The 121896-nt window shown below is 31.5% G+C and overlaps 1 protein-coding gene across 1 annotated transcript; it reads left to right on the forward strand.

The window, feature by feature from the left end:
* The first annotated feature begins 13681 nt into the window (after positions 1-13681).
* On the forward strand, positions 13682-119901 carry LOC115877556 (adenylate kinase isoenzyme 5). Its single transcript, XM_030893797.1, has 11 exons — positions 13682-14003; positions 20880-21050; positions 39157-39267; positions 67152-67294; positions 72177-72359; positions 86537-86686; positions 87596-87849; positions 89334-89535; positions 100654-100818; positions 108778-108970; positions 119592-119901. Exons 1-11 carry the CDS (start codon positions 13982-13984, stop codon positions 119858-119860), a joined length of 1863 nt encoding a protein of 620 aa, XP_030749657.1. The 5' UTR covers positions 13682-13981; the 3' UTR covers positions 119861-119901.
* The last annotated feature ends 1995 nt before the right edge of the window (positions 119902-121896 follow it).

The raw sequence follows: 121896 nt of genomic DNA on the forward strand, positions 1-121896 counted from the left end.
CTTTTTTTTATATTTTTTTTTAGTTAGTAATTTCTTTAAAAACATTTTTTTTTAATTTTTTTTTTAATATTGTATACTTAAAACATTTTTTTATTATGAAACGTTAAGCACAATTTATTGCAATGTATAATAATTATTGTTAGAAAGTATAATTTCATAAATCTTGAATTATCGCTGGGGTCCAGCTTTAGAGGTGCGGGGAAGTGTCAAGGATGGAATTATTCGATATATAAAATAACATATTTAATATTAATATATTTCGTAAATTAATAATTCGATTGAAAGGAAGTATAAAATAATTAAAGTTCATTGGCATTTACGCAACAAAAGTAAAGTTTTAAAAATCAAAGTTATAAGCATAATTGGCAATTGCGAAAATATTTCCTTTCAATACTACGAATTTATAAAATCATCAAATCAGCACTAACGCGGTCATCGCACCGGTCATCGCACCGATAGACCAATAATGCTGATTCGATGATTCGACGTAACTGAACAAATAAATACAAAAATGTCACCTGTTGGGGGACAGTCGACAGTCGATAGTCGATAGTAAGTTCGATAAGGTCGCGGTCGAGATTCCGGCATTGGCGTTACACTACCCTGACACTACCCCCGAGCCAGTGATGATGTTCGTCCATAAATATAATATGTAAGTACACATTTAGTTTTATAATTATTTTATTATTCGTAGATTAATTAAATTGATTATTAAGTTAAATTGAAGTATTTATTATTTGCTATGCCCCTAGTCATAACCCACAAAATGGGGTGTGACAATATCTTAGGATTATGTAAAGCGATCAGAAACAAAGCCAAAAATGCAATAATATACAGGGTGTGTCATTTAAAAAAAATCATTCCTATCCACTCATACTTTTTTGAGCCACTCTATAGAAGTTAAAATATTTTTCTGAAATACATCCTAGTACATATATACTTTAGGTTTGCACTTAAACAAAAATTCCAAGTTTTTTATTATATTTATTTTACTATTTTGTTATTATTCCTAACGATTTTACCGTGTAATTTAACTACATTATTTATAAAAGCACGAGGCTGCAGAGGTATATAATATTTTCGACAAAAATAAATATCTTTATTAATAATCCATTTATTGCCATAAAGATTCCGTTTCATTTGGGGACAGCGTTCCCAATATTTTTTTCTGACTACGTACAATACAAACTAATTCTAACAAGTTTATTTTAAATAATTCATCGGCAAAACTTCTTTACTAACAGGTATAATAGCGGGTTGTATTAAAACGACGTGTATTCTAATAAAGTGGTTTCAATTACTAATAAACTGACATTAATCACAGGGTTTCTGTATGGGACCGTACTAGGAATTTTTTAGATGCATAAAAAAACTTTATTAAATACATAGTAGAACTGATACTAAGAAATATGACGAACTCTATAAACTACAATTAATTAAAAAAAAAACTAAATAAGTTAATAAAATATAATTACCAGAAATCAACAGAATTAAGTTACCATGGAATACTTATGGAAGAAACTCAATCATATTCAAATCTAAAATGCCACTTTATCTAAAGAAAAAACTTATGTACTACTAGTCATGCATGAGAAACCGACACTTAAAATGGGCATTATAAGGAAACTGTGGCCGGCCGTAGCTCTAGCGTTAGTGTGTCGATCTGCCGAGCGGAAGGTACTGGGTTTGATCTCCAGCCAGTACGGTCGCTTTGTTTATTTAAATAAAAATATTTATTTATCTAAATAGAGCGACCAACGAGCCGCCACCTCAAGGAAGGCAATGGCAAACCACCTTCAGTATATTTGCCTTGTACCGGGAGTCCCACTAAGAATAGCTCTCGGCCGTATCTCGGAAAGTATTAGCCGTACGGCTTACGGAAAAAAAATATTTATAACTAAAGAGGCTATGAGAAATTGCTGGAAATTATTTTCAAGTTTATAAAACGGCCGCTAGGTGGCGAAATTGCTATGGAAAATAAGAAAATAATTTTTTTATAGAATTTTGCCTAGATAATGGGTACTATAAATAATAGCTTCATAATCTTCAGTAAATTTTAGATTTTTTTTGTTAGAACCATTTTCCCCTATCTGCTAAAATAACATGGTGGGGAAAGGTTAGATCTATCTTTATTTAAATGTTAATAACTCCGGACTGGATGATCAGAATCCAACAAACGAGAGCTCGTTTAAAAGAGCGATTCTTACTCTATATTATACCATAAAAATAATAATAATAAAGCTTTGAACGTATACGCTAGGAGGCGCTTTCTTACAATTTAACAAACATAGCGCGTTTTTTCAAAAAAATTAAATACGATAGTATGTGTTATTTTAGCTGATAGTAAAGAGTAGTAAAAGCTTAAAAAGTCAGCGAAAACCGCATCTTGATATCTTCTTTCAAACCGAAGATATTAGCAAAATTATAATAAATGCCAAAAAATAAGCCCTTAATTACCTTATTTTTACAATACAGTATGAGTAGCCCTCTTGATTAGGTCCATTCTAACAAAAAAATAAGATAGAAACAGTTAGTTTATTTTAAAATCGACGAAATACCATAATACCATAATACCATAATACCATAATACCCTATGTATTAATATCTAATAATTAAGATACTAATAATAGTGAACAAGAAACGATGATTCAGTGAAGTCATGGTAGGCTTTGTAAAAAAGTTGCTTTTCGCGAAATAGTATAAACGTCAAATTGTTATTAGATCAACATTTTGACAGTCTTAGCAGTGTTTTTTTTCTTTTAAATGCTTTTTCAAAATGCCTTTATTATTTGAAGTAGTTGAAGTTGTTGGCATTTTGAAAAAGCAATCAAAAGATAAAAAACACTGCTAAGACTATCAAAATGTTGATGTAATAACAATTTGACGTTTATACTATTACGTCAAAAGCAACTTTTTTCCAAAGCCTACCATGACTTCACTGAATCATCGTTTCTTGTTCATTAATATTAATATCGTAATTATTAGATATTAATACATCTGGTATTATGATATTCTGGTATAATATCGTCGATTTTAAAATAAACTAACTGTTTTTATCTTATTTTTAGGTTAGAATGGGCATAATCAAGAGGGCTACTGATACCGTGTTGTAAAAATAAGGTAATTAATGGCTTATTTTTTGGTATTTATTATAATTTTGCTAATATCTTCGGTTTGAAAGAAGATACCAAGATGCGCTTTTCACTGACTTTTTAAGTTTTTACTACTCTTTACTATCAGCTAAAATTACATATACTCTTGCCTTTAATTTTTTTGAAAAAACGCGCAATGTGTGTTAAATTGTAAGACAACGCCCCCTAGCGTCTACGTTCAAAAGCTTATTATTATTGTTTATATGGTACAATATAGAGTAAGAAACATTCTTTTAAACGAGCCTTCGCTTGTTGGATTCCGATCATCCAGTCCAGAGTTATTAATATTCAACTAAAAACAGATCTAACCTTCCCCCACCACTTTATTTTGGTAGATACGGGAAAATGGCTCTAACAAAAAATATTCAAAATTTACTGAAGATTATGAAGCTGTTACTTATAGTGTGACCAACGGATCTGTAGCTACGGGGTATCGGCAGGGGAACGCAGTTGTAAACAAAACACGCCCAATTTCATTCATAAAATAGGCATGGGCGTACGGTGTTATATGAAAATAATGTGTATCATAAATATAATACTCAGATTAATAATTTTTTTCAAAAAACTTTATGCTGTTTGAATCGTTACTGTTGAGTTAGCAGATAAACACTAAAAGCTTTTATTAAAGCTCCCTTAAATATTTTGAATCATTTTATTATTGTGTTGTTAATATAATAGAAGAAATAATTACAGCTGGGGGTTGGAACCTTTGGTGTTACACAGCAAAATAAAACACTAAATCAGTACAATACACCAAAATACTTTTAGTTTTACACTGGACGCACGTTTCGCTAACCATGTCTGCCATCAGCAGATGATCAAGACTGAGTCTTGAGGTATATTTATTTATATATCTGTACTAACTATATTTTTTTCTAAAATACATAATTTTAGATATAACTATTTCCAGCAAAAAAAAATATTGAAAATAGTTAACTTTGGAAGCGCAAACAAAACATAATTTTTACACCAGATATGGTATCGCTCCTTGGCTATATTTTCGAATTTCGCGTATATATATATCTCTCTCTGCAATATTTATAATTAATTATATCTCCCCCGCCAAAAAAATTCATTTGATTTTAATAACCCTCTAAGCGTTTCCCTGCAAAAGGAAAATTCGATTCTTCCGGCAATTTTTGCAAAAGCTTTCTAATTGTGGGGACGAGTTTGAATTCGAGATAAAATCTATTTATCAAATTCCTGACCACTTCGAAAAAGTCGTAGAGCTTTTCGACAGCAGTCTCACGTGGTCGTTTCTTTCCAGATCTGGATATCATTTTATCGGGGTTAGTTTTCAGCCTTCTTTTTATCTTCTGTGTGAATTTTTTTATAGCCGATACGCTAACTCTGGTATAAAGAAATATCCGCTCAAGTTTACGTTTAAGCGGCAACTTAAGCGAACTCTCTGTAGCTTCTTCATCGCAAACCCTATTATGAACACAAGGAAATAAATCAAATGAGATTTCATCCACGTTATTATTAAATTACCTATATAAATTAGCTATTATTTCTCTTGTCTGACTATGTAGCCTCTTACCCTTAACAAATTTATTCATTTTAAAACACAAATATACGATCAAACTTGATATTAATAATTAAAAACTATGAACGAAAAACATTATAACAAGATAACAAAACAATAAAACACAACCTAACTATCAAATATACGAAAAATATAGGAATAAAGTTTGGGATAACCGGTATAAAATAATTAAATAAAGTAATAATGATCAAAAAAATGACACCGCCACTGGATATTTCAATAGTATTCAATATTCCTACTCTTTTCAGAAGAGACCGTGAAGTTGGGGATAAAGCAAGCGAATAGGAAAGGCGTAAAAGCCATGGCAACCGCGTGGTAACGAATCCTGTGACGTACTCCGCCAATCATGTTCGATGAATAGGCGGCCATGCGCGGCGATGCCGGTTTGCCAATTATATCGTTGAAGAATCTCAACTTTCATAATATGCAGATTATACAGAATGAAAGAAATATGTTATTAAATAAAACATATCGAACAATATGAACTACGTTAAAATTCCTTAGTAATATACGTCAGAATATATGCTAAATACATTATATATAATAAAAATATATTAAATTTATAGTTCATGTCTGGCAATTTTGCAATTTTATTGATAAACGTGGCAATATCGATTTTTTTTTCTCGCATTCCTTCCGTAGCTTCAGATCCGCTGGTCAAACTATATAGTACACCTTATCTTGGTAAAATTGTGTAAAAACTCCATTTTCTTAATTTTTGTTGTAGTTGCGCTCTCTAGCGGTCGTTCTACAAACTTGAAAATAATTTCCAGCAATTTCTCATAGCCTCTTTAGTTATAATTTGAAAATTTGATTTTACCAAATATAGGTATGTTCAGCCCCGGATCTACAATTTTTTTGAACCGGGGCAAAAAATCGACAGTAGCGCCCCCTCTCTCCAGCGTTTGCAATAAATTAATTTAAAAACTTACAAATATCTAGATATAGGTAGGCATTTTTCGTAAACGGGTCAGAATGAGTCCTTAAGCTTCATTCAGAACTTCCGAATTAGTGGAATAAATTAGTGGTTTCAATCATCGTAGAAGTTTGTTCCTTTAATTTCAATGTAAGCATTCAGTACGTCTAAATTAGTGGTAGTCATTTTCAATTAGTAGAAAAAGTAAACAAACTTTTGACTTTTCCACTAATTATACTTCAAATTTTGCGGGAAATGTCATTTTGGCCATTGATTAGCATCCGTCAAGAGAAATCGTGGTTAGAAATCAATCGTATTAAGTTTATTGTTTTATAAGCTAAATATTTGGCTTTCTTTATGGATACAACTGACTACCGCAAGCTGTTGCTAGGATATTCTATTAATTTTAATTGTATTTTTTACCAAATCAAACATTGTGAATGATCGTAAACTAAAAAGTAAAAGGTGTAATTAATTGAAACCGCTAATTTATTCCACTAATTGCGAATGAAACTTTAGAATGTGTTCAAAAACTAACTGGGCGTTTTAAAATAAAATGAATACTTTATAGAAGAACGTCAGGTGCATACTAAGCGCTTTGTGGAGCAATTTTTTTGATTTTCAATCATATTATATTATGATTTTGGCGCCCCCTGGCACTGGCACCCGGGGCAGGTGCCCCGGTTTGCCCCTCCTTAGATCCGGGGCTGGGTATGTTTTAATGGGAGTACCCTATTTTTTATTTTATTATTAGATTCTACGTACAATTCGGTAAATTTTTTTGCATATCATATTACCTATATATCTAAAATAATAGATTTTGTAATAATTCAATTTGTTTAAAGAAATGTTAGATTTTGGTACGGTAAAAAGTGTCAGTGATGCATAATTTGTAGTCTATTTAAAAAAATGATAATACATACGGTGTTCCATTTAAAAAATTTGAGATTATTTAATTTTAAATAGTCGAAATTCATAAATATATGTTGAACACACTGTAGCATGTAACTCAAATGTCTTTACCTATATCTTTTTCTTCGTGCCTATAAAACTATCCTTAACAAATTTTAGAACTCCAATTTCAGAAACAATAGCATGACTGATAATGTTTTATGACACTGAAATCTTACATTTTTTGTTTAATCAAATTGAAATATTACAAAAACTATTAGTTTTAGGGGTATACCGTTTTAGGTACATATATAACATTATACCTGGCATTATACATTAAAAAAGTTATAAAATTTTACACAGAATCTAAAAATAAAATAAAAAATAGGGTATTACATTTAATAAAGTATGTTATATCCGTAACACTATTTTGAACCACCCTGTATACTCTATAATAATTTTAAAATGTGTATCTTAACTTTTTCTACAGTTTCTCTATTTTTTTAATAATTCTTAAAAACTTTTTAATAATTCTCTTTTATATTCTTCCCAAGGTTTTATTCATCGATTGTGAAATATCTACCCACGCATCGTGTTTATTGTTTTTTTTTAATGTTCTTTATCTTTTGGGTTCTTTATATTGGTTTTGCTTTATATAAATCGATGAATTTCAGCTGATCTTTTTCCGTCCAAGTCTCCATTTCAATATGCACTAATATCAGAGATCTCGCAGTCGAGCGAGCCTACCAAAAACACGTCCAGACTTGGCCGCGAGCTTTCTTTGATCGGCCGTCGAAAAACCGACAGGGGACGGATAGCAAAGAGGCTCTGTGGGTTGTCTCGCGAGACGGTCGCGAGGCTCTTACGAGACCCCCCCACTCTTTGAAAAACACCGCAAATTTGGAATGTCTCGCGCTCGTCTCGCACTCGACTCCTCAGGTCTGGACGCACCATTATATTTTCTATACGTAGTATACCCAAAGAATATTATTGAAAGATATTCTTTGGTATACCTTACCTTGTTGGCGTTACGAGCCGCGGCATTTGGAGTTTAATACGTGCAAAACATAGCGGGAACGAAGGACAAAATGAAATTTTGACCGGCAGTAGAGAAAATGGGTAAATGGGAGTCGTGGAAAAATATATTTGATCGTCTAATGTTTTTCGTGACTTTCGTGATCTGGTTGGTTAAAAGATGCCTAACAATGGTCAGAATGATATGACAGAAAACTTAAATACTGCCCCGTATGTGGCGGCATATACAATTTAAGTTTCTTTTTTAGTCCTGCCCTGTTTTGTTTTAAATTAATACTTGGCATTTCATAAGTAAAGAAAATTATAGTCTCGATGATGGGTCTTTACGTCAAATGAAATATTTAAAAGAAAATGAAAAGTTTTTCTGCGTACCGAGAGAATTCGAACGTGTCAAGGACATTTTCTTTCTATATATTTCTAGTTTTAGAAGGTCGGCGTCGCGGCGACACGGTCAAAAAAATGACCTGTACCCGAAAATATATCTGAAAAATACCCAATTAGGTTTTGAGTTCAGATAGTTTATCATAATATTTTTTTTATTAAAAATATTGTTTATTTATTTATTACAATTAATATTAAAACAATTAATTGATGAACAATGGTTATTATTATTTTCAAAGAAAGGTATATTAAAGTTTTTAAAGGGTCTTTAAACTTCAGTACTAATCGGCATAAGAATAACCAAATACTATTTATTTATGAATATCATTTAATGAGGGAATAAAGACACAAGATCCTCACTCAATCCAAAATTTTAATACTATAGTCAACATAGTATTTTTTTAATTATTATTAAACAAGGATCTAACTACTAATTGAATAAGTCTTACAATATTGATAATTTACTAATAATTTACTAATATTTTACATTTTACAACATTAACTTTATATTAACTTGTTATGATAATTTTTCTTTTTCTTCTACTTATTTGAGATCTAGTCGATCTGTTAGTTGCGATATAAGATTGCCTCTGTAGAAATTCTTGGGAGATGGACTGCTAACTGTCTTTTCATGTTGTTTTTGGAGGTCTTCCCGGCAGTCTCTCACTCATGGACTTTCCTGCAAGAGCTATGCGTGGTAACCTGTTTTCTTAATGAATGGAAATTTTTAACCCAAAACAAAAAACATTCTAAAGTTCATATAATCGATTTTGAGTAATTCGTAGAAGTTTTTGAAAAAAAAACGGAAAATTTCGACAGCCTTCGTGGGAAGTTTGGGTATTTCGGATAGTTGGCAACACTGCCAACTTGTTGTGATAATTTTTTAAAGTACATAAAAAATAAGAGAAACTTATTCACAATTTATCTGATAACGATTATCATTTCATAATTAGAGGATTTTACAACAAATCAAAAATTGTTAAAAATACAGCTGGGGTTGGGACCTTTGGCGTAACAACAGCAAAATAAAAACTAGTTCACTACAATATATCAAAACATTTCTACATTGAACGCGCTTTGCACTAATCATCGTTTTATTTTGATGAACAATGGTTATTATTATTTTCAAAGAAAGGTATATTATAGTTCTTAAAGGGTCTTTAAACTTCAGTACCAATTCACATAACAATAATTACTAAATACTATTTATTTATGAATATCATTTAATGAGGGAATAAAGACACAAAATCCTCACTTAAACAAAAATTTTAATACTATAGTCATCATACTATTTTTCTAATTATTATTAAAAAGTATCTACTACTTGAATAAGTCTTACAATATTGATATTTTACTAATATTTTACATACAATATTAACTTTATATTATCTTGTTATAATAACTTTTCAGGTGGCGTTCAGGTACAGCTCGCGTCTACCAATTCAAAGGTTGTGTAAAAATTAAAATAGTTTGAGTACCTAGGTCGACTCAGCCTTAAATGAGTACTTGGGATTCACAATCCTGAGCTAATAATAGGCGGTTGAAGCGTAATGCTAGCCACATTATCTTCCTTGTATACCGAACCGCTCTAGTATGGCAAGATGTACCTTGCTACTCCTAAGGCTTTAAACGCTATATACGGGAGCTATTATTATTATAATAACTTTTCAAAGTACCAAAAATTAATATAAGAGAAACTTGTTCACAATTTATCTGACTACGATTGACATTCCATAAATTTAAAAAAAAAATCATAATTAATTTTGCAAAACGGTTAAAAAATAGAGTTGGGATTGGGACATTTGGCGTATAACAATAGTAAAATAAAACACTAGATCACCACAATAAATCGAAACACCTTAAGGAACCTTACGAAACACCTATATTAGACGCGTGTTACACTAATCATGTTTTATTTTGATAAATAATGGTTATTATTATCATTAAAAAAAAGTATAGGGCAATGACAATCGATGATAATTTTAGTCGAGGTTAAGACCTAAATATCATTTACTTGGCCCGTATTCTTCCTTTATTCTTTCATGACGCTTACTGTCAATTCGCCTTAAGTAGGTTGTATTTTATTTTTATATTGGGGTAAAATAATTTTTAAATGATGTGTAGTTTAAATTTTAAAAATTTTGTTTAACTGGAAACGCACAAGGGAACTATTCATTTTAAATCTTTCTATAATTAATGTTAATTTTTGACAAATTTTATGTCAATTTTTAGTAAATGACGTCTAGAAATTCACCTCGCCAAAATTATCTTCGATTGTCATTCTCTTGTCCGTTTTTGATGCTGTTCTTTTTTCGATCATATGTTATAATAGTATATACTAAGGGTCGGTATTTCTTGTCTTGGGTGCCGGTTTTCATGTGTACGAAGAGTACGGCCAACACGCTTAGTAAAATAAGATGTACTTAAGATGTAATTAAGATGTAAAGACAGAAGGCGAGTATTTTCCCAAACGCATGGAATATAGCGTCAGATTAAGTAGTTATGTAATAAATACTTCGTATTTTTGCTTACTCCGACTTATTAGATTGCCATAACGACTCACTCCTATACATGTGAACGCCGATCAAAGGTTCGCTTGCCAGCGGGGTATTAATATGCTTGTTATGATAACTTTTCAAAGTAAAATAAATAAGAAAAACTTTTGGATTTTTTGGAGGATTTTGCAACAAATAAAAAATGATTAAAAATACAGCTGGGGTTGGGACCCTTGGCGAAACAACTGCAAAATAAAACACTAGGTCGCTACAATATATCAAAACATTTCTACATTGAACGCGCTTTACTCTAATCATCGTTTTATTTTGATGAACAATGGTTATTATTATTTTCAAAGAAAGGTATGTTAAAGTTTTAAAGGGTCTTTAAACTTCAGTACTAATCGGCATAACAATAACCAAACACTATTTATTTATGAATATTCTTTAAAGAGGAAATAAAGATAAAAAATCCTCATTGAAACAAAAATTTTAATACTATAGTCATCATAGTTTTTTTTTACTTATTATTAAAAAAGTATCTAATTACTAATTGAATAAGTCTTACAATATTGATATTTTACTAATAATTTACTAATATTTTACATTTTACAACATTAACTTTATATTAACTTGTAATGATAACTTTTCTTCTTCTTCTTCTTGTACTTATTTGAGATCTAGTCGATCTGTTAGTTGCGATATAAGGTTGCCTCTGTAGAAGTTGTTGGGAGATGGACATCCAAATGTCTTTTCATCTTTTTGGAGGTCTTCTCGGCTGTGTCTTACTCATGGATTTCCCTGCACGAGCTATGCGTGGTAACCTGTTTTCTTCGTTATAGATAATCTTTCAAAGTTCATTAAATATAGTAGAAATTTATTCATAATTTATCTAATTACGATTGACATTTCATAAATTACAAATAATTCATGATTAAGAGAATTTTCCAAAATTTAACCAACTAGCATTTACAGCACTAGCACTACTAGCACTAATTTAACCACTAAACACAATGCTACAATTGATAAAAAGGCAGGTAAAAATTCTAGTTTGTACGCTAGTGTTTAATCAGTTTTACCTGATACTTAAAACGTTGTCTTTAAAGGGAGTAGTAGAATGTAGAATGTTTAGGAGGGGAGTTAATCACTGCGACCTTACAGATCTATTGTGTTCCCCTTTCTTGAGTTATAACGAGTTATAACTCATCATACAGTCTCAGGGTTTTAACAAAAGCCAGTATCTAAGACAGATCCACAGAGGCCAGCTCTCCATCTTCGACATTAGCCGTACCAAAGTTCATGGCACAAATGGTCGTCGTCTCGGCGCACTTAGTGATAAGGTGTTTTGGCGTTTCCCCATTTTCCCCACAAAATCTGCATTCGTCGTTGTTTCTCAGCTTCAGCCTATACTGAGGTGTCAGTTGAGGAGACAGTGTCCTGTTAGAAACCCCGTGACAATCCGAAGATTGTTTTTACTTAAATCAAGGAAAACCTTTGATTTTTCTCGGTGGTCAGTTCTGAGGAACTTTTTCGAGTGTCTTTATAGTAGAAATTTATTCACAATTTATCTGATTATGATTGACATTTCATAAATTACAAAAAATTCATGATTAAGAGAATTTTGCAAAATTCAAATTGAAATTTTGCAAAATTCTTTTAATAGTTTTTTTTCTCAACTAAATACACTGCTATAATTGATAAAACGTCAGGTAAATGTTCTAGTTTGTACGCTAGCGTTTAATCCGTTTTACCTGATACTTAAAATGTTGCCTTTTAAGGGGCTAAGATTTAAGAGACATGTAGAGAACAGTCGTCAGTTCTCTAGACGGTCTTCCGATTTAACTGACAGGCAAAACTGACAGATGAAAGGTTATGTGTATACGGCGCTTTCTTTGAATAAGAAGACTAAGGAAGGAGCATAATGCTATCCATGTATCCATGCATGGTGGGCGGAAAAAGCACCATAAAAGCACTCTAGGGTGGGGATACTTGACAGTTCTGTTTGATGATTCATTTGACACATTTGAATTTGATTTGAAATTTTGTGGATTTGTCAGTCTTTACGGAGCTTATTTTATGTTATTTATTATTTATTCTACTACTGATAGTTGTATAAAGGTAGTAAATCTAGATGGAAATTGTGGCAGAACTTAAATTAACAGTGACACTATCGCGATTTATCGAAAAAGACTCTAAAATAGTTGGTTGTGTAGCGTGCGGTAGATCTCGGCAAAAATTGAGTGAAATAATAGAACAACTTTTCGCTAGTAAGTGACTATATAATATACATACGTGTAGTAAACCGATCATTTTTGAAATTCACTTAAATTAACTAAATTATATATTTTTCTTGCATTTTGGCTTTTATTTATTACTTGTCAAAGATTAGATGTCAAAGAATTTAGATACGTTAATTTGACTTACTTGGTTCAGTAGCGTATCGGATGTTTGTGTTAATAAATACTTGTTATAACTTATCTATTTTTATTAGAATTATATATTTTTATAACAATTTTAACAACTACCAACATTTATTCACAACGTAAAATAAAACAACAAATTATTGAGTCTACCCCACGTCTACCCTACATCATAGTTTTACATTTTTTAAATAAAATTAGAACGACACTGATAAACTGGAATTTAAGTCGGCCATATTTGAGGCCCATCGCGGTGTACCTAAGATTTTTGATATGCTCCTTCCTTAGTCTTCTTATTCAAAGGGCGCTTTAAAGCATGAACAAATGTCTACAAAAAAACTTGAAAATTAAGAATTTATGCCGTACCACAATGCAAAAAATCTCCATTCTTAGTAATTATTGAGTGTATTATGTAGCAACGATCTTCTCCGATATCTCGACAACTCTAAAGAAAGACTAAAATCCTACGAAAAATATAAATCTCAAGAAAATTAAGAATTTATGCCTGACCACTAAGAAAAAATCCACTTTCACAGAAATCATGCGGCAATGATCTTCTTCGAACGCTCCACATCCCTACAGAAATCCCGCGAAAAATATGAAACCTACGTACATTAATAATTCATTCCGCGCCACAGGTCCAATAAGAACGCTCCCGCTGGAATCGACACTGCCCCTCAATCCCTTCCCGCCCCTCGCCCTGCGAAACGCCATGCGCAGCTGGACAGCGGTCAAGAAAATAACAATGCCGTCTCCGTGGAAACCAATGGCAAGGTGATTATTAATTATTCAAAATCCTTCGCTTTTAGCGCTTTTCCTCGAAGCTAGTTAGTGTCGACGTTCGATCCTGACCGGACGCCCTATCGTGTTGCTTTCCATCGGGATCTTTTCCAGAGTTTTTTCTATCGCGCGCCAAGGAGAGATTTTTGGCGAATAGAAAAAAGACGCTTCGCTATGTAGCTGATTGTTTGACTGTTGGTGTGTTTTTTTCTGTTTTAAGTTGAAGAAGGAAGGGATTTTGTAAAAGAGTTCGCGAGTTCTCGATGAATCATTCCGTACCGTCTCCGCGGCACCCGCGTCTTTGTCTACATCCTTGCGATTTGAGGGCACTGCTCAACTATACTTAAGACGTTTAACAGTGGAATATGGGAATCTGCTTAGATACAGGTAATCAAGTAGTTTTAATAGGTCCTCAAAAAAATCAGTCTTTATAGTAGTAATGGACTGTTATTGTGTACAGGGTTTTCAGCAGGGATAAAACCATTTTTTTAACAAAATATGCCTATTTTTGCTACCGTTTTTATTGTTCTAAACACGATTAACACACCACAAATCGGGATTATGTTTGAAAATTATTTAAAATACTTGTTTTAACTTGATTTTTAACTACATAGTGTAGGTTATATTCAAAATTAGCGATGAGCGAGCTTGGTCTTAGCAGTCTTGGTCTTGCACAGAAAGCAAGACTAAGACTAAGACCAGTGTTCCCGATTTTTCCATAATATTTTAAAAGAAGCAATGCTGATTTAATATAATACAGGGTGGTCCGAACCAAGCCAAACTTCGGCAGCATATTCTGCATATAAAAATAAGTAAAAAGTTCTTATAAATATACAGGATAGCGCACCTCATTCCCCTCGGTTGTTTATACGAAAACAGAAAGATGTAGAAACAAAAATTTTTATGGGTATATGTAGAGAGGCAATGTGCATAATTTAAAATTATTTTGAAATGTACAGGGTGTGTCAGAACTAAGATCCATACCAAAGTTATAATTTTTCTTATGGAACATGCGGTATTTTATTTCATTTTTGGATTCTTGAGCATAAAATAAGGCATTTATTATAAGGGCTGAATATGTTTAAATGTTTTGGTTTTTGAGATATTAAAAGATATTTAAATATGTATGCTATAATAAAAAAGTTTGTTAACACCCTGTACATTACTTTTCAGAGTTAGTTCTTGTGCTGACTTTGAAGCCAGAGAAATAAACTTTACTAAAAAATTTGATTTCTTTCTTAAATGTATACAGGGGTATCAAAAATTGGTGATCTATATTTTAAATATTTATTTTACATAAAAACTTCCTTATTTCAAATACAACACTATGTATCGGATTTTTACGACATTTGTCGTCTCCCGCTTCTCAACTTCCACAGATTTCTGTCTGTCCAGTCTTCTTCCTGGAGGCCCCTAGAATTCATAGCGTCAACTACGCCCTGCTTCCATCTTCGAGGTGGTCTTCTTCCACGTTTCCGCCTTTCGCTTGGTGTCCATGAATGAATTCTTTACGGCCATCGGTTATCATCCATTCGGAGGTGTCCGTACCAACTTAGTATTTTGCCGTCAATGGCGTCGAGAATAGTTTCTTTTTCTCCTATAATTTCTCGCATTCTTTGATTTGAGATGTGTTCCAGTCTTGAAATGCGACAACTTGTTCGTCAAAAATCCATTTCAAGAGACAGCAACTTATTTTTCTCTACTTTGTTTAGCTCCCACGTTTCAGCGCTATAAGTGGTAATGCTTTCTACAATGGCTTTATAAAGCAGAATATTTGTTTTTTGGGAAATTTTGTCACTCCACAACAACGAGTTAAGTTGACCGATAACTCTTTTTCCTTGACTAACTTTATTTGCAATATCTTGAGTGCTTTTTCCATTTGTTGTAAAAGTGACGCCCAAGTATTTAAATGTACAGACATTTTTAATTGTACCGATTCCTACATCCAAATTCTCACGTTCGTCATCACCCACTACCATGTACTCCGTCTTCTTTGTGTTTATTGTTAGGCCGCATTTCGAATATTCCTCATGCAGTTTTCTAAACATATAACTGGAGTCGTCTCTGTCTCCCGCTATCAAGACCTGGTCGTCGGCAAAGAGTAAGGTATATAAATCTTCATCTTCCAACACTTCAGTACTTCCTCCAAATATACTTTAAATAAAGTTGGTGCTAATGAACACCCTTGTCTTAAGCCCTTATTCACAAGAAATTCTTGGGAAATATTGTTTCCAAGTTTAACTGTGCTACTGCAACCCTCGTATAATTTTCTTGTTGCTTGGACATACCAACTACTGATACCAAAATTTTGCATTGACACCCACAACTTACTCAGTGGGACTGTATCGTATGCCTTCTGTAGATCAATAAATGTCAAGTGGACCGTCCTTCCCCTTTCTAGCTTTTTTTCGATTAGATGCTTAAGAGTGAAAATGCCATCAGTACATGAGCGTCCGGTCTAAAACCATTTTGCTCTTCCGATTCCGTTATTTGTGCTTCTATCTTATATTTTAGTACTTTGCCATAGAGTCGAGCAACAGTACAAATGACACTAATTCCTCTATAATTTTTACAGTCGCGTCGGCTCCCTTTCTTAAATATGGACGTAATAATCGCTTTTTTCCATTCTTTGGGCGGGTCTTCTCCATTTAAACATCTACTAAAAATATCTGCCAGAATTTCCGAAACTGCTGAGGGTCAGCCTTTAAAAGTTCTACTGAAACATTTCCCAAACCTGGGGCTTTGCGATTTTTCATTTGTTGGAGGGCTTTATTTACATCTGCAGAGCTTATTAGTGTTGGATGCGGATGAATTCGGTTCTATTTTCCGTCAACAGATTTTGATAATAAGTCTTCCAATCCTCGATCGGAATAATATTCATCATCGCATTCCGTTGATAATGATACAACACTATGTATTTTTTAAAATAAGTCTAAGCATATTTAAATGCTCTTTCAAACTATATTAGGGTTTCCTATACCTATCTAGCTCAGATTTTGAATAAAAAGCGATTTTTCAATAAAATGGCAATCAAGATGGCCGGTGTCGCCATGACAATTTGCTAGTGACAGTTAGTAGCTATTTTCAAAATCGACATTAGTTTATGGGCTTTATTTATAACAGTTTTCTTTTACTTAATTTACCTACAATAGTTTAATAACTAAGTATTTATTATTTTACCTTTCGCGCCGTTGCTTGCGAGCCGAAAGATCTTGAGAAACACGACAAACAGGAAGCGCAAGCAACGCAAGCACAATCAGAAGCAAGAGCGCGAGCAGGATAACGAGCAATGTGGACGCACCTTTATAGTGAGAATCGCGCCTAAAACGTTATGTCTAGACGGAGCTAAAACGGAAAATACTCAAAAACTGTAACAGTCTTCTAAACGGTCGTTTGGTTTGGTTTTAACTGAGACGTTAGATACATGTATGTGTGATAAGTATGACCTAAATTTGATGTATTAATAAATATTTGAAATAATAAATTGAAAACATTAATACCCTGCAATTTGGAGTTGGTATTGGAGTGTGCTTATTATTACTTTTAATTAAAACATAATATACTTTCCAAATAATAAGCTACTCTGACTTGCCATATCACGAACCTCTTTTAATGGAACACCTGCACTTCCTTTTAATATAGAGATATTTATGAATTTTCTAGTAAGAAAACCACTATTAAAAAATGAGAACGAAAGTAGATTCTAGGTTAACAACGAATATAACGATAATTGAAATAAAGAAACAATTTTTACTGAAAGGTGATATAGAATAAGAGTAGAAAGAAATAGCGTGAGGTTATTTCAAAGATAATTGTTTGATTGCATGTTACGTAATGAAATATTTAGAAGCTATTGTCTTGTTTAAAGATACTATTGCGTATCTGATTGAGGATACCTATAAATAAATCTTATATTTTCTAGTATTTAGAATAGGTGGCTATTTTGGGTTATTTTTAGCTAACAGTTAAAATAAATACCATACTCTAAAATATATTACTGCTTAGAGCGATAATATTAATAATAATAATTGCAATCCTCTAGAAAGAGCACTACTAAAACAAAACACTTACATATTGAAATATCTATAACACCCTCTATACTATGTAACAACAAATATTTTAAAAACTTCTATATCAATAAAATGTCAAATATTTTACAAAGGTTCACTTATTTCACTGAGATATATAAAAAAAGTCTTTTGAGACTACCGAAACCCGCTAAAAAAAATTTCCTCAAGCCCTTCATTGCAATTTCACGTTTTTTTTTGGAAATCTTATTAATACTTCAAATTGTCACAACACAACACGATCCGAAACAGCGTTACATCACACAAACCTCGTACCTTAGTGTTTTATAGTCTCAACTAGCATGTACCCGCGACTTCGTTCGCGTCGAATTAATCATTTGTAATGGTAATGATAAAGCAAAAAGCAAGAATTTCCATTAACATACAAACTGGATACAATTTTCTCACATTTATGTCAGCATGTGAAAAAACAATATGCAATATTATTATATAACTTGGTAATATTTGAGGGGTAGTTTTATCTCGTTGGAATTTGACTTTCGAAAAATCCGTTTGCCTAAAATAAGCTTTTTACATCAAGCAGTTTAAGCAGAATCGTGGTTAATCAATTACCCAACTTTTTGGAACACCCTGTATGATTTTTTAAAAAAATTTAAAATATGTAAAAAACAAAATAAATTATGCGTGTCCAAGCGTTTTTCCGAAAGACTAACCGTTTTTTAAATAACAAATATTGTAATATTTGAGGGGCGTTTTTACCCTCTTGGAATTTGAGATTCGAGAAACCCCTCCTTATCGAACCTCTACATCCCTCAGTCAATCCGTTTGCCAAAAATCAACTTTAAACGTCAAGCAGTTTAAGCAGAATCGTGATTACTCAATGGTCATATTTTATGAAACACCCTGTATAGATTTTTAAAAAATCTTATAATTTGTAAAACAACAAAATACGTGTATACGCGTATATGCGTTTAAGAGTTTTTCCGAAAAACTCATCGGTTTTTAAATAAAAAAATATTCTAATATTTGAGGGGTGGTTTCACCCCCTTAGAATTCGAGTTTCAAAAAATCCCTTCTTATCGAACCTCTACACCTTAAAGTCATTTCGTTTTCCAAAAATCAACTTTTTCTGTCAAGCGCTTTAAGCAGGATCGCGATTAATCAATGACCAGATTTTTCGAAACGGCGGCGCGGCAGCGCGAAATACATACTGATAATTTCTGATTTCTGCCGTTGAAGCGCTGCGGTCGGAATTTGTTGAAATCAACTGAAATGCACCAAGCCTATAGTTTATACAAAAATTAAATACATTTAAGTTGTTAAAGTTAAATCTATAATCAAAGTTACGTTAAAAATAGAGAATCAAAGACCAGATACAGTTCATATTAAATTATATTTGGACTTCTTGATCGTATGTGGATAAACTATTACACATAATATTAATTCAGGATTATAATATCTCTAATGAAATATATAAGGTTTATATGTATATACTGAAAAGTTAATTATAGTATTAAATACTTTTTTGACTTTTATATATGTTTTTCTGTCTAACGACTATTAATATTATAAAATAACTTTCTTCTACAATAAAATTCCATTCTGTGACGTTATATATTTTTTTGTGTAACTAAATGGAAAGGAAACCCTGAACCGTTAACAAACAATGTCAGAAAAAGAAAACTTTTTCAAGAAAATATTAATTAAACATTTATTATATCGATAAACAATAAATAAAATAAATAGAAGTAAGTAATTCAGAATACGACTTTTACTAACGACTTTTTATACTTTTTATGTGATTAAGAAAATTTCCTTTTATATGAAAAATACTGCTATATATTTGTACATTCGGTACTGACTAATTTTTGTTCAATGGTGATGCAGTTCATCAATCAGAAAGCAAGGGATGGTTTTTCACAGTAAAATGTATAAAAAATTGAGATTTTTAATAAAAATAATATCAAATTCTTAAGTAATCAGTCATGATAAAATTAACATGAACACCAGTAAAGAAAAATGTAAAGGAAACTTAACCTAACCAACTTAACTGAATTTTAGACAAAAGCCCTAAAATATTGAATTAAAAATGCAAATATCTGTTAAAACATAACAGAAGAAATATTATAGGAACTTCAAAAAAGAAAAGAAGCAAGAACAATAAGATATAGCATTATTACTTATTTAGAAGAGTTTGATTTCGACCGCTAGAAAGTACCAAAGGACTTTCTAATAACACACTAAATTGTTACCGAGGCCCGGTTCTGTAATGGCCAAAAAGATCTGAACCCTAATTGGTAGAATTAATTAGAGTTTCCAAAACCGTGCTAAAATATTTTCGTTCAGCGATTGTGGAGTTCGTCAATTAGCAAGCAAGGGATGGTTCTCAAAAGTAAAACCGATAAAAAATTGAGTTTCAAATGAAAATAATGTCAAATTATTAAGTCATGAGAAAGCAAACATAAACACAAGCGAAAAAAAAAAAGAAAACACATAGGTAGCTTAAAAATTACATCAAACAACATCAACCAACCTCGAAACCAACTTAACTAAATTAGAAAAAAAAACTTAACATTTTCAATTAAAGATGCAAATACCTATAAAAACATAACACAAAAAATATAACTAATACGTTCAGCAATATTATACTAAATAATAAAATAACATATTTAAACTTCAATAATTGCTAACAAACATTATAGAAACTTCAAAACAACTTCAGAAGTAAGAACAGAGTTTACTTTTAAGTTACTTATTTAAAAGAATTTGATTTTCACCGCTAAAAAGTATGAAAAGTTTTTCGCACGTAACAAAAAATATGTTTTTAATTATTACCGAGTCCCGAAAGTACCGAAAGAACCGGGAATTCCCGGTACTTTCGGTACCGGTGGTATTTCCCATTTCTGAACCCTAACGGCGATGCCGCGCCGGCTTCATATCATAAGTTATCGTTGTCGACGTTTTCTTTTCACACTATTATTTTATGGACGTAACAGTTAGTGTTGCAAACTGTTATTAATAAATGACAGTTGTAAACCAACAGATCATTAAATAACTATTTTCGTAATAGTTATTTTTCTAGAAATAACAATTAATCTTGAGAACTGTTATTATAAATGACTGTTGTAAAATAACACATAGCTAAATGACAGAATAAGCTGTGGTTTTGGGTTACCTTAAGGCGAGCCTTAAGGTGTATTTCCGTTTTTTAAGTAAAACTTATCTTTTGTTCCAGAGCAAAGTGATGGATCTCGAGCATTTGAAGAAGGAACGGAAACTTGGGTTCAGAATTCTCCCAGACAACAAAATAGAAACGCCATTACGCCGTCGGCGGGCAAATTCCCGATGCACAACGACGCACCTATACAGTTCGAGTCACCGAAAGTGCCTGTTATATTTGTCCTCGGTAAGTTTAAACATTTTAAAACGCATTTTGCAATCTACAGTTTATTGTACTGTTCATATTAGACCATTTTTAAATGGCATCGTTATATGGTAAATCTATGGCAATAACATAATACGGCTTTACTACTCCTATGAGGCTAGTAAAAACTTTTTCTTTTTATACGACATAATAAATTCTAATATTTTAACGAATTTTATAAAATTAAAAAAAAATGGTAAAATATTTCGATCGATAATTTGTTTCGAAATCCTAAAATCCTCTAACAATATATTGCCAACCATTTCAAACAATGTGTATTAAGGAATTACAGTAAGAACGTTATTTTTGCGTACCCTGTATATTAGTCTATATTTATAGGAAACACAAAATTGTATATAGATAAAACACATTTTTTATAACTGTAGGTATATTACAAAATAACAATATAATATGAATAGAATATCTCTCTAATTATACAAGGTTTACTTGCTGCCTCTGATTTACAATAAACATTTCTTTAAAAATAAAATAGCAAAAATAAGCCAACATAGAAACAACTAAAAATAATAAAAAAATATTAGTTAAAATTTCTCCAAATTTCTTATTTTCCTTATTACATTTTTCAAGTAACATTCTTTCCAACACAGTCAGTTCTCTATTGCTTGTTGGATCGTCATAAGAAAAATTAAACTTTGGCATAATGGATTGAATCTTATTTAATTCAAGATTGTTATTCTCAGACAAACGAATTAATGCATTTAATTTTTTTTCAAAATTGCATCTTACCCAGTTTGTTCTTTTGTATCTAATATTGAATTTTGTGTAATATTTTTTAAGGAATTCTGCAAGTCTAGAATAGTGTTCTTTAACTTGTCTTGTTGCTCTAAATTTTTATTATTATTTTGTTCTATTACGTTATTAATAATTTTAAAGAGTTCTAAAAAAGTCCGATTTCGGGTCGATTCAAGCTCAGTTATTCGTTTCAAAATATTTTCAATTTTGTTTCCAAGTTTCATAATTTCATTTTTCATTCTTTCCTACTTCTGCAATTCCGTCATCGGCATTTTTTAGCAGTCTTTCTAAAATTTCAGTTATATTTTTATGGAAATCAGTTGACAAGGTTTCATTTGACAGGCTGGTGATATGTGATTGGTCATTCATATTACAACGTATACCCAACATGTTGGTTTCATTAAAATAATTTCCACGAGTTACATGTACCTGCTTCGCCGTAAGAATTTGTAGAATTTCTTTTAAATCACGACAGCTCCACATGTTGTTCTCAAAAGAAACGTTTGTTAGATTTGGCATTGCGTTGAATATATTAAACCAGTTATTCGTAGAACTGTATTCCACTGAATATAACAAATTGTCGTTTATATATAATTTTTCTAGATTAGTCAGATTACTAAATGTTTGACAATATAAGGATGACATGTTATTAAAGCTAATGTCCAATATTTCTAGCAGAGAACAGTTGAAAAACTGACAAACATTGCGAAACTTTTCGTTTTCTAAAGCTACATTTGAAATATATAAATATTTTACATTTATGATTCTTGTAGATGCTACAGTAAACTCTTGTAATTTATTATTGTTTAAGTTTAACACAGATAGGTATAAGTCTTTGAATATGTCCGTGCTTAGTGTCGTTATTAAATTATCGTTAAGGTAAATTTCCTGTAGTGATGTTTGAGATTGAAAAACGTTTGAAGGTAAAAATGCAATCCTATTCTTGCTTAAATTTAATATTAACACTTCCGCTGTGGCCCTAATAGGCTAGTAAAGACGCTTTTATAGGTTAAATAAATACTATATTTTACTCCTTTATAGGATAAAATAAATACTAATATTTTTAGGAATTTTATAAAATTAAAAAAAAATGGTAAAATATTTCGATCGATTATTGGTTTTAGAATCGGTACCAATCATTATGGTATTGCCAACCATTTCAATCAATGTGGATCGCTATACAGTAACAACGATATTTTTGCGTACGCTGTATATTAGTCTATATTTCTAGGAAACACAAAATTGTATATAAATAAAACACATTTTTTATAACTGTAGGTATATTACAAAATGACAATATAATATGAATACAATATCTCTCTAATTATACAAGGTTTACTTGCTCCCTCTGATTTACAATAAACATTTCTTTATAAATAAAATAGCAAAAATAAGCCAGCATAGAAACAACTAAAAATAATAAAAACATATTTATTAAAATTTCTCCAAATTTGTTATTTTCCTTATTAAATCTTTCAAGTAACATTTTTTCCAACACAGTCAGTTCTCTATTGCTTGTTGGATTGTGATAAGAAAAATTAATCTTTGGCATAATGGATCGAATCTTATTTAATTCAAGATTGTTATTCTCAGACAAAAGAATTAATGCATTTAATTTTTTTTCAAAATTTGATGCATTAGTTTCCCCAGTTTTTTCTTTTGTATCTAATATTGAACGTTGTGTAATATTTTTTACGGAATTCTGCAAGTCTAGAATAGTGTTCTTTAACTTGTCTTGTTGCTCTAAATTTTTATTATTATTTTGTTCTATTACGTTATTAATAATTTTAAAGAGTTCTAAAAAAGTCCGATTTCGGGTCGATTCAAGCTCAGTTATTCGTTTCAAAATATTTTCAATTTTGTTTCCAAGTTTCATAATTTCATTTTCATTCTTTCCTACTTCTGCAATTCCGTCATCGGCATTTTTTAGCAGTCTTTCTAAAATTTCAGTTATATTTTTATGGAAATCAGTTGACAAGGTTTCATTTGACAGGCTGGTGATATGTGATTGGTCATTCATATTACAACGTATACCCAACATGTTGGTTTCATTAAAATAATTTCCACGAGTTACATATACCTGCTTCGCCATAAGAATTTGTAGAATTTCTTTTAAATCACGACAGCTCCACATGTTGTTCTCAAAGGAAACATTTGTTAGATTTGGCATTGCGTTGAATATATTAAACCAGTTATTCGTAGCACTGTATTCCACTGAATATAATAAATTGTCGTTTATATATAATTTTTCTAGATTAGTCAGATTATTAAATGTTTGACAATATAAGGATGAAATGTTATTAAAGCTAATGTCCAATATTTCTAGCACAGAACAGTTGAAAAACTGACAAAAATTGCGAAACTTTTCGTTTTCTAAAGTTACATTTGAAATATATAAGTATTTTACATTTATAATTATTGTAGATGCTACAATAAACTCTTGTAATTTATTATTGTTTAAATTTAACACAGATAGGTCTAACTCCATGAATACGTCTGTGCTTAGTGTCGTTATTAAATTATCGTTAAGGTAAATTTCCTGGAGTGATGTTTGAGATTGGAATATATTTGAAGGTAAAAATACAATCCTATTCTTGCTTAAATCTAATATTTTCAGTTCCGCTGGTCCTAGTAACAGATGGTCATCTAAATCATTTAAAACGTTCTGTGATAAATTAAGTCTTTCCAGTGTATATAATCTGTAAAATAGACCGCCACCTATCCTCGAAATATTATTTTTAGCCAGGTTTAAGTCTTTTAGTTCAGGACAGGAACTGGAGAATGTCGATTCAATTTTATTAATAGAATCATTAGTCAAACTTAATTTTTTTATATATTTGGTACTCGAGAATGGTAATAGTACTGAAATGTTTACGTTTGATATATCCAATGCTGTTCTTGCTCCATATTTGTCGCTAATCGTATCTGTTATATACGTAAAATTATTTGAATTGATATATGTACAAAATACTTCGTCAATGCCGTAGTAATTAAAATCCACAGAAATATATCTGGTTTCGCAGTTATCGTCCATATCGTCTGCGTTATTCGAATAAACCCACAAGAGTATAATTGTGAACGACCAAAAGTTTTTCATTGTAAACCTGTAAATAATAATCATAGTTATAATGGTAGCAAAAGGCATATTTAAAAAAAAATACCCTGCGATCGAGAAAATCAATCGAAATAACATTATGATAAAAAAAACGGCGTCAGCGATGGCTATGACCCAAAATGAAGCTCGCTGTCGTTTTATAGGTATATTAAACCAGAAATTATATGGAAAATGTCATCGATGTTCATTTCCAAGCCAACTGGACGCCGTTTTTTCTCTTAGGCATTTTTCGAAGGTTGCAGATCGATGATAATTTTGGCGAGGTCAAGCTCTAGACGTCATTTACTTAGCCTGTACTCTTCTTTATTTTTTAATGGCGCTTATTGCCAATTGATCTTAAGAGTCTATAGTCTATAGTCTATTACGCTGTACTGTTCTGATCGCTCTCAGGGATTGGGTACAGTGGGTGTGTGGCCGAAGGAAATATATCTTATATTTCAGAAATCTGGCTTAGCCCGATCCTGTCGTGTTAAATCATATCCAAACATTCCAAACACACGTACTTTGATTAAGGTTTGCAGAGCTTCAGCATTTACCATAAAATAGCGAGCAATTTATTACAAAACCATATAAATTATATATCACTGTAATCACCAAACTTCAACCTGTTTCCGTATTGTAACAGAATTTTAAATTATATCTTTATTTTCTAGAAAATTTAGTCCAAACGGAAGGAATATTTTGACCATCAAAATCTTAAAAATAAAGAAGTTGTCTAAAAATGTGCTACAATTTGGATATAGTATAATCCTTTATCTTTAATTTCCTTCTTCATTTGTGTAAAAATACTTAGACAGTTTTACATAAAGCGTTAAATGCCGAAAGCTTATTTTGCTACTTTTTCGGACTAGTGTAATGGAGTCTTAAGAAGGTTGTAATTTATTTTTATATTGAGTAAAAATGATTAAAATTCAAGAACAAATAATTGTTTGAAATATATTTGTGTGTCTGAAAACGTTCAATCCTTTTTCGATCTTTCAATAATAATTCGAAAACAGCATGTTTAGTCGTGACTGAGTAAGTTATTAAAACTACTTTTTCAACTTGTCAAGCTTTCGGGAAATTTATTCCCATCATCAGGACAGTTTGAATTGAATGAGTCAATTAACAAAACAATATCCTTGCACAATAAGGCCTTACAAATTAACATCATTGGACATTGGAATTACAAAAAATTCCCTATATAATAGTTCTTTACAGTACAAGTGTGTTTATGAACATGATTACAACAACGAGTGTGAACGATAGACCGAGTTGTTCTAATCACACGAGTGTTGTAATCATGTTTAAACGCACGTGTCATGTACTAGGTTTTATCTACAACTGAAAAATAAGAAAATGCTGTTTTAATTTTCGTTTATTAGTTGTTTTTCATTATTATAAAAACTAGTTGTGTTATAGATTCATAACACCACTAGTTGTGTTATGAATCTCATAACGTAACTGAAATACTAAAAAAATAGTGACGTAAAAACGTTATAACTAAACGGTTGTGGATAAAAATATTTAAAATACATATGGCCATCTATAGACGCTCTCATTTATAAAATTACTCAAAAATAAATTGCTACATTGTTGTTTCGAGCTCAATCAAACAGTAACTCTAGAGTTGAGTTTTATAATACTATGTAACTAATAGTGTAAATTTTAACAAGTTTTATGTCAATTTTTAGTTAATGACGTCCAGAGATTGACGTCGCCAAAATTATATATTATAGTACTGAAATATATATATTAGTACTGAAATTGCGTAAAGGTAAACAAGGATTTAAAAGTTATTCAAAAAAATTTAAGTTAATTTAGAGTAAATGGTATTTTATATGGAGAGGAATCTTTTACCAATCCCTGTACATTTAGGTAGTGAGATAACATTTGGTAACGTGGTGTAGTTTTCCAATCCCTAGAACTTTTATTAATAACTTTTCATCGTATTTTTACATATACAAGTACTTTTTTCTTATAGCGTTTTCCATTTTTTTCAAACTTTTTAACACTCGGTATATACATTTGTAAAAATAATATGCCAGTTGGTCGTTTAAGCTCAAGCAGGAGTTTTTATGAAGAATAACTTTTTTTCATAAACCCACAAATAAAAAAGTTTTCCGTCTTTGGGAGTCAATCCGTGGACACACTGTATATTCGTCGGCTTTATGACGAAAAGGCGTATCTCGATTTTTGCTACTTTTCAGGAGAGCAATTTAAAGAAAATCGCTTACTAAAGGCCAACTAAAGGCCAATAAAACTAAAGTCTTTAATTTTTTAATACTGTTTTTGTATTAACACTTAAACGGAGACATTGAGGAAATGTTCTAAAGATAAATTGAGCGTAAATTCTAATAAATAATTTATTTTTAGTTGTTTAATAGAGATAGGTCTTTTTGTTATATTAATAATAAATTTATTTCCGAACGAATAGTATACATACGCCCATGTAAAATAAATTTAAAAATGATGGTAAAATGTTCCTAATAAGAAAAAAATATACAATATTCACATTATGGATTACATACAAGAAAATACAGTACATACCTACAAGAAAATATCTCGAAATGACCAAAAAATCAGGATCAAATATTTTTAAATACTTTTATTCGCGTTGGATTAAAACAACTGCAAACAAAGACAAAGTTTATTCTAGAAGCAAAGACAAAATAAGTTAAAATACTCTCATCTAGCTTATTTAAATAATATTGTTCTTTTTATACAAAAATACATTTTTAACTAATTCACCGAAGGCGAATTACCCGAAAACAATTGATCGAAAAGAAAATTAACCAAAAAGATATTTGCCCGAACAGAAAAATCATCGAATTTCAATTAACAGCAATAAAAATTACCCAAAATGTCGATTTTTTGTAAAAGATTGTTCTAATACAGGGCATTTAAACACACGGTCCATTTAATAAAAACCAAACTAAACAAAAAATGTTTCTTCATTCGTGCCTTTTTGATACAAATAACTGTGGAGTATCAGTTTCTGTTTTCCCTGTTCACTGATAACAAATTGGACTTCCATTCTACGTGTTTATGCCGGATGATGATAGGCACAATAAATAAATTTTTCCAAATATTGGCAGGGATGAGACAATGAAAATTATTGTATTTTTGGGGCAACTTTTTGGTTCGCTAAAATGTTCTTAGGGAAATTATGATTTCGGGAAATTTTCCATTAGGGCAATCTTCGTTTCGTTTGTTTTGCTTTCGGTCAATTTTCCTTCGGCCATTTATTCTCGGACAATTTTTTGGATACACAATACAGCTGTGTCCAGAGTCTAGCTCATTCTGACCATGGTTTTTGGCAAAAAAATAAGACTCAAAACCATACTGTAAAAGAGAGCTGCTGCCATGATAGAAGTTTTATTTTGCCCCAAGCAACCATCAGAAAATAATTAGACAGAATGCGTGATTTTCTCTCGCATGCATTTTCATAACTTAAAACAAAAGGACCTATCTCAAATTTCATTTTTCTTATAGTATAACCATTGGAAAAAAGCAAAATAAAAACACTAAATCACCACAATACACCAAAACACTTTTACTTTTACACTGTATTGATATTTGGTGTATTGTGGTGATTTAGTGTTTTTATTTTGCTGTGTAACACCAAAGGTTCCAACCCTCAACTGTAATAACCATTGGTATAACAATTGATATAACAAAGAGCCCTATCTCAACATACGTCTCTTCGTCATAACGAAGAATTCTAGCAAATGAGATGGGGCAAATTTTTAAATGAATATGAAATGAAAAAGGTATAATATTGAGATGCGCAAATTTGCTATGTTAAAAAATGACCCAATGGGCATGTCATGACGTTGATATCTCAAAATCGCCAAAAATCGAGATACGCCTTTTCGTCATAAAACCGACGATATATACGATTGTTATTCCCCAGCCGTCTTTAACATCGTTTTTTTTCGAAATTTCGAAAATTATAATGACTTGGCATTTACCGGCTATAACTATATTGTACTAATTGTTAAATTAAATATATTATATTAATAAAATATTATCTTTTAATTCATATACATAGAATAAAAATATGATAAAAAGTTCATTAAATTTTAGAAGTATAAAATTATGCAGTTTAATTTGTTTAGTCAATTTAATACGAAAATTTAAATAAAATACATATTCTGGAAAAACACCCGTGCCCATTTCAGTTTTGCATTTCCTTGTTTTTAATACATACATTTATTTTGCTCTTAAAACTAACAAAATAATATCGTCACAAAAAAGTAAACAAATGAAAAAACTTACTTTGTCATCATCTAAGGACACTCAATGCTTTCCCTTGAGAACTTTCTGGTCTTCCTTTTTTTTTTCTTAGCGCTTCTTCAGTGACTCCAATGCTTGTTCCTTGTATCGGGCGCCTTGCTGCTTTTTTAAATTTTCTTCACTAATAATTTTTGTCACTGGTATATATGACTTCAATTTTAATTAATAGTGAAATGACAATGCAATGAGTGAAACTGTCGATGTTGTTGACCGTTTAGTAGCAACCATGTAGACAAGGGGCAACTGTCGACTGCCCTTTCGCAGATCTTTAGGATCCTTAAATAACTTCTAAAACTACAAATAGTCAGAGGCGTACTTTTCAATTCGGTATTCATAAAATTACTTTTCAATAGGTTTGTTCCAACATAGCGGAAAACCTTTCTTGGTATGGTTACGCTTATGCGCAGTAGAGAAAATGCGTTCCATCGACGAGAGTATCGTTTAGTTTTTTTTGCGTTCCAACCAGAATTGTAATCGTTCGTGAGTTGTATGGCTGTTTGTCAGCTGATTATTTATTGTTTTTTTTATTATTTAAACTGGCTATTTGTTTTTAATTTGCTGATTCCTCAAGTTTCATTTGGTATTTATCTTTTTTTAATATTTTAAATAAATCTTTTCATATTTTTGTACTAAATATGACGAGTGACGAAGAGGACAGTGATATTGTGTATGTGGATACCACTGAAGATGATTTCAAACTTTTGTTATGTAAAGCTACTAGGTAATTTCGTATTAACTAAAAAATAAATAATAAATAAATAAATTCAATAATCCGTAATAAATAAATCCAATAAAATACAAAATTCGAAATTTATATCTAAAATGTGTCTAACCTACCGGGTGCATCTCAAAAGTGGCTCATCCCTATAACTTTTTTATTTTTTCAGATAAAAAACAAGATTTGGTGTAGTATATGACATAAATTAGGATTGATTGACGTATTCAATTGGTTTTGGTCGCTTCCTGTTTCACCGGAAATGACTACAACTTTTGATTTTTAAATGGCACCCTCGATATTTTTTTACTTTATTCGATAGAAATTGACATTCTGAATAGAATGACATATCATATGCCAACTTTTGACATTCTCGCTTAATAAAAAATTGTATTTTAAAATTTAATCTAGCGTGCCATGGCTATGTAAAAACACTAATTCTTAATCAAGGAGCCTTGGAAAAATAGATTTGATCGTTTAATGTTTTTAGTGTCTTGTCCTGGCCAGTTAGAAAATGATTAAATCGTATTTTTAATTATATCTCAATTTTTTCAAATGGAACAAGGGTGGCTCATTAGCATATTTGGAAAAAGCATTTTTTACGAATAATTTGATACCACACACTTGGTATTTCGAGTATTTATTTATTTGTGTCAGAAGCATCATCAAGATTACATTTCATATACATATAATATCACATACAACAACAATAACAGCAATAATTACATATAATAATAATAATAATAATAATAATAAGTAAAATTGCAAACATAAAAGTTATACATGAAACCACAGTACATAAAATATCAATAACTTATCTTTTTTGGTATTTCGAGTCAAATTTTCGTTACGAACCGCAAGTTATAATTCCAAATAAATCATATGCGAAAATGTCAAAAGTTGACATATGATATGTCATTCTATTCAGAATGTCATTTTCTATCGAATAAAGTAAAAAAATACCGAAGTTGTCATTTAAAAATCAAAAGTTGTAGTCATTTCCGGTGAAGCAGGAAGTGATCGAAAACAATTGAATAGGTCAATCAATCCTAATTTATGTCATATACTAACATACCAAATCTCGTTTTTTTAACTGATCAATTAAAAAAGTTATAGGGGCGAGCCACTTTTGAGACGCACCCGGTATATTAATAATTAAAAATTAGGTTTGGAATTTGATTCTAAAATCAGTTCAACAGCTGTTCCAACCGGCAATTAATTTTGGTCACACAATAACTAATTTTGGTATAGCAACAGAACAGTCCAAGTCGACATATGCGTACAAATCCCATGCTGGCGATCTCAATTAAAGTTCGAGAACTGTACAAATTTCTCTGTTGGAACAAACTTAATATTAGACAACAAATTGCTTCGAAAGAAAAAACTAGTCTAAGGTCTAGACATAATATATATGCAAGGTATTGTCATAGATTAATTACGCAGATGCCCATCTATATAACTAAATATAATCTATTTTACTTTATGATGTAATTTCTCCACGTACTAATATTAATAGAACTGGGAATTTCTAAAACTATTGTTGGGTCGTTTATGACTTGAAGGAATAAATAAGGTTTATGGTGGCAATTCTCCCCCTCGTTGATAATATTCTAATGAGGTACAAATTCTGAATACAGTAGCGTTTTTTAATACATTTTAATATGCAATGCGATACCGGGTGTTTTTCAAAAGTGGCTTACCTCTACAGTGGCGGACTAAGCCTGTCGGGGGCCCGGGGCGGCGAAGCTAAATGTGACCCCCGGTCTGTTTAGATAATGATATACTTCTAATGCACATTTTGTAAAAATTGAATGATGTAATGGTTGATAAAATTCAAGTATTTATACAGGGTGTCCCCGGCTGAGCCTGCGTTAGAAGTTTCTAGTGAACTACAATATCTTGATATGAGATTTTGTGCATATCATTGTTTCACTTGGTTTCACAATGAGATCTATCGATTAAAAATATTTTCAATATAGCGGCACTTTCGGAAGTACCGGAAGTTGACAGCAACTTTCTTGTTTTAAATAGGTCACCCCATTTTTTATTACATACTTAAATTCTCTGTAAAATTTATATGAATTTTGATGTTAAACATTCTATACCTAACGTTAATCGTTTTTGAGAAAAAAAAAATTATAATTTTTGTAGGAAAAAAAAACTCAAAGAAAGTCTGTCAAAGCCTAATCGTCAAATTTAATGATTGCCACAGCCACTGTACCATAAAGAGAAGACATGTGGCTATCTATGTCAAAAATTAAATTGTACGAATGTCATATAATAATGGCCACAGCTATCATGGAATTGAGCGATTAAAAAATTATCATAAATCATTTTTTTTTCAAATGGAAATCCACTTTTTTTATTTCACTCGTTAAAAGGCTTTCGTTACTTTCGTTTTTAAAATTTGTTACTTTTTGACTATACATGTTCCTGTACCTAAAATAAATCGTTTTTAAGTTATTTAAGATTTAGCTTAAGCCTATATTTTTCTTGATTTTAACCAGTAGCCTATGAGAGTATATTATTAAAATATCAACTATTAGATATCACTACAACACAAGAACGAAAATTCGAGATATATTTATATAAATACACTTTTTAAACTTTTAAGCAGAAGTAGTTATAATATAGGAAATTCAAATAATTCATTTTCTGACAGATGGAAATAAATTCTGACTGTTTAACACTTCATGTCAAAGGAAGCTAAACAAAATCAAGAAAAATATATGTTTTCAAACTAAATCTTAAATAACTTAAAAACGATTTATTTTAGGTATAGGAATATGTCTAGTTAAAACGTAACGAATTGGAAAACCTTTTCACTAGTGAAGTAAAAAAAGTGTGTTTCCATTTGAAAAAAAATTATTTATGATAATTTTTTAATCGCTCAATTCCATAACAGCTACCGCCATTATTATATGACATTTGAACAATTTAATTTTTGAAATAGATAGCCACATGTCTTTTTTATGTCACAGGGGCTGTGATAATCACTAAAATTGACTTTTAGGCTGTACAAATTTTTTTGATAGGTATTTTTCGTCCAAAAATTTTAAATATTTTTTTCTTAAAAATGCTTCCGGGGAAATACCGCGACAAAATATCGCGATTTTGTAAGTCCTCCAAGATCCGAGGGGCCCCTACGCTGTCTCAGGCCCGTGGCCCCCGTTATACTAAAGACTTCACTGCTCATCATCAGTAATGAAGCTAGAATAGAAGTTATGCTGTGCATTGGTTGTAATTTAAAATGTTTATTCAGTAAAAATAAATAATGAAACCATTGAAAAATAACTTAAAAGCTAAAATAAATAAATTCAGTCTCAAAATATAATAATAATTATTCGATATTTTAAACAAAGAAAATTACCCCTAGATTTAATTTCCTAAATAGAAAATGCCATTGACAATTACTGGGGCCTGATAATTGATAATTAAGTAAATATCTGCTTCCATTTATACTGTTTATAGTTGGCGTATAGGTACGTATGGTTTGCATACTCCACCTACAAACTGTTTTATAACTATTGAACACATATTGGCCTCGTTTGCCAGTTGAATAAAAAATTACTTCTACCTTTTTTTTTAGATAAATAAACGAGATTTGGTACGTTAGTATATGACAAATCAGGATTGATTGACTTATTTAATTGTTTTCGGACACTTCCTGTTTCACCGGAAATGACTACAACTTTTGATTTGTATATGACACTCTCAGTATTTAATTTTTTTTTAATTTATTCGATAGAAAATGACATTCTGAATAGACTGACCTATCATATGTAAACTTTTGACATTTTCGCTTAAAACAAAATTGAATTTTATATTTTAATCTACAGTGCCATTGCTGTGTTAAAAAACCTAATTTTTAATCAAGGAGCCTTGGAAAAATAGGTTTATTTTTTATTTTTTAATCATAACTCGATTTTTTTAAATGGAACAAGGTTGGCTCATTAGCATATCTGGAGAAAGCATATTTTTATGAATAATCTATACGTGTCTATACTAATAAAATCCTTAAGTGAGACTGACTCACTGATTAATCACGATCCTGCTCAAACCACTCAACGTAAGAAGCTCAATTTTGGCATACAGGTTGATTCTGGGGTGTAGAGGTTCGATAAGAAGGGATTTTTCGAAATTCCAGTTCCAAGGGCGTGAAACCACGCCTCAAATATTACAATATTTTTTATTTGAAAAACTGTCAAGTTTCCTAAAAAACGCTTAAACACGTATATTTTATTTTGTTTTTTTTACACATTTTAAGATTTTTTAAAAATGTATACAGGATGTTTCGAAAAATCTGGTCATTGATTAATCACGATCCTGCTTAAAGCCCTTGACGTAAAAAGCTGAATTTTTGGAAAACGGATTGACTTTAGGGTGTAGATAGGTTCGATAAGAAGGGATTTTTCGAAATTCTAGTTCCAAGAGTGTGAAACCACCCCTCAAATATTACAATATTTTTTATTGAAAAAACGGTCAAGTTTCAGAAAAAACGCTTAAACACGTATTTTATTTTGTTTTTTACATATTTTAAGATTTTTTAGAAATGTATACAGGGTGTTTCAAAAAATCTAGTCATTGATTAATCACGATCCTGCTTAAAGCGCTTGACGTAAAAAGCTGATTTTTGGAAAACGGATTGACTTTAGGGTGTAGAGGTTCGATAAGAAGGGATTTTTCGAAACTCGAATTCTAAGGGGGTGAAACGACCCCTCAAATATTAGAATATTTTTTATTTAAAAACCAGTGAGTTTTTCGGAGGAAAAACCCTTAAACACGTATATTTTATTTTGTTGTTTTACATATTTTAAATTTTTTTACAAATTTACACAGGGTGTTTCATAAAATATGACCATTAAATAATCACGATTGCTGCTTAAACTGTTTGACATTTAAAGCTGATTTTTAGCAAACGGATTGACTGTGGGGTGTAGAGGTTCGATAAGGAGGGGTTTCCCGAATATCAAGTTCCAAGAGGGTGAAACCACCCCTCAAATATTACAATATTTGTTATTTAAAAAACGGTTCCTCTTTCGGGAAAACGCTTGGACACGCATAATTTATTTTGTTTTTTTACATATTTTGAAATTTTTTAAAAAATCATACAGGGTATTCCAAAAAGTTGGGTATGGATTAACCACGATTTTGCTTAAACTGCTTGACGTAAAAAGCTTAATTTTGGCAAACGGATTTTTCGAAAGTCAAATTCCAACAAGATGAAACTACCTCTCAAATATTACCAACTTATATAATAATATCGCCATATTGTTTTTTCTCATGCTGACATAAATGTGAGAAAATTTTGTCCAGTTTGTATGTTAATGGAAATTCTTGCTTTGCTTTATCATCACCATTACAAATGATTAATTCGACGCGGGCGAAGTCTCGGCTACATTTGATATAAAACACTTGGTATTTCGAGTCAAATTTTATGGCCTATTTTTTGTACTCTAAATTTAAATTTATTTGTTCTAATTAAATTGAGAATGTCAAAAGTTGACATATTATATGTCGTTCTATTCCGAATGTCATTTTCTATGAAATGTGAAGTAAACAAATACCGACAGTATCATTTAAAAATCAAACGTCGTAGTCATTTCCGGTGAAACAGGAAGTGACCGAAAACAATTAAATTCGTCAATCAATCCTAATTTATGTCATATATAAATATACCAATCTTAGTTTTCTTATTAGAAGAAATAAAAAAGTTACAGGGGTATTGTTATGATTTATATGATTTCCTTCTAATTTTTGTAATTCTCTACACTTTATCAAATTAAAGTGTACTGTCTCTAAGTTCTTAAGATTTTTCGTAGACATACATACATATAGCCATTACTCGCTGACGAGTATTCGACACACATCAGAAGATGGTCACGCAAGGCGTTTTCTTTCATGAGCTTTTCTGTGGCTGAAAAGCCCGATACGTCATGTTATCTGCCTACCGCATTCAAAAATCCCATGGCTTTTTTGCCTCTTTACTTTTTGGTTGTCGCTGTTAACTGAGTTTACAATTCTTCTCCATTGCGTTCTATTGTGAGCTGCCTCTTTCCACTCATTCTGCATGTTAATCCCCTTTAAGTTTTCGTGGAAAATGTCCTTGTACCTTTTCAGTTGTCCACCCGGCCTCCTCTTACCGTCTGCAAGCTCACCGTAAAGCAGAGATTTTGGTATGCGGTTTTCTTGCATTCTGCATACGTGACCAGCCCATCTTAAGCGGGATTTTGTAACCATGACTCCAATACTCTCGCAGTTAGCTTTTTCAAGGACCGATACGTTTTAGATATGATGTAACCACTGGATTCTTAAGAGTTGTCTAAGGTGTCTCTGTTGCAACTTGTTTAATGCGTTCATGTGTCGGCGGTACAGCATGCGGCACCCAGGTTTCGCTCCCATATAACATGGTGGGGATTATAATTGCTCGGTACATTGCAAGTTTCGTTTTTGTACTCAAATCATGATTGTAGAAAACTCTGTCTTTTAAATTCCAGAATGCTCTTGAGGCGTTGCTAATCTTGTGCTGAATTTTAGAATCAATATTGGCCTTTTCCGAAATCAAACTGCCGAGGTAATTGAATTCCGCCACAACATTTTACGTAGACATGAACACAAAAAGACAAATGCCTAAAATTATTATTAAAGCAGTATCGTTATTAAAACTAAACAAACTACGTTAAAAAGCTTGCGCTTTTCAAAATGGTTAAAAACTATTAAAACTTTAATACCTACTCAATGAACCGGCTTTGAACTAAATGTAATGCTTTTATCGATTTTATCAAACATGTCATACATGTTTCATAAATTATTTTCTATTTTTTTAAGAATATTTGTATTATAAACTACCTAAAAATAACATATTTACTATTAATCATTATATTAAAGTAGTATGGATTTCATATTTCGATAGAATTCTCATAAATTGTGTGATTTATGACAAAAACAAGTTTTATACAATTAACTCCCATTCAAGATATCTTATACACATATTATACTAGTTTCAAATATTAAACTGTGAAAATATACCACTGACTAATAGAGAGCTGGCTACATAAAAAACCTTATCATCGTTACATGGCTAATTTTTTGTGTGAAGTATTCTTTTGTGTAGCCATTGTGAAATAGTCATGTCTGCCAGCGCGATCCCGGGGCTTAAAGCGGGGCGGCCAATCGAAAGGGTGAAATTTTGACACTAAAAATATTATAAGGTACACGAGTTATAATTGCCAAATAGCTTTTATTTATTATTAGGAAACGTGTAAAATTGTTGACAGACATTTTTCTCGTGGCTGAAATGGCGGCAGACAACGCGAAAGAGGCATAGAATTTTGACAAAAGAAAATCATCGCATACGTGCATGTCGGTTGGTGGAATGTCATGTTTATTGTTAATTAATTTAAAAAGCCGTATGCAAAAGGGCAGACAAAAAATCGTTATTGAAATAATAAAACTTAAATAAAATAAAACTTAGAAAAAATACTTAAATGGATGAGACGGCCAACGTTCCCTGAATAAAGCCCTAGAGTAATATCGCGCTTTTGATAACTGTCTGCAGCTGATTGAGCCACGATCTTTTTGTCTACCCTTTTGCATACGGCTTTTAAAATAAATATATATGACATTTCACCAATCGGCATGCAAATATGCCATAATTTTTTTCACTCAATTTCATGCCTCTTTCGCGTTGTCTGTCGGCATTTTAGCGACTAGAAAAATATCTGCTAACAATTTTCCACGTTTCTTAATAACAAATAAAAGCTCTTTTCGCAATTATAACTCATGTATCTTATAATATTTTTAGTGTCAAAATTTCACCCTTTCGATTGGCCGCCCCCGCTTTAAGCCCCGGGATCGCGCTGGCAGACATGCCTATTTCATAATGGCTACACAAAAGGATATTTCACACAAAAAATTAGCCCTGTAACGATGATAAGGTTTTTTTAGTAGTAGCCAGCTTTTAGACTATAATTCAAGATGTTATAAAATTGTGGAAAAATACTAGACGAGTGCATTGATTTTTTTTTGTAAATAAACTTAGTGCACCTTAATTGTCTTTGATGACTTATTGATTTTAAAATAAAATATACAGAGTTACAATAAAATAAGTTAAAAGTCTTAACCTCTGCAGGCATGAGTTTAGCCGAATACTAGATATTCGACTGAATTTGAACCAAACATTCGGTCCAATACGGAATAATAGAAATACTGACCTCGGTTTCCTACAAAGCAGTACCGCAAAAGAGCAGTCGTAATTTGACGGTGATATACGCCGCTAAAAGGCGTGTATACTGGGTGCGTCTCAGAAGTGGCTCAGACCTATAACTCTCTTATTTCTTCAAATAAAAAAAATCGAGATTTGGTATGTGACTATATGACATAAATTAGGACTGATTGACGTATTCATTTGTGTTTGGTCACTTCCAGTTTCACCGGAAATGACTACAACTTTTGATTTTTAAATGGAACCCTCGGCATTTTTTACTTTATTCGATAGAAAATGACATTCTGAATAGAATGGCATATCATATTTCAACTTCTGAGATTTTCGCTTAAAAAATTGTATTTTAAATTTCAATCTAGAGTGCCATGGCTGTGTTAAAAGCACTAATTAGCATTTTATACGAATAATTTGGTACCGCACACTTGGTATTACGAATCAAATTTTCGTTATGAATCGCATGTTACAATGTCAAATAAACCATATGCGAAAATGTCAAAAGTTGCCATTCGATATGTCATTCTATTCAGAAAGTGGCTTCAGTGGCTCCGGTAGTCATTTCCCGTGAAACAGGAAATGACCAAAAATAATTGAATATGTCAATCAATCCTAATTTATGTCATAAACTAACATACCAAATCTTGTTTTTTTATCTTAAAAATAAAAAGTTATAGAGGTAAAGCCACTTTTTAGACTCACCCGGTATACTTGCAAATCGGTGTGTGTTCCTCGAAAGCGTTCGCTCGAATAATAGGGCACCGTATTTTCTAGAGCGGCCGCTCTGTACGGTAGTATATTGCAAGCACGTTTTTTGACGGTGGACAATATTTGGTTTGATCTGACTCCAAGCGGTATGTTTTAATAAAGCCTCGGTTCTCTACAAAATGGGTTTAAAAGAGCGGCCGTAATATGGTGGCCGTTTTTGCTAACGAGTAGTACGGCCGCTGTGACGGTGAATGTTATTGTAAAGTAACACTAGTACTGATTTACTTATATTTATTTCCAGGTGGTCCAGGAAGTGGTAAGGTAACCCACTGTGACAACCTTATGCAGGAGAAGAAAGAAATTGTCCATATCAATATGTCAGATCTGTTGCAACAATACGCAATAGGAAATGGTATGTTGAACAATTATTAATATATGTATTATTTTTTAGTTACTACTAATACAATATATGAATCTGTATTTTCATTCAACTTTGTTCGTCTTTATTTGCACAGCATAATTTGATAACATAGTAGAAATGTCAAATATTGACGTAATTTTAAATTTTAATGTCCTCATGATAGAACTTTTATTTTATGCTTGATTTATCATTTCCATGGAGTTTAATATTGATTATTTCCCTCATCGTGAAATGGACCAATTAGCTAATCTAATTTTTCGAATAAATTTTGTTTAGATAAGTGATTAAATCCCAAGACCAGTTTAACCGCGATTATTTTTTCGGCTTCCTTTTGGGCTTTCTTTTTGTCGTTTATCACTAATTCTGAGAGATTTTGGCAACAGTTCTTTTAAAAACATTGATTTACAACTCATATGTATGACTTAATAACGATTTTAATCGGTGAAAACCCCTTATTCGATATTATTTTGAACAAATAAGTGGAGAAAAATACGTCAGAATTTGATATGTTGACATGCGAAACGGTCCTCGATGCATTGTTGGGATGCGTAACCAAGGTAGCTGAAGCACAAACATTACTTACGAGACGTCATTTTGAAAAAATGTTGTCCGAAAATGTTAAAATTTATAGTTAATAAAATTCTTATAGTTATTTGCTTCATCATTCGTTTCATTCTAAGTCATTCAGGAAATAATCTAGCCGTATATCACTCAACCTATAAATTTAATTGATTAAACTACTCAAATAATTTTTTGCATGATTTTGCTTTTTAGAAAATAGTTTCATGCACAATAATTTTAGAATAAAAACATTCGACCGCTTCGCGGTCTCGTGTTTTTATTAATTTATTGTGCCATTCAACTATTTTCTTATAGGTCTTGTGATATAATATATGAAAAATAATTTGCAAATGAGCTGTTTAACTCGTCAGAGACTTAATCAGACTTAATCTTCTTCTTCAGAATAGCATTCCATACACCAGCAGATTTGGTCGGTGAATTTAGTCGACGGACTAGATCCGCCGACTAAATTGTGGACGACCCAATCTGCACTGCCGATTTAAAAGGGTACAACACGCAACGACACAAATTACCTATAACAGATGCGAAAGAAAGCGACTGCATCGGAAACCGCTCGGCAAACTCGACACGTCTATTGAGTGGTGTAAATACACCAGTGGTTTAATCCGGAAACCTATGCTGTGTCGTATTCGCTTGCTGGAATGACATAGTGCGTGGTTATATGTTTCTTTTTAAAAACGCGTGTAGGATTTTTGTTGAACTTTTGAACTGTTATTTCTAAGTTTTGGTAATTTGATTATCTTATTTAAAATGGGATGCAAATGTGTTTATTTATAAGGAAAAAAGAGATATTTATAGTATAAAAAATTAATTTATTTAACAAAATTTAATTAAAAATGTGACAAAATAGTTACCTTTCTATTGGTTCTATCGGACTTTTTTCGACTATATAAATCTTTATTTGTAAACTTTAATACATCAAATATTTTCAATCTAATTAATCATTTAATGATGTAAATAAGAGGAAATTTCTCACATGGGTGGTCAAATTTTATAGTTTTCATTATATCAAACAGCCTCTGAGAAATGTTTTCAACTCAAAATGCCTTTAATTATGTTTGACTACATCATTAAAAAGGGTGTTCAAATACATCAATGTGATATTTGTCTAAAATTTGCAAAAAAATCCGAATCTCTGGATAACTCGAAATTATTTACCCATTTAAAAGCCTTTGATCATGAAAGTGGAAAAATTTGTTCATTTTATTTACAGGCTGGAAAAATTATTTAAATTAAATTTTGATGAGTTTTGCACTGAAGAAAACGTTCAGAGGCTGTTTGATATAATGAAAACTATAGAATTTGACCACCCATGTGAGAAATTTCCTCTTATTTACATCATTAAATTATTTATTAGATTGAAAATATTTTATTCATTAAAGTTTACAAAAAATAAAGATTTATATAGTTGAAAAAAGTCCGATAGAACCAATAGAAATGTAACTATTTTGTCACATCTTTAATTAAATTTTGTTAAATAAATTAATTTTTTATACTATAAATATCTTTTTTTTCCTAATCACCTACGAGCTGATATAATATGACGAACAATCTATTAAATTACTGCGAGATTATACAGAAAAGTCCACAGACTTCGAGACATAGGAAAATCAAGTCCATTTAGCGTGTGTCCAAATTTTGACAAGTTTTCAAAAATTACAGTTTTGTTTAGACTGACGTTTAATTTCACCTGACTTCTCGGTGAATGATTTTTTTATGGAGGTACATAAAATCTAAAATTTACGGCCATGAAGAAATTCAAAACTTGGAGCAGTTAAGGCAGAAAATATTTAATGCCTTTGACACTGTCACCCCTGATATGTTATCCAATGTGAGGAGTGGATTTTATGATCATTTGGGTTATTGTTTAATGCAAGAGGGAGGCACTTTTGAACAATTTTTGTAATTTTTTAAATTTCATTATCCTGTTTTTTTACCGTTTACCTATTACCTACCTTGACGAACATGGGAAAACGAAGGTCGTTTTCAGGACCACAAATATTTTGATTGAGAAAATTGGTAACTTTTTTTTGGATTCAAGAACAAAAGTTGTTAATATAATACCAATTTAAAAGTGTTTTAGTTAAAACTACTAAAACACACTATGATATAAAATTTATTATTATTATAATGTACATTATTAATACTATTGTTCATTCGAAATGACATTAAGGCCCAATTGCAACAATGATTTAATTTTTTCTTAAAGATAAGTAGAGCTTAGAATGAGCTGTATTTATATTTACTTTAATATTCACCTTAAATGAGGGAATTTGACTGATACAATTTTTGAATTTGAATTGTTTTTAATGATACTAACAATTTTAGTTCAATTTTTAATAAAATTTATTTAATATTAATAGAAATCCAAGAGATTTGAAACCTCTTTTAGCGATTTATAACATTCTCAAATGAATTACAGGTGCCCTTATTTTGAATGAAAATCACACAGCTTTTTTCATAGTCGCTGCAGTTGCTATAGCTATAAAAAACTAATTTTTTAAGGTGTGAAAATTGCGACACACGCTAAATAGACTTGATTTTTCGTATGTCTCGAAGTCTGTGGACCTTTTTGTATGCCTCGATAACATATTGGTGCAGATTATTTTCACCCAAACAAATAATAACCCAAACTATACATTGATGCGGATTGTCTATGAACTCTTTCTGAAGGTCACAGAAACCTGAACGCGTAATTCGGTGTTCTTTCGCATCTGTTATAGGTAATTTGTGGCAACGATTTGATCAGCAAGCCAAATGGCACAGTTCAGTAACACAAAATAATATTAACAATGAAAGATGCAGAATTTTGTAACTATATTTAACAACAATAACACATTTAAATGATTTCTAATAGTAATAATAATAAATAGCAAACCATGACAAGAAATATTGCTACAGAATGTGTTCAAAATGTAGACCGCCTTCCCTTCTGCACAGAATGGACCGTTTTTAAACATTTCTCGCGGAATTCATTATCTAAATGGGGGTGAAAAAGACCTAGCTTAACCGCTAAGCACTTTTAATTCTTGTCAGAGTATACGGGCAATTTAAAAATAAGATCCTTTAGTCTACCCCAAGTGGCCGGCCGTAGCTCCAGCGTTAGTGTGTCGATCTGCCCGGTCAATAAAAGAGCTACCTAGGGCAAACACCGGCCCCCCTGTTCACAGGGTTCGCTTAGGTGGTTGAGTGCTTCGTCAGAAGAACAACATACCATCTTATCATGTTATTTTATTTATTGTATATATTGTATATAGCACCTTTTTATTGTATTTAAGGAGACATTCTCAATAAATGCTTTGAAACTTGAAACTTGAAACTTGTCGATCTGCGGAGCGGAAGGTACTGGGTTCGATCCCAAGCCAGTACGGTCGCTTTATTTATTTAAATAAAAATATTTATTTATCTAAATAGAGCGACCAACGAGCCGCCACCTAAAGGAAGGCAATGGCAAACCACCTTGAGTATATTTGCCTTGTACAGCCTCTCAAATATAGTGCCGTTCGGATTCGGCGATAAACTGTAGGTCTCGTGTACTTGTGAAACACTGATGACACACATCACAAGTACATGCGAGAGGTAGCCGACGCTCTATATAGAGTATGGCACTGTAAGAAGAAGAAGAAGAAGTCTACCCCAAAAATAAAAATCCATAGGCGTTAAGCCCTGCAGCCTCGACGGTGAACGGCTGGGATCTTTGTTAGCTATCCAATTATTCTCGAAATTGGCTGCAAAAAATTGCTGATAATTTGCGTTGTGAGGCGGTACCTCGTCTTGTTGAAAAAATATGTTTCCAAACTTTTATAAATTCTGCATTTCGAAGGGGACTCGAACAAAATATCAAGGGTGCTATATTTTTGGAAGAGCAATTTTTAGTTCTTTCCATTGAATTAAAAATATACAGGGTGTCCCATATAACAAATCAATTTTTCTCTTGATAAATCTTAAATTTTAATTAAAAAAATATATGTACTTAAGCAATTAAATTCTATGTAAAAGCTACTTTAGAAATGTTTTTATAAAAACAAAAAAATTTCCATAGCAATAAATAATTTTTGATAAACACCATGTAACTTCGAACCGGTAACATATCGATGTGCGGTTTTTACTGTAATGTTTTTGATAAAAATTGAGCTCCAGACACCGATATTAGTTTTCGTCTATTTTCTTAAAAAAGAGCGTTTCCCTTTACAATTGACCAATTTGGTCCATTCTGTACAAGCGGGGTCACTCTGTACAGTGATTTTGGAAAATAAAAGCTAACTGACTTTACTGAGTACAGTTATAGTTTTAAAATATTAGTCAAAGGTTAGAAGTAAACACAAAAACCTTTTATCCAGTAAGAGTTATTGTAATAAAACTTTCTAAAAGCATTGAAAATTTTACCTTTTCACCTTTTCTTGAAAATTATGTAGTTCTCAAAACTTCTTCCATAGAATAATTAATAAGGTCTATATCGATCGTGATCAAATTTATAATTAATTTCATTTCAACACCTTCCTATAGCAGGTAAATGTAGACGTAGACTATCGAACAAACACCCAGTACAAATCTCTGGAATAACTGGAACAAAATTTGCCCTTTTTGTTATGTCTGATGCGTTATTACTAGAAAAGAACTTGGAAAGCATTCTTATTTTTAGCTCGAACTTGTTTATTTTTAGAATGAAGTGGTTGCAGCAAGTTTCTTGTAATTAAATTTTAATGGATTTTTTCTCACCTTTTATGCGTCTGTAGTTTGTTATGTTAATATCAAACTAGGTTAATTCAAAACTGGATTTATTTTAGTACATTTTTTAAACACATTTTAAACACACATTTATTTTTTTAAGTTTTTGGCGTTCCAACAGCAAAATAAAACACTACAGTTTATACCAAATAAACTTTTAGTCCATTTTTGATTCTTTTGGAATAGCCATGCATGTAGGCTCACCTACCAGAATATCCAAAACCAGTTCAAGTACTATAGACTATGTTGTGTCATTTTTTGATCCTAACTCCATCGCCTGCAACGTCTTTAGCTCGGGTCTCTCTGATCATGAAGCAGTTATAACTGAATTTTCGATAAAGTCCAAAAGCAAAAATGCTCCTCGTAAATTATGCCGTATTTTTTCAGAAAAGAATGCTCAAAAGTTCAGCCACTTATGTAAAACAACCAACTGGGATACTCGCTCTTACGATGTCGACACCGAATTTTCTATTTTCGTAAAAACATTAACCAGTCTAGCGTTCAAATCCTTTCCTCTTAGGCCTATCAAAAATAAGCATAATAAACCTTGGACCACTAAAGGTCTACGCATATCTTCTAAAAACATGCGTTCATTATCTCACTTAAAAAAATTCTCAGACAGTGTCTTCTTCCACAATTACGTAAAACTATACAGAAAAAATTATCATTAGACTATAAGAGCCGCTAAGGCCCTTTATTATAATAGGAGAATAGTAATTCTGGTAATGTTGCTAAAGAAACATGGTCTATTGTGAATGATTTGAGAAACAAAGCTTTTTTCTTCGTCTAGCAATATCTCTACCTCACCTGAGAACCTTAACGATTACTTTGTAAATGTAGCGAAAAACTTAACTAATACCATATGTCCTTCTCATGATCCACTTTCATATCTTTCTAATGATAATGTAAACTTACACAGATTCTTTTTTTCGCCCGTAGTTTTAGAAGAGCTTCGCAGTACAATTAATACTATCAAAAATAAATCCTCATCTGGGACCGACGGGCTAACTTTAAAAATGTTTTCGAATCTGCCAGAAAGCACTCTGAATCACCTAACTGCTTTAATAAACATGTCATTCCAAAATGGTATTTTTCCAAAATGTCTTAAGACGGCAATAATCATTCTTCTGCATAAAGGAGGAGACAAAGATGAAGCTTCTAACTATCGCCCAATTGCACTCCTTCCAACGCTATCTAAGATCATAGAAAGGTTGGTTAAAAGAAGGCTGGTATCTTTTCTGTTTAAGTACAAAATACTTACTGAACATCAATTTGGATTTCTAAGCAACAAGTCCACAAATGACGCTATGTTTTCCCTCCTTAATAAAGTTTATTGCAGCCTAAATAACCATCATTCTACAACAACAATTTTCTGTGATTTTTCTAAGGCGTTCGACTGTGTAAATCATACGATCCTAATTAATAAACTGTAGCACCGTGGGTTCAGGGGAACATCTCTCGAATGGTTTAAGTCGTATCTGAGCAACAGAAGTCAACTTGTGAGGGTAGATACCACGTTGTCCTCTAGCAAGCCAATAGAATGTGGAGTACCACAAGGCTCAGTACTAGGCCCTATTTTGTTTCTTCTTTTGTTAACGACATTGCTAACATAAACATCAGTGGCAAAATATGTCTTTTTGCGGACGACACTAGCTTCACTTGGAGCAACAAGGACGTCACGGCACTTAATAGGATTATATCAAATGACTTAATTGAAAAACCAAACCAAACCATTAAATCTTGGTGCGATTCGAACCTCCTGAGTCTCAACATTTCTAAAACTAAAGCTTTGTTGTATAAAAACTCGCTGCAGCCTTTTGTACTTGACAACACCATTAGAATTTTTTTAGAATTTAGAATGAGTGGGAGGGGGGTTAATCACTTCGACCTTACAGATCCATTGTGTCCCCCTTTCTTGAATCATAACTCATCATACAGTCCCAAGGCTTTGACAAAAGCCAGTATCTGGGACGGTTTTATAGAGGGTAGTTCTCCATCTCCAATATCAGTCGTACCAAAATTCATGGCACGAATGGTTGTCGTCTCGGCGCACTCAGTGATGAGGTGTACTAGTGTTTCACCATCTTCCCCACAGAATCTGCATTCGCCGTTTCTTCTTAGTTTCAATCTACTGAGGTGTTCATTGAGGAGACAGTGTCCTGTTAAAAACCCCGTGACAATCCGAAGATGTTCTTACTTAGACCCAGGAAGATCTGTGATTTTTCTTGATCATAAGCCCTCAGAAACTTCTTCGAGTGTCCTAGACCATTGCAAGATTTCCATTCCAGGTTGCGGATGGAATCTTCCAAGTTCTTGAGTTCCGCCTTGATTTGGTTACCACTTGGAAAGCAGAACGGTTCTGGTCCAGTTAGTGGAGTGTTCGCTCCTTTCCTAGCTAGATTATTTGCTTTTTCATTGCCTTCTATCCCTTGGTGAGCAGGCACCCAGTGTAGGAGGACTTTGTGACAACACCATCATTGACGTCGTAAAATCTGTAAAATTCTTAGGGCTTGTTTTAGACAATTCTCTGAAATGGGACATGCATATCGAAGCTTTGTCGAAAAAATTGAGCTCTGCCTGTTTTGCATTAACATCTCTTTCTAAGGAGCTTAACTTGTCAGTGGCTAGAACTGTTTATTATGCACTTTTTGAGTCGCACCTCAGGTATGCCCTTCCATTCTGGGGTACGTGTTGTGCTATAACTATAAACTAACTAAATATTTTTGAATATTATTTTTATTTTTTTTTATTCCCTGACATTCTAAACATTTATAAATGTTTATTTTGAACAATAAGACTGACAATATTATTTGTATAATGTTTTGTATTATCTTTTGTTTGTTTGTTTGTGTACCTTGTTTGTTTACTTTGTTTGTTTACTTTATCTTTGTCTACAAATTGTAAAAATTTGACAATAAAGGCATTTATTTATTTTAGTCACGGGATTAAGCTTGACACACGGCACAGCGTTGCCCACTTTTATATATTTTCTTTTAATCGAAATATTTTAGGAAACAAATATAAATAAATTATAAATATATAAACAGTTATTATTTAGATCAACAAAACTCACCTTTTTAACAGCACTTAAGGGACATAAAGGGCCATTACTACCGCTTTCCCGCTCAAAATATTCTAATAAAGTTGCGATGAGTTTTTTACGGCTATTAAGCTATTTTGTACACTTCGCATTAAGAAAGGTTCTAAAAAGAACAATGTTCGACTGCTAGGTCTGCTGGTAAACATTTTTAAGCTGAAAGTATCACAACACTATTTATTTATACCAAAAACTCGTAATTCAAAATTAAAGTGTCAAAACGAATGACAATGTCAGGAAATAAATAAATAAATGTGACAACTTGACTTTTTCAGCAGAGCTACCACCTGAAACCTCAGCGGGAAATTTAAATTCCAGTTAGTCAGCTCGGTGCCGACCCAGTGAGCATTTGATTCCTTTAAGGGAAATGTGTTTTAGGTGACGTCGTTGTTACGTTACCAGGCCCATCTTGTGCCTAATTTGAAGCAATAAAACGCAGATACGTAATACCCTTGTAATACGTAACTGTTCCCTAATGTTCCCTAAATTTGACAAAACTTTGCTCACTGGGGAATATGTCCATGGTTGGTAAAAATGAATTTAAAAATTGCGCCATCGATTACGTAACTAAAAGTTTAATTGGTATCAAATATATTGTAATCGCTAAACATATTCCTGTCATCAATCATATCGACATTAACACTAAAGTCTATAAACCTGATTAAATTAAATTTGGGTAAAAATATTTTAGATACCGAGTTAATTTAAGATACCGAGCAGCTCTTCATTTTACTTTATAGAGCAAATGATTGAATCAGATGTTTTATTTAGATTAAAGCTGCAAAAATTAGTTTAAACCGAATTTTATTATCGCCATGTTGGTCACATTGCGCCGTTTTCAGCAAGGTTGTCGTTTATTATTTGATAATTATCCTAATGTCAGTCATTATTTTGTATAATATCGTGTTGTTGTTGAATCTTTGTGAGTAATTCTCGGTTTTTGCCTATTTTCATAGTCTTTTTTAAAAATTGTACTTTTAAGCGCAAACAGTTCTTTTATGAACTAAATTTTCGAATTTTTGTATTGCATTTCTTGAAATTGTGTGTTGAAAATATGCCGAAGCATTTAAACAGTCGAAGCAAAGAGCTTGTAGCTTCCCTGATAAACTATTTTGAACGAGAACGTGACAATAAAGGTCCTTTATTACCCTTGACTGCAGTCAGAGAAGTAAGTTTGATTGATAAGCACCATTACACCTCTTTCAAAGTTATTTTGTGTGTTTGTGAATATTAGTTTGTGCATTTATAGCACCCTCTTTCTTATTATTAACACTTATGGCGTTGTAAGATGTACATCAATAAATAAATAAATAACCCATAATAACGCTTAGAATAATCTTCATAATGGACTAGTTTTTTTTATGAAATAAGTAAAATAAGCTAGGAAACATTAATTTTTTAAATCATTAAAAAATTATATAATAAATATATTGTTTGTCACTTAAATTAAGATTTATCTCATAGATCCATCACAATCTGGCAGCGCTGTCGCCATAGTTTGTCACTAAAACTTGATCACTTGCATCGGAAATTGTTTTGCGATTACCAGATATATTTTTTTAAATAGCAAATATACCGTATGATATAAAAAAAACTGTCTCAAGTTTTTTTGGAAAGTTTTGAAATGATAGATGACATTTCACATTTCCTATATAATTTTACACATAAAGTTAACAGCGATCTTCTTTTCCAAGCCAACTCCTGTGGCCGATTTAATTTTGATTGTATGGTACTTTTCTTATGAAATAAATAACAGTTAAATCCATTCATGTCGAAAATAATCGACGTTATACAAAAGTTAAATAAACATTTATAAAGCAATGCGCCCGTGTTGATGGAAAGCTGTTCTGTAAAAAATGAAATAAAACACGAAAACAGAGTTTCCCTAATTGAACAGTAAATCGATAGATTTCCAGTCATTATATACTTATGACACAGTAATGTTTCTGTTTATTGTAGATGGGTCTACCAGCCTAATCAATATCTCTAATGGTCATTCAGGTAAATCTCTTGGCTTTTTGTGTGTTGGCTTCTTTGCAAGCTTTTACAGAGTTTTACTTTTTACTTACAATATTGATTTATCTTTTACATGTTAATTGTGTGTATCAAAAGTATTAAATTATTGTCAAAATATATACTGGGTGCATCTCAGAAGTGGCTTACCCCTATAGCTTTTTTATTTTTTTCAGAGAAAAAAACGAGATTTAGTATGTAGTATATGACATAATTTAGGATTGATTGACGTATTCAATTGCTTTTGGTCATTTCTTGTTTCACCGGAAATGAATACAACTTTTGATTTTTAAATAAGACCCTCGGTATTTTTTTACTTCATCCGATAGAAAATGACACTCTCAATAGAATGAAATGTCAGCCACCCTCGTTCCATTCGAATAAATTCAGATATGATTAAAAATACGATTTGGGTATCTTTTAAACGGCCAGGACATAAAAACATTAGACGATTAAATCTATTTTTCCAAGGCTTCTTGATTAAAGATTAGTGTTTTTAACACTCTAGATTGAAAATTAAAATACAATTTTTTAAGCGAAAATGTCAAAAGTTGTTATTCAGTGTTGTAATTCAAAAGTGTTTCAATTCAGAGTACCATTTTCTATCGAATAAAGTAAAAATATACCGATGGTGCCATTTAAAAATCAAAAGTTGTAGACATTTCCGGTGAAACAGGAAGTGACCAAAAACAATTAAATACGTCAATCATTCCTAATTTATGTCATATACTAACATACCAAATCTCGTTTTTTTATCTAAAAAAATAAAAAAGTTATTGTTGAGTTGTTATTAAAGCCAGTTTTGAGACACACCCGGTATGCTATGGTTAAGCCCTATACCCACTATGCGCCGATGCGTCGATTTGATTTGTCCATGCGTCCATACACGCATAGTGAGTATGATGAGCTTCGTGGATAAATGCGTCGATGCGGTTCATCGATGCCGATTTGATATTTCTTTTTTAAATTCGTCCGTTGTTTGTGATATTACTTTTTGATGATTCTCCCAAAAATCGATATTCCAGAAACAGTCTGTATACAGGGTGTCTCAATATTCGGTGGGCATAGAACTACTACGTATTTTTGAATTTAAAATAAGTTCATTGGTCACAATTTACCTCTATACAAAAGTGCTTCGTTTATCCGCTAGAGAGCATCAAACTTTAAAAAAATAAACACATTTTTTCAGATATTTTAAGGACAGTTATTCCGATTTGAATGAGATTCTAGGGGTCCATATTTTGCTAAGTGCTTTAACATTTAACTTTCATAAAAATTAAGAAAAATTATGGGAAGGGTGAAAACTATCCCTATATAAATTTTAGTATAAATATTTTTCAACTCAACTGACGACCGATTTTTTTTTGATAGAACGTTTTTTTTAATATTTACAACATTTTTTTCCCTTGTACAAAAACGCCACCGCGCATACTTTTTGAGAACTTTGAGGATTCACATCAAGATATGGAAGCGCATAAGTTCTATTATACTCTAGTAATCTAGTTGGCGAAAATATGGAATTTTATTGTGTCAAAAACTATAGTTGACAATAAAAAAAGCTTCATAAAAAGCTTAAAAAATTATTAATAAATTTTAAATTAATTAACGTTCGTGTTTATTTTTGATTGATGCCCTCTAATGGACAAACGAAGCACTTTTGTATAAAGGTAAATTATGTGCAACTAACTTATTTCGATTCAAAAATTTGTTTTATTGCTTTCAATGTTTTTTTTGGATATTTGCATGGTGCTTTGTACTCTATTAATTTTAGTTTCTTTTATATTATTTAATATATTTCTTGTTTGACTTGTTCGAATAATTTTAAAATATAGGTAAGAATACTTTCCATTTTTTATACGTTAGATATTTATTACATTCAGATCCAAACCAAACAAAATGTTTCATTAAAAGCAAATGTTTTAACTTTTATGGGAGAATTACTAGTGTGAAAACATTTCAATTAAAACGCCATATACCGGGTGCGTCTCAAAAGTGGCTCACCCCCTATAACTTTTTTATTTTTTCAGATAATAAAACGAGATTAGATATGTTAATACATGGCATTAATTAGTATTGATTGACGTATTCAATTAATTTTTGGTTTTAATATATTTTTGGTATTCAATTATTTTTGGTCACTTCCTGTTTCACCGGAAATTACTATAACTTTTGATTTTTAACTAGCACTCCTGCTATATTTTTACTTTATTTGGTAGAAAATGACACTCTGGATAGAATAACATATTTATACGCCAATCAATCCTGATTTATGTCATATACTACCATAATAAACCGCGTTTTTTTTAATCAGAAAGAATAAAAAAGTTATAGGGTTGAGCAACTTTTGAGACACACCCGGTAGAACTGTTAAGGATGGGGACCTATGATGCCGATTCCGTCCACCATGCATGAATACATGGATAGTATTATAGTTCTTCCTTTAGAGTCCATTTCACTAGCCCGAAAAAGTAGCAAAATAAGCGTTCGGCATTTAACGTTTTATGTCAAACTGGCTAGGTATTTTTACACAAATGAAGATAAAAGATTATACTATATCCGCATTGTAGCATATATTTAGACTTCTTTATTTTTAAGATTTTGATGGTCAAACATCAACAAAATATTCCTTATGTCTGAACTAAATTTTCTCGAAAATAAAGATATAATTTAAAATTCCGTTACAATACGGAAATAGATTGAAGTTTTGTGATTACAGTGATATATAATTTATATGGTTTTCTAACAAATTGCTCGCTACTTTATGGCAGGTACTGAAGCTTTGCAAACTTTAATCAAGCCTTAATCAAAGCACGTGTGCATGGAACTTTGGGTGTGGCCAAAGATAATTCTACTACGAATAGATTACTTACACTATTTCGCTAACAAGAGAGAAAAAAGTCAGTGGCGTACATGATTATTTATGAAAATATTTCAGTGATAACCCATATGCATGTCCCTGGTGAATATGTCTACACTTTTTTGGCTTTAAAATATGTCGCATTTATAGTAAATTTTACCCTGAAAATTTCATTCAACACGCCAAAAAGTACATGGAAAGAAATAATATCAGAAAATTATAATAAATCGAAAAGACTTTAACACCCTGTAGATACGAAACAAAGCGGAATTGGACCTATGTTGATACGAAAAATTAATCTTATTTTTACGTGAGAAGTCTCCCCACGAGAGATGGCACATGTTTTTGAAACACCCTGTATAAATACACTTTAAACATACTGGGTGTCCCATTTAAAAAAAAATAGTTCATACCAATAACGGTGACATTTGGCAACTTATGACATTATTGATTATAATAAACAATAAAACTTGACTAAAGACCCTAAAATTTGTTTTTAATGAATGTTCTATACAAAAATAGAAAAGTTATAGCCTGGCAAAAATGGGACAAAATAAAATGCGAATACTGTACATTATTTACATCAGACAACAAGTAATTACCGGTTAAGTTAGGTATATAAAAATGAAATCTACAATTATTCTAAAATTTATGCTAAGAAATGAAATAATTTTATTGTACTAAACAAATCACAACTATAAGACAATCTAATTTTTCATAATAAACAAGATTTGGCGGTAACAGTGTAAATAGTAAAAAGGGAATTTTTTGCAACAAGTAACTAAAATCAATTTTTTGGGATGAATTGTTTAGCATCCCCAAATGAGGCGGATCTAGATTGTAAACAGAACCATCACAAAAAAGGCCCTAAAATATCTCATTAACGGGCTCAACTGAACTAGTAAAATTGTTATTTCTGTAGGGTAGATATGCTAAAATTCTACTTATTTTTTAAACTTTTTGTCATTTTTTTTAACTTCTTCCCATTTGCAAAATTTGAAGATATTAGCAATAATTAAATAATTCACTAAAAAAGTTTGTGTGGGTAGCATGTTTTTTCCTTACTACCTAACCAAATCGAAATCTCACTTTTCGCAATAATTTTGCTTTCTATTTTAAGACCTAAATATTCTTGTTCTTTATATTCATTAGAATATTTTTTCGACAAAAATTGGTTGTGAAATTTTGAACTGTACTCTAAACAATTAAATTTATCTTGCATTTTTTTAGAAGATATCCAGCATAATATTCAGTCACGCCTCTGCTTACCCGAATTTAAAATCCAACGTTCGCATATACTTCGATTTTTATAAGGGAACCTAAACATTTTTAAATTAGGATTGTCCCTCCTTGATAGTCTGCAATTGTAATATTGACATACATTGCCCGACATATTTTTAAAACACGGAAACTTAAATCAAAATATAATAATTCAAAATAATAAAGCAAAATCCACAATTCAAAATATAAAAAATGAGCACACCACGAAGCCTTCACAACGGGGTGCGGGGGAATACGGAAGGCTTTGATCACAGAATATCTAGCTACGCAACAGAAGCCTCGTTACATGTATAAAATTGTAGGTAGCAAAAGGAGACAGGCTTTTAAAGCCTGTCTCCAAATCAGATATTTTGATGCGGTAGTTTCGCTAATACATAATAGAGGGCAATAAATTTAAAAGAAAACAGTTTTCTACAAACAAAATTTAAAAGAATTTTGTGCAGTATTGCCATTGTGTAATTCATATCGTAATACTTCCTGATAACGACTACCTTCAAATTTGCTACATCATTTAAACATATTAAAATAGATCAGAGCTGTTTTTTTCAATTTGCTATGTTAGTTGGAATTAAATCTTATTAGCTAAATTACAATCACTTCCTGACGTTTGATTGTATAATTGAATCCTGAATTTTCATTGTAATTCGGCGACAATATAATAAGTGTTGTTCTACTATTACAGTTGAGGGTTGGAACCTTTGGTGTTAAACAGCAAAATAAAAACACTAAATCACCTATTATGATACCACCTCCTGACGTTCGATTGTGTTCATACCATTTTCATATCGTATAATCGGAAAAAAACGGCGTTAGCGATGGCTACGTATATCGCTGTCATTTTATATGTAAATTTATATGGGAAATGTCATCGATCGTCCTTTTCCAGCCTACTGGACGCCTTTTTTTTCGGTATCATACGGTATTTGATATATACTTATATTTCATGACATTACAATATTATGGTACCATGAAGCATATCAAGTGATATCTTAATATAGTACCATATTACGATACATAGCGTTCGATTGGGCTTAAACTTGGTATTCTATATCTTCAGTGACATTGTAATATTATGGTACCATGGAGCATATAAAGTGGTACCTTCTATAGTACCATATTTGATGACATAGCAATATTAGGTACATGGCGGCAATAGGGCTTAAACTTGGTATACTACGTATTTTCGGTGACATTGTAATATGATGGTACTATGATGCATATAAAGTGGTACTTTTAAAATAGTACCATATTTCAATGCCATTTCCTGGCGATTGAGCTCATATTTGATATATACTTGCGTATTTTTGATGACATTGCATTATTATGGTACCATGAAGCATATCAACTGGTACCATAATATAGTACCATATTATGTACATGGCGTTCGATTGGGTTTAAATTTGGGATACTACGTATCTTCTGTGATATTGTAATATTATGGTACCATGGAGTATAATAAGAGGTACTATAATATATTACCATATTACGATACCATTTCCTGGCGTTCTATTGGGCTTAAACTTGGTATACTACGCATCTTCGGTTACATTGTAATATGATGGTACTATGATGCATATAAAGTGGTACCTTAATATAGTACCATATTTCAATACCATTTCCTGGCGTTCGATTGAGCTCATTTTTGATATATACTTGCGTATTTTTGACGACATTGCATTATTATGGTACCATGAAGCATATCAACTGGTACCATAATATGGTACTATATTACGTACATGGCGTTCGATTGGGCTTAAACTTCGGATACTACGTATTTTCGGTGACATTGATGTAATATGATGGTACTATGCATATAAAGTGGTACCTTAATATAGTACCATATTACGATACCATTTCCTGGCGTTCGATTGTTCTTAAATTTGGTATACTACGGATCTTCGGTGACATTGCAATATTATGGTACCTTTAAGCATATCGAGTGGTACCATAATATAGTACACTATTATGATATCATCTCCTGAGTTCGATTGGGCCCAAATTTGGTGTACTTGCGTTTTCTTTATAAAGATTTGTTTAATTAATAATTTTAATTTATTTTACGATTTTTAATTTATTGTTCGATGTCGTGACAGCAACTTTTATGCCGAACTAATATATTATTATTGTACCTGTGTCACTTTTAAAATCTACCTAGGTCTATATAAATAACGTGACAAACGGAAGAAATTTGTTATTATAGTAATTTTTAGTCAGTTAACATTTTTTGTACTGCATTTTAATAAATTATTTCCATTATTATTAAACTTATATTTCATTACTAACGTTCCAGCATTAATAAATATCACTATCAATCGCCCTGTATATTATTAGTTTTAAAGGCAATTAAAGGTATTTTCTTAGTTAACATTATAAGGTAGTGTATATTAAAAATGTATATGTTTTGTAATAATATATATACTTAAAACTATTTTAATAGCCAAAGGAATAATTAATATAAGTGTATCTGACAAGAAAAGAAGAATAGAAAGAAACACATACTGCATTATACACAGTAAAAAGAAAGGGATGCCAATTCAAGTCTTTTTGAATCTGGCAACTGTGCATATTTAGCCGAGCTACAAGGCCGTCGACGATCCGTCGATCCAAAACCGAAAGTTCAAAATTTCTAATTATATTCTGATTATGATATTGTCGCGCCATCTAGTATTCTATTTGTGCAATTTTAGCTCTTTCATTTCGAGTATTTTTCTGTTGCGTAGCTAGATATTCTGTGCTTTGATGATCGCCGTCGGGCCGCCGCGTGTGCCGGTAGCATTTGGCCTAGGATTTGGCAACATAGACAAGGAAGGAATCGCTTTTTAACATTGCGGCGCCTCGATGGATCCCGGCTCAAAAAGCCGGGATCCTTTTTGGTTCCAAAAATTTTACACGGGATGGGTTTTCTATTGTGTTAACTATAATATTCTTTGGTGTGGCTTAACACGACAGGATCGGGCTAAGCCTTAGTCAGATTTCTGAAATATAATATATATTTTCTTCGGCTACATACCCGCTTTACCCGACCCCTGAGTACCCGAAAGTACAGCGTAATAGACTCTTAATCTTTTTATTCAAAGTGCTGTACTGACTAGACACTTTAGGCATACAAATGTCGAATATATTGTATATTTAAATTGTTCGCAATAATGTCCAGTATAATATATTTTAATAACCAAACCATGTGTTGTTTTTCCCTGGAAATCGCCGGCAGATCGATACAGCTTTTAATATTAATTTTAATATTAATAAATAATAATCAAATAGAGCTGTTGTTCTGTTAGTCGTGCGGTTTATACGTCGATTTGATCTTTATTTTATTTTTCAATCGTTTAAATATTCCGCAAATTTTTCTTTGGACTCAGGGTTCCGAAAAAGTTCTATCTTAAGTTGGTATGTTATTTTTACTCCAGTTTTCTTCACTGATAAACTTTACGATGGTAATGCACATTTTAAAAATATTGATATCAATACACAGGGAATTTAAGCATATTTTTAAAACTAAAGTTTTATGTTTTTAAATAAAATGCTAATACAATTTTTCAGCACAGCGAGCGGGGTGTCGCCATAAGTTCTCATTACATAAATACCATAATCTACTATTAAAAGAAAGGAAAAGTAGTAAGTTTTGTGTTATATTTTCAAAAAAAAAATATTTTCTCGGTAAATATTTACTTTAGGTACAGGAAGTGCTTAATAAAACAAAATGATTGAACAAAATCTGTTCGTATATGATGGAAACTACAGGGTGTTTTATTTAAAATAGTGGAGAAATAATATCGAACAACACTGCAAATTTTAGTACGCTGAATTTTGAAGAAGACGCTTTCAACGGTACTTCTGGTCAAAAAGTATGAAATATTTTCGATGTTAAAATTTTGACAGAACTTTGAATAAACGGAAAATTCGGTTTTTAGAAATGGCCATATTTCAAAAACTACTAGGCATCTTTTTTTAAATCCACTGAACTAAAAAAAGATCATTTTGTTTAAAATAGATATGTATATACAACCCTTAAACAAGGATACAACTTTTAACAAATTTGAAAATATTTTTGAGTGACCCTGTATAGGGCAAAAAGTTTTTATGACCATGATTAAGTTATATTTGGCACAAAACTATTATATACAGGGTGAGTTTTATATACAGAGACTCGGTTAAATGGGGAAAGAATTGCAGTTTTGTGGGGTCATAAATATACGCCTTTCAGATTTTTGAAAAAGTTCATGGCTTAATAGCTATTAAAAAAAAATCGGCTATTTTAAAAATGGTCTCTAATTCCATTATAATCTATTTTAGACAAAAAGTTTTCAGACAAAAGTTGTAGATAATCACATCCTTAATGAGACTGTGTCATTTTTAACATATGACACAAACTTATGTTTTTTTTAATGGAAACCATAGTTGGCGACTTTATAAAAACCGCCATTTTTTAAGCTTTTCGGCGATATAAGCTATATTATGTTCTTTTTTCGAAAAATTACTGAGTTATAGTCAATTCTTATTATTTTAAAACAATTTCACTTAGTTGGCATGGTATTCTTATTATGTTGTGTTGTATTTATGTGTCCTAACCGAACTTATAAAAAGACAGAATATTTTATTAAACAGCTCTTTACAATTACATTACACAAACTAAAACTTAAAAAAATAATATCACTACATACACTTTAAGTTATTATAGAAAATATTCAAAAAATATGCCGCATAAAAAATCTAAAACAGATAGGTCAGGTGATCGAGAAGGCCCATGCAATTGGTCCACCTGTTCCTGTCTTTGAGTTTAAATAATTATAATATCCATAATTTTTAGCATTTTTTTCATTATGGGGGGAGTGTCATAATGAAAGTCATGTTGGATCACTCTATTGATGCGCGAGTCTCTATATTTAACTTTTCTAACATGTCTTGAAATCCTCGAAAATGTATGGTCAAGAAAAGTTGAACCAATAATCCTACACGCTTTTCTTCATTTGAAATATGCATATTTACAAGTTTTGCTTAATTTAATTTACAAAGTTTGGATGTGACAGTTTGACATTTCTGAGAGCAACGACGATTGAACTTGTTTCCATGGCTAACTAAGTGAAATTGTTTAAAAATGATAAGAATTGGCTATAACTCAGTAATTTATCGAAAAAACATATTATAGTTTATATCACTGAAAATCTTAGAAAAATGGCGCTTTTTATGAAGTCATGGCCAACTATGGTTTCTGTTAAAAAAACATAAGTTTGTGTCATATGTCAAAAATGACAGACTTTAGAAAAAAAAGTACAATACAATCTCATTAAGGATGTGATTACCCACAACTTTTATCTCAAAACTTTTTGTCTAAAATAGATTATAATGGAATTAGGAACAATTTTTAAAATAGCGGACATTTGTTTTTTTCGAAATATCTAGTAAGCCATGAACTTTTTCAAAAATCTGAAAGGCGCATATTTATGACCCCACAAAACTGCAATTTTTTCCCTATTTAACCGACTCTTTATTTTCAGTAGTTTCCGAGATACTCATAGAGAACATCGTAGAAAACTCACCCTGTATGTACAACAAGCTGAAGTTCCAACAAGCTATAACAAAAATTATTTTCTTTAGAATAATAATTATTGGTTTAACTGAAATATAAACGAATAAAATAAAAAAAGTGATAATACATAATGATATGCAACATTATTTAAAGTAAGCAATTATATTGTATAAGAATATTATTAATCTCCTCGTGTATAAATTTTAACTTGTACTTATAAAAGTTATTAAAGGAACTTTTATAAAATATAACCCTGCTCTAATGCTTGTTTAAACAAATCGAGCCAAGTCGATTTTTCCTGCCAATTTTATGACAAATCGATAAAAAATACCTCAAGTTATTTGCTTCATATGTTTGTAGACCTACGAAAAGTTATTGACTTGCTTTTAGCTGTTTTATTATCTGAGAATTGTGTTTCCTTGAACCAATGGAACCACCTTGGTATTTTATAAATGAAAGAGACGCAAAAAATTATTTTTCGATTTATTATTCGAAAATAAATTATATTTAATAAATTATTGAAACATCGATGGATACATCAAGTAATATTTTAGAATATCAGAAAACATAAAATACTTATATTTATTGATATTATACTTTTATGTATGTTGACTAAGAAATATAAATTGCAGTTAATAACTTATTGTTTTTTATGAATCAGTTTTCTGGAAAATGAATTCCGTACTTAAAATAAAAAGTTTTGATTGAAAATATTGGAAATTATTGATATTAATATTAATATTAATGGTAGAAAAAAAAAGAAATTGTTATCATAGTACATTAAATTATGCACACTAACAACTTTATAATGTGTAATCCCTTATAGCACAGAATATCTAGCTACGCAACAGAAGCCTCGTTACATGTAAAAAATCGTAGGTCTCAAAAGGAGACAGGCTTTTAAAGCCTGTCTCCAAATCTGATATTTTGATGCGGTAGTTTCACTACTACATAACAGAGGGTGATAAATTTAAAAGAAAACAGTTTTCTACAAACGAAATTTAAAAGAATTTTATGCAGTGTTGCCATTGTGTAATTTATATTGTGATACTTCCTGATAAACCCTACGTTCAAATTTGCTACATCATTTAAACATATTAAAATAGATTAGAGCTCTTTTTTCAAACGTTTAAGTATTTAACTTGCCATGTTAGTTGGAGTTAAATCTTACGAGCTGAATTAAAATCACTTCCTGACGTTTGATCCTAACTGAATCCTAAATTTTGATTGTAATTCGGCGACAATATTATAAGTATTGTTCTACTATTATGACACCACTTCCTGACGTTCGATTGTGTTCACACCGTATGATCGGGAAAAAACGGTGTTAGCGATGGCTATGAAATGAAAATCGCTGTCATTTTATGTGTAAATTTAAATGGGAAATGTTATCGATCGTCTTTTCCCAGCCAACTGGACGCCGTTTTTAAAATCTACCTAGGTATATATAAATAACATGGAAAACAGAAAAAATTTGTTATTATAGTATTTTTTTTAGTCAATTAACATTTTTTGTACTGCATTTTAATAAATCATTTCCATTATTATTAAACGTATATTTCATTACTAACGTTTCAGCATTAATAAATATCACTATCAATCGCCCTGTATATTATTAATTTTAAAGGTAATTAAAGTTATTTTCTTAGTTAACATAATAAAGTAGTGTATATTAAAAATGTATTTTGAGAGCATATGTTTTCTAATTTATTTTTTTATTTTTATTAATTTATTCTAATTTTAAAAGCCAAACGAATAATTAATATAAGTGTATCTGCCAAGAAACGAAAAATAGAAAGAAATTATTATACACCAGAAAAAGAATGGGATGCCAATTAAAGTCTGTTTGAATCTGGCAACTGTGCATATTTTGCCGAGCTTCAAGGCCGTCGACGTGCCGTCGATCTACGTCGATCCAAAACCGAAAGTTGAAAATTTCCAATTATATTCTGATTATGATATTGTCGCGCTATCTAGTATTTTATTTGTGCAATTTTAGTTCTTTCATTTCGAGTATTTTTCTGTTGCGTAGCTAGATATTCTGTGCTTATAGTAATAGTAATTACTTATATTTAATTTATGTTTATATAAAATATAAACTAGACTTAATAAAATATTTTGAATACTAAACAAGGTTTAAATTTTTTTTAGAGCAAATCTAAAATATTATGCTTTATAAACTATACTATTCTAATATAATAATATGAATTATAAAATATCAATCGCATAAAGATAGGTTTTATGTCTATATTGCAAAATAATTGTTAAAACTAGAATTTTATTAGTAATGTTCTTGAATTCATGATATAAGTTCTTATATTCTTTTATTGTCCGTCATATAAGTTTATAGCCAATTATGTCATAATTATTGTTTTATTATTATCTTAGCTTTATTAATTTATGTATATGCTGACTGCCAACATTTTCAACGAAAAATAAATATACCTTGAAATAATTTTTTTTAAAATTATAGTATATTACGATAATATCAAAAATATTAAATTTTCCAGGAAAATAAATCATAAAATTAGAAAGCTAACATTACCTAGATTTTAGTATTCTTTAATTATATACTAAATCTAAGATAATACCGGAAGTATAAGGTATCATTAAAATTTAACAATGCTATATCCCTATATTTCTAAAAACTACTGGGTGTAAGAAAGTGAATATGGAGTTTTCATAATTAATTTTATATATTTCCAATCAATAAATACCAACAATACATAAAATAGTGTCTTTTCTTTTTTTAAATGATTTTAAGTTGAAACTATAATTCCCATTAATATAATTGTTAAATAATTTGTAATACAAAATCAAAACAATAACATAAAATAAACCACTTAAAATAATATAAAACAAATAAATAATCTGAATGTAATAACACAATATTAGCTGTTAAAATATCAGAAAAAATAACGAAAAAAGTATATAGAAAATTATTTTTTCTATAAATTAATTTTCTATATTTATATATTTTTTTTGGAACATTCACTATTTTCCGCAATTGACAGTTCACGTCACCCACGCTTATAGCTTTTTTGTAATAACTGATGTCCACTGCAAATCAGTGACATACTAGATATAAAAGAGAAATTAAACGGAAAATAGTGGGAATATAGCATATTCAAATCTAGAAAGATATAGAAAATACTTGAATCTATACAGGGTGGCGCACCTCATTCGCTTCGGTTGATTATACGAAAACGGAAAGATGTAGAAACAAAATATTTTATGGGAATATGTGGGAAGGTAATATGCATAATTTAAAATTATTTTGAAATGTACAGGGTGTGTCAGAACTAAGATCCACACCAAAGATATATTTTTTCTTATGGAACACCCGGTATTTTATTTCATATTAGGATCCGTCGCGTCGACAGAAAATAAGGCATTTATTATAAGGGTCAAATATGTTTACAAGCTTTGGTTTTTGAGATATTTCGAAATATTTAAATTTGCATGCTATAAGCAATAAAAAATATTGTCAACACCCTTTGCTTTTCAAAATTAATTCTTCTGCTGACTTTTAAGGCTAAGAAATAAACATTACTGAAAAATTTGATTGCTTCGTTTAATGTATACAGGGGTATCAAAAATTACTGGTCTATTTTAGATATTTATTTTACATAAAAACTTTGTTATTTCAAATACAACACTCTGTATTTTTTTAAATAAATCGAAGCATATTTAAAAGCTCTTTCCAACTATATTAGGGTTTCCTATACCTATCTAGCTCAGATTTTGAATAAAGAGCAATGTTTCAATAAAATGGTACCTAACCAAGAGGGCTAATGCCGTCATGGCAAGTTTCTAGTGACAGTTAGTAGCTATTTTCAAAATCGAAATTAGTTTATGGACTTTATTTAAATTTATAGCAGTTTACTTTTATTTAATTTACCTATAATAGTTTAATAAATAATATTTATTGAATATGTTATTATTCTATCAAGTAAAACGAAGAAGTAGTTCTCCGATTTATTTCATCATGGCTTGTAGATATATGGATTTTTTATAAAAGAGCCAATTACGGCAAATTCATTTTCTTCACTTCCAACGATATATAGGTTTCTGACTAATAGGTTTTTTTTTATAAACCACACTACCAGCTCTGCGAAATAGAACAAGTAGTTTTTCAAAGGAACGCTTATATGGAAGATTCCTATTTGGATATTTTTGAGCATAAGCCCTTGAGGCCAAGAAGCAATTTTTCTCACAAAATAAAATTACTAGTAGGTAACATTCGTTCTGCTAGCAGATACTGCTTTATTTTTCTTGATAAAATAATGAATACTGGCTTATTAAACTATTATAGGTAAATTCAAGTACTGTGTCACTAAAAAATTGCCATGGCGACACCAGCCATCTTGATTGCGATTTTATCGCTTTTTATTCAAAATCTGAGCTAGATAGGTATAGGAAACCCTAATATAGTTTGAAAGAGCATTTGAATCTGCTTAGATTTATTTAAAAAAATACAGGGTGTTCCATTTGAAATAACGAAGTTTTTATATAAAACAAATCCTTAAAATAGATCAGCAATTTTTGGTACCCCTGTATAAATTTAAGGAAGCAATAACATTTTTGAGTAAAGTTTATTTCCCCATCTTTAAACTCAGCACAGAATTCTGAAAAGTAAATAAATAAATAAATAAAAAAAGCCTTTATTGTCAAAAAAATTTTCAATTTGTAGACAAAGGTAAACTAACAAACAAAGTAAAAAAACAAGGTACATAAACAAACAAACAAAAGATAATACAAAACATTATACAAATAATATTGTCAGTCTTATTGTTAAAATAAACATTTATAAATGTTTACAATGTCAAAGAACAAAAAAATAAAAATAATATTCAAAAATATTTAGTTAGTTTATAGTACAATATCAATGACCTCTAAATAAATTTATTTCGATGTCATTAGTAAATATAGCAATAGCAAACATTAGACCAGTGTTTACAAGATCAAATTCGATTTTCAAAATATAATTCATTTACGGCGTAGAAAGCCTTGTCTCGTAAATAAGAGTTCAATGCTTTGCGAAATGAAAAAAATGATGTTATGGATTTGATTTCAAATGGCAGGTGATTGTGCATTTTTTTCGAGTTGTATAATATTGAACTTTTAACTAACTCTGAGCATGGGGTAGGTAGATAAAGATCTTGCTCCGCGTTCCTGAGTGGATAAGTGTGAGATGGCCTTTCTTGAGAAGCTGATACATGTTTACGTATTAGGCAAACGGATTCAAATATAAATAAGGAAGGAAGAGTCAATATTTTTAATTCTTTAAAAAGTCCCGGCAATGAGTTCTGCTGTTTAGTCCCAGTGAATATCGAACAGCTCTCTTCTGGAGCTTGAAAATGCGGTCAAATTGAGTCGCACAACACGTACCCCAGAATGGAAGGGCATACCTGAGGTGCGACTCAAAAAGTGCATAATAAACAGTTCTAGCCACTGACAAGTTAAGCTCCTTAGAAACAGACCTTAATGCAAAACAGGCAGAGTTCAATTTTTTCGACAAAGCTTTCATATGTATGTCCCATTTCAGAGAATTGTCCACAACAAGCCCTAAGAATTTTACAGATTTTACGACGTCAATGGTGCTGTTGTTAAGTACAAAAGGCTGCAACGATTTTATATACGACAAAGCTTTAGTTTTAGAAATTTGACTGAAAATTGAATTTGAGACTCAGGAGGTTCGAATCGTACCAAGATTTAATGGTGATTAAGTCATTTGATATAATCCTATAAAGTGCCGTGATGTCCTTGTTGCTCCAAGTGAAGCTAGTGTCGTCCGCAAAAAGACATATTTTGCCACTGATGTATATGTTAGCAATGTCGTTAATAAAAAGAAGAAACAAAATAGGGCCTAGTACCGAGTCTTGTGGTACTCCACATTCTATTGGCTTGCTAGAAGACAACGTGGTATTCACACTCCCAAGTTGACTTCTGTTGCTCAGATACGACTTAAACCATTCCAGAGATGATCCCCTGAACCCATAGTGCTGCAGTTTATTAATTAGGATTTATGATTTACACAATCGAACGCCTTAGAAAAATCACAGAACATTGTTGCTGTAGAATGATGGTTGTTTAGGCTGGAGTAAACTTTATTAAGGAGGGAAAACATAGCGTCATTTGTGGACTTGTTACTTAGAAATCCAAATTGATATTCAGTAAGTATTTTGTACTTAAACAGAAAAGATGCCAGCCTTCTTTTAACCAACCTTTCTATGATCTTAGATAGCATTGGAAGGAGTGCAATTGGGCGATAGTTAGACGCTTCATCTTTGTCTCCTCCTTTATGCAGAGGAATGATTATTGCCTTAAGACATTTTGGAAAAATACCATTTTGGAACGACATGTTTATTAAAGTTGTTAGGTGATTCAGAGTGCTTTCTGGCAGATTCGAAAACATTTTTAAAGTTAGCCCGTCGGTCCCAGAAGAGGATTTATTTTTGATGGTATTAATTGTACTGCGAAGCTCTTCAAGATCTACGGGCGAAAAAAAGAAACTGTGTAAGTTTACATTATCATTAGAGAGATATGAAAGTGGATCATGAGGAGGTCATATGGTATTAGTTAAGTTTTTCGCTACATTTACAAAGTAATCGTTAAGGTTCTCAGGTGAGGTAGAGATATTGCTAGACGAAGAAGCTTTGTTTCTCAATTCATTCACAATAGACCATGTTTATTTAAGCAACATTACCAGAATTGACTATTCTCTTATTATAATAAAGGTCCTTAGCGGCTCTTATAGTTTTATGATAAATTTTTCTGTATAGTTTTACGTAATTGTGGAAGAAGACACTGTCTGAGAATTTTTTTAAGTGAGATAATGAACGCATGTTTTTAGAAGATATGCGTAGACCTTTAGTGGTCCAAGGTTTATTATGATTATTTTTTATAGGCCTAAAAGGAAAGGATTTGAACGCTAGACTGGTTAATGTTTTTACGAAAATAGAAAATTCGGTGTCGACATCATAAGACCTAGTATCCCATTTGGTTGTTTTACATAAGTGGCTGAACCTTTGAGCATTCTTTTCTGAAAAAATACGGCATAATTTACGAGGGGCATTTTCGATTTTGGACTTTATCGAAAATTCAGTTAAAACTGCTTCATGATCAGAGAGACCCGAGCTAGAGACGTTGCAGGCGATGGAGTTAGGATCAAAAGATGACACAACATTGTATAGTACTAGAACTGGTATTGGATATTCTGGTAGGTGAGCCTACATAATGTACAGGGTATTAATAATCTATTCTATTTTAGCATGCATATTTAATATCTTTAAATATCTCAAAAACCAAAGATTTTAAACATATTTAACCCTTATAAAATTATAAAACATGCCTTTTTTGGGCCCAAGAATCCAAAAATGAAATAAAATACCGGGTGTTCCATAAGAAAAAATATAACTTTGGTATGGATCTTAGTTCCGAAATACCCTTTATATTTCAAAATAATTTTAAATTGTGCACATTGTCTCCCCACATATACCCATAAAATATTTTGTTTCTACATCTTTCCGTTTTCGTATAATCAACCGAGGTGAATGAGGTGCGCCACCCTGTATGTAAACAAAAATTTAGAGAACAAATGACAGCTGTAAAATCGATTGGTCTCAGTCAGTCTAGATCATTCTGCCGATCAGTCGTTCGTAGGTACCACAAGAATGATAACAAACCCTCACTGCAATAACAAAAAATATAAGTTCTAACGATACCGAAAATTTAGTTATTGTCGATTGATATCAGATTTACTACAAAAATATTTTTTTTTTCAGATATACCTGATTATGGTCAACTATCTAGTAAAACAGTGACAGAAGTACTTATGTTAGAAATGAAGATGGCGCCTCATGCCAAAACTTATTTAGTATCCGGATATCCTAGAAATATGAGAGACGTTGTAGAATATTCGGAAAAAGTAAGTTTATCTCATTACCTATTAGTTCTTATTAAATAAACTTGATTTGTCACGTGATTAAGCTTGTCCGGCACAGCGTTGCCCGTTTTTACATATTTTCTTTTAATCAAAATGTTTTAGGAAACAAAAATTAATTAATTATAAATATACAAACAGTTATTATTTACATCAACAAAAATCACCTTCTTAACAGCACTTAAGGAACATAAAGGGCCATTACCACCGCTTTCCCGTTGAAAATATTTTAATAAAGGTGCGATGAGTTTTTTACGGCTATTAAGTTATCTTATACACTTCGCACTAAAAGAAGTTCTAAAAAGAACAATGTTCAGCTGCGAGGTCTGCTAGTAAACATTTTCAAGCTTCTTCTTCTGCTTAAGGTGCCGACTTCTTGCGAAGGTTGGCGACCATCATGACTAATTTTATTTTGTTGACTGCTGCCCTGAACAGGTCGTTTGATGTATAGTTGAACCATTCTCTGAGATTTCGAAGCCACGACATCCGTCTTCTTCCTATGCTTCTCTTCCCTATTATTTTACCCTGGATAATTAGTTGTAGAAGCTTGTATCTTGTACCTCTCATTACGTGGCCCATATATTGGAGTTTTTTGATTTTCACCTCTTGGGACAATTCTAGATCTTTTGAGACTCTTCGTAAGACTTCTTCATTGGTAATTCTGTCAATGTATGATATCCGGAGTACCACATCTCGAAGGCATCTATTTTTTTAAGCATTTATTTTGTTAGAGTGGCAGCTTCTATACCATAGAGCATTATTGTAAATATGTAGCATCTTAGCATTCGTATTTTAAGGTGGTAACTTAAAGTTTTGCAACAAAAGAATTGCTTCATTTTAATAAAGGTGTTATGTGTTATTTCATTTCTCGTTTTTAAGGTTAAACTATCACAACACTATTTATTTAAACCAAAAACTCGTAATACAAAACTAAAGTGTCAAAATGAATTACAATGCCAGGAAATAAATAAATAAAGGTGGCAACTTGACATTTTTTACAGCAGAGATACCACCCCTGGGAATACCCAGGGGGAAATTTTAATTCCAGTTAGTAAGCCCGGCGTCAAATATGTCTATGGTTGCCAAAAATGAATTTAAAAATTGTGCCCTCGATTGCGCAACTAAAAATTTAATTGGTATCAAATATAGATAGTAATTTTATTGGTCATTGGTTTATTGGTTAATTTTGGTGGTTGGTTTATTGGTGTTATTGGTTGGTAAGTATTAATTGGTCTGAGAGGAATACTGAGTCTCTCAAAATGGAGACACAAAAGTATTTATACAGGGTGAGTTTCCTACGATGTTCTCTATGGGTATCTCGGAAACTATACTGGAGATAGAGAGTCAGTTAAATGGGGAAAGAATTGCAGTTTTGTGGGGTCATAAATATGCGCCTTTCAGATTTTTGAAAAAGTTCATGGCTTACTAGATATTTCGAAAAAAAAAAAATTTCGGCTATTTTAAAAATTGTCCCTAATTCCATTATAAGCTATTTCTGACAAAAAGTTTTCAGATAAAAGTTGTAGATAATCACATCCTTAATGAGACTCTGTCCTACGTTTTCTTCTAATGCCTGTCATTTTTGACATACACACAAACATATGTTTTTTGACTTCATAAAAAGCGCCAGCTTTTTAGTGATATAAGCTATAATATATTTTCTTCGAAAAATTACTGATTTATAGCCTATTCTTATAATTTTTCAACAATTTCACTTAGTTAGCCATGGAAACAAGTTCAATCGTCGTTGCTCTCGAGTGGCGGTACTAGAGAAGTTTAATTAAGTCGACCGGTTCTTCTATGAGAATAGGTAGTAATTCAGTTTTAAAAAGATGCAACTCAAAACAATGGCGGATTTTTTTAACATTTTCTAAAATAACTTAAAGTGTATGCAGTGATATTATTTTTTTAAGTTTTAGTTTGTGTAATGTAAATTGTAAGGAACCGTTTAGTAATATATTCTGACTTTTTATAAGTTATAAATCATAACAGAATGCAATCTAACTGAAATTAGTCAAGAAAAATAAGAATTGGCTATAACTAAATTCAACTTTCCTAACATATCTTGAAAACCGTTCTCTAAAAAACGTAAGTAACGTTCACCGGTCAACGTATCCTCGAAAATGTATGGTCAAGAAAAGTTGAACCAATAATCCTACACGCTTTTCTTCATTTGAAATATGCATATTTACAATTTTTGCTTATTTTAATTTACAAAGTTTGGATGTGTCAGCTTCACATTTCTGAAAGCAAAGGCGATTAAACTTGTTTCCATGGCTAACTAAGTGAAATTGTTTAAAAATTATAAGAATTGGCTATAACTCAGTAATTTTTCGAAGGAAACATATTATAGCTTATATCGCTGAAAAGCTTAAAAAATGGCGCTTTTTATGAAGTCATGGCCAACTATGGTTTTCATTTAAAAAAACATGTTTGTGTCATATGTCAAATTACAGAAAGCCTGTAATTGTAAGAAGAAAACGGAGGACACAGTCTCATAAAGGATGTGATTATCTACAACTTTTATCTGAAAACTTTTTGTCTAAAATAGCTTATAATGGGATTAGGGACAATTTTTAAGATAGCCGAAATTTGTTTTTTTCGAAATATCTAGTAAGCCATGAACTTTTTCAAAAATCTGAAAGGCGCATATTTATGACCCCACAAAACTGCAATTCTTTCCCCATTTAAGCGACTCTCTATCTCCAGTAGTTTCCGAGATACCCATAGAGAACATCGTAGGAAACTCACTCTGTATATAAATAACAACAGCAAATGGAACCAAAAAATATCTAAAATCCTTTGGTTAGTAGCAATTTCGTCATTTCTTGCCAAATTTGTTCAAAAAAAGTTTTTACAGAAAGTGTTATTTCAAATAGTATCCTATCATTGTCTATAATTACATTTTTACAGAAATAAGTGAGTGTCATAGTAGTTGACATTATGAATAATTTTTAAAATCAATAATTGAATAGGTAGTTGGCAATACATTGTATGAGAATTTTTTATTACTGATCGAACATTTTTAGCAAAATATTGTAATTTTACAAGACTTGACCCTGTTATTTGTGAAATCGTATTTTTTTTAATGTAAAATATTACTGTGTAACATAGAAACGAAATATACTTATACTTACATAATTATGGCTTATTTTTGTTCGGGCATTTAGAGCAAGGTTAGAAATTTAATATAATTGGCAAAGTAATTTTAAATTCGAACAACAATCTTATTTCTGAACACAATCTTATTTATTAAATATCAAAAACGTATAGTTGGACGATTTTCAAAATATTGTTGTCGTTGAATGACATAATTTGCTTATAATAAATATATACAGGGTTCGGCAATAGTGCGTCGGGCATCTGTAGCTTCTAGAATAAAAAACTTGAGAATTTTGTTTAAGTACAAACCTAAAGTATGTACCAAGATGTATTTCAGGAAAACATTTTAACTTCTATAGGGTGGCTCAAAAAAGTGTGAGTGGACCTGGATGATTTTTTTTTAAATGAAACACCCTGTATGTTATTGCATTTTTGGCTCCCTTTCAGATCACTTTACATAACTCTAGGATATGAATAAATATATTTCGATAGTTTCAGAGATATTAAAAAATAAATAAAAAATATGTATTTTTCAGCCCTTCTTAAAAAAATTATTAAAAATACAAGAACTGTTCTCAAAATCTATATTAGGTACTTACTTTAGATGCTCTGTTGTTACTTGGCTAAAAATATGGTAATCGTAAGTCATACAGGATGTTCAATATTCTACGCCAAACTTTCTAAAATATAAAATATGTTTTCTTTGTTTTTATAAATGAAACACCCTGTATATTATTTTTTTATTAGATGGAGAGTTCAAAAATGAATATTTTTTGTATTTAGAGTATTTCAAAATTTTTAACGGTTTCGCAGATACACGCACTATTATTTCATATGGCACTTTCAATGGTAAAATACGAAAGAAAAATCATTAGGTGGCTTTGATTAAAATTTACTGTGGAAAATGCCATATGAAATATAAAACCGTAAATATCTGCGAAACCATTAAAAATTTTGAAATACTCTAAATACAAAAATGTTCATTTTTTAATTCTCCGTCTATTGAAAAAATAATATATAGGGTGTTCCATTTAAAAAAAACGAAGAAAAATTATTTTATATTTTAGAAAGTTTGGCGTAGAATTTTGAACGTCCTGTATAATTTACGATTTTCATATTTATAGCAAAGTAAGTACAGACCATCTAAAGTAAATACCTAATATAGTTTTGATTTTAGAACAGTTCTTGTATTTTTAATACTTTTTTTAAGAAGGACTGAAAAATATATATTATTGATTTATTTTTTATCTCTGAAACTATCGAAATATATTTATTCATATCTTAGGGTTATGTAAAGTGATCTGAAAGGAAGCCAAAAATGCAATAATATATAGGGTGTTCCATTTAAAAAAAATCATCCAGGTCCACTCACACTTTTTTGAGCCACTCTATAGTAGTTAAAATATTTCCTGGTACATACTTTAGGTTTGCACTTAAACAAAATTCCCAAGTTTTTTATTCTAGGAGCTACAGATGCCCGACGCACTATTGCCGGACCCTGTATAAATAAGTTTCTTTGATCGATAATTTGTTTCAGCATCCGTACCAATTAATGATTCTAAAATCCTCTAACACATTATCGCTAACTATTTCAATCATTGTTGGTTCCCCTGTATATATTTCCAATTAGTTCATATTGACAAATGAACGACAGTCCCAATCAGTTTACAATGACAAATAAATTTTCTCATTAAAAAATCACTGAGTTATGGCCAGAATTCATTTGATATTAATTTGTCTAAACAATATTTTGTTTTTGTTTCAGATCGAGGTTGTTAATGGTGTAATATTGATAGCCTGGCGACAGAAGATATTAGAACGACAGATTGATTATGGTGCCAAATTGGGACAAGTAGTCTTATCCCTCGCTAAGATGGAATTGAATAATTTTTATAAAAATGTTGTTCCTGTCGCGGAATACTTCGATCAAAGTCACATGTTAATATCGGTAAGTTTTTTTCGCAACAATTTAAATTTACCATAATTATGGCTTTAGTATTAAACTAATTGTTAGCTTAAATTGAATCTAGTGATTTTGAATATATTTTCTGACATAGTTTTCAGTAGTTTATGAATGTTTTATTCAGTTTTATAAGAAATATTTTTAGATTTATCAGAAAAAAATTGTGTGTGTACTATGTGCGCATATTTGAAGTGAAAGTTCTTACTTCCGTCTATCTGTCTGTTCGTCTGAGGACCATTCAGGTACCTCTATCTACGTACCGAGTTTGGTTCCAATCGACCCATAAGAAAAATCCTGATGATTTCGTTCATTTTGAGGCATCGGTTCGAAACGCCGGCGCCGAGGCCATCATTCTGTAGCCCGTCCTCAATTACGCCGAAATCCACCTACATTTTTCTTCAATATCAAATCCTTAGTCTCACCCTGGTGAAGATGTAAACGAAACTTCGTATCCTTGTAGGGTGCAACTTTGTAGGGTGGGACCCTGTGCACCGTCGCTCACATAGCCTACCCACCAAATTTGGTCGCGATCGGACATCAACTTTTGACGTTTATTACGTCAAAACTAACAGTGACAGTCTAGTGACACGTATCGTACACGGTCAAGTTGGCCTTGGTCCAATCGACAAACCAAATTTCATTTAAATCGGACTTTTTTTTATTTGATTTATTTGATTCATTGATGCTGGGGTTCCGTAGTGCACGAAACGTCGTCAAGATATCATGAAAAGATGGGGTTCTTCGAGGTTCTTGGAGAAAATAGGTCTAAAAATATAAAAAATATAATATTGTTGCGGGCCCGTGTGGACTCGACCTAACCTAACTATATGTCCCGCCCTCAGATGACCTTAACATCGCATTAAAGAATAGACACCGTAATGATTCATTCGTTTGAGAAGAATCGAGTCCCACTGGAATGGACTAGTACATACGAGAACATTCGAAAACCTTCTCTACGCACCTAACGATCTATGGACTATTCTAGAGTTCTTTACCTGTCGGTATAAAAGCCGGCGGCTGTGGCCTACAGGGGGCAGTTATAAATAAACAGTACAGTTGACGCGCTAAAGTTCAAAATAAATTCTTAGTTATAAATCGTTTGTAAATAGTTCTATAAGTCTTTTATCGTTATTGTTTTTGTTAATTAGTGTTAAATAAATAGTGTTTAAATAAATTGTGACTTTCTATCCACACGGAACCGACGAAAAACGTAACAATATTTTAAATTTGACGAAAAATAATTCTGTTGTGTTTTTTTGAATATAAATGGGGGTATGAAGAAAAGAAAAAATGTAATAATTAAATACATATATACAGGGTGAGTTTCCTACGATGTTCTCTATGGGTATCTCGGAAACTACTGGAGATAGAGAGTGGGTTAAATGGGGAAAGAATTTTAGTTTTGTGGGGTCATAAACATGCGCCTTCCAGATTTTTGAAAAAGTTCATGGCTTACTAGATATTTTGATAAAAACAAATTTCGGCTATTTTAAAAATTGTCCCTAATTCCATTATAATCTATTTTAGGCAAAAAGTTTTCAGATAAAAGTTGTAGATAATGACATTCTTAATGAGATTGTGCCCTCCGTTTTTTTTTCTAAAGCCTGTAATTTTTGACATATGACACAAACATATTATTTTTAAATGGAAACCATAGTTGCCGTGACTTCATAATAAGCGCCATTTTTAAGCTTTTCAGCGATATAAGCTATAATATGTTTCTTTCGAAAAAATACTCAGTTATAGCCAATTATAATCATTTTTAAACAATTTCATTCTGTTAGCCATGAAGTTCAATCGTCGTTACTCTCAGAAATGTGAAACTGTCACATCCAAACTTTGTAAATTAAAATAAACAAAAATTGTAAATATGAATTTTTCAAATGAAGGAAAGCGTGTAGGATTATTGGTTCAACTTTTCTTGGCCATACATTTTTGAGGATACGTTGACCGGTGATCATTACTTACGTTTTCTAGAGAACGGTTTTGAAGACATAGAGTGGTTGTAACATGACTTTTATTTGGCCAACCCCCACCCCCCCTCACCATAATGAAAGAAATCTTAAAAATTATATATCATAATTATGCAAACTCAGGGATAGGAAGAGGTGGTGGACCAATTGCATTGACCTCCTCGATCACCTGACCTATCCATTTTAGATTTTTTTTATGCGGTATAGTTAACAGCAAGGTTTCCAAAGCACTTACGAATTAAGAGAGGCACTCGAAGAGGCGGAACGGGAGAAATTTAATAAAGTCGACCTGTCGAGGTCGTTCTCTGTTTTCAAAAGATACATTTATACACTCAAAACAATGGAGAATTTTTTGAACATTTTCGGAAATAACTTAAAGCGTAGGTAGTGATATTATTTTTTTAAGTTTTAGTTTGTGTAATGTAAATTGTAAAGAATCGTTATTAAAATATTTTGTCTTTTTATAAGTTATAAATTATAACAGAATAAGAATACCATACCAGCTAAGTGAACGTAGTCAAGAAAGATAAGAATTGGCTATAACTAACTTATATCGCTGAAAAGCTTAAAGAATGGCGCTTTTTATGAAGTCATGGCCAACTATGGTTTTCATTTAAAAAAACATATGTTTGAGTTATATGTCAAAAATGACAGGCTTTAGAGAAAATCGGAGAACGCAAACTTATTAGGGATGTGATTATCTACAACTTTTATCTGAAAACTTTTTGTCTAAAGTAGATTATAATGGAATTAGAGACAATTTTTAAAATAGCCAAGATTTGTGTTTTTCGAAATATCTAGTAAGCCATGAACTTTTTCAAAAATCTGAAAGACGCATATTTATGACCCCACAAAACAGCAATTCTTTCCCCATTTAACCGACTCTGTATCTCCAGTAGTTTCTGAGATACCATCGTAGAAAACTCACCCTGTATATGTTTCAAAAAGAATGAAAAACGAACACGTTTGAGTATTCTATCATAAAAAGATCTATGCGCGGAAACAAAAATACGTAAATTATTCACGAAACGAACGACTTCAAAGCGCATGCAATGTGCATATTTCAATCGTTTATCGGTGCACCCCAAGAAAAACCGTGCAATTAGGCCTGTGACGATTAATTTTATTTCCACGCCAGGGATGTGTTTAATGTAGTATTTTTTAATTTATTACGTTTATTACATCGAAGGGCACTATAACTCATAATCGTCGACCTTTCTATCTTATTTTTCCAGTAATTCTGTGCCTTTTTTAAAAATATTAGAGCTTCTTTAAACTTTTTTTCAGATATAAAAACAAATTGCTGTAGACTATTTAAAAAAGCTTCTTGAAAAGTGTGTTTAATATGATATAAACCGTGTTTAGGTTACTCCCCTCATAATTTGTCCCACTAAATATTTAGGATACACTCAGATGCAAAAAAACGCAACGGAGAAATTTTTGGTCAAGGTCTACTGAGCATTTTGTTTCTTGGATTATGTCAATAGATGCTTGGTTAATTTTTAAGAGCGAAATGAACTCGCCACCAATAATTTGAAATTTTTTCAATTATCATTTCATTTTGAAGTTATTTTTCAATATGACAAGGCGGCTTTGGTGATTATTGTGAACTATATACTCCTATGAACTGCTTATCATGTTCGAAGTTTGGGAAATGCTTGGTAGGAGGGTTAGAGGTCGCGAAGTACAGTACGTCTGCTGGATCTGTGTCTATGAAAGGAATGCGGACAAAAAACATTTAAATAAACAGCAATATATTTTATACGTCGACTTGACGATTACGTCACCGCAAATCGCTCCGCCCACTCATTTTATTGGCTTCTTGCAAATTTGTCGAATTTTTATTGATGGGCCGCGTCGTCTAATTTATTACGAAAACCATCGAGAGAATATCGTTTCCCCTCTCACGGATACCCCGTAGCTACAGAACGGACAGACGTACTGTACCAGCTTCATTAAATGAACTTCGTTTGGTTCTTAAGAAGAATGGGAAAGCATGAGGCAATATGGTATATGCAGTCTCAATGCCAGTATGAACGGATGTACACAGGCAGTTCTAGCAGCCAGGGGAGGCAATACAAAGTATTAGGATATTTTTTACAATTTTTGTTTGTTTAGAGTATTACAGATGTTTTCTTTAATATCGTTAGTTCTGTTATCGTTATTAATGTTTATTAAAACCAGGGCTGTATCGTTAGTCTTTAACGCTTTCTTTTTAAATTTAGTATGGAGTATGCAGCGTAATATGACATTACGATAACAGTCACCAAAACCATCTCGTCATATTAAAAAATGACATCAAAAAGTAATGATAATTGAAAAAACTGCAAATTGATCGTGATCAGTTCATTTCGCTCTTTAAAATATAAATTAACCAAAGTATGTAATGACATGATTCAAAAAACAAAATTATCAGAAGTCATGGTTCTGACCGTAAAATTATATTTTAGGAAAATTTACACACAAAATTATTGCACAGGGTGTTTTAAAGTTAGGGCAAGAAAAGAGAGAAAGTTAGGGTAAAAAAAGATTACAGAAATTCTTGTAAACCAAAAAAAATGTGACATCGAATTTGGCAATACCAAAATCAAATTTTTGCTGGTATTTTAATTGTAGCTTTCTCTGAGCCGTGTTATAATTTTTTAGTAATTTGAAGGTAGATTTTTACAAATAACTGTTAGATGACTATTTGAAATAAAACGAAATTCTAGACGACTGCGACTGTACAACTTTAACGCCTCTTCTAATATCTAATCTATACTAATATATAAAATCCTTAAGTGACTGACATACTGATTAATCACGATCCTGCTCAAACCACTTAACGTAAGACGCTCAATTTTGGCATACAGGTTGATTCTAGGGTGTAGAGGTTCGATAAGAAGGGATCTTTCGAAATTCCAGTTCCAAGAGGGTGAAACTACCCCTTAAATATTACAATATTTTTTATTTAAAAACAGTCAAGTTTCCGAAAAAACGCTTAAACACGTATATTTTATTTTGTTTTTTTACATATTTTAAGATTTTTTAAAAATGTATACAGGGTGTTTCGGTCAAAAATCTGGTCATTGATTAATCATGATCCTGCTTAAAGCGCTTGACGTAAAAAGCTGATTTTTGGAAAACAGATTGACTTTAGGGTGTAGAGGTTCGATAAGAAGGGATTTTTCGAAACTCGAATTCTAAGGGGGTGAAACTATCCCTCAAATATTAAAATATTTTTTATTTATAAACCGGTGAGTTTTTCGAAAAAAACTCTTAAACACGTATATTTTATGTTGTTGTTTTACATATTTTAAGATTTTTTAATAAATTTATACAGGGTGTTTCATAAAATATGACCATTGAGTAATCACGATTCTGCTTAAACTGCTTGACGTTTAAAGCTGATTTTTGGTAAACGGATTGACTGTGGGGTGTAGAGGTTCGATAAGGAGGGGTTTCTCGAATCTCAAATTCCAAGAGGGTGAAAACACCCTTCAAATATTACAATATTTGTTATTTAAAAAACGGTTAGTCTTTCGGGAAAACGCTTGGACAAGCATAATTTATTTGGTTTTTTTACATATTTTGAAATTTTTTAAAAAATCATACAGGGTGTTCCAAAAAGTTGGGTAATTTCTTAACCACGATTCTGGTTAAGCTGCTTAACGTAAAAAGCTTATTTTTGGCAAATGGATTTTTGGAAAGTCAAATTCCAACGAGATGAAACTAACCCTCAAATATTACCAAGTTATATAATAATATCGCCATATTGTTTTTTCTCATGCTGACATAAATGTGAGAAAATGTTATCCAGTTTGTATGTTAATGGAAATTCTTGCTTTGCTTTATCATCACCATTACAAAGGATTAATTCGACGCGAACGAAGTCGCTGGTACACGCTAGTCTTCTAATAAAAGTCTAATAGTTATTTTTTATACAAGCCGATAAAATGGTATTTTATCGTCGACCGAAAAGATTAATTCACGAGCGATGAAATCGCGAGTGAATTAATTTCGGGAGACGATAATGCAATTTTATCGTCGTGTATAAAACAATATTTTTTTCCATAGCGAGTTACGTTTTAAAAAATATTCACAAATTATTATTTCAAGGAATTTATTACGAGTAGAAAGAATATTGTGCTGGGTTGGCGTTGGTTTCTATGTAATTTGACAAATAAATAAAGCTGTCTCTTTAGTTGTCAGTTTTGATTCTATATTTTTTAATTCTCTTTCGTGTCGATTGCTGATTGAATTGGAGCCAGAAATGGCTCAAAACGAAATAAGTAAATTACCAAGAGATATTCAGGCTGAGGCGACAAACGTCATATCCAAACTACTTCCATTTAAATCCCGAATCACTTATGAAAAGGAATACAAAAATTTTCAAAAATGGAAGCAATTAAAAAACATGCGGGAAGAAACAAAGTTTTTAACCTATCCTCGTTGTTAAAGTATCATTTATTCTACCCTCGCGGTTAAAGTACTATTTTATCTACTATTTTTGATAGATATAAAACAATTTTAACAGTTGCTATGGAAAAAATACAATTTTTGAATAAAATCATCTGAAGAAATAAGATACCTTTTCAAAATTTACATAGGATTTTATGTCCTGTGTTCCGATGCACCACACGGTGTGTACTACTCTAGTAAATACAATGATATATTATGTATTCTGTTCGTATCCAACCCTGACCGCTTAGTTAATTTTAAGCCGCTCGAAAGTAACCAGCTCTGTTATTATTTCCTTTATTGAAACGCAATCTAATGAAAAGAAAAACGACCCGTTTCTTACTTGCCTCTTAGCCGCGTTATTAATTTTAAAAACGAACGTTTTCTTTCTGGTTTCGATTATTGAGTAGTCGAGTCCCTCAACTGTGATAGTTGAGGCCTGTGATGACGGAAGTTCAAGGACGCGTCCCGGCGGTGGGTCCGTTTGTTGTTGAAATAAAACGGGTCTAAATATAACTAAAATGCGATTAGGTAAAAATAATATCATGTGAATGATCAAAGCGATATTATATTCGTGTATTAAATATTTCTGACTGTCTGACTTGTGGAAAATGTAATACGTTTTTACACAGATTAGGTATCCTATAAGTATACAGATAAAAATCTTGTCCCTAATTTGTACTACAAAAATTCTTTTTAAGGCGATGAGCAAACGAGTAAATTTTCTTGTGCGCAAAAATAAACTCCCGTTTAACCAGCGTAATAACTGGGCCGGTCACAAGGCCGGTCAGGCGCTGTGCACAATTTTAGAGGCCATAAGTGGGCGTGCTTGTGCGCAAACTAGTAACCCAACTAGTGCGCGACTCCGAAAATTGGAACCACGAAAAACAATGCTTTTGACGATAAGTTTATAATCTGTATAATCTGTGGTACTATCAAAGATAAAAGAAACAAGTTTAGATTGGAAAGTGGTTTAGATTGTAATTGGACAAGGACAATGTAAATACTATTTGGCTCTATTCTTACAATGGTCTCTCTCCAAAGCTTTTGATAATTTCGGAGCGGTTCGGCTTATTCCAGAATTATGTCGCTAAGTATTATTTATTCAAATTTATTATTATTTTCTTTTAATTTTTTAAATAAAATACAGTGTATTGCATATAAGAAACTTTTTTTATATGAGCACATGAATGAAATACTTATGAAACATTGGAAACCGATAACGTTATCCCAAGATCCACGATGGTTTTTGCAGTTCACAGTTCACAGTTCACACAGCTTTTTAAGTTTTTCCAGCCAAGCCACTTTTTCACAATGGGCTCTTTCACAAAAAATGAAATACCCAACTCAAGGACAAAATCTGAAATAGAAGACTATTTTCAGTATATTTATCCAAAAAAAAATAGTTCCATAACATTGAATAATTTTTTTATAGGCCCTCAAAATTGCTTTAATTTGAAATAATTTTAAAGCGCCAATTGATGACTTATGAAAAATACGCCCAATCACATTGCAGAACCGTGCTCGTGCGCCAGCCAACAACTGGCAACATTGCGATTTGATTTGACCAGCACCACCTCAACTCAAGGCTAATCAACATGATATGGGCAAGGCAAATATGGCGGCGAAGGCAGCGCATTATTAAATTGTTTACCTTTAAACTGAAAAGCCGGTAGTGGTTTCTCGTTCCGATTGCATACCAGAAATAATTAATTATCTCTAGTTTGTTGTGCTTCTGCAACACGTTTGTTTAGTTCTTATTGTTCAGTGCATGGTGTGATCAGAAAATTGTGATAAAATAACAGTGTAATAAAAATCCAAACCAGACATTCCACATAAGGAATTTCAAACTTTTGTGCTTGTCGTACTCCTCTATTATTAATTATTTTAAAGTAAGAACTAGAAGTATTTATCAAGATATTACACCTAAATGAGTAAAAAGTCTTCACCGCCAGTCTGCATAGTACTTTATAATGGTTACTTACAAAAATCAAAAGATAGGTATTAAAGGGTAGGTATTAACATTTTATTGTAGCATACCTTTTACATACTCTGTTCCAAATTGTCACGAGAATTATAGAGGGGGTCCCAAGGTTTCTGCTTTTATATTCCCCAAAAATGACGAACTTTGTAAAAAATGGTTTACAGCTATTAAAAGATATAATTTCACTCCTACTAGTAGTTCTCGGGTAAGAAGTGCATTAAATATGCCTCAAAAAGGCCAAAGGCCAAAGCCTCTGGTACCCTAGTGAGGATGTAGTTATGGCTACTGCATACACTTACCTCACAAGATATTGACAACATTCACATTTGAAAATATAAATGGCCTGGATGTAAGTCTTTTTTCAGGTCACAATTGACCCTCACATACGTCAGAATTTATTATTAAATCCATCTTGTTCAGAATATCCAATATTTTTATTTTTTAATAAAAGGTATTTAGTTTTTTTTCTATATAAAATCTTGAAACACATATTATATTTTTTAGTTATCCTCACCTATTATAGTTTAAATTTATTCCCATTTGTGTAATGCTGCAAAACATAGGAAAAATATTCCATATTTTTTGACCCAAGCCAGTGTAGTTTACACCAAGAGTATTTACCAAGGCTTTTACTAAGACAAGTAACTTCCTATACTGTCCATAATAGTATATATTTATCAAACGTGCAGTAAATTCTAAACTATGGTAGGTAAGTGTTTGCAATTGAATATTTAGTTTGTATTGCTATTTTCTGTCATATATTTCTGGTTATTTCTTTTTCCGATGATTTTGAACACCCTATATATGCTACCTCAAGTTTGAATATTTACACACTAGTACAGTACCTACTTATTTTCTGAGAAATCAGACTTTTTATAAAAAGTAACTAACTGATGTTTTCATAAAAGTAATAATACAAAAAATTCCACACTTATGTGGAAAGCTTTAGACTCCCTGTATGTTAAAAAATTAGTGAAAATTACGTAATCTAACCCGACATTTGTGTGAAAAATGTCTATTTGGTTTGGTATAATAAAACAGGTTTTAAAATACGCGCCAAATAAAGCACTTCTATCTCCACCATATTGGAAAAGGTTGAATTGCCTTGTGTGGAGGTGGTGGCGGGTCAGCATGGTGGCCCGGCCGTGTTGCCGCTTTTCAACATGCCAGGTGTGACGTATTAAAAATAAAGTGCGGATTTTTATTCTGAGCTTTTTTGTTTTTATTTATTTTCTTAAGAACGACTTCAAATTTTTCGAAAGTGAGATAGCTGAAAATTCTAGAATTAATTGCTTTATTCAATTATGCTAATTCCAAAATATATTGAAAGAGCCCATTATTACGGGTTTGAGTACATAAAATTTATATTAAACTCACAAGAGAGCATAATTACTTTGAAAATGGACGTTTTAAAGACTTTTCGGTATTTTTTTCAATGATAGTAGTTTAAATTTTAAAAGATTTTATAATTTTGGAAGATTCTGACTTTGATAAGAGAAAATTATTTCTGTTCTTGTTTTCTATGAATGTTTCTTGTTTTCTATGAATCTATGGATTATTTCTGTTCTATGTTCTGTTCTATAGCAGCGCCCTACAATATATGTGCTCCAAAACAATTATACGTTTTTGCGGCAAGCCGAGCATTCCAATCTAAACTTGATTCCTTGATCTATGGGTACCATAATCTGTCTTTTTACCTTATACGTTGCTCAACAAAACAGTAATTTCATTTTAAAAGTAGCCTGTGTGGGGTCTAGGGGCTCAATCTTGACAAAATTTCTATTTCATAGGGTATAGCCGGATTAATATTGGAAATCTACCCCCGCGGCTTTTTTAACTCGCACTCAGAGGATCGATTTCGTGTCGAATCAAAATAATTCACCTAAATTTTTAGCTCTTTAACGAAAACGGTTTTCGAGATTTTTAAAAAAATCTGTTTTTTTAATTTTATTTTTATTTTTATAGTAAAATTCAAAATTAATTAATAATGATCTTTTTTCTAATTCTTAGAAGTCTAAGACATGAAAAAATAATATGTTCATGACTCTTAAACGAAAAGCCGATTTTTAGCGGAGGAAAGAAAATTAAAATCTTCATTTTTTTAACCTCTGTGAAATAAGACACTCACTAAAAACCGTCAGAAAATGTCTTTTACACTCAGGATTCTTTTAGAATTTTTGAAGTGGTGGAACAATATGAAAAAAATTAAAAACTCTTTTTTTTTCTAAAATCTTTTCGCTTCTTCAAACAATCTGAATTAATAAGTATATGAAACAGAAAATTTTTGATTATATTCTATACAGGATATCTGGAGTAATTGAAAGAACCTGATGCTTTGAAACAGTTTTCTACTATATTGTTTACAAATAGGAACGTACTAATCTTTTTGGTGGTATCGGTATCATGTGTACAGGGTGGGTCAAATTCGACGCTTTTAAATGGAAACACCCTTTTCTATAGGAGATAGAGAAAAACTAATATCGGTGTCTGGAGCTCAATTTTTGTCAAAAACATGATGGTGAAAACCGCATATCGATATCTGGTACCGTTTCGGAGTTACGGGGTGTTTTTCAAAAATATGCATTTTTAACAAATCGCTGTAACTTTTTTGCTATGGAAAATTTTGTATTTTTATGAAAACATTTCCAAAGCACCTTTTTACGTAGAATTTAATGGTTTAAATATAATTTTTTTAAAATTAATAATTTAAGATTTATCAACAGAAAATTTGATTTTTTATATGAGACACCCTGTATATTTTTAATTTATTGTAAATAATTTAAAATTACCTTTCGAAAAATATAACACACTTGATATTTTGCTCGATTCCTCTTCGAGATATAGAGTATATAAAAATTCGCTCGCTTTAAATAAGTAGGCTTTGAACGGCACCGGCTGTAATACAAAAAAAATTTAGCTGTGAGCATCAATTAAAACGAAAATAATATTTGCTATGAGAGATGCAGAATTTTATAACAATTTAAAATATATTTAACCAACATCAACACATTTAAACTATCTAATAACAATAAAAATAAATAGCAAACCAAGACATGAGATTTTGCTACAGGTGTTCAACATATCGACCGTCTTCTGTTATGGACAGACGGGGCAGTTTTTGAACATTTCTCGCGGAATTTATTAACTCAGTGGGGGTGAAAGATACCGTCTCATAACTGCTAAGTATTTCTAATTCTTGTCTCGATTATACGGAAGAATAAGGAACCTTTATTCTTCCGCAAATATAGACATAGGATTAGATCCATGGGCACTAAGTCAGGCGGCCTCGACTGCCAACCGCTGGGATCTTGGTTAGCTATTCAATTATTCTTGAAATTGGCTGCAAAAATTTGCTGATAACAGCGTTCAGAGACGGTGCGTCGTCTTGCTGGAAAAATATGTTTTTCGGGTTCCATTAAGGGCATTTCATCAATAAGGGGTCCAAAGCCCACTAGTTAAAAGTGGTGAACTTTTAAAACTTCTGTATTTCGAAGGGGATTATATCAAAATATCAAGTGTGCTATATTTTAGGAAAGGTAATTTTAAATTCTTTTCAGTTAATTAAAAATATAGAGGGTGTCCCAAATAAAAAATAATTGTCTAAAAATATTTTTCTGTTGATAACTCTTAAATTATTAATTTTTAAAAAATCATACTTAAACCATTAAATTCTACGTAAAAAGGTGCTTTGGAAATGTTTCATAGAAATACAAAATTTTCCATAGCAAAAAAGTTACAGCGATTTGTTAAAAATGCACATTTTTGAAAAAGACCCCGGAACTCCGAAACGGTAACAGATATTAATGTGCGGTTTTCACCATCATGTTTTTGATGAAAATTGAGCTCCAGACACCGATATTAGTTTTCGTCTATCTCCTATAGAAAAGGGTGTTTCCATTTAAAAGCGTCGAATTTGACCCACCCTGTACAGGGTCCAGCAATAGTAGCTCTTAGAATAAAAAACTTAAAGTATGTACTAGGATGTATTTCAGGTAAATATTTTAACTTATATAGGGTGGCTCAAAAAGTGAGTGTATGGGTATTTTTTTTAAATGTAAACACCTTGTATATTATTGCATTTTTGGCTTCCTTTTAGATCACTTTACATAATCCTAAGATATGATTTAATATATTTCTATAGTTTCAGAGATATTAATAAATAAATAAAAGCAGCAATTTTTCAGCCTTTTTTAAAAATTATTTTTTTAATATTTTAAAATTACAAGAACTGTCCTGAAGTCAAAACTATATTAGATATTTACTTTAGATGATCTGCACTTACTTTTCTATAAATGCGGTAATCGTAAATCTGACAGGATGTTCAAAATTCTATGCCAAACTTTCTAAAATATAAAATATTTTTTCTTCGTTTTTTTTTAAATGGAACATCCTGTATATTATTTTTTCAATAGATTGGCCGATATTTGCGGTTTTATATTTCATATGGCATTTTCCACAGAAAATTTTTATCAAACCCACCCAATGATTTTTCTCTGGTATTTTACCGTTGGAGGAGCCATATGAAATGATACCGCGTGTATCAGCGAAAGCATTAAAAATTTTGATTAACAAATAATTAATTAAACATTTTAAATACAAAAAATGTTCATTTTTTAAGTCTCCATCTAATAAAAAAATATACAGGGTGTTCCATTTAAAAAAAGCAAAAAAAAAATTACTTTATATTTTAGAAAGTTTGGCGTAGAATTTTGAACACCCTGTATGATTCAAGATTACGATATTTATAGCAAAGTAAGTATAGACCATCTAAAGTAAATATCTAATATAGTTTTGATTTCAGGACAGTTCTTGTATTTGTAATAATTTTTTTAAGGCAGGTTGAAAAATATATATTTTTTATTTATTTATTAATATCTGAAATTATCGAAATACATTTACTCATATCAGGATTATGTAGAGTGATCTGAAAGGAAGCCAAAAATACAATAATATACGAGGTGATCCATTTAAAAAATCATCCCCATCCACTCACACTTTTTTGAGCCACATTATAGAAGTTAATATATTTTCCTGAAATACATCCTCGGTACATACTTTAGGTTTGCATTTAAACAAAATTCTCAAGTTTTTTATTCTAGGAGCTACAGATGCTCGACACACTATTGCTGGAACCTGATACCGTGGTAAAATTTGCGGTGAACAGGCAGTTATAAAATTTAAAAGAAAGTGCATAATGTTCAATATCTTTTTTGCGAAAAAATTCCCTTTGACGTGTTCCTGGGGTGGAAATATACCACCCCTGAAAATATTTGCACTTATTTAAGATCCACCCTGTATATTATTTTTCATGTAGATGCAGAATTAAAAAAATAACAATAAAAGTTGATTATCCAAAAAAAAACAGTTCACATGGTTTTTTGTATAATCAACTATTTTACTTATAATAATTATTATGTATTTTGCATAGAATTTGCCTTCTAAGTTAAATTACGTGATTAAATTTTTATTCGTTTATAAATTAGCTACATGCGTGCTTTAAAACATTTATTTTGTTTAAAACATTATCGAAAGTATTATCTAGTTGACCTACTATACATGAACAATTTCACGCAAGTAGTTAAAAAAAATTGAAAATCCTAAGAAAAAAAATAATATTTCAGTCATATAATCAGTCATCTGTACCACAAGATTGACCAAAAAAGTCACTTAACTTACTTCGTTAGACGGTAGGAAGTAATCCGGATAATCTAGTAGTTAATAAATAACAATTTAAATAATCTAATTAATGATATTGTTATTTTCAGATTCACGGAGAAAGACCACCTGGTGATGTGTACAAAGACTTCAGGTCGGCTGTGTTTCATATATTGGGTGGGCAAGAAAACCCACCAGAATTTACCAACGGAAACGCTGTAACGCTGCCAACAACAACCACTTCAGAACTGCCAACAATAGTAAGTAATTTGTAATGGGTGATTCTACCCCTCTGTGATTTTTTGTCATGTGTCGTACGATCGAAAAAAAAAAAACGGTGTCAACACGCCTCTAGGATTACTGCAAAATTTTTGTTATTTTTGTTTTAATGCCGTTCATTTCATAATTTCCCAGACCGGCATGGTCATAATCTCTAAATTACTATTAAAGCTTGATTTTCATGCGTTCGTTATCCGTTGAAACAATGGTCTGACGGCGCTTTGATTGGATATAGCGTTTTGGCGCCACTTTTCATCCGTAATTTTTTTACTCCAGCCCGTCGTAAAAAATCGAAGATCGTACGATAACGGACGTTTTGACACTTTTTTGACAAATTTAATCTAATTTTAATGAAAATATGATAGTACAAGAGATAGCACCGTCGCGCGTCGTTAATATAATATCTTTTGCTATGCGTTCATGAAAAAAGTGCGGGCCGTCTGGCTGCCGGTAGACTACTGCGGTTCACTACTTCGCATCATATATGTACAGGGTATCCCATTTTTGTGTGGTTTATAGGATTTTTCGTTTATAGGTAGAGATACAATGATGCGATTTTCACATTACTTTGCAACTTTTTTATGAAACTAAATATGCTACACACATGTTTGTCCTAGCCTCCTTAGTTCCTGAAATACAGGGCGAATTTTTGATGCGCGGTAGTAAACAGATGTTAAATACAGATATGATGTGCAGTAGTGAACGCAACATCTACCGGCAACCAGACGGTCCGGACCCTGTTCAGGAAAGCTTAACAAAAGATAATATCAAACCCCTGTCAATACCCTGTCACTCATTCTACATTCTACAAGACTCTGTAATTTGTGTATTAGAATTAAAATATATTTTTTCATAACTTATCAATTTACGATAACAACTTTCTCTTACAGCCCACTAAGCCTATGCCACATGCCGTTAATCTACCCAGCGATCCAGCGAAATCAACATCGCCTTCTCGGCCAAAAACTCAAGTAATTTCTGTGGGCGGTACGAACCCTCCCAATTTCAATTCTCCCATAAAACCTTTGACGTATCCACCAGTTTTGTGGGTGATTGGCGGCCCTGGAAGCAACAAGGCTGCTCTGTGTACGGCCGCGGCAAAAGATACTGGTTGGACGCATATAAGTTTAGGAAAATTAATGAGGTAAGCTTTTGGAAAAGATAAATCATATAACGATATAGATAATCATATTTAAAAAACGGTAAAGAGAAAATACGTATTTTTTTATCGATATCTACTGGCACCCTCGAAATAACAAAGCCACAAAGCTTATTCGTGACGTCATCAACTGGAGGTATAAACTTGATTGGATTTGATACTCTTTATACGTATATAATGGCTCTAAACTTTAATTGCACCGATTTTTTAATAAATAATTTAACATAAAATTTAAAAAACATCAGAGTGATATTACATCTCACAATATCCACCGTTATTGTATTTATTTATGCTGTGTCTAGCGTGTCTAGAGTGTCTAACTTTTTTATTTCCTTTTCCAAGTCTATCATTTTTTTACCACAGTAGTTTTTCAGACGTGCATTTGTAATAAAATTTATGACAATTTTCACAGTGAATTCAGCATTATGAATAGTACATTGCTGAAAGTGCAATAATGTGTTATTACTTAATGTAATCCTAAGTTATTTTTGATAAAAATATTTTATATTTTTTTATTGAGAATTCTGAGAAACTCCTCATGACTTTGCAAGACCTGGCAAGACTTTGTTAAAAATATATATTTAAATAAAACTATATTAGTCTATTTCATCTTTTGGAAGACTACCGCTAGTAAGTTTTTTGATAAGTGAATTTTGTTCAATATCAATGTTGTCTGAAAATGTTAAATTATTTTCCTAAATAAGCAATAACAGGCATTTCTTCCTTCACACATTCGATATATTGTTCAGAAATAGTAATGTCGATGTTAAACCAATCTGATTCGATGGTACTTGTATCGCGTGGTATTTCTTTAGACAAGGTATTGTCATCACAAAATCATATTTATTAATGAAAACAATATTAAATATGGTACTGACTCCCAGCTAACTATCTATCTTGTCCAAACCTATTTTCAAGAGGATCAGTTTGAAATTTATATTTATTTCTTGATTTATTTTCAAGTAAATTCAAGGAAAATTTTCATCTTCAGTGTCTCCTAAAACTAGTAAACTATCGATTTCATTTAATAAATCGTTCAAATGGTGTATGTTGTTTAAAGAAAGTGGAGTATTTAGATCATTTACCTGGACTGTAATATTTTGGCCGTATAAATAGGTTTCTAATTTCAGATCTAAATGTCCTATATATTTAATAATAAAAAAACGGATTGTCTATACAAAAATAAAGAAGTTAAAAGAGTGCCGATTCTTATTTTATTTATCTGTATGAACGCGTGTACGGTATCCCATATAACCAACTTTCTTATTTTATTTTATTTTATTCTTATTTTATGTTATTTAGCTGTATGAACTCACTATTACACCTTCCGTTGATGACGTCACGAGATTTTTACGTCACAGCAGGATGGCCTTGTTATTTCGAGAGTGCTAGATCTACCCGTCTTGAAAATATTTGCACTTACTTATTTAAGACTCGCCCTGTATAATAAATATTATTTTTAATTGCAGGGCCGCAACTGAAACGTCCGCGTCACATCATAGCACCGACATCAACAAATTAAAAGAAAGCATCGGGAGTGGAGAGCTAGTTCCTTCAGACATTGTCATGAAATATGTCGAAAACCAGATGGCGCATAACGTTGAAGCTAAAGGTATCATTTTGGATGGTTTTCCTAGAGACATGGAACAAGTCCAAGAGTTTGAAGCCAAGGTAAATTATACCGTATGATAGAAAAAAAACGGCATCAATAACGGCTGGGGAATGACAATCGGTGATAATTTTGACGGGGTCAATCTCTAGACTGGTGTTTTACTAAAAATTGACATAGAACTTAATACTAATTATTATATTGTCATAAATTAATACTAATTATAGAAAGATTAAAATAGGATAGAACCCAAAAATTATTTTTTCTCTAATATTAAACTACATAATTTAAACGGGCAGTAAACGCCACTAAAACATAAAGAAGAGTACTGGACAAATAAATGACGTCTAGGGCTTGACCTCGCTAAAATTATCATCGATTGTTATTCCCCAGGCGTCTTTGACTAAAAAAGAGATGGACTATTATTTTACCTGCAATGGGGCTTTGTTTTTCAATAGAAATATTGAAGAATGTTTATAGAATGATAGAAGATTCATTTGATAGCGTATTTTATTCCATAGCTCGCAATATTAACTGTTACTAAAAAATGGACCACCCTTTGACATACATTTTAGCCGTAAATTTGTATCAATAAAAAATCTGGTTATAGCACATCTGTTTGTCGTTTAAATAATTTAGTATTGTATGCGTTTACCTATCCACTTGGTCAACATTGTTTATTTTTTGTGATAAGTGCTGAGAAAATATTTAAGGGAATAATAATATAAGTACAAGGACAAAAAGGGGAGGAGTAGTTTTTTTTTTCTAGAAAGTGTTTGTTTAAAGTTACGTCATTCTCGGTCAAATTTAAAAAAAAATAATTTTAGGATTCTATGAAATGGATGATGATAGACTACAAATATATCTATTGCCATGACATATTTATTTATTTTTTAATTATTTAATTAAGATCTAGATTGTAGATTTTATGGGAAGGGGGAAGTTAAACGCCGCGAAATTATAGATCTATTATGGCCGCTTTCTTGAGTTCTAACTCATCATACAATCCTTTCACAAAAGTCAGTATCTGAGACAGCCGTACCATCCTTTTTTTGAAGGTACTAGCGGCACTTTTGACCACCCTGTAACTTCGTTGTGGATAACGCAAGAGTATTAATTTTCACTACACACGAAGACATACTAGGTTACTAAAATATCTACTAATTATACCCCATAGTTTATGAATTATCGCTCGTCAAATTTCTTTAATTTCGGCATTGACTCACTGACAGATCATCAATATTCTAAGGTACTTCTAGATGTGTTACAAACTCGAAATTTCTAATTTTAGGTAGCTTTAAGTTTATAATGGAAGGAAAAGTATCACGAATATGACTAATATTGATACTAACAATTTATAATAACATATTTGAATAGGTACTTAAAGAGAGACTAAATAAAATAAACTGACTTGGTTTTACATGAGATCTCACAACTTTTTATAGTTTTGTTGTTTTATGTTTTTGATGGGATTACAATAGCCATAATCAAGTAAATTGTGACAGACATTTTCTCATGGCCATAGTATTAAATAGTAACCTCTCTACCACAGGCTTTGACCACCGGCGTATTGTAATCGCAAAACATTTTCCGCTGCACGTCATCAATCATATAGACATTGACACTAAAGTCTATAAACTTGACTAAAAGAAATTTTGGCAAAAATGTTTAAATTTGTTGTATAATTTAAGATACCGAGCAGCTCTTCATTTTACTTTATAGAGCAAATGATTGTAACAGATATTTTATTTAGATTAAAGCTGCAAAAATTAGTTTAAAGCGATTTTTATTATGGTCATGTTGGTCACATTGCGCCGCGATCAGCATCGTTGTCGTTTATTATATAACAATTATCCTAATGTCAGTCATTATTTTGTATAATATCGTGTTGCTGCTGAATCTTTGAGAGTAATTCTCGTTTTTTGCCGATTTCCATAGTATTTTTTAAAAATTGTACTTTTAAGCACAAGTAGTTCCTTTAAAAACTAAATTTTTGAGTTTTTGTTTTGCATTTTTTGAAATTGTGTGTTGAAAATATTCCGAAGCATTTAAACAGTCGAAGCAAAGAGCTTGTAGCTTTCCTGATAAAGTATTTTGAACGAGAACGTGACAATAAAGATTCTTTATTACCCTTGACTGCAGTCAGAGAAGTAAGTTTGATTGATAAGCACATTATACCACTTTCAAAGTTATTTCTACATTAGTTTTTATTAAATTCTGTGATTATTAGTTTGTGCAGTAATAACTTAGGTTGGAAGATGTACATCAATAAATAAATAAATAACCCATAATAACGCTTAGAATAATCTTCATAATGGACTAGTTTTTGCCAATATGTAATAAGAAAAATAAGCTATAAAGCAAATAAATTAAATAATTACTAAACTATTAGTTATTAAATTAAAAATAAACCGTAAATATCTTTATTTAATGATATAATAAATATGTTGTTTGTCAATTTTAAATTAAGATTCATCTCATAAATCCATCACAATCTGGCAGCGCTGTCGCCATCGCTTGTCACTCAGAGTTGATCACGTGCATCAGAAATTGTCTTGCCATTGCATATTTTCGTCCTAGAGGACCGACACACAATAATCGTATGATGCAAAGTTAGAAAAAATGTTTTTGATATATCATTGACTACATATTTTAGTTATTTCTGGCTCAGTATAACAGTAAACTAATCTGTAAAAAATATTCAACTCAATCTCCTAGAGTTTTCTCAAACTAAATGAAACTGAAAAATCGAAGTATCGGTTTAAAATAACATATTATTAGGTACGACATCTTATGAAAGCCAATTTTTCAGTGCATTTTATCCTAATGATTAATGATATTTTGATGTCCGAGAACTACGTTCCCATTAGCCATAATAATAATAAATACGTTTAACTATTAATAAAACTTTAATATACTAAATTAATACATTTATTGAGTTGTTAAAAATTTATTTTGAATTATTTTCCCTATACAGGAACCAAATTGCTACTAATAGTAAAGGTTTTTATTATGCTTAAAACTATTTTTTAAACCTAGTCTTACTAGGTTTGAAATATACAGTGTTTTTTTTATTAAATATGTACATTTTATTTATTGGTACCATGTTATCATTTTAGTTTGACCCACTTTTAAAAGCTTATAACTTTTTTGTTTGTCGGGTTAAAGCAGTTATTCAAAAAACATGTTGTAGCAGTTTCTGCCAAGTTTTTGCGAGTGTTGTCAAAAATGACAGTAGGTGTCACATGTCAGATTTTTAAAACTAAAAAAAACTTTTTAAATGGGACACCCTGTATATTAGTAGCGCATTAGATAGTCCCCTTTTCTCCGAATTCAAAAATGTCTTCATTATCATTATAAACGTCATATTATGAAAAGCCTGTAGAAAATGTTTCGAAAATGCATCGAAAAAGGTGGTCATGTAGAGCTATATAGATTATGAAAATGAATAACCTATAACTGTTTTTAATTCTATAGCTAGTTATTGTTTGTTAATGTGTTGTGCTACATTGATAAGGCAAACTAACAAACATAATTTGGAAACAAAACCATTTATAACTATCTTGATTCTTTTAATTACCTAATTGTTTTTACATGCTTTTGTCAATCTTGAATGAAATTAAGAAGAAGAATGCACATGTGTGATACATTTTTGAATTCGGAGAAAAGGCGACTATCTAATGCGCTACTAATATACAGGGCGTCCCATTTAAAAAGTTTTTTTTTAGTTTCAAAAATCTGACATGTGACACCTACTCTCATTTTTGACACACTCGCAAAAATTTGGCTGAAACTGCTACAACATGCTTTTTGAATGAATGCTTTAACTCAACAAACAAAAAAGTTATAAGCTTTTGAAAGTGGGTCAAAATAAAATGATAACCCGGTACAATTAGATATTTTGAATTAGTCCATGCTTTGGAAGTTATAGAAAATAATGTCCATCTTTGTTTATTATATGATTCCTTAAGAGTTAAATCATCGTATTAGACACAAATATACGTCTCAATGCCGCTTTCAATTGTTGCATAAACCATATATTTACATGGACTTACAGTAAACTTGCGACTTCTGTTGGAGGTTATTGCTCAATAAATAAACGCTTCCCTTTTTATCTTTTAAAAATTATGTTCAAAAAAAGGTTTGCAAGAATTCTCTATTTTGTATCTCAGTAGAGTAATTGTGTCTAAGAAGTAATTTTATTATTAACATTCTTTAAAAATATGCGTATTTCTAGATAATATGTTATCTTTAAACTGGTAATTTTCTAAAAATATTATTTTTGTTGAGAAAGTGTGTATCATGTTCTATGGCATTGTGCATCAACCTCATAACAAGAAAGAGTAGCCTATATTTATTCCTTAAGCATTAAATCATCCTACAAATCAGTAAATTAATAGGTAGTTACAAGGATATCTTTATCGACTAATGTGACACAAATATACGTCTCAATGCCGCTTTCAATTCTTGCATGAGCCATATATTTATGTATATATTTAGGCATTTGCTCAATAAGTCATTCAAACGAAACGCCGCTCTTTTTTGTCCTTTAAGAATTATGTGCAAGAAAAGGTTTGCGAGAATTTGTTATTTTGTATCTCACTATAATAATTTTGTCTAAGAAGTAATTTTACCATTAAATTTTTTTAAAAATATATGCGTATATCTAGATAATATTTTATTTTTAAACTCAGTAATTTTCTAAAAATATTATATCAGTTGAGAAAATGTGTCTCATGTTTTATGACATTATGCATCAACCTCATAACAAGAAAGTGTATTCTGTATTTATTTTTTAGGTATTAAATCATCATACAAAACAGTAAATTTATAGGTAGTTACAAGGATATTTTTATTGACCTAAAGTTATCCGGAGACCCGGAAGAAACTAATGGAGAGTTTTGGCATAACATAATTTTAGCGTTCCGTTACTTATTAACGCTAACTAAAACGGTAACGTTATACAAGCAAAAAATTCTTCTTCTTCTTTTACCTATTTAAGATTTAGTCGATCTGTTAATTTTAAGGTTGCCTCTGTAGGAGTTCTTGGGAGATGGACTGCCAACTGTGTTTTCATCTTTTTGGAGGTCTTTTGGGTTGTCTCTTACCCATGGGTTTCTCTTCAAGAGCTATGCGTCGTAGCCTGTTTTCTTCCATGCGTTTTACGTGTGCGAATCATTGTCTTTTTCTTTGCCTACCCCATCTCACTACGTCCTGTCCACATTGTTGTCTGATATTTGTGTTTCTAATTCTGTCTCTTCTAGTCTTCCCCATCATGATTCTTAGGTTCTTCATTTCAGCGACTCTTAGCATGCTTTTTGGTTTGTTTGTTTCCTTTCAGATTTCTATGCCATATGTCATTTATTGGTCTGATGCAGGTCTTATAAATTTTAATTTTGCTGTCTGTTCGCATGAAGGGGTTTATCCAAACTATTTGCCTCAGACATTCTGACATGGCCATCGTTCTGTTGTGGCTTTTGAGGTCTTTCTCTGGATCATGGTAGTGCGACATATCTATTCCTAGGTATCTGAACTGTGATACTTGCTCAATAATTACTTACAGTAAACTTGCGACTTCTGTGGGAGGTTATTGCTCAATAAGTAATTCAAAGAAAACGCTGCTATAGCGGCTGGATTTTTTACTCTCTAAGAATTATATTCAAGAAATGGTCTGAGGAAATCTTATATTTTTTATAGATGTAAATATTTTAATTGTATTAAATATATTTATAGAGTATTGCTATAATTCTTTAAAAAAATATACATATATATATATATATATATATATATATATATATATATATATATATATATATATATATATATATATATATATATACACATATTGTTTCGCCTTTAAAGTGGTGATTTTCTAAAGATATTTTTTTAGTTGAAAAAGTGTGTATCATGTTCTATGACATTATGCATCAACTTCATAACTAGAAAGTGTAGTCTTTATATTATTAAATCATCGTACAAAACAGTAAATTTATAGGTTGTTACAAGGATATCTTTATCGACAAATGTGACACAAATATACGTCTCAATGCCGCTTTCAATTCTTGCATAAACCATATATTTACATGGACTTACAGTAAACTTGCGACTTCTGTGGGAGGTTATTGTTCAATAAGTAATTCAAACAAAACGCTGCTCTAGCGGCTGGCTTTTTGCCTCTCTAAGAATTATACTCGGGAAACGGTCTCCGCACCCTATAATTACGCCATCAATAATTGAAACGATAAGAAATTGTACCGTCGAGACCCGAATAAATTTTTCATGGAATATTGTCAGGTGTGCTTATTTCCATCTGGTTTCTTACCGCTGGACCTTGACGTGGCACTATAATTTATAGCCAGTAAATATTTCAGAACTTTTCGTGGGGTGTGTAGACCGTAGGGCTAGGGTACTTTTTATCCTATGATTATTTAACGAGTTGCGCTAGCCAGATATTTTCGGTGAAAATAAAATCTTCGAAGTTGTTTTCTCCGTCTCATTAAGTGTTATTAGGTATAGAATCTTTAAATAAACAATTCTAAAAATTGTTATGGATTGTTGGAAAGTTGCTAGTTGTATTTATATTCTTTGAACTCGTAATAATGAAAGTTTTAAATATATAAATATATGGTAAGAAAAATAAATATAGCTTTGCTATTCGAATATAAATGTCAGCCTGAAATGATACGGTTTTAAAACTGACCAGTAATTTTTGAAACTATCTAAATCTGATGTAATTTTAAAAAATTTCGTGCAGTATAGAGGCTAACCAGCAGGTTAAAATGGACATCTTATTTATGTCAGTTTATTAAAATAGCTTCTCGTTTAGATGCTCACCAGGTAGTTTACAAAATTTATTTGGGTTCTTGTGATGTAAAAAAAAGTAAATAAAATATGGCATTAAATTTCAATTGTAAAACTAAATATATTTAAAAAACACAAATTTGTTGAATTTCCTCCTCCTCCTAGGTACCGTCTCCGTTGAGGTTGGCGACCACTATGGCAAAATCTTCCCTATGTTGGGCTCGATGTATAAAATTGTTGAATTTAGTATGCAATAAATTATTAAACTCTTTTTTTCAACCATTGTCACTTCATAAGTTGGGTAATCATTTACTCTTACATTTCTGCTATTTTGAATTTTTAAAAAACAACTTATACATCTTCTTTGTGCTACTACAGTGATGTTAACATGTGTACAGAGATATGTTAAAGACAGTGTTTATAAAATTTCACCAACTACTGTCGACAACATAAAAGAAAAGATTGTGGCTGCTTTTTGAGTATAACTCCACATATACTTCTTAATATGAAACAATATTTTAAAAAGATAATTATTTTATGCAGCGAACAAGAAGAATAGCCATTTTGAACATTCGATTTCTTCCAACTAATTTTTGTCATATTCTCTAATTCTATAATAAATAAGCTATTTTTTGAACGTCTACATTTTTACTAACGTTGAATATTGTACTCTACATCCATTAATTTTCTTTAAATTAACGTTAGGAATATCACATCCACCTAGGTTGTATCAAATAATAATGACCTATATTACAGTAGTAAAGTATAATTTAGGTGGTTTTTTATTAAAATTTATTCTTCCATTTTAGAAAATGTCAAATGTGTCAAAAACCTTAAATTTTGAAAAAAAATGTCTATACTTATGTGGCGGATTCATCTTTCCAAAAAATCCTATATGGGTATTTCGCCAATGCAACAAAATCTACAAAATAAAATAGTTATTTTTTGTAAACACTTCTGCGTTAGGTTAGGTTAGGTTTAAACGGAAACTACTTGTCAGAAATTATGTATACAGATATACAAATTTGCCTAACGAACAAAAAATGCTTAAAGTTTCGGAAATTTTATCTCTTTCCGTCGTTGGAAGCAAAAAAAAATACAAAGTATAAAGAAAAAAACTATTTAAAATATTTAAATTCAACTATTCGAGAACACTTTAGTTTTTTAAAACAGATACGTCTACAAAAAACCGTTGACGTTCTGTTAAGATGACATTATATCAAGTTAAATTTCAATATTAAGAATTACTACCTGATAACAATTACTTAATAAGGTAAAACCAAAAAGCCCCAAACATTCTGTATGATTATTTTTAATTTTACGTATGTTATGTTTATTTATGTTATGTTCTTTAAAATCAAAGAAGCGATTGCCATACCTACATTACTAACATCTACAGATGCATGAGCAATACGTTTATTTTTGTCAGATTGTATTAAAAAAAGCCTCTTTTACTTTTCTTTTAGAAGCTATCGCTTCTTTCATTATAATTTTTAATAACGCCAAAATGTCTAAGGTGGTATAATTTCGTTTGCATTCTTTGATAGATTGTTATTGAAAAAGGTCATATTTTTTGCTGTTTTAAAATGTTAAGGATGAGGAAGGTATAAAATTTATTTAGTTCAATTCTATTACATTTTTCTCAAAATGTCAATAATAGAAAAGTTTTTCCTCCTGTAAAGATAATTCTGGGACATACTGTAGCGTGTTCCATTACAAAAAATACAGCTTTAATGTTTAACTTTTTATAGACACTCTGTAGATCCCTTATTTTTAAAAAATGCTTTAAGTTAACTTACATATGCTCCCAACTCCCAACCACTGTCACTGTCATTTATCTTCACGTTCCGTTGGACTGAATATACAACTAATGGAGTTATATTAACCAAAATAATAAATGTTTACAAAAATACAGACCGTTTAATGAAATTATTAATTACCAGACGTCTTTGCGTGCTGCATATGTATAGAGTGTTTAACTGTAAACTTTCTGTTATCCCGAAATTGCTGAAAAGTTCAAAGAATTAATTTCAAATTACTATTACCTTGCAATTAAAATATGATTAACTTAATTAGATATGCGCTAATAACAACCTACTCTAAATTAAATATTCTACCCCTATATCAAATATAGAAATATATTTTTAAATTATATAATTTGTACATTTTGAGATCTAAATTAAGATTATCAATTTGTTACTTAAAATAGAGACACGTTTCCATAAAAATAACGGCTGGCATTTTTTCTGTTTTTTTTCGTATTTCGTATAGAGAAACTGTGGGAAATGAAAAATGTGTACTAATTTTGCATGACAGTTTTTGTGACTATACATATGTATCACGTATACTAACATACCAAATGTTGTTGTTTTATCTGAAAAAATAAAATAGTAATAGAGGTGAGCCAATTTTGAGACGCAACCGGTATATTGTTAACAAAATATATGTTAAAAGCAATAATCTGCTAAATTTAATTTTTTTAATCTCTTCTTTGTTAAGTAATATTTTAATGGACGATTTTGAAAATAATACAATAAATAGTTTTTCAAAAAAGCCTGTAATATGGCTGCTTTGTGTTGATGATATTTTTGCAATATGGCAACATAACGTTTCTGAAATAGAATTTTTTTTGGATTATAGAAATTCTCGCGAACCTACCATAAAATTTACTTTAGAAGTAGAGAGAGGTAATCGTTTGCCATTTTTTGATGTTTTAGTGTCAAAGTTTCAAAATAAACTAATTTTAGATGTTTACAGAAAACCCACAAATACAGAGAGATACTTAAATTTCACATCTAATCACAGTATAAGTGTAAAAAAAGTTGTTATAAAAAGTTTATATGATAGGGCAAAAATAATATGTTCAGACGATATTTCACTAAACAAAGATATAAACCACATAAAAAAATACATGAATAAAAAACGACTATCCACCATATTTTACAATTTACAAAACATTAAACGAGAAATACAAACCCCAAATCATAGATACAATGATAACAATACACAATATACATAACTTACAATTCCACACATACGAGGCGTTTCGAAAAAAAAAATAACAAAGATAGGAAAACAATATAACATACGAACATGTTTCAAATCACAAAATACACTTAAGCACCCAAACATTATCAAAGAAATTGCGCAACAAAGCGATGCGCAACGTTCCTTTGCACAACTGCCTCACCCATGCACTTAGTAAAATTTTGATCAAACTTTTTATTAAAAGTTGTGCATTGTTTGAGAAACAATCATGTTTTCAATTGCCATTACGTCAATTATTATCGTATATACCCTAGATGATGTCGATGATACCAAAAAACGAAAAAGAAAATAAAGAATTTGGATGAAAGAACTAAAACATTGCACAACGAAGCGCAACACACACATACACTACACAACGCGTTGCGCAAACTGTTGCACAAAAGAATTCAAACATTCTTGAAACTCATCAAACAATTGCGCAACGCATCAAACACTACCATACATTGGCAACTCGTTGCGCAACAGCCGTTGCGCAATTTGTTTGATAATGTATGGGCCGCTTTAGATCCATTTTGTCACATACTAAACCAATGAATACAGAACAACAAACAAAAAATGTAATTTACAAAATACCATATGAATGCGATAAATTTTACATTGGTGAAACATCTAGGCCCTTAAATATTCGAATTAAAGAACATAAAGATTATTTAAGAGAGGGAGATTTTCACAAATCTTAGATTTGTCAGCATTCATGGGACACAGGACACAGAATAAATTTTAATAACGCCAAAATTATAATGAAAGAAGCGATATCCTCTAAAAGAAAAATAAAAGAAGCTTTTTTAATACAATTTAATAAAAAAAAATGTATTCCTTATGCATCTGTAGATGTTAGTAATGTATGGCAATCACTTCTTTGATTTTAAAGAACATAACATAAATAAACATAACATACGTAAAAATTAAAAATAATTATACAGAAAGTTTGGGGCTTTTTGGTTTTACCTTATTAAGTAATTGTTAATTTTTAAGTTTAACTTGATATAATGTCATTTTAACAGAACGTTGACGGTTTTTATAGACATATCTGTTTAAAAAAAGTGTTCTTGAATAGTTGAATTTAAATAGTTTTTTTCTTTATTCTTTGTATTTTTTTTTGCTTCCGACGACGGAAAGAGATAAACTTTCCGAAACGTTAAGCATTTTTTTGTTCGTTAGGCAAATTTGTATATCTGTAAACATAACTTCTGACAAGTAGTTTCCGTTTGGATTAACGCAGAGGTGTTTACAAAAAATAATACCCATATAGGATTTTTTGGAGAGATGAATCCGCCACATATGTATAGACATTTTTTTGTATATACATAATTGAAAATTTATATTTTCAGTTTCGACAAAAGCCAACCATCATTCTTTTGGATTGCTCCAAGCTACAGCTAGGAAAAGGTCGTTTGGACGATAGCGTGACGGCGTTCAGAAGGCGATTAGAAATATTTAGGCAGTCTTCGCTACCTATGCTTAAAGCAATGGATAACATCGGCAGACTAACTATTGTAAGTGTTAAGAAGTATTTTCCATACCATTTCTGTAGTAAAACTGATATAAGAAGGAATATAATTGAAATTTCCGTAAAGCTATAAATTTTGAAAATCTCCACACGTAAATAATATTAAATAGACAAACCTTAAACACATACATATAGTACAAAACAGGGCTTTAACTTGTACCTAATTGCATATTTGTAAACGACGTCCACGATTCGGTTCTATGATCACGATTCGGTTCTTTCCTATAGACCGAACGATACCGCGTAAACAGCATACGATATCGCAAATTCGTCTGGTAAAAAGCATCCGTGATTCCAAATTTTAACTGCCTTAACACTCTTAGAGCGTTTTTACACGACGCGGTAACCATGCGATATATCGCGAGCAATTATGGCGAAGTATTTTCACATGACACCATAATCTGCGACCATAGATATGAATTAAAAATAAACCTAACATGCAGTGATGCCACAGGTATCGTGAAATACCATGGAGGGAAGACGTCTACTGCTATTATTATTATTAAATCGACAAAGGAGATAACGAACAAGAAAATGTCAGCGAAGGTTTTGGGTTTCGGTTATTTGCTATGCTGAATCCAGGTTTTCAAAGTCTTATAATAAAAATTTTTAAATTTCAGTCCAAGCTCGTGTTTTCTAAACCTTAAATAGAGTTTTATCCTTATAATCGTCGTCAAATTTATCCCAGATACACGGTCGTTCTTCCACCAGTTTAATCAGAGTAAGAGGATCATATTTATATGAACTTGCATTTGCTCGTCATATTGGACCAAAATAGAAGACATTACCACGTACAATGAGAAACTGCTAATAACTCCGCGAATTGACAACGTTCCCTACCGTTTATTGCTGTCGGTGTGAAAACATGCACAAACTTGTTCAGGACACTGCATCGCGACGATGCACTATGGCTGCGATTTCATTAGAACATATCGTGTGTACAGACCATATTGCACTATGGTTACTCTACAGGGTGGCCCATCGAAAACGTTCCGGAAGGCATAACGGCCAGGGTAATTTTTTTTCAAACAATCCAAAAACACGTCAATTTTGTTTGTGAGGGGGACAACTTTTGCCCCAAAAATGATTGCAAAATCTTCAACCCTCTAAGCGGGGGTGTTATCCCCCAACTTTTTTCAAATGGGAAGGGGGTCATGTGGCACCGCAATGAAAAGAGCTTTCTATTCTCTATATTTCTCCGCTTCGTTTTTGAAAATCGATCGAGTCATTGAGAAAATATGAAGGATTGAAATTTGAAAAGTTTATTTAAACATTTATCAGAGTAAATGATATGGATAAATTCCTTCGACCAATTTGAGTTTTTTTTATTATTTCTAGATGTTTACGCATTTTTACACTTGCCACAAGGTTGAACGATCAGGTGCGGTAGTTGCTAGATAGCTGTTCTGTGACTTGTGCGTTGAAGTTCTTCTTAATATCGTTAAACTGACCCACAATAGAATTTCCAAAAATACTAGCCCTCACGTTCAATTTTTGAGGGTTTTGTGTGTGCACCTCGTGAAAAACCCTGGGGTTGTCCTCAGCCCAGTATCGACAGTTGTGCCGATTAACTACCGATTAACTACACCGTTTAAAAAGAAAGTACACTCATCCGAAAAACAAACATTAAATAGAAAATTATTATCATTCGCCACTCGTTCACTCATAGTTTCACAAAATTGCAAGCGACGATTAAAATCTAATCTCACTCGCGAATAATTTTGCCATAAAGGTGTTTGTCAGGATGGCGTTCAGTGAATATCTGCGCAACCCTATTGCCACATTCATTATTTTTAAAATAAAGTTCGATTATTTCCACTTTTTCTGCAAGTGAGTATACCATAATTGTTAAAAAGTTAACGATATTGAGAAGAACTTCAACGCATAAGTCACAGAACAGCTATCTAGCAACTACCGCACCTGATCGTTCAACCTTGTGGCAAGTGAAAAAATGCGTAAACATTTAGAAATAATAAGAAAAAACAGAAATTGGTCGAAGGAATTTATCCATATCATTTACTCTGATAAATGTTTAAATAAACTTTTCAAATTTCAATCCGTCATATTTTCTCAATGACTCGACCGATTTTCAAAAACGAAGCTGGAAAGTATAGAGAATAGAAAGCTCTTTTCATTGCAGTACCACTTGACCCCCCTTCCCATTTGAAAAAAATTGGGGGATGACACCCCCGCTTAGAGGGTTGAAGATTTTGTAATCATTTTTGGGGCAAAATTTGTCTCCCTCACAAACAAAATTGACGTGTTTTTGAATTTTCAAAAAAAAAATTACCCTGGCCGTTATGCCTTGCGGAACGTTTTTGATGGGCCACCCTGTATCTGGTGTACATGTGAAAATAGCTTATTAAAAATACGTCTATTTGGTGCTTCGCAATATCGCGAGCAATATGTGGTCGCAATATATGGTATGGTTACCGCGTTGTGTAAAAACGCTCTGATAAACACCAGACGATATCGCTAAATTTATTAATGGGTTGCTCGTAATCAGCATTCAGGATCGTAAATTTTGTTTATCAACACAAATTTAACGAGGATACGAGTTAAAAATAACGAGGAACGAGTTAAAAATAAAAAGGTTTTTTTCAAGCGAATACCCCTTCGAATAACAACCACGCATACTACTGCTTAACTTTGGTGATCGTACGTAAAAATACAGGTTGACGTGCTGTTGATTCATAAAACATTCGATTATTATAGAGGACTATAAAGTAAAACCTAAAGTCGTATCGGGAAATCAACAGAAAATAGATTCCCACGTGACACTATTTTATGTTCATCCAACTTACATATAATATAAATAGACAATAAAAGTATCTAAATTATTTAAAACAAATTAGAGATATAATATATTTTCCATAGAACTCAATATACATTTATAATACCTAACTTTTCTTAAAAAAAAGATGTGTTCTTAACTATAAGAAATATTCAAGAAGGAACTAAAGCGTAGTTTACACGGGCAAGTAAATTATCGCAAGTATATGTCTGAGAGCACTTCTACCAAACTTGCATAATGTAAACAGTATCCGAAAGCACTCTCCCAGCAAGTCACAAAACTGTCGGGGAAGTGGTTGCGACGAAAGACGCTTGCAAGTGTAAACAGGTTGGGAGAGTGCTCTGGCAAGTTAAAATTTATTTCCGTCTTGTTGAAAGTTTTTGGTGCAAGTGATTTTCGAAGGCGTGTTAAATAACGATACTAAAATGGAGTATGTGGTTGAAAGAAGATACCATCACTTTGATTAATTTATTTGAAGGATTTCCGGAATTGTGGCAAAAAAATTGAAAATTTACAGAGATAAAGCTGAAAAGCAAAAAGCAATCAAATTTATAGCTGACAAATTCAACACAAGAGGCTGAGATTCAGTGGAAGCTACATAATATTCGTATCCAAGCAAACCAGGAGTGAACAAAATTATAAAAAGAAAAAGTAAAATCGACTACTGACATTCGCAGAAAATTGTTTAAATGCTTTGGGTCTTCATTTCTTATTTTTTTTTAATAACATCGCGTAAGCTCCAAGACTAGGCCTTCTGGCAATCCATTCTTTAACCCATATATTCTTTTTCTAGATTTTCTTGGCTGTTTGCGTAAAATTGCAACAAGAAGAGCAGTGGCTGCAGCTCTCTTTTTACGGCGCGACATTTTTCTTCTAAACAATATACTTGTGCAATATACATATACTATACCGTGTATTCGTGCATGCAATTTCTTGCTCAAAGCATATGCCTAGAAAGTACTTGTTGCAAGAAATTGCTTTAAAATTTGCTTAAATGTAAACACTATCGCAAGTTACTCTAGCAAGTTCTATCGCAATTTTCTATCCCGTGTAAACTACGCTTAAAGTTTCTTCTTGATCTTCTTGTAATAGAAAAAGTCAAATTTTACCTGCAAAGAAACTACACAGTTAGTTTTATTTAAAATTTTCGAAGTAAAGCTGGTCATTCTCTAAGTATTGGGTAAACTGTTCTGCAAATTTAAAACATTCTGCAGCTTTATTTATTTCAGCCATTTTTTGGTTTCGATTTATAATCCTTTTTTTTAAGTTAATTTGTTTTGAGTAATTCTCTTGTTAATTTTGTAACTTACCTCAATTTCTTCCTTTTTAACGAAACGTGTTCTAATTCTAACTTTTTGCGATCTTGAATGCTGATTACGAGCAACCAATCAACAAATTTCGCGATATCGTCTGCTGTTTATAAGAGGAGTTAACGCAGTTAAAATTTGGAATCACGGATGCTATTTATTAGACGGATTTGCGATATCGTTGCGATATCGTTCGGCAATAGTGTGTCGGGCATCTGTAGCTTCTGGAATAAAAAATTGGGACTATAGAGTGCATGATTTGTGAAATTTACAACATGTATTTGCATATACTCTGACTTTGCATATACTTGATATTTTTAAGAGCAACATATTTTAACCAGTTTATATCAAGTTTTCTAGAAGAGAGTTCAAAATATTAAACTGAATAATCTAAATTTGAAAATATCAAGTTTTTAAATTACATTCAGTTTGAACGAAAAGGTGAAAGGTATTTTGGTGGAATTATCTCTTATAGTAATATTTGTATTATAACAGTAATGTTTTGTATATAGATCTGAATAGGTAAATACATTTACAAACAGAATTGGTCATAATTGACTACGTTACGCTAAAAGGATTCTTATCAAAAGCGTAAAAAATATTAAAAAAACTGTTAGAAATATACTTTTCTAATAATACTTATATAATTACTTAATAAAGAAAAGTTGTTTAATTATTATTAATTTTCATGTTTTTTTTTGTTTAGAAACAATTGCACGCTGCACGTGTAACTATTTTCGAAGCCTCCCCCCCCTGTGCATGATTTACAATAATCTTACTCTAATTCAACTCCTGACACCATGGCTTTTGTACACTTTGCCTAAAAACAATTAGAAAATTAAAAATAAATATCATAAGTTCAAAAAAAGCGTAAACACTGAAATCAAATTTAGACTTGATTTCAGTTTTCACGCTTTTGATGATTTACTCAATATAAAAATAGACAGATATGTACAAGATACCTCATAAAACGTATCGAAAATACAAGTTATAAGATATAGTTCTAAGAAAAGTATTTGATATATCAATTACAAAATACTTTTGGAAAAAGTATTTCAAATACTAGATAAAATACTAGATACAAAATAGGTATTTTTTTTTAAATACTTTCCTTAAAATAAAATTGGTACTATTTGAAAGAAAACATTTTATTTTTAAAGATATTGTTACGTTTTTCGTCGGTTCCGTGTGGATAGAAAGTCACAATTACTAAGTAACAAAACAATAACGATAAAACTACTTAAAGAACTATTTATAACTTATTTACAATTTATCTAACTATTTATCTAAAAGAAATTTATTTTGAATTTAGCGCGCGGCAACTGTACACGTCGAACGTCTGTTTGTTCTCTCTGTCTTCTTCAGGCTCCAGGCGTCGCGCGTCGGCTTATATATGAGAGAAACAGACAGTACCGATTTGACTCGAAGATTCTTAGCCGCGTTCTTCGTCTCACCAGCTTCTATTTGTTCTCGAACACTCTCGAACGGCACTGGGCGTCTTAGGCCGAGTTCACACGGGTCCGCAACAATATTTACCTTATTACATTAATAATAATTATGAACAAGAATCTGAAAGAATGTAAATTTGAGAATGTCTTTATTACTTAAATATTGCAGTGTTTCTAACCAGCGGCAGCGTAGCGGTGCTGCCAGTAGACCCCATGTTGTCGCTACTTGCTACAGAGGAATCAGAGTCCACTAAAAATGTGTAATAAGAGTGGTTTTTTGTCTTACTTTTTAAAAATAATTTTTAAATAATGCATAGGTAATAATTAGTAAAACTGTTTTAGCGAACTAAGTAAAAAATGTATCAAAATACAAGATTCAAGATGAAATTAAAAAAAAGTATTTCAAATATAAGATGAAAATACGTATTTTGTATCTTATATTCGTATTTCAAATACTTGTATCTGAAATAAGTCACATCTCTAAAAATAGATTACAACCTTTTTAAGACCAACTGGCAGTAAGCGCCATTAAAAAATAAAGAAGAGTACGGGCGTAACCACCGTAATAACAAGGCCGAACGGCTGTGACGTAAAAATCTTGTGACGTCACCAACTGGAGGCGCAACTTTATTTAGCAGCGTTGATAATTACCCGATAAAAGTTCAAATTGTGGATCTTTTTTCACTCACCAGATAGATTTCGAAGTTTTAAACTGTCTTTTTCCGAGAGTTATTAAAAATATTATAGTATATAAAAATAGTTTTAATAGAATACGGAAAAAATCATACCAGTCAATAAATGTTTATCTCTCACTTTTTATCAATCAAATTTAATAAAGGAATATTTTAATTTCACAATAGTGTATAATATGAGAAAAAAAAACAATAAAAAATAGATATTTTTTATAGTGTATATTATGCATTTTATCGATATTTTACGCCCCCTACCCCTACGGCGCCTGTCGTAGCATGTAGCGGAGTGGTATTGCCGCAGTTGACAGTCATCGATTTATCGGTAGGTGTGTGGACGTGGTAAGTGGTAATTATAATCGATAATAGAAGGGTGAAAAAAGTTATAAATCTGTAAAAAGAGGTGTTTAAACTATAAAGTGATTATAAGTGTGTGCAATTATACAGTTTAAAAGGTATAATGCCTTGGGTTTCCAAAAGATGAAATTACTAATATACATAGTTTTATTTGAATATATAATTTTTAACAAAGTTTTGCAAAGCCATGTTTCTCAAAATTCACAATAAAAAAATATTTTTATCAAAAATATCTTTGGATTATATTAAAAGTAATAACACCATTATTAAAATTTCCGCAATGTACTATTTATAATGCTAAGTTATTGTAAAAATTTTCATAAATTCTATTAGAAATACACGTCTGAAAAACTACTGTTGATAAAAAATAATGATAGACTTGGAAAAGGAAATAAAAGAAACTTAGGCACACTTACAGCATAAATAAATACAATGACGATGGATAATATGAGATGGGATATCAATCTGATGTTTTTTAAATTTTATATTTAATTATTATTTATTAAACATTCGGTGCAATTAAAGTTTATATCCATTATATACGTATAAAGTGTATCAAATGCAAGTGTATCAAAGTTTAGGCCTCCAGTTGATGACGTCACGAATAAGCTGTCCGGCCTTGTTATTACGGTGGTTACGGTACGGGCCAGATAAATGACGTCCAGGGCTTGACCTCGCCAAAATTATCATCGATTGTCATTACCTATCTACAGTTCATACCAAATAAACTTTTAATCTCGTGATTAAGCTTGACCGGCACACTTTTATATATTTTCTTTTAATCAAAATATTTAAGGAAACAAAAATAAATTAATTATAAGTATATAAACAGTTATTAATAACATCAACAAAACTCACCTTCTTAATAGTATTTAAGGGATATAAAGGACCATTACTACCGCTTTCCCGTTCAAAATATTCTAATAAATTTGCGATGAGTTTTTTACGGCTATTAAGCAAATAACAGAGTTATTGTACACTTCGCACTAAAAGAGGTTCTAAAAAGAACAATGTTTGACTGCAAGGTCTGCTAGTAAACATTTTTAAGCTTAAAGTATCACAACACTATTTATTTAAACTAAAAACTCATAATAAAAAACAAAAGTATCAAAACGAATGTCAATGTCAGGAAATAAATGCGGCAACTTGATATTTTTTACAGCAGAGCTGCCACCTGAATCCCCAGCGGGAAATTTAAATTCCAGTTAATCAGCACGGCGCTGAATATGTTCATGGTTGGCAACAATTAATTTAAAAATTGCGCCCTCGATGACGTAAATAAAAGTTTATTTGATATGGACCGTATTTTATTATTATTTTTATTTAAGACATTCATATTCCTTTTTTCAGGTTGACGGAGATACTGACACTGCTCCAGTTCAAGAAGATTTCAAACACGTCGTGAAAGAACATATCAATTACATGCTTTCCCATATAGGAGAATCTCAGCAAATTTCATCAGCTGGTGGCAATAATCATATAGCTAATGGTCATATTCCTGTTGCCAACGGACATGTACCAAATGGAAACGTTGTACAAAACGGTAAGTTTTGTGGATTGCTTGGATACTTTATGAGATATACCGTACGATCGAATAAAAACGGCGTCAGCGTTGGCTATGAAATGAAGATCACTGTCATTTTATACTAAGGGCTGGCAAAGGTTAGTCTTGGGTCGAGATTTCCGTATGTAAGAAGAGTACAATGCGTTTATAATGTACTGAACAAAGAGAGGACAGTAAACACGTTGCCAAACGTATGAAATAAACCGAGAAACTGTGCACATCGCTAAGAGATGTGGAAGGGAATATAGCAGATTTGTCGCAGTTGACCGGTCGACCCAATCAATACCTCTGTCAGTACTTACAGTTCTAGGGAAAGGTGTACGTCATACCTTCAGCTTCACGATTTAATTACGTCTCGTGATACTTAATTTGTTTATTTATTAACGAGTCGTTGTAATGTTCCCTATAGCTTGAATTTTTTTAAGTGCAATCTAGAAACACTTGCATTTTTGGTAAAAATAAGTGGAATCGAGTGTGTGTTTGATAGTGGTCGCGCTATTAGAACTCTGAATTCAAAAATCGATATCTCGAAATAATAGATTGTAGTTTTTTCAAGAACTTTGATAATATTTCTGCTGTATTTTCTTTGTAGACAGTATGTGAAAATCTTGATCAATAAAAAAATTACACGATTGCTGAAAATTGCTATGCTCTAAAAGTAAATGGATGGATTGTTTACAATTTTTGAATGGAAAAAACTTGAAACTGAAACTGTAAACATATTGTAAAATATCCGATCTTGAAAATAAAAAAAGTTTCAGTATCTAAAGTGGTTCTTGAGTTATGGCCTGTTATGTGTTAAAAAGTTGAGTTTTTAAATTATCGCGATTACTGACGTTTTCTCGTTATAAAAAAATGATCCCTAACGATATCCTTACAATTCCATTTCAGATGCTCAGAAACATGTCTAATAATTTTATCTAGTTATCTCTTAAAAAAAGTCTTTTAAAAATAAGCGGTTTGCGATTGTGATTTTACTTGGCTTGATAGGGGAAGGCGTACCGGCAACGCCGCAAAAGCACACCGTCGCATTTCCCTCACTCCGACTTAATAAGATCCCTATGCGATTTACTTCCACAATGCTTCCACACATGTAAATGCCGACCCAAAAGTAACAGTTGCCAGCACGGTATGTAAAACTATGCGGGAAATGTCATCAATCGTCATTCCATAGCCATCGCTGACGCCGTTTTTATTCGATCATACGGTACTATATTAACGTTCACAATACAAATAAAGAAACTACCGTAAAATGTCAGAGTAAGGTGTAACACTAATATTTTAATTCGGTCTTAACTGGATTTGTAGCTGACGTTTAAATCCTTTGTTTAACAACAAAATGATTCTCAAATGATTTCTAAACAAGAAAGAACAAATATTTTAGATATTCTTTATAGTTTAGTTTTAGCATTTAATAAGAGACTTCAAAGCTCGAAATGAAATTTAATTTCTGCACCTAATACGACACCGTTTTCGTTCAGACATACATATTATGTTTACAACGAGACTAATAATTGTCAGCAGTGGTTAGGTTACAAATTTGCCTAACGGACAAAAGAATATTATTATTATTAAAAACATTTATTACTCTTTAATATATTTGGTTACTTTCCTCTATATCTATTAGCTAAATACAATGTCATAGCGCCAAGTTAAAATTATTATGGACGTTTATAGGTAAAAATTCATTTTTCTTAAGTAGATATTTTTGGAATATTTAATAACTTATTGAAAATTGACTCTTTAATAGAAAAGAAACATTTTCGTTATTTCCCGTCATTATTTACATTAAAATTTAACTAGACACTCAGACGTTATACCATAAATTGTTTAGCGAATATTATAGTAGGGAAATATTATGCTTTCTTCTACTACCTTCGCCCCCTAAATTAGAGCATAGAAAAAATCCAGTTCTTAGAAAAAAAAAACATTTATAATGACAGCATTGTTATATGAAATATCGGTTCGTTTTATAGCAGTCTCATTCTTTAGTCTAGACGAGCTTACCAAAAAAAAGATTACAAAAGTTAAGAAATGTTTGAAGTAAATTTATTTTTATACTTTAATGTAAACGCCAAAGCACACTTGTCGGGTAGGAAGCAGAGAAATCTGGATCTAAAAGTTTTGCATACCTAGTCTACAATACTATTTTTATTTAATATTTATTTGTTATTTAACATTTTAATTACAAAACTGATAATGACAATTAGGACCACTTTGATAATATCATTTCTTGTACTGTTGTACCGATACTATTAAATAAATAAATAAATAAATAAATGCCTTTATTGTCAAAAAATTTTTCAATTTGTGGACAAAGGTAAACTAACAAACAAAGTAAAAAATAACAAGGTACACAAACAAACAAACAAAAGATAATACAAAACATTATACAAATAATATTGTCAGCCTTATTGTTAAAATAAACATATATAAATGTTTACAATGTCAAAGAACAAAAAAAATTAAAATAATATTCAAAAATATTTAGCCAGTTTATAGCAAAATATCAATGACCTCTAAATAAATTAATTTCGATGTCATTAGTAAATATAGCAATAGCAAACATTAGACCAGTGGTTTCAAGATCAAATTCGATTTTCAATTCAAATATAATTCATTTACGGCGTAGAAAGCCTTGTATAGTAAATAAGAGTTCAATGCTTTGCGAAATGAAAAAAATGATGTTATGGATTTGATTTCAAATGGCAGGTGATTGTGCATTTTTTTCGAGTTGTATAATATTGAACTTTTAACTAACTCTCAGCGTGGGGTAGGTAGATAAAGATCTTGCTCCGCGTTCCTGAGTGGATAAGTGTGAGCTGGCCTTTCTTGAGAAGCTGATACATGTTTACTTATTAGGCAAACGGATTCAAATATAAATAAGGAAGGAAGAGTCAATATTTTTAATTCTCTAAAAAAGCTCCGGCAATGAATTCTGCTGTTTAGTCCCAGTGAATATCGAACAGCTCTCTTCTGGAGCTTGAAAATGCGGTCAAATTGAGCCGCACAACACGTACCCCAGAATGGAAGGGCATACCTGAGATGCGACTCAAAAAGTGCATAATAAACAGTTCTAGCCACTGACAAGTTAAGCTCCTTAGAAACAGACCTTAATGCAAAACAGGCAGAGCTCAATTTTTTCGACAAAGCTTCGATATGTATGTCCCATTTCAGAGAATTGTCCACAACAAGCCCTAAGAATTTTACGGATTTTACGACGTCAATGGTGGTGTTGTCAAGTACAAAAGGCTGCAACGAGTTTTTATACGACAAAGCCTTAGTTTTAGAAATGTTGAGACTCAGGAGGTTCGAATCGCACCAAGATTTAATGGTGATTAAGTCATTTGATATAATCCTATGAAGTGCCGCGATGTCCTTGTTGCTCCAAGTGAAGCCAAGTGTTGCTCCAAGTGAAAAGACATATTTTGCCACTGATGTTTATGTTAGCAATGTCGTTAATAAAAAGAAGAAACAAAATAGGGCCTAGTACTGAGCCTTGTGGTACTCCACATTCTATTGGCTTGCTAGAAGACAACGTGGTATCCACCCTCACAAGTTGACTTCTGTTGCTCAGATACGACTTAAACCATTCGAGAGATGATCCCCTGAATCCATAGTGCTGCAGTTTATTAATTAGGATCTCATGATTTACACAATCGAACGCCTTAGAAAAATCACAGAAAATTGTTGCTGTAGAATGATGGTTGTTTAGGCTGGAGTAAACTTTATTAAGGAGGAAAAACATAGCGTCATTTGTGGACTTGTTGCTTAGAAATCCAAATTGATATTCAGTAAGTATTTTGTACTTAAACAGAAAAGATACCAGCCTGCTTTTAACCAACCTTTCTATGATCTTAGATAGCGTTGGAAGGAGTGCAATTGGGCGATAGTTAGAAGCTTCATCTTTGTCTCCTCCTTTGTGCAGTGGAATGATTATTGCCGTCTTAAGACATTTTGGAAAAATACCATTTTGGAACGACATGTTTATTAAAGTTGTTAGGTGATTCAGAGTGCTTTCTGGCAGATTCGAAAACATTTTTAAAGTTAGCCCGTCGGTCCCAGAAGAGGATTTATTTTTGATGGTATTAATTGTACTGCGAAGCTCTTCAAGAACTACGGGCGAAAAAAAGAAACTGTGTAAGTTTACATTATCATTAGAGAGATAAGAAAGTGGATCATGAGGAGGACATATGGTATTAGTTAAGTTTTTCGCTACATTTACAAAGTAATCGTTAAGGTTCTCAGGCGAGGTAGAGATATTGCTAGACGAAGAAGCTTTGTTTCTCAACTCATTCACAATAGACCATGTTTCCTTAGCAACATTACCAGAATTGACTATTCTTCTATTATAATAAAGGTCCTTAGCGGCTCTTATAGTCTTATGATAAATTTTTCTGTATAGTTTTACGTAATTGTGGAAGAAGAGACTGTCTGAGAATTTTTTTAAGTGAGATAATGAACGCATGTTTTTAGAAGATATGCGTAGACCTTTAGTGGTCCAAGGTTTATTATGCTTATTTTTTATAGGCCTAAGAGGAAAGGATTTGAACGCTAGACTGGTTAATGTTTTTACGAAAATAGAAAATTCGGTGTCGACATCATAAGAGCTAGTATCCCAGTTGGTTGTTTTACATAAGTGACCGAACTTTTGAGCATTCTTTTCTGAAAAAATACGGCATAATTTACGAGGGGCATTTTTGATTTTGGACTTTATCGAAAATTCAGTTAAAACTGCTTCATGATCAGAGAGACCCGAGCTAAAGACCGTTAGGATCAAAAGATGACACAACATAGTCTATAGTACTAGAACTGGTATTGGATATTCTGGTAGGTGAGCCTACATGCATGACCATTCCAAAAGAATCAAAAATGGACTGAAGAAACTCCTGAGCAGCACATACACTAAGAAAGTCAATATTAAGATCACCACACAAAATTAATTTGCTTTTCAAGGGCAGGGACTCAAGCAAGCTTAGTAGATTATGACAGAATAATTGCACGTCAGAGTCAGGTGTTCTATAAATACAAATAATGTAAAGGTCATAAGCATTATGGTGGACAATGGAAAATTCGAATACTTTTTCAGATAACAAATCATTGTACCTAGTTACCTCGGAAAAGTCGTTGTTTAAAGACATTATCATAGTACCTCCATGAGAAAAATTTGTTCTATCAAATCTGGCTACTGTGGTATAATTTTTAATAAACACAGGCTCATCAAAATTCAACCAGTGCTCAGTTATGGCAATGATATCAGGAAATTCAAGTTCTTCTAGTAAAAGATATAATTCATCTGTTTTATGTCTTAAGGACTGAATATTAATAAGGAATAGACCAAGCTTGCTATCGCTTAATTCTTCAGAGGGTGCTTGATCCTCTGTTCGCGTCAATTCAACTAAAAATTTTAGATTCCTTTCCCTTCTGATGCAAGCATCAATTTGATGCTGGTACCAGTTATTAATTTATCTTCCCCCACGAGAGAGCCTTTTCCACCAAATGAACGATGTTTGGTTTGTGGTTTGTGGTTTGGACAAAAAAAAGACAAAATAGAGAAACCTTCTTCTCGTTCTTTATTTATACAATTTGTTTAATATTTGGAATACCTTATTTAATTTCGTATTCGAATATTTTTCATTTGTTGTAAAAGTTAAGAATCAACTTTTTTACTTAATTTTTCTATACTGAATTATTAACATTATGAAATTTTATTGCGCATGCTTGCTGTGCAGAATTGAAATAAAGATGAAAGTTGATAAAGGAAAAAAAAAAGATAATAAGTAAAATGGTACGTTGAATAGTGATGTTTGTCTTTCGACCTTGTGAATTTTTTTTTGAATACTGTCTTTTAATGTTTAGGCGTGTGTGTATTTAATAGATATTATAACCTGTTAAGTAATAAATACTTAAACGTACAGCCTCGCCACAAAAAGTGTCATTTTTACTTTTAATCAAACAATATACCATAGATAAATGAAACAAGTTTAGATTGGAAAGTGCCCATAAGGACAATGTAAACACTATTTGGCGCTATCCTTGCAACGGTCGCGACCCAAAACTTTTGAAAATTTCGGAGCGGTTCGGCTTTTTCCGGAATTATATCACCAAATATTGTTTATTCAAATTTATTACTATTTTCGTTTAATTTTATAAATAAAATACAGTGTGTTGCATACAAGAAACTTTATTTTATATAAGGACGCATGTATGAAATACCTATGAAACATTGGAAACCGACGTTATGCCACGATCCACGATGGTTTTTGCAGTTCACAGTTCACAGCACAGTTTTTTAAGTTTTTAATGCTACTTTTTCACAATTATCACCGGTTGGAGTAAATAAAACTTGAATTAAACTCACAAGATAGCAATAATTACTTTGAAAATGGACGCTATAAACACTTTTCGGAATTTCTTTAATGAGAGCGGTTTAGGTTTTGAAAGATTATTATGATTTTTGAATATTCTGACTTTGACAAGGGAAAATTATTTCTGATTTTGTTTGCCGTTGTTCTTAGCGACCGCTATAGCAGCGCCAGATCGCGTATAACGGTCGCGACCCAAAATAATTTCGCGACCCAAAATTTTTACGGGCTTTCCAATCTAAACTTGTTGCATTTATCTATGCAATATACTATTCTTTTCAAACGTCACAAAAGTATTAGTTTTTGCGACGTGATTGACAATATAAAAAAGTCATTTTAACGCCTAAACTACTATAAAAGTAAAGCACTTTTATACCTAAGCATAAAAGTACGAAATATATTATTAAACTGATATAGAGTGTCAAATTCAACGAGCGTAACTATAGTTTCTCGATACACAGGGTGGCCCATCGAAAATGTTCCGCAAGGCATAATGGCCAGAGTAATTTTTTTTTCAGAAAATTCAAAAACACGTCAATTTTGTTTGTGCGAGGGGGACAACTTTTGCCCCAAAAATGATTGTAAAATCTTCAACCCTCTAAGCGGGGGTATCATCCCCCAACTTATTTCAAATGAGTAGGGGGGTCAGGTGTCGCCGAAATGAAAAGAGCATTCTATTCTCTATATTTTCCCGCTTCGCTTTTGAAAATCGGTGGAGTCATTGAGAAAATATGAAGGATTGAAATTTGAAAAGTTTATTTAAACATTTATCAGAGTAAATGATAAGGATAAATTCCTTCGACCAATTTGCTGTTTTTTCTTATTATTTCTAGATGTTTACGCATTTTTTCACTTGCCAGAAGGTTGAACGATCAGGTGCGGTAGTTGCTAGATAGCTGTTCTGTGACTTGTGCGTTGAAGTTCTTCTCAATATCCTTAAACTTCTTAACAATTATGGGGTACTCACTTGCAGAAAAAGTGGAAATAATCGAACTTTATTTTAATAATAATGAATGTATCGGGTTGCGCACATATTCAATGTACGCTATCCTGACAAACACCTTTATGGCAAAATTGTTCGCGAGTTAGTAGCAAAATTTCGCGAAACTGGTTCCGTTATGAATAAAAAGAGGCAGAGTCTGTAGTAAATGAAGCTATGGAGGTATTCGTATTGGGCCAAGTTGCCATGGATAGTACGCTGAGTACAAGAAAATTAGCCAATGAGACCGGCGTGAATCGTACAAGTGTCCAAAGGATATTAAAAAAACACAAGTTCCACCCGTACCAAATTCAGTTGGTACAAGAACTCAACGAAGACGATTTTGATCGTCGCTTGCAATTTTGTGAAACTATGAGTGAAACGAGTGGCGAATGATAATAATTTCCTATTTAATGTGTGTTTTTAGGATGAGTGTACTTTCTTTTTGAACGGTGTAGTTAATCGGCACAACTGTCGGAACTGGGCTGAGGACAACCCAACAATAGGTTTATCACGAGGTGCACACGCAAAACCCTCAGAAATTGAACGTGTGGGCTGGTATTTTTGGAAATTCTATTGTAGGTCAGTTTAAGATATTGAGAAGAAGTTCAACGCACAAGTCACAGAACAGTTATCTAGCAACTTCCGCACCTGATCCTTCAACCTTGTGGCAAGTGAAAAAATGCGTAAACATCTAGAAATAATAAGAAAAAACAGCAAATTGGTCGAATGAATTTATCTTTATCATTTAAGCTTGATTTTCATGCATTCGTTATACGTTGATAAGATGGTCCGACGGTGCTCTAATTGGTCATAGTGTTTTCGCGCCACTTTTCATCCGTAAATATTTTACTTCAGCCCGTCAACGGACCCGTTCTTTGGACCCGTTCATACGATAACGGACGTTTTGACACCTTTTTGACAAATTTAATCTAACCTTAATAAAAAGATAAGTAAAATAGCAAAATCGTTATGGAAACGAAAATATAAAATGACACCAACGTACATCCGATAAACGGAGGCATGAAAATGCAATAAATTTAAAAACTGCGTTATTTTCTAACCAATCAAAAAAAATCTCTTTAAATTCTACCAATAAAATTAATATCGTATCAACGTATCGTCGGACAACGGATGCATGAAAATCAAGCTTTACTCTGATAAATGTTTAAATAAACTTTTCAAATTTCAATCGAGTCATTTCTCAATGACTCGACCGATTTTCAAAAACCAAGCGGGGAAATATAGAGAATAGAAAGCTCTTTTCATTGCAGTGTCACTTGACCCCCCTTCCCATTTGAAAAAAGTTAGGGGATGACACCCCCGCTTAGAGGGTTGAAGATTTTGCATTCATTTTTGGGGCAAAAGTTGTCCCCCTCACAAACAAAATTGACGTGTTTTTGGATTTTTTGAAAAAAAAATACTCTGGCCGTTATGCCTTGCGGAACATTTTCGATGGGCCACCCTGTATAATTAGATACAAGGTATGACTTTTATTGAATTTGAATAACGTTTGAAATTGTTTAAAAACTTATTTGTGGCGTTTGATTAATTTCTTGTTCTATTCGGAGTAAAAATTACTTTTTGCGCCTCGGCTATATGTCAACTCGAGGTCTTTTGTGGCGAGTGTCGCCACAAAAAATATTATTTTTGCTCCTAACAAAAAATATACTATTTTTGTAAGTTAGCTTCGGGGAATTTTTTTTCTCAAAAATTATGACAGATGGTATGTTTTTACAAGTGGTAAAAATATAGTGGGCACTTTTCAGAATTCACCATTTGATATATCGGTCCTACAAAATTACATGGAGTAGATCAATATGAGCTTTGTTCGGGTTCTTATTATTACCAATTCTGAACCGTCCTAGAATTCTGCAGCGCATGCGCAAATGAAATAATGTTTTCATATTTCCTTCAGCGCATACGCATCACAGTTCTAGGACGGTTCAGAATCGGTAATGAATTCTGAAAAGTGCACAGTAAATACTAGAAGGATCATTTTACGAAAAATAAATCAGTCGTAGTTGAAGTCAACCATTTTGTTCTAATTCAAATCGAAATAGCGGTTTTTAAAATATCTTAAAAAACACATTTATTTGTTTTAAATTGGTGTTCTTTAATGGACAAACGAAGCACTTTTGTATAGAAGTAAATTATTTTTAAATAACTTATTTTGACTTCAAAAAAAAGTAGTAGTTCTATGTCCACCAAATATTGGAACACCCTGTTCATAGATTTAAAATATAAATAAAAAATATAAAAAAGAAGTAATAGTATGTTCAATGTTGATGATGTTCGTTTCACAACTTTATTAAAATTCTTAATGCCGCTTTACAGTTCGTAATTTTACTTGTATGCAAGAAAAGTTGCAGCAATTTTATTTGCCGCAATTAAGTTCACTTTACAGTCAGCAATTTTTATGGAATATTTTTGTTGGATACAGAATGACCAACTTAAAGGAAATTAGAGGATTATCAGCTATATCGCGTTATTTTTCAATTTTTCTTCCATTTGTCTTATTCTTGGTTTTCTGTATTTGATATTCGTTATTTGATATTCGTTTATTAATAACAACTAATTAACGAATTAACGTAAATTATCACATTAAACTAAAAATGTCCTAGAAATAAGTGCAAGTATTTTAAGGAGTGGTAGATCTCGATAAAAGAAACATATTTTATCTTTATCGTTTTTCAAATAAGTCCAAAATATCGGAGTTATTTTATTTTGAAAATTTTCAAAAAAAAGATTTTTTGCTAAAATTTTGATGGATCATTTCTGGATTTTCTTTCTTGTAAATTTAATCTAATACCTATGTTGCCATATTATCAAGAAATTATGTTATTAAAACTAAAAACTAAAAGAAATTCCAAACATTTTTTTAGAAAATTTCGAATTTTCAAATTTTTTTTGCGCGAAAAAAAATGAATAGGCGTGTTTTTGGCGTTGAACTATACTAACAGTTAAAATACTTGCACTTATTTCTGAGACACCCTGTATAATATGAGGTTATGTTAAGCAACTGGTAAACTGAAGATAACTAGAAAAATAACAAAAAGTTGCATGCAATGAAAAATCTGCAAGTACAAGAAAAGTTGCAGCAACTTTTCTTGCATGCAAGTAAAATTACAAACTGTAAAGCAGCCTTTACAAATACTGTCCATCAACGTTTAAGCATGTATGTACTATAGGAATAATCTGTTTAGTGACAATTAATAAAAATATTATGATTATAAACTGTATGTACCATTTTCAGGCCATATACCCAACGGTGATGCCACTCTTCACGATTTAGAAGATGCGGCGAATCAAGACATCGAAACCATCAGTAAAAAGGTTAGCAACAACGTAACCAACGGATACGCCAACGGCAAAGCTCATCTAGTGAATGGCGTGGCGAAATTAGCCAATGGCGTGACGGGGGTGGCTAACGGCAACGTTGCCAACCACAAAGTGCCCATCTTTACCGGCGCTGATAACGGACAAAGAAATGGTGAAGTGAATTACATGGACGGTCACATTTAGGTGAGAAACGAATACGGAAAGTGAGATGGATACAGGCTGTGATAGAAAATATGTGGCTTAGGAATTGTTTGATGTGATGGTTAAGCGTAAAATATAAATTTGGTTTTATTATAAATAGTTAATTTTAACTAGATATATTTATTTATGATATATGATATATTATATAACATATTTATGTTATATAATAAAACGATAACATATTTATGATATATTTATTTATCTATTGGCATATGAAAAATGCCAGAATTTCATATCTTACTAAAACTTCATTTTTATACATAATTAACATTTGTGGTGATTACTGTACGTTATGTGTGTATATTTTCAGATAAATATATCTACATACCGGGTGATTTTCAAAAGTACTAAAAGTGTTTACATAGTAAACGAGATTTGGTATGTAACGGGATTGACTGACGTATTCAATTACCCTCGGTTACTTCCTGTTTCGCCGGAAGTGACTAAAACTTTTGACTTTTACATGGTATCATGGGTATTTTTTTACTTTATTTGATAGAAAAAATGACATATCACATCTCAACTTTTGACATTTTCAATTAATAAAAACAGTAGATATTTTAATTTTCTTTCTAGAGTACCATTAAACCACTAATTTTTAAAGAAAGCGCATTGGAAAAAAAAATTATCGTCTAATATTTTTCGTATATTTTCCTGGCTGGTCCAAAGATGCACAAATGGTATTTTTAATCGTAGCTTATTAGCATATTTGCAAAAAACATTTTTTTACGAGTAATTTGGTACCATATACTTGGTATTTCGAGTCAAATTGTCGTTACTTTTATGACCGTGGAACTCTAGATTGAAATTTAAAATACTATTTTTAAGCCAAGTGTCAAAAACTTACATATATTATGTCATTCTATTCAGAATGTCATTTTCTATCAAACAAAGTAAAATATAGAGTAAGTGACAAAAACTAATTGATAACGTCAATCAATCCTAATATATGTTCTACAGTATGTCCCAGGATTGTCTATACAAGAGGAAAAACTTTTTTATTTTCGACATCTTGAGAAAAATGCATTTTTCATAAAAAAATTTGCTTGTTCTAAAATGGTTAATTCCGTTTAACCCAGTCCCAAAAAAAGAAAACGCGTTTCTATGGTAATATAACTTCATTTTAATTATTTCGTAGATTATTATTCATAGAATTTTAATCAGCGTAATGTTTTTTGTTGTTTTAAAATGTTAAAGAAGCACAAAATTTATTTAGTTCAGTGCTATGGAAAGGATGAGGATAGTTATCGGAAAATGTGATACTTTAACAGCAAAGAATATGACTTTAATCAAAATTAATAATAACCATCTATCAAAGAATGAAATCGAATTGATATTTCCATAGAAACGCCTTTTAATTTTTACGACATCGAACGAAAAATTCTAACATATTTTTATGTTTTTTCTTAATTTTCTTTAAAACGGTATGGAAATTTTTAAAAATATAAACAAGATTAACCATTTTAAAACAAGCAAATTCTTTTATGAAGAATGCATTTTTCTCAAAATGTTTTTAAAAAAAGTTTTTCCTTTTGTACAGACAATCCGGGGGACATACTGTATACTAAGGTACCAAATCTCGCTTTTTTATCTGAAAAAATATGAAAAGTTATAAGGGTAAGTCACTTTTGAAAAACAACAAAATCATGGTTTGAGTCATTCAAAAGTCATTTATTTGTTTACCACCAATTTTTAACTAAACGTCCTAAAATATTTCTTTTTTAAATCATCTTCAGCTTTCTTACATTTGCTAAACTTCCTTCTAAAAATGGTAATTTAACATTCAAATAGAAATGTTTTTATTGTAAATCCAAAAATTCAATCCAAAAATTCACTTTAAATCTAGGCCATATAATATGAGATAATTTTTGTACTAAAATTTTATGTTGACAAATTAATATTATTCATTGTTAATAAATTTGAATTATAGTTTTAGTCTGAAATGAAAATATGGCATTTTTCAATTATCTCTCATGAACAAATATTAGACAGTTAAAGCACGGCCAAAACACATACAT

Source organism: Sitophilus oryzae, unplaced genomic scaffold, assembly GCF_002938485.1.
Source record: "Sitophilus oryzae breed Bouriz unplaced genomic scaffold, Soryzae_2.0 scaffold_1494_pilon_pilon, whole genome shotgun sequence".
NCBI classification, from domain to species: domain Eukaryota; kingdom Metazoa; phylum Arthropoda; class Insecta; order Coleoptera; family Curculionidae; genus Sitophilus; species Sitophilus oryzae.

Excerpts from the sequence above, each read along its gene's own strand:
- LOC115877556 (XM_030893797.1), top strand. The coding sequence starts at position 13,982 with ATGGGAATCTGCTTAGATACAG. Across the intron at positions 67,295-72,176 it reads TTGTAGAATATTCGGAAAAA|ATCGAGGTTGTTAATGGTGT; the intron begins GTAAGTTTATCT and ends TTTTTGTTTCAG. Across the intron at positions 89,536-100,653 it reads TCCAAGAGTTTGAAGCCAAG|TTTCGACAAAAGCCAACCAT; the intron begins GTAAATTATACC and ends TTATATTTTCAG.